Below are 144,179 nucleotides of genomic sequence, written 5' to 3'. Positions count from 1 at the left end.
CCTCAAGAGTTACCATACATCGTCCTTGGATCGGTACAGACCGGGACCGTGATGCCATGGAAATTGTCTGCTTGGCAGGGAGAACCCGGAGTCCACACCTTTTAGCAGTTTCAGGGTGTATGAAACTTTCGGTGCTCCCACTGTCAAACAGACAATTCACAGTTCGACCACTAACCTTTATATCCATCATGGAATTCTCAAGTCTGTAGTGCCTGGTCTGGTCCAGGGAGATCGACGCCACCGTTGGCCCCTGGGCGTCACTGCATGCTGCCGATGTTGATGCTGAGGACCCCTGCTGGTCGCTCCTAGTCGTCGTGGACCATGATGGCCGCCCCCATGAATCGCACGTGGGCGAGGGCGCCAAACGCAGCGACTCCTGGTGGTCTTCCTCCTCCTCCGTCAGCCACGATGGCGCCGTCCTGGGTTCGCACGTGGTCGGACCTCGTGGGTACTGCGACGCCGAAGGAGATTGTCTCCGTTCTGGAGGGTTACAAGCTGCACTGCCGTTTTTAGACTTGGACCTGCAGACTTTGCTGTAGTGGCCTTTTTTACCGCACTGGCTGCAGATTGCTGTTCTTGCCGGACACTGTTGCCGTGGATGCTTGGCCCCACCACAAAAATAGCATCGCTGGCCACCTGGAGCTGCCGCCGTCGTCGGATCGATCTGGGAGCGCGGGTTAGCGGGGCGAGGAGGGAGCTGAGCTTGCTCCAGCCACGTTGACTGCACGTGGTCCTCGGGGTACAGCGCCAAGCTCTTCGACGCCGCTTCCAGCATCACAGCCATCTCCATTGCTTGGGTCAAGTCGAGATTCCCCTTTTCCAGCAATTTAAGCCTGATGTACGAGGACCCTACCCCTGCTACGAACGCGTCTCGGGCGAGGTCGTACATATATTGTTCGGCTGATACGTCTTTACAATCGCAACCCCTGGCAAGCTGCAGGAGCTCATTGGCGTAGTCCTCTATGGTTTCGCCCGACTGCCGACGTCGTGTAGCGAGGAGGTAACGAGTGTGTATCTCGTTGGGTGGCTTCGTGTATCGTTTTTTTAGGAGCTCGACGGCACCCGGGTAAGTGGGAGCTGCACGAATGGCGAGATAAATCGTGTCGCTTACCCTTGCGTGGAGGACCTGGAGTTTATCACTGTCTGTAGTGATAGCTACCGAGGCTGCCAGGTAGTCCTCGAAACACTTCCACCAATGGTCGAATGTGTTAGCGGCACCGACCGCACGTGGGTCCAGTGTCAGACGATCCGGTTTTAAGATCTGTTCCATACTCTTTTTTTTTGTACAGCTGTGAGTTTTCTGTTACACAATAAAATTGATGCGCGACAATTAAGCACGTGGAACCAAGGCTTCGATATTGAAGGCTTTTATTGTGTAACAATGGAACTACTAACACGAATACACCAGTTCAGACTGAAGGGGTCCTGCCGGAGCAGAGGGTCTTATACCTCGCCACCGGAGGCGGGACCCCACTGGAATGTGCCATGATAACACTTATAACAGGTAAACACCCTAACCCAACAACATTGTACAACCCCCACAGTAACAACACCCTAGCCCAACAGTAACATAATAACAACCCCCAGTGGTGAACCAACGATGGTTCACCACAATGGCTGAATTTCTCAAAGTACAAGAGGTCAACAGGTGGCTACTCAATAAGAAGGTAAATGCACCTCCGCATGCATTGTGATTCACCTGTTGCTATCTTTTCGAGTTCACTATCTATATTCTCTGAATGTATGCAGGTGCGCTGGCGTTTGCGTACATCGTATTTGAGAAATGCGAAGGGCTGTCTTGATTTGGTTGACTGGTAGTGCTGTAGACCTGCTCTTCCAGGTCAACTGTAACAAAGGGAAGACAAATCATAGAATCAGAATTCCTGCAGTGCAGAAGGAGGCCCTTTGGCCTTTCAAGTCTGCACCGACAACAATTCCACCCAGGCCCTAAACCCATAACCCCACATATTTACCCTACTAATTCCCCTAACAATCAGGGATAATTTAGCATGGTCAATCATCCTGACTTGCACATCTTTGGACTATGGGAGGAAACCAGTGCACTCGAAGGAAACTGTAAGTTTCAGGGCAATCCTCCATATTTTAAAAGGACTCAGGAGAAACCTGACAGTTTAAAAGTGGCCAACTCTGGCTGCTGGCTGATAAAAACCTCCCAGAAGGCTCGGCAGGACAAACATGACCTGCCTGTGGACTGTGCTAAGGAAAAGATGTGAACCCCCTGAATATGCAGGTGGCCAGAAAGACAGACACACCAGTGATCTAATCATCAGAAGGACAAAGGGAGATGGAGGCCAGCAGACGAACAGTAAACAGGCCAGCAGGGAGACCATGGCCACGGAAATCGGCCCATCCACAGAAGACAAGAAGACCCATCCCACTAATGGGATACCGTTCAGGAAGCTCCGGAGGAGCATTAAGAAGACATTAAAAAATGACCCATGGGGGTCAAGGCAGTTCCAGCCTTTTGTGTTTGGACCTGACTCAACTAAAACCAAGACTGCCAGTGATCGAAAGCCCATTATCCTTGAAAATCACCTACGGGGGCAGGGAAATTGGTTGTTAAATTGGGCTGAAGTTAAGATCAAGGGAGGCAGACAAGCAAGACCGAGCTCTCTTCCAGAATCGCAAGCTGATGTGCAGAGGTGAAGACAAACAGCAGCCCAGTTTCGACCCTGCACTGAGACATTCGAGCCCACCACAAAGGAACCCCTTTTAGAATTGTGAGTATCCCAGCCAACCTTGTGAAGCTCCCGAGGATAGGATAGAGGTTGAGGCAAGGGGAGGGGTGATGTATTGTAATTTTAAAGTTCAGTAATCTTGTTTTGAACTGTGTAAAGTAAGATTTTACGTTGTACCTGTTAGCATTTCTCCCATAGTGATAGTATAAAGTATAAGTTTTATTCATGTGTGGCGGGGTATTGGAGAGGTTGATTCTATTGTTAAATAAATCACTGTAAGTTTTGAAACTCGTTTGGAGTCCGTCTTGCCTCTTGTTCTCTCATCAGCGCACTCTGACGAGGTCACAGTTTCAATATCCCTTACCATAAATCCGGAGTCTAGAACCGAGGGTGATCTGAGCGATTCGAACCCGCTCACTCAAGGGAGACTGCTGGTCAGGAGATAAAAAGGACAGAGTCTCTCTGTTCTCTCTCTTGGAGACCTACTCGAGTGGAGTGGGTGCAGGGTGGCCGTTGTCCCACCTACAAGGGAGAGAATCACTCAGGCCTTGGTGGCAGTTTTGGGATGGCTGTGTGATATAAGTATCAGGTTACCGGTCAGGCATAAACGGTGAGCCTGGTTCAGCACTCTCTCCTGCGGAGTTGCCCCAGTGCAGATTTCCCCAGTCTTTGAAATTTCAAGGCTTGTAAGAGAGAGACACTCGCAGCTATCGGCAGACCCCCCCAAATACCGGCCTGTAAGTGGAGTAAAGAGAAAGATCCCGCTACAAAAACTCACGCAGACATGGGGAGAACGTGCAAACTCCACATAGACAGTCAGCCAAAGCTGGAATCGAACCCAGGTCCCGGTATGCTGTGGGGCAGCCGTGCACTGTGCCACCCAAATGCTGACTCCTGTTTTATAACAAGAAATATCTACAAAAGTAGCTTGAATTGCAAGATTCTCATGTAAGGTTTGTTGGTTGTAACCCCTCTGTGAAGCAAAGGAAGTTTGCAGTGTTTGGAATTCAAGGGCATCCTTTCCACAAGAGTTGTCTGAAATGTCTGTCAGGAGAAAGCTGGTGACTGATTGTCATCGCAAAGACATAAGAAGACCAGACACCTTTCACTAGTCCTGAACTAGTGAAAGGTGTCTGGCATCATTTTCCACAACCTCTGTCCATTTCAGGTCTGTTCACTTGTACCACATGTCATCTTGCTCTACAAACAGGAAAATAGTCTTGAGATATTTCAGGTTCAAGTACACATAGTGACAGACATATGGTCAACTTCCAACTTATCCCTTATGACAATAACTGAAGCTTGGTTATTTCAAATACTTGCTATGTGAAAACCCTCCAATATTTCAGCATAGTAACAGTTCAGGCATAAATTGTATCCTGAATGTATGCTATGCTGCTCTTATGGCATTATATTAAATATTCAAAGGTCTGTAAGTTTGTAAGAAATCTTTGAAGGACAAGCAATGAAAGAGTAACAGGTTGTGAGAACACACTTTTTGGCATATATACTCAGGGCAGCTGCTTATTACGGAGAAGGAGATGGGTTGCACTTTCTTGTTACCTTCTCCTCAAGTTTGCCCTCTCCAATATTTGTGTGCAGGTTCTCTGCGGGTGACAATCACCCACCCAATCACCCAGTGCAATCTCCTGGCAGACATTTTAGACAACACTTCTGTGGGAAGGATGCCATATGACCACAAGACGTAGGAGCGGAAGTAGGCCATTTAGCCATTGAGTCTGCTCCGCCATTCATGATCAATCTGATATAATCCTCAACTCCATTTTCCTGCCTTATCCCCATATCCCTTACTGATTAAAAAATTGTCTATTTCAGCTTTGAACATACTTATGACCCAGCCTCTAAAGCTTTCTGTGTTAAGGGATTCCACAGATTCTCTACTTTTGGAGAGGAGGAATTCATCCCTCTGTCTTAAATAGGTGACCCCCTTACTCTGAGGTAATGCCCTCTGGTCCTAGACTCTCCTGATGTGGAGATGCCGGCGTTGGACTGGGGTAAACACAGTAAGAAGTTTAACAACACCAGGTTAAAGTCCAACAGGTTTATTTGGTAGCAAAAGCCACACAAGCTTTCGAAGCTCTAAGCCCCTTCTTCAGGTGAGTGGGAATTCTGTTCACAAACAGAGCTTATAAAGACACAGACTCAATTTACATGAATAATGGTTGGAATGCGAATACTTACAACTAATCAAGTCTTTAAGAAACAAAACAATGGGAGTGGAGAGAGCTCTCTCCACTCCCATTGTTTTGTTTCTTAAAGACTTGATTAGTTGTAAGTATTCGCATTCCAACCATTATTCATGTAAATTGAGTCTGTGTCTTTATAAGCTCTGTTTGTGAACAGAATTCCCACTCACCTGAAGAAGGGGCTTAGAGCTTCGAAAGCTTGTGTGGCTTTTGCTACCAAATAAACCTGTTGGACTTTAACCTGGTGTTGTTAAACTTCTTACCTAGATTCTCCCACAGGGGAAAACAACCTCTCAGCATCTATCCTGTCAAGTCCCCTGAGAATCCTACATGTCTAAATAAGATCACCCCTCATTCTTCTAAATGCTAATAAGTGGAGGCCCAACCTAATTAACCTCTCCCCATAAGAAAGTCTCCCCATATCTGGGATCGACCCAGTGAATTTTCTCTGCTGCTTCCAACGCCATTATATCTTTCCTTGAATAAGGGGACCAAAACTGTTTACAGTATTCTAGGTGTGATCTAACTAGTTTTAGCAAGACTTCCCTATTTTTACCCTCCATTCACTTTGAAATGTAGGCCAAAATTCCATTTGCTTTCCCAATTACCTGCTCAACTTGCCTACTAGGTTTTTGTAATTTATGCATGAGGATCGTCAGATCACTACATGCTGCGGCTTTCTATATTCTTTCTCCATTTAAATAATATTCAGCTCCTTTATTTTTCCAACCAAAGTACATAACTTCACATTTTCCTACATTATATTCCATCTGCCAAGTTTTTGCCCACTCACCTAACCTGTTGATATCCCTTTTGTGCCATCCTCACCACTTGCCTTCCCAACTATTTCTGTGTCATCCACAAACTTGGCAATAGTACATTCATTTCCCTTATCCAAGTCATTAAGATATATTGCAAATAATTGTGGCCACACCACTGTGGCACTCCAGATTACCTACAGGTTGCCATTCTGAAAATGCCCCTCTTATCACAATCCACTGTCTTCTGTCAGTGAGCCAATCCTCTATTCATGCTAACACCATGGACTCTCATCTTTTTTATTCTTTTAAAAAAAATTCATTTCTGGGACATGGGCGTCGCTGGCTGGCGAGCATTTATTGCCCATTCCTTGTTGCTCAAGAACAGCTGAGAGTCAACCACATTATTAAATAGCATTTTGTGCGGTACCTTATCAAATGCTTTGTGGAAATCCAAATACATTATATCGACTGCTTCCCTTTTATCAATTCTGCTCATTGCCACCTCAAAGAATTCTAATACATTTGTCAGGCATAATTTCCCTCATGAAGCCTTGCTGACTCTGCTTGATTATATTAAGTATTCCTAAATGTCTGCTATTGCATCCTTTATAATGGACGCTCACATTTTCCCAGTGATAGAAGTTAAGCTAACTGGCCATTAGTTACCTGTTCTTTGTCTTTTTGAATAAAGCTGTTACATTGGCATTTTCCAATCTTCTGGGACTTTTCCAGAAGATCAAAAACATAAGAACTAGAAGCAGGAGTAGGCCGTTTGAGCCCTCAAGCCTGCTCCGCCATTCAATAAGATCATGGCTGATCTTTTCGTGGACTCAGCTCCACTTACCCGCCCGCTCACCATAACCCTTAATTCCTTTACTGTTCAAAAATCTATCCATCTTTGCCTTAGAAACATTCAACAAGGTAGCTTCAACTGCTTCACTGGGCAGGGAATTCCACAGATTCACAACCCTTTGGGTGAAGAAGTTCCCCCTGAACTCAGTTCTAAATCTGCTCCCCCTTATTTTGAGGCTATGCTCCCTAATTCTGTGGAAACAACCTCCCTGCTTCTATCTTATCTATTCCACAATTTTATATGTTTCTATAAGATCCAACCCCACCCCCCCCCCCACCCCCCACCAATCCCATTCTTCTGAATTCCAATGAGTATAGTCCCAGTCTACTCAATCTCTCTTCATGAGCCAACCCTCAACTCTGGAATCAACCTACTGAATCTCCTCTGCACCCCCTCCAGTGCCAGTGCATCCTTTCTCAAGTAAGGAGACCAAAACTGTACACAATACTCCAGGTATGGCCTCACCAGCACCTTATACAGCTGCAACATAACCTCCCTGTCTTTAAACTCCATCTCTCTAGCAATGAAGGACAAAATTCCATTTGCCTTCTTAATTACCTGCTGCACCTGCAAACCAACTTTTTGCAATTCGTGCACAAGGACACTCAGTTTCCTCTGCACAGCAGCATGCTGCACTTTTTTACCATTTTAAATAATAGTCAGTTTTTTCTGTTATTCCTACCAAAATGGATGACCTCATATTTACCAACATTGTACTCCATCTGCCAGCCATTTGCCCACTCACTCAAATTATCTATATCCCCCTGCAGACTTTCAGTGTCCTCTGCACAATTTGCTCTATCACTTATCTTAGTGTCATCTGCAAGCTTTGACACACTACACTTGGACCCAACTCCAAATCATCTGTGTAACTTGTAAACAATTGCAGTCCCAACACTGATCCCTGAGGCACACCACTAGACGTTGATCGCCAACCAGAAAAACACCCATTTATCCCTATTCTTTGCTTTTGGTTAGTTAACCAATCCTCTAACTATGCTAATACATTACCTGTAACACCATGCACCTTTATCTTATGTAGCAGCCTTTTGTGTGGCACCTTGTTGAATGCCTTCTGGAAATTACTACCAGTGCATTCACTATCTCTGTAACTATTTCTTTTAATATTCTGGGATGCAACCTACCAGACCCAGGGAACCTATTGGCCTTTAGCCCCATTACTGTCCCTAGTACTTTTTCTCCAGTGATAGATATACTTATTTACTCATTTGATTGTTTAGTATATTTGGAATGTTATCAGTGTCTTCCATGTGAAGACTGTATTTATTTAACTCCTCTGCCATTTCCTTGTTCCCCATTGTTATCTCCCCAATCTCATCCTCTAAGAGGTCTATGTTCACTTTGGCCTGTTTCATTCTTTTTATGTATTTAGTATCTCTTGCTGCCTATTTTTGTATTATTTGCTAGTTTACCCTCATAGTTCATCTTCTCCCTCTTTATTTTTTTGGTCATCTTTTGTTGGTTTTTAAAAGTTTCCCAACCGTCTGGCTTGGATTCCAAACACTGAAAACTTTTTTACTTCACTAAATATATGTGTGCTTCAAGGGCACAATCCATAAATGTTCCTCAGTTCTTTTTGAAATTTCTATTTATGAGAAATTATAAAAATATTTAATTCTCTAGCCTTCATAGTTTATAGAAAATCAGGGGTTTATTTTGGTGAAAAGATCAAAGTAGCCTTTAAGTGGTTGCTGAACTAATAAAACATACCTGTTTAAAAGATAAAAGCAAATTACTGCAGATGCTGGAATCTGAAGCAAAAACAGAAAATGCTGAAAATTTTTTAGCAGGGTCTGACAGCATCTGGAAGGAGAACAGAATTAAAGTGTCAAGTCTGGATGACCCTTCATCAGAGCTGCAGACAATAGAAAATAGGAGATTTATACTGTTGTAGTGAGGAGGTGGGGAAGCTGTGGGAGCTCGAAAGAGAGCCAGCAGTTGATGGAGACAGGAGAGAAGTGTTATTTTGGTCTGCAATTTTGGGCTAATTGGTGATTACCAAGATTTCAAATGATTCTGCAGGTACCAAAACAAATGGCTGCAGTGCTCCACACCGATTAGGCCCAAATATTGTGGAGTACTATACATTCACTCTACATACCTCTCTTCCACTGAATGTGTGGAGTGCAGATAGGTACAACATTGGCTTAGGGACCAAGGGAAGGGATCCACAGACCTTTTGACATGGCACTGGAGGACCTAATGGAGGAGGAGGGTCTTATGGACTGCCTTCCAAGGCTGCAGGGGAGAGGCCACCATGGTATTCTGCTCCCGCCTCGCTTGCTGCAGTTGGTGCTACATTGTTTGGGCTCTTGTCCTACTCCTTTTCCTCTCCTGTCCTAGGGGGATCCTTAGCAAGATCCCCATCACCAAGCTCTCTTTTGCTTTGGTGACTCCTATAAGGTATCATGAGATAAAGGCACACAGAACTCTCCCTCTTTGAGCAAAATTTCAAAAAAATACCGGTGAGAATGCAGGTAGATTATGAATGAAGTATTTATAATGTGTCCCTAAATGTACCCCTAATGTGTGTCAAAGGTGCTTTTCAAACGTAGTGTCAAAAGTCTTCCTCCAGCCACAAGCAAACACTAAAAGCTGAACATGGCTTTATGGAGCACTAGAAATCCTCAGCAACATCTTGCTTATTCCTGTTCAACTAAATGAATGCTAGCAGACAATTTAATTGATAATCAGAGCTTTAATGATCCTCAAGATGGATATTCCTAGCTGTGCGGTGGTCACTCCCCCAGTACTCTCACAAACAGATGCATCTGTGACAGGTAGATTGGTGAGGATGAAAACAAGTAAAGTTTTTCCCTCCTGTTTTCCCTCACCAAGCCCAGTTCAGAAGCTATGTCCTTTAGGACTCGGCCTGTTCAGTCAGTAGTGATGGTACCGAGCTACTCTTGGTGATGCACATTGAAGTCCCTGTACCCAGAATACATTCCGTGCCCTTTACACCCTCAACGCTTCTTCCAAGTGATGTTCAACATGGAGGAGTACAGATTCATCAAGGGGGCAGTGGTAATCGGCAGGAAGTTTCCTTTTCCATGTTTAACTTGGGGTCCAGAGTTAATGTTGAGAAGTCCCAGGGAAAATTCCTCCTGACTGTTTAGCACCATGCTGCCACTTCTGATGGGTGTGCCTTGCCAGTGGGACAGGACATACCCAAAGATAGTGATGGTGATGTCTTGGATATTGTCTGTAAAGTCTTCTCCTTAGGCAGTCCGTTGGAGTCGAGGTAAGACCTGTGCTCTGCCATACCGTCACATCCAGCTGTGAATGGTGGTGGACAATCAAACAACTCTCAGGCGGAGGAGGAGACTCCACAAATATCCCCATCCTCAATAATGTTGAAGCCAGTACCTCAGTGCAAAAGACAAGGTGGAAGCATTTGCAACCATCTTCAACCAGAAGTGCTGAGTGAATGATCCTCCTGTGGGCTGCTCTGAAATTGGCAGCCTGGCTGCCATATTTAAAAACAAATTAGGAGCTATTTGATCTTTGTAACAAGCTAATTGACCCAATGATATGCTGCCCATGTCACAATATGCTTGGTGTTGGTGAGCAAGCCATTTTTGAAAAAATACATTTGAAATGGTCAAGATGGAAGAGGGTTTACTGTCTTCGGGGTTTTCACATAAGGGGGCAGACCCAAGATAGTAGCCCCCTTCTCTACTTACCTGCCTGCACTGCAAAACACATCATCCCTATGCCACCTCCCTAATCTGCCCAAAACATTTCGACTGAAGACCCAAAACATATCTTGCTCAGAAATCGATAGACTTTCTTCTTGGGCCTATCTGAAGTCCCAGTAGTGCCCAACAATGTGCCCTTGGTGCTGTCAGGACTTCTGGAACTGCTGGCCAATGCCATTAGCCAGCAGCTCCCAAGGGTGGGACCTCCTCCCCAGTGAGGGGTGGAAGTCGCACTGGTTGCCTATTTAGCCCACCAATGACGCGCTATGGCAGGAGGGTGGGCTGACATGGAGTGGCTCAGCTCCACAGTGACTTTGCTTTGGTAATGGAGGGGGTGGGGGGGGGCATGGGCTGGTGGTAAGGGGTTGATTCATCCGCACCTAGCCCAATAAAATGCTACCTATTGTAGCATGTCGTATTGAGTGTATTCTTGTCTGAAAGAAGGAAAGAAAGGGTGATTGAGTAAGCAGATAAATGAATAGAAAAAAATTATGCTGGATTGAACTTGATCATCAAACCATACTTTTTAATAATAAAATGGATAGACCTGGTTGACTCATCATTTCACATTCATATTCGTACATGATCGCACTGCCTGCTGACCAGTAAATTATAAAGGACAACCGTGTGTCTCTTTCATTTTAAAGAGATTTTGTAATAATTTTGTTTGTATTATGTATATATCGGTTCAGAAATTGCAAAAAAGAGTTTGATAAATAACATTACCCAGATAGATGTCCATTTAAATTTCTATCAGAATTTGAGAGTGGCCAAATATTCGACTGAATATTTGCATAGATGTTTGTGGAGAATGTTGAAGAAGATTTGAGATGTATAATAGGAATTTCATCACATGGTCAGTCTAAACACAATAAAGTCAATGGCATCTTAAGCTGACATCCACCTCCTAATGACAGGGCTTGTTTGTAGTTTGTCAGCTGCAATAGACATGGGAGCATGCAGGTCTTAGGTTATTGCTACAGAGCTGTCTTATTCTATTTGTAACAGACTGCAAACCCAGCCAGATTTCATAGCAAACAAGAATGAAAAAGAAAAGTAATTGAATATGTGGAATGGACAAAGCATAAGACTTGACTTAAAATAATGTATTTTAAAGTGGAGTTTTCCATTTAGATCAGACTCAATACTTTGAGTGACAAAGATCACAATCATCAATCATCTTTTTTTTATTTTTCATTACCTCGCAGAGATGTCCTTTGCAACATTGTGTCTAAACAGCTATTGGGCATTGTAACGGTTTGCAGTGCAATATATTGTACAGAAACCTATGAAAAATAAATGTATGTTTCTTTTTCATTTATTTAAGTGAAAATATAGCCACACTATTTTGATTTTGAGGAAGAAATCCCAATGCAATGCAGGGCTTTTGTGCTAACGGTTTAAATGTAGCAGCAGTGGCATTAAAATCCTGGGTTCAAGACCTATTCTGGGGCTTGAGCACAAAGACCAGATCTGACTCTGCAATGTTGCCAGGATGTTGCCTGGTATGGAGGGTCTTTGCTATGAGGAGAGATTGGGTAAACTGGGGTTGTTCTCCCTGGAAAGACGGAGAATGAGGGGAGATCTAATAGAGGTGTACAAGATTATGAAGGGGATAGATAGGGTGAACGGTGGGAAGCTTTTTCCCAGATCAGAAGTGACGATCACGAAGGGTCACGGGCTCAAGGTGAGAGGGGCGAAGTATAACTCAGATATTAGAGGGATGTTTTTTACACAGAGGGTGGTGGGGGCCTGGAATGCGCTGCCAAGTAGGGTGGTGTAGGCAGACATGCTGACATCTTTTAAGACTTACCTGGATAGTCACATGAGCAGCCTGGAAATGGAGGGATACAAACGATTGGACTAGTTGGACCAAGGAGCGGCACAGACTTGGAGGGCCGAAGGGCCTGTTTCCTATGCTGTACTGTTCTTTGTCCTCTGTTCTTTGCAGCACTGAAGGAGTGCTGTACTGTCTCCAGATTAGATGTTAAACTGAAGCCCCATCTACCCTCTCAGGTGGATGTAAAGGGTCCCATAGCACTATTCTGAAGAGGAGCAGGAGAGTTATCCCCGATGCCCTGGCCAATATTTATCCTTCAATCAACATTACTAAACATATCATCTGGTCATTATCACACTGCTGTTTGTGGAAATTTCCTGTGTGCAAATTGGCTGCTGCACTCCCTACATTACAACACAGTGACTACATGTAAATAGTGCTTCGTTGTCTGTAAGATGCTTTGAGACATCCAGTGGTCATGAAAGGTTACATAAAATGCAAGTCTTTCTTTAGCACCATACCGGTACCGTCAGCTCCACTGAAGGATCCATGAACAAATTTTCTATCAGTGTACATCATGGCCGAAATTTTACTGTCACGTCCACGATGGGAATCGAAGCGGAGGAGGGGCATAACATGGAAAGATCCGTTGATCTCGGGCGGAATTTTATGTTTTTGGAACCAGCAAAGCCGTAAAATCCCGCCCCACATCTCCAAAATATTTTCATATTTTACTGACCCTTCTTTCATCAGTTTTAGTTTGCTGCTTTCAAAATATTGACTTAGGTGAAAAATGGAAATTCAAATCTTGTTCAGTTTCTACTGCTGAAAACAAGAACGTGGGCTGCACCCCGGAACATTCGAAAACCCAAGCACAAAGCGCTGTTATGATATAAAATTCAACAAGTTTCATTTCCTGTAATAAATTTAAGGCAATGTGTCAGAAACAAATTTTCCAGCCATTCATGCCAGCAGGATTCTTCAGTCCCGCAAGCAGCGGATTTCCCACCGGCCTGGGGTGATATCAATGGGAATTCCTATTGACAGCAGCTGGACCAGAGAATCCCGCTGCTAGCAAACAACACACCACCTCCCGCCACGGGACACACGCAGCTGGGAGGCGGGAGAATCTCAGCCTCTGTATTGTTTGGTCAAATATCATGGTATCCTTCGACAAAATCAAAAAGAGTTTTGTTTCCTTATTTTAAAATTAGACCTTACTGCAAAAGTGTAATAAAATTAATCTTTAATGTAGATTGAATGGCTGTGGTGCTCCCACACCTTTTGAAAAGTTAAATTTAAACATAAAAGGCTGGATTTTGGAGGAGTTGGGAAGACTCCTTGAACATCTAATAATGGTGGTTGGACACCCAGATGGGGAAGTCATGTCCCCATTTTTGACAGATACAATTTTTGCCAGTAGAGGAAAGAGGGTAGAGCATGATTCACATTGAAAGGATACCCAAACAACAGGGCCATTTGTACTCGGTGCTCAGTTCAAATAGACCTCATTTTGTCTGTTGCAAGGGCCTTAAAAGTCATGAATTTACAGAGTAAACGTAAACATTCTTAATGGGCAGATAAGGTCTGTTTAACTGTCATGATGGGAATTTTTTTCTTAATATCCCACTCTTTAAATGATTAAAAAAACAGGGTTTGGTTATCAGTGATTGTTTAAAAAAAGCTCTGCTGGTCTGCTTTGATTGACAGGCCACCAGATATAGCATCCATACATGGGTTTTATAACCTGCCAAAACTCTGTCCAAAGATCCATATGAAACGTGCACTTAGAAGAGGTAGCAGAGGTCTGTGATAGTCAATAGAATTGTAATCCAGTGAAAGTTAGAAGTTTAAGATGAAGGAGAAAAAAAAGTAACAAGTTTTTAAATAGTAGACAGCCAAGTTTCCCATGTCTTGGGAGATCTCACTGCAGAAGGAAGTGGGGGTGGGTGCAATGATGACTACTGTATGAAAAATGCATTTCCAGCACAGAGTGTGGGACAGAAGGAGCAGGAATTCACCTCTGCTTTCCATCCTATATTCCCCCCGAAGCAAATCTGCAAACCTCTCCAGCAATCAGAACCCCACTCACTCTGAATGATCTGATGTGCTCATTAGCCTGCAATCTCCTCCCACCATCTCACCCCCCCAATCACTCCCATGTCCTCCATGGGCCTCCTGCAAAGTTTTCCGCTCCACCTCTGATTACTTCTGTCTCCTTCCATGGTGCTGCCCTTCGCTGCCTCCACTCCAGCCATTCTCTGTCCTGGTCCCTTGCATTATGTCTCTCCAACTCTTGATCTCTCCTACCTCTTCCATGATGCTTCCCCCTGACCCTTTGACATGATTCCATAAAAATCCCTTATTTCCCAGCCTCTTCCACAATGCCCCTCACCCCAATCTCTATGCATAAACGTGGCAAGATAGTTTTCTGTAAATACCTCCTCCCTTCAAAATGTTATGACATGTTTTGGGGGCAATTCTCCCATCCCGCTGCACTGACCTTTTAGCGCAGTAGGCTGGGAGATTTAGGTGGTGCCAGATTAGCATGATCCACGCTGGGCATCCCACCTCGTACGTGTCCCCTAGCGCCAGATTTCTGGCAGTGTCTGCTCTGCACCGGAAATAGGCGCGGAGCTGCATTATCTATGCAGTCCATCATTTAAATCTCACTTAAATGGCATTAGCTAGCCCGGGACTGAAATCTCTGGGCCTGCTAGCCTCTCACCCCACCAGGAGCATTTCATTCCAACGGAGATTACTATAGCTCCCCACTTGTGTAGAGCTAGTGGCCAGACCCTGCTGGAGTGAAGGGGGCCCCAAGATGGTGGGGCGATGGGGGCAGGTGCCCCCTGGGCATTGGCACCTTGGCAGTGGCAGCCTGGGCTCCAGCACTTCCAAAGGAACAAAGTCCCAATGACCAAGGGATACATTGTCACTGCTCATCAGGCACAGGGCAGTACCAAGGAGGGCCAAATGGTGGAGGGGCCTGGTGGATGAGGCCTCTTCGGGTGATCAGTGGAGGTGAGGGGTCCCGCTGCCACTCTGCAGTCAGGATAGTGGGGGAGGGAGGGAGGCGGGGGGGGTTAGAGGGTCGGTGTTGTGGGGGTTGCGGGGCTGGTCAGCGATCAAGCTGGCCGGCAAACAGGGGCCACTGCGCACGCGCTAATCACGGTGCTGACAGATTGGCACATGCACAGTGGTCCGCTCAGCGTTATGCTCCTGGCCTCTTCCGCGGGGATAGGCTGCGCCCCTGAATTTTTAATGGGAGTCACACTGGTGCACTTAGCAGCTCACAGAATGTGGGAGATCCTTCTCTGAACTCCCACTGAAAAAAACAGTGAATTCAAAGCGAAGAATTATTTTGGGAAAATCGTCTATATCTTTAAAATAAGATTAATTCTAAATTAAAAATGAATTCCATAAATGTTTGATTATTTGTTAGGGCTAGTTTCACTTAGTGTGCCAATGATTCTAACAAAATTAAATTGTCAGAAAATGTTTCAAGACTGCACATTCCAACAATTACATTTTGAGTTTGTTAATAGCAAAGAAAAACAGACATTCCCCTGTTTTCCAGGAAAAGGCACGTATCATCCTCCTCTTGCTTCCGTCTTCAGGTGAAAGGCCAGATTGAAGGCCAGCTGTTTTTCTATCAAATTGCATTCTCCGCTGAAAGAATTCTTGAAGTGTGCTCCATGTTTTTGTACATACCAGGTAAATATGTAGCACTCACATGAGACTATGACATTTCCCAATATGATTACCAATACAAAATGGTGGCAACGTGTGAAGTATACTAACATTATCATAGAATAGAATCATACAATCCCTACAGTACAGGAAGACGACATTCGGCCCATCAAATCTGTACTGACCACAATCCCACCCAGGCCCTATTCCCGTAACCTCACGCATTTACCCTGCTAATCCCCCTGACACTAGGGTCAATTTAGCATGATCAATCAACCTAATCTTTGGACTGTGGGAGGAAACCCACGCAGATACGGGGAAAACATGTAACTTCCACAAAGACAGTAATCCGAGTCTGGAATTGAACCTGGGCCCCTGCCGCTGTGAGGTAGCAGTGCTAACCACTGTGCCACCGTTAGTACTACTTATGAATTTCTCATTGATTTTAAGATAATCTGAGATACTCTGCTTTTTTAACATTGCTATTTCAAGTAATTATCATTAGATGAAATGGTAGGCTATCGGTAGGAAACTATTTAGGTGAAAACATTGATTTGGGGCACTAGGTGAAATGTTACTAATGCACTTAACGTCTAATTTTTTAGTAGCTGAAAAATCTCAGCTAGTTCAGTAGCGTTCACTATGAGGGCAATAAGGGACTATTTAAAGGTCAATAATTGAATTCTATATTGTGCCATAAAGTGTTGCAAGATTGGCCAGATGGATGGCTATAATTGGACTCTGATGTGCGGACAATTGGTAATATACAATAGCCTTCAACTTGTCCCAATATCTAGCAAATGACAATAAAACTGACAATATTAAACATGGAAAATGATGATTTGAAATGTGTGGATGAAATGCTATGCAATTCGTTCAGATATCTGATTACTTCGTGATATCATTAATAAACAATGGACATACAAGTGTTTGTTTCCACATTTTCTCCCTTATGGTAGGCATTTGGAATGCACTGTTTAAAATGTTATTTTAATGAAAATAAAAACAGAAAAACTGCTACTATGTTTTTTTAAAATTGTTCCTCCCAAAATAGTCAACGATGGAATAGGATTTCTGCACAGTGCATTTGAAAGCACATTTTCATGTGCTCTGATTAACCAAGTTGCCAAAATTTGTAATTTTTTTTTGTAAAACTAGTAATTACAGATTACAGGATTAGTGTTAAATTCTAGTCTTCTTACATAGTGCGTAAATACTGTACCAAATTTACTTAATTACACCATCACAGAGTGGATGTTAAATCAAAGCAAAATATCTCTGCAAATAGCTCAGAAATTACAGGCTGTAGCAAGTGGCACAACTGGGATGGCAGATAAATACTGCTGATGGTATGCAGTATGACACGAGGAATACTCAGAAGGGTGTAACAGCGCAGTGTGATGGTGTAGGTGTCCTCTGCTTTTATGGAGGTTACAGACTAGACCTGTCATGTATTACTTATATTCACTGCAGAGAGATATAGATGCAGCTGCCCAAAAGGTGCTGTCACATTAGGAATCTAATGGCCTTTTACTGCAAGCAGATCTCATACTAACAGTCAGAGTCCTGGGGGTGACATTTTAGCTGCTAAATTCTATTCGCTCACTTTACATGGGGATGTTGCTGATCCCCTTTTGACCTATGAATAAATACAGCCATTTTACAAAATAGAACTTCCCTAACATGACCATAGGGAATTGTACCACAGTGAAAATAAGAATTATAGTTAATAGCCTTTATGGTATTTTACCATCTAAACTCCTGTTCAGACAACAGTTCTGTTACTCCTAGATAACCCAATAAATGGTCATTTCAGATAAAACATTCTGACGTTAGGGCATCTGTGGTGATAGTTATTCTGAGGTAACTATCCTTGAGATTTTCAGGTAGAGCCAGTTTCTATGGTAACATATACATATTAGTTTTTCCAAGTTTCTCATAAAACTTATATTCAATTACGCGAACTATTTTACCAAGGTTCATCAATAAATCTGCTGTTTTCTTTCAAAATCCCGGAAAAAATAATTACTCTCCAGGTTTCAGGCCCCATAAATAATAAAATCTAAATACTCAACGAGATTCTCATTATGCCAATTCAGAATAGTTTAAGTAGCTGAGAATATCTTAGTGATGACATAATCTTTTAGGGATGCCATTTTGTGCATTATTCTGGTACATTAACCTCCAGTGTTGCAGGGTATACGATTTGGTTCCTCTCCACTTTGCTTCTCCACTTCTAACAATGGTAGAAAAATATTTTATCTCACCTACGCAACTTTTAAAAAATTATTTCATGGGATGTGGGCGTCACTAGCCAACGTTTGTTGCCCATCCCTAATTGAGTGGCTCGCTAGGCCATTTAAAAGATAACCATACATTGCTATGGGTCTGGAGTCACATGTAGGCCAGATGGAAGATTTCCTTCCCTAAAGGATATTAGTGAATCAACAGTGATTTCATGGTTATCACAAGACTTTTAATTCCAGAATGTTATTGGAGTCAGCCGCAGTGGGATTTGAATACAGAACATTACCATGGATTTCTGGTCAAGTGACAAAACAACTTTCCCTTTCCTGATGCCAGTTTGTTTCTGGTGAAAAAAGGGGATCTCACAGCCAATTACATTTAAGTATTCTCATTGACAACAAACCAGGAAGCTAAAACATTGACTCCCATAATATTTAATTCTAATTTTTACAGACGGCAAAGCAAATGATTGGAAAATACACATGGGCTTGAGGTAAAATTTAAATTATCATTCACAAACTTTAAAAAACGTGTGGCATAATTTTGCTATTTCAGGGCTAGGGAGGCTGTGTGGCAGTAATTATGAACTTATTACATTGTTAAAAACGTAATTACACATTGTTGTTCTATAGAATCCCTAAAATGCTGAAGGAGACTATTTGGTCCCTTGAATCTGCACCGACTCTCCAAAAGAGCATCTTACCGAGGCCCAAACCCCCACCCTATCCCGGTAACCCCACGCATTTACCATGGCTAATTCATGTTACCTACACACCTTTGAATACTAACTGGCAATTTAGCATGGCCAATCCATACAACCTGCACATCTTTGGACTGTGGGAAGAAACTGGAGCATCCTGAGGAAACCAATGCAGACACAGGGAGAACATGCAAACTCCACACAGGTAGTGACCCAAGTCCGGAATTGAACCCGGATCCCTGGTGTTGTGAGGCAGCAGTACTAACCGCTGTGCCACCACTTTTCAAGATGCAACTTTTCAAAGGTTTTTACTCAGAGACTGTGGGGATCGGTGGGGTGGGGTGGGGGAGGCGGGGGCGGGGGGTGCGTTTATTGGATATGGGTGCATGTGGGAAGTTAGATTCCCTAAAAGTTACATTTATATCATCTTGCCCACTTGAGGTTTCACTTAGATAGGTTTGCAGGTGACAGGGGTATCACCTTAGACTAATTTAAATATTCAGATAGGTCATGAACTGTGTGCTTTACCTAACCATACTGACATTAACTGTCAGCACATCTATTTCCTGAGCTGTAAGCAACATGCCAGGGTCAACCAGGAGAGTGCACAGAGGGGAGTGCTTCCACAATCAAACTGATCAGGTTTAGAAACCTTTCAACAGTGAAACTGAAAAGCTCCAATGATGGCCAGGTGAGAGGCTGCTGCTCACAGGAATTTTCCTTCGACAGTGTATTCATTGTTGACAGATGATTACCCGTGTCTTAGAAGTCAGTTCACCTTTCTTGCACTTCACTCACCTTCAGCTACATTTCTCTCTGTCAGCATTCACCACAGCGTGGCAGCAACCTATGCAGCCCTCCCTTGCCCCTCTGATGAGGATCAATATAACCACAACACCAAAATAAACCCGCAGCAGTTCTAGCCTCCTTCTGCTTAGTCATGTTCCATCTCATAGGACAGAGGGTGTGGTCACCGAAATGCGAATTCAAGGATCTGAGACCCCCAACACAGAGTTTAAAGGCTGAGCATCAGTTAAATCACTGCTGGCATCTGCAGCCTTCTGGAACAAGACCTCATTCCAAATGGACCAGGTTTGCATTGTCAATGGCTGAGAAGGTGCCTATCACATGAGGGGTAACCCCTCCATCCTCAACCCTCCCAGTTTGAGACTCTGCCTCTCTCTGAAATAATGTGCTGTCTTCTACAAGAAGGGAAAGCAGTAAGATATTAGAAATGGCTGGCGTGGAGTGGAGGGACAAACAACATTTGTGGAGTGTGAATGTGAGGCTGCATCCCAGAGAGGAGTAGGATGAAGGTTAGTGTGAGCATTGCCTGACCAGATGGGGACATGAGTGAAGCTGTGAAGTGGTGATTGGTGTAGAGCAGAAAGCTGGGAAAGTCAGAGGGCCATATTGAATAGAGGTGACGGGGTCTTGTCTAATGGAGAGCTGGCGAAAGCCCCACATCATCTTGTTTAGGGAAGGCCCACTGAATTAAGTGTTACTCGGACATTTAATTGGAAAGTGGCAGGCCTTCCCCTGGATAAGGATCCGAGGGGTGGAAGTCCAACCTTCCCAGAGCTGCTGGTCAAATAGAGGTCGGCAGCTCAGCTAATGGCAGCGCCACTGGGGAGGTGGTGGCTGCAGCCAGTACTGCACCCATCTGAGGCCCAGGATCAACACTGGGTCACAGACTGTAGGTGAGTGATGGTAAGTGTGAGGGTCAGAGTGGGGATTGCAGTAGATGGGAGGAGGGGGGCACTTTGGCAGCAAGAGCAGTGGGTGGATCTCAGTATCTCCCTCCCTTCCTGAAGCCAAGTTCTTCAATTAGGCACTAAGTACCTTTGAAAAAGGGATTTCCATGGGAGCCCAGAATTTGTTTGACTCCAAGTTGGAGGGACTATGCTCCTGCTGCTGACTTTTTTTGCCCTCTTTCATGCATGCCTGCTCGGTGGGAGAGGTGATGCTATTCCTCCCATCCTTAAGAAACATCTATTCTACTTCAGTCCCTCAGATCCTGCAGCAGAGCCTCCAGATCAGCGTGAGAGTGCAAGACCATATTAATGGGGTGTGGGGCATGGTGGGGGACATACTTCCCTGGTTTCCTCTTCTTTCCTGCGGCTGCTGCAGCCTCAGGACCCAGTTGAGCCACTGCCCTCTCGGAATGACCGGGGAATCCGGAAATGGGAAGCTAATGTCATTTCTACGTTAAAGAGCCATGACAAAGCTGGTTCCGGATGTCCGTTGGTTCCTGACCCACTGCAGGTCTTGCCTTTTCAGCTGCGATTGTCAGATAAAGTTCTTCCTCAAGAATGTAAGAATGAAAGTTCTTGCCAGTTCAGTGATTTCCAATTGATTGCAGCCTGATTTACGATGCTATGGCCTAACTGGAGAAATTTATTGATGAAGAAAGATTGGATGAGCTAGGTTTTGTTTCTTTGGAACAGAGGAGGTTGAGTGAAGACTTAACTGAAGTTAAGGTAGAGTGTACAGGAAGGCCCTTTGCCTCTTGTTTGAGGAGGGCATTGCCAGGGGACATAGATTTAGGGTAAGAGGTTTAGAGGGGACTTGAGGGGAAATGTTTTTCACCTTGAATGTGGTGGGGATCTGGATCTCTCTGCCTGAAAGGATAGTAAACCTGCATTAAAAAAGTACTTGGATCATAGAATTCCTACAGTGCAGAAGGAGGTCTTTGGCCCATCGACTCTGCACCAACTCTCTGACAGAGTATCTTCCCCAGACCCACCACCCCGCTCTACCCCTGTAAACCCATGCATTTACCACGACTAATCAATCTAACCTACACATCTTGGGAAACTAAGGGGCACTTTACCATGGTCAATCCATCAAACCTGCACATCTTTGGACTGTGGGAGGAAATTGGAGCACCCGGAGGAAACCCACGCGGACACGGGGGAGAATGTGCAAACTCCACACAGACAGTCCTCCAAGGGTGGAATGAAACCTGGGTCCCTGGTGCTGTGAGGCAGCAGTGCTAACCACTGTGGCACCACTTTTAAAAAAATTTATTAGTGTCACAAGTAGGCTGACAATAACACTGCAAGGACGTTACTGTGAAAAGCCCTTGTCGCCACTCTCCGGCGCCTGTTCGGGTACACTGAGGGAGAATTTAGCATGGCCAATGCACCTAACCAGCATGTTTTTCAGACTCTGGGGGGGGGAACCGAAGCACGCGGAGGAAACACATGCAGACAAGGGGAGAACATGTAGATTCCGCACAGAGAGTGACCGAAGCCAGGAATTGAACCCAGGTCGCAGTGAGGCAGCAGTGCTAACTACTGTGCCACCATGCCACTTGACGTGCTGTAACCTACAAGGCTACAGTCAAACCAGGAGCTTGTTAGGTTTCCCATTGAGAAACCATAAAAGAAAATAACCAGATTTCTTTCATGACCTTTGAATGTAGAGGTTACCAACAAGATTCCACTTTCTTGTGTGTCCCTCTTTCGGTCACTGCTTGCTTTCCCTTTGTGCCTTCACCCTCTGGTTCCAATGCTTGTAGCTCTTGTAGCCTCTTCCCCAATGGTGTTCTTATCTTAACTTCCTTCCTGTTGGCACTATTTCCAGCTCATGGGTCACCAGGTCACATGGACCAGAATTTCTTAATATCAACAAAAATTGCAATTGATGAAAATTCTTAACAATCCTTTGCAAATATTCTTAAAAACAATGACAGATTCCACAGATTATGTTGAAGAAATTACAAATTTTCCTGACTTACTGCCTCTGAATCACAGGTTATCAAAGCTAGAAAGTGGGATTAGTCCAGATGATTACTTGTCAACCAGCATGGACACAATGGGCCAAATGGCCTCCTTCCATGTCATACATTTCTATGATTCTTTAGGAGGAACATAATAATCTTCCCTCTAGGGAAATGTGAAATGATTGACAGCAACTTCTCTATTTCCACTTTTAACTGCGCAACTGCACAGGCCAGAAGCTGTTGTCACTTTCACAAAGTAATTAATGAAAATGCTAATAGTTTTACCATCATTACTACCACAAAGACTGGATCATTATCACCAACCCTATTATTGTGCTTCTGTGTCCAGGGAGTGACTAGGTATATTTGAGAGTAGTTGGTTCTCTTGCATTTCCCAGTGATTTAATCAAGCACAACAGATAGAAACTCTTAAGCTCCTTAGATAGGCATTTGTTTATCACACATTGTTAGATTTTTTTCACTGACTAATTAAAAATTGGCAAAATATTTAGCCACACTATGACTTGAGGAAGCAAGAGAACATATGAACAAGGAGCATTTGGAGGTCATTCAACACCTTGAACCTGCTCTGCCATTCAATAAGATCATGTCTGATCCTATAATAACCTCAAATCTTCACTCTGCTTACTTCAAATCACCTACTCCCCCATCTTACCAAGAATCTTATCACCTCTGCCTTATACATCTCAAATATTGAAAGACACTGGGCCCTATTTTACCATTTTGATTCTAAGTGCTGGGTGGACTTGAAACCGGGAGTGTTTTAGATCTGACTTTTAGACCCGTTCTGAGGTGCCCCCATATGCACTCTACATACAAAAATATCAGTGAGCCTGAATCGCGCTGCACAAGCCTGTGGGCGGGGCTTAACGCGCCCGAAATCCTGCAGCTCCGATCGGTGCCTCCAACTGCTCGAGTGCAGAAAAAAAAAGAAAATGCCACTCCCCTGCCACATCCGTCCTGGCTGGATAATGTCTTCCCCTGGCCCCCACAGACATTGCCCCATCCCCACAATGTTACTGACCCCCTTATCCCCCCCACCCCACCGCCACCCAGACCGATCGCTCGCCCCTTCCCGCTTCCCCCCCCACTGATCTCAGGTAGTGTGGCAGCGGACCCCCCTTCCCCCCACACTGATCACAGGCAGAGTGGCAGTGGACCCACCTTCCCCGCCCCCCCCCCCGCACTGATCTCAAGCAGCAAGCCGTCGGATGCTCGGTATTTTATGGAACATGTCTGTTTCGTGTCGATTCTGGATGGACGAACGCTGTGGTAAAGGGGGAAGTGCTGTTAAGGTTGGGTGTGCAGCCCATTAAATCAATTTACATTTAAATGCATCCAAATTTAAAGCATCATGGCCATTTTTGGGCCTTGGTAAAAGAGGGAAATGGCATGGAGGCAGACGCGGATTGTGCTACTCGCCTCTACATTTTGCGCCCGAAAACGAGTGCAATGCGATGGTAAAATTGGGTCCACTGCCTCCAACACTTTTTCGGAAAGAGAGTTCCAAAGCTTCATGATGCTTTTTTCTTCACCTCTGTTTTAATTGGGTGATCCTTTATTTTTAAACAGTGACCCCCTAGTTCTAGATTCTCCCACAAGAGGACACATCCCCTCTACAGGGAATAATAATTAGTCCAGGCATTGAAGTTGCAAATTACACAAAACTATGGGAAAATAGCTCTCCAGTCTATTCTACATGGCAAATCATAGAATCTCGACAGTGCAGAAAGAGACCATTTGGCCCATTGAGCCAGCACCGACAACAATCCCACCTAGGCGCTATCCCCATAACCCCACGTATTTACGCTGCTAATTTCCCTGGCATTAAGGGTCAATTTAGCATGGCCAATCCACCTAACTCGCACATCTTTGGACTGTGGGAGGAAACCGGAGCACCCGGAGGAAACCCATGCAGACACAGGGAGAATGTGCAAACTCCACACGACAGTCACCTGAGGCCAGAATTGAACCCAGGTCCCTGGCACTCTGAGGCAGCAGTGCTAACCACTGTGTCACCATGCTATCTGTCAAAGTTTGACAGATAAGAGCTGAGTTGTCAACCAATCAGCAGTCTTTTTGCATGCACTATAAACTGTTGTTCCTTTTGAAATTTGGCATTCTTGAGTACAAGATGGAAAGCTTCGATAACATGCCTCTTTTTTACGAATATAACCCCTCAGTCTATGAATATAAAGAAACAAAAGCAATGCGGCTTCTAACTCGAACATCAGTGTTAGAGATACACCTGTTTAATATGTTCATGGCAGACCTTAATTTGGCAACATAGGAGAGAAATAGACCAATTATTGCTCAATAACTGACATACATCATTATGTTTATATCCAGGATGCCATCCAGTGCAGTATTGAGGGAATGCTACACCATCAGAGGTGCTGTCTTTTGGATGAAAGGATAAACTGAAGCCCGTCTGTCTTCTCCAATGGGCATAAAAAATCCATCTATCCCACAGCACTATTTAAAGAAGGACAGAAACATTCTTTTGGTGTCCTGGCCAAAACATAGCTTGTTCCAAGAAGGAGCTAGATATAGTTCTTGAGGTTAAAAGGATCAAAGGATAGGGGGGGAAAGCAGGACCAGGTTAGTGAGTTGGATGATCAGCTATCATTCTATTTTCTATGTTTCCATGTATCTCAGAACCAACATCACTGATACAGATGATCTCGCTATTATTAAATTGCTGTTTGTGGAATCTTGCTATACACCATTTTGATCCTGTGTATTCCTACATTATAACAATGACTACACTTGAAAATTACTTCATTGCCTCGAAGGTACATTTGGATATCCTGATGTAATGAAAAGAGAACGTAATCTTAGAATCACGCAGGTTCCTTCTTTCTATATTCCTATATCTATATATATATATCCCTCTTGAGTGCCTTGTTTATGAAAGTATTTAGTTGCTTGAAAATCTATTTTTAACTCCTCATTGTAGGTCATCCTGCAATCCAGTTGATGTTATCTTCTTTCTCTCCATATCTAGGTCAGATATAATCTCAGACGTGGCAATGAGCCTATTGTTACGTTCTCCGAAAAGGAAATAATATCAAACAGTATATGGTTGGCAATATGTAGCTGCAGTTTTGCTTGCCTACATCCATTGTAAAATGACAGATTTGAGAATAACAGGAATAACAGAAATTTTGCACTATGTTTCAACATGATTTACTTTATCATATATTCATAACCAAAAGTGGTTTGATAGAACCTCTGATTGCGCTGGGCTGAGATCTGATGGAATATCTGCCAGACCGGACCTGCAGCAGAGGTGGGGGAAACAACAAGAGGGAAAACATGACTGAACTCACCTTCATCAATCTAACTGTACCAGATATATCGGTCCAAGACAGTATTAGTAGGAGTGACCACCATTCAGCCCTATGGAGATGAAGTCCTATCTTCACACGGAGGATATCCTCTACCTTGTTGTGCAGCACTACCATCGCTTTAGAATGGGCGGCACGGTAACGGGTGACTGTTTGTGTGGAATTTGCATGTTCTTCCCGTGTTTGCCTGGGGTTCTTCTGGGGTGCTCACGTTTCCTCCCACAGTCCAAAGATGTGCGGGTTAGCTGTATTGGCCATGCTAAATTGTCCCTTAGTGTTGGGGGGGTATCAGCAGGGTAAATATTTGGAGTTACAGGAATAGGGCCTGGGTGGGATTGTTGTCGCTGCAGGCTCGAAGGGCCGATTGGCTTCCTTCTATACTGTAAGGATTCTATGATTCTATGATCTAGTCGCTCAAAACGGGGCAACAGTGGGATGCTGAGTGCCAAGTATTTACCCTGCTGATCCCCCCAACACTAAGGGACAATTTAGCATGGCCAATACACCTAACTCGCACATCTTTGGACTGTGGGAGGAAACTTGAGCACCCCAGAAGAAACACACGCAAACACGTAAGCAGCAATGGAATTATATTCAATAACAATCTGTAACCTCATGGTCCAACATTTCCCTAATTCCTCATAACCCATCAAGCTGGAGACAACCCAGGTTTAGTGAAGCAGGAGCAATGCAAGGTGAAATGAGTTGACACCCTCATGAAGCTATAGCATAGGACTATGTGCTAAACAAATGGAAACACAGAGCAATAGACAGAACAAAAGGACTCCACAACCAATGGATCAGACCAAAGTTCTGACATCTGACCATAGCCAATTGTAAATGGTGGTACACAGTTAAACAACTAATTGGAGGAGAATCCACAAACATCCCATCCTCAGTGATGGTGGAATCAAAATATCAAGCTTGAAGCATTTGCAACCACCTTCATCCAGAAGTGCCAAGTAAAGGATCAATCTCAGTCTTCTCCTGATGTCCCCCGCATCACAACCAATTCGATTCACTCCGCACGATATCAAAAAACGGCTGAAGGCATTGGATATAGCAAAGCCTATGGATCCTGAGAAAGTACTGAAGATTTGTGCTGCAGAATTAACCTTGCCCCTAGCCAGACTGTTCCAGTACAGCTGTAAAAGTGACAGTTAACTAAAAATGTGGAAAATTGCTCATCTATGTCCCATCCACAAAAAGCAAAACAAATTCAATCTGCCCGATTACCACCTAATCAGTTTATTTTCAAACATTAACAATCTGATGGGAGCTGTGATAAGGCTTTGGAACTTGAAACAACCTAGGACTCTCAGAATTGCCTGAGCAAATACTGTTCCTTTATTAAAATAGCTCCTCCTGTTTACATGCTGCCACATTTCTGTTCGGCGGCTTCAGCTAAATAATATGCACATTGCAATTTCAAAACACTACAGCACTACATCCCTTCCCTTCTTAGTAAATGAGAGATGTAGTCTGTAGCAATGATTTGTCTCCAAAGTATAAACAATAAACTTAAGCATAACTTGAACATTTAAATTATGACATATTCTAACTTTTGTCTTAATTTAATAATGTACTCAGCTATTTGCAATGAGAGGAAAGGTTTGTTCACCAACTGGAAATAGTTTACTTTCTTACATATTCACTTAAGTATAGTGGACATATTTTTCTCATGACTAGGATATTGTTTAACATTAAGTGTGAACAGATCCAATTCATCTGGGGTGTTGATGTTGGAATCAGATTCAATGCTTACAAATGGGCCGGAATTTCACCTCCCAGCCCACCACGGGGATCGGAGTAGTCGAGGGGCGGACCATGGAAAGATCCGTTGACCTCGGGCAGGATTTTATGGTTTTGGGACAAGGGAGGCCATGAAATCCCGCCCGTGGTGTTTTCAGTGCTTTGAAGAATCATGCAATTGTGAGATCATTTGTGATCCTTCTGGTCACAACAAATGGTTAGTTGTCATAGGGACTTGTATGCTTTCCAACGTTACCACCATGTTTCACAAACAGTTTATCTTTTGGCTTTGGTGGTGTAGCTCTGAATTTCTTAATACTCTCTGCATTTACTCTCGTTTGGTCCTTCTGTTCTTGATTGCATACATGTTGATCATTACCTCCACAGGGTAGCTCAGGGAGACTTGACTGCATAGGATGTGCAAAGATGAGTGTAGCTGGACTTTCCGGTAGTCAAGTGAGTAGTTGCTCAGTAATTGAGAAGTGGTAAACCTCCATGAATTGCTCTCAGTTGTACCTGTTTGTATTAATTTTTTCAAGGTATGGATAAATCTCTTGACTTCTCCATTAGCTCTTAGCCAAAGGGGTGTGATTTTCGATAACCAAAACCTAGATAGTTCGCAATTTTACTGAACTCATCACTGTTGAATTGGGGTCCATTGTCACTTCTCAGTATTTGAGGAATTCCAAATACGTCAAAAGTCTGGTCAAGCTTTGGGGCGATTGCTTTCAATTAAGTTGATGTAACTATATCCATAATGGGGAATCTGCTCTAGTCATCAGTGGCAACCAACGGATGGACGTCAGTGTGAAAGTCTGTGATATCAACTCTAACCTCAATCCACCATTCTGGATGTAGTTCAGACATCTTGAGAGATTATAAATATTTGACATTGTTGTTTGCTTGACATGGCAGACACTGTTTGATTTCTCATATGGTGTATTCCTGGGAACCGTAACTTTTCCCGAAGGCATTGTTTGGTTTTGACAATTCCCTGGTTATCTTGATGTGCTATATGAATACCAATTTCCCTCATTGATCGTGAATGATAATGCAGCTGTTGTGTAACAGGAAATCTGATGTGGTTGTAATGTTGAACTCTTCAAACATTGTGAAAACCTTGTAGTACATGATCAATTTTGTTTGTAGATGTTTGGGTGGCACGGTGGCACAGTGGTTAGCAGTGCTGCCTTCGATTCCCATCTTGGGTCACTGTCTGTGACCCAAGTTTGTACGTTCTCCCCGTGTCTGCATGGGTTTACTCTGGGTGCTCCGGTTTCCTCCCACAGTCCAAAGATGTGCGGGTTAGGTGGATTGGCCATGCTAAATTGTCCCTTAGTGTCAGGGGGACAAGCTAGGGGTGAGAGGGATAGGGCCTGGGTGGGATTATGGTCAATGCAGACTCGATGGGCCGAATGGCCTCCTTCTGCCCTGTAGGATTCTATGTTCTTTCAATCACGTCTTTCCAGTTTTATGATACCGTAACTGTCATTCTTGGTTGCAATGTCTCATCTGGTTTAATTTTGATGTCAACTAGTTTTAGTGACTTTGGTACTGCATTTCGGCTCATGGAGTTAAGATGTTTTTTGACAACCTGTTCCTCATGACTAGTAGGGACTGACTGTTGGCAACAGATGTCATGAAAGATAGTCTGCTGGGTTGAGTTTGCCTAGCTGATACTGAACATGGAACTCATTCTCTCATAGTTTGAGTATCCAACATTCTATTCAAATACTTAATTTGCTATGTGGATCGTTGAATAAATTTACTCATGGTCTATGATTGATTGTGACTTCAAACTCGCTTTCATACAAATAGAAATTAAAATATCATTTACCCCATGCGATTGAGAGCACTTTTCTCTCTTTTTATGAACAATGTGCTTGAAGGATCAGTTTGCCATTGCAATGGATGCTGCAGGTCCCGGGGTTCAAATGTTTTAGTCGAAGTAGGGAAGGAGGTAGAAGAGGGGGAGGGGTAGCATTATTGGTCAGAGATTGTATCACAGTGTCAGAGAGGAGGTTTGATGAGGACTTATCTGTTGAGGTAGTATGGGCGGAGATTAGAAATAGGAGAGGAGAGGTCACCCTGTTGGGAGTCTTTTATAGACCTCCTAAAAGTTCTAGAGAGGTTGAGGAAAGGATTGCGGAGTCAATCCTGCTTAGGAGTGAAAGTAATAGGGCAATTGTTATGGGGGATTTTAACTTGACTAATATTGACTGGAATTGTTATAGCTCTAGCTCGTTAGAGGGGTCAGTTTTTGTTCAAAGCGTGCAGGAAGGTTTTTTGACTCAGTATGTAGACAGGCCAACTAGAGGTGAGGCTATATTGGATCTGGTGCTGGGAAATGAGCCAGACCAGGTGCTAGACTTGGAAGTTGGTGTGCATTTTGGTGATAGTGACCACAATTCGGTTACGTTCACCTTAGTGATGGAAAGGGATAGGCATGAACCTCGGGCCAGTGGTTTTAGCTGGGGGAAGGGTAATTATGAGGCTATTAGGAGAGAATTAGGAAACATAGGTTGGACTAGGAGATTACAGGGACTGGGAACGTCCGACATGTGGAGTTTTTTCAAGGAGCAGCTACTGCGAGTCTGTGATAGGTATGTCCCTGTCAGGCAAGGAGGAATTGGTAGGGCTAGGGAACCGTGGTGCACCAAAAAAGTTTCTTTGTTGGTTAAAAAGAAAAAGGAGGCTTATGTTCGGATGAGACGTGAGCACTCGGGTAGTGCACTAGAAAGCTTTAGATTGGCTAAGAGGGAGTTGAAGAGCGAGCTTAGAAGGGCTAAAAGGGGACATGAGAAGACTTTGGCGGATAGGGTTAAAGAGAATCCTAAGGCGTTCTATAGGTATGTCAAGAACAGAAGGTTGGTTAGGGCAAGTTTAGGGCCAGTTATAGATGGCAGAGGGAAGTTATGTGTGGAACCGGAGGAGATTGGTGAAGCATTGAACCAATATTTCTCTTCGGTGTTCACGCAAGGGGACATGAATATAGCTGAGGAGGACACTGGGTTGCAGGGGAGTAGAATAGACAGTATTACAGTTGATAAGGAGGATGTGCAGGATATTCTGGAGGGTCTGAAAATAGATAAATCCCCTGGTCCGGATGGGATTTATCCAAGGATTCTCTGGGAGGCAAGAGAAGTGATTGCAGAGCCTCTGGCTCTGATCTTCAGGTCGTCGTTGGCCTCTGGTATAGTACCAGAAGATTGGAGGTTAGCGAATGTTGTCCCATTGTTTAAGAAGGGGAACAGAGACTTCCCCGGGAATTATAGACCGGTGAGTCTCACTTCTGTTGTCGGCAAGATGTTGGAAAAAATTATAAGGGATAGGATTTATAGTTATTTGGAGAGTAATGAATTGATAGGTGATAGTCAGCATGGTTTTGTGGCAGGTAGGTCGTGCCTTACTAACCTTATTGAGTTTTTTGAGTAAGTGACCAAGGAGGTGGATGGGGGCAAGGCAATGGACGTGGTATATATGGATTTTAGTAAGGCGTTTGATAAGGTTCACCATGGTAGGCTTCTGCAGAAAATGCAGATGTATGGGATTGGGGGTGATCTAGGAAATTGGATCAGGAATTGGCTAGCGGATAGGAAACAGAGGGTGGTGGTTGATAGTAAATATTCATCATGGAGTGCGGTTACAAGTGGTGTACCTCAGGGATCTGTTTTGGGGCCACTGCTGTTTGTAATATTTATTAATGATCTGGATGAGGGTATAGTTGGGTGGATTAGCAAATTTGCTGATGACACCAAAGTCGGTGGTGTGGTAGACAGTGAGGAAGGGTGTCGTAGTTTGCAGGAAGACTTAGACAGGTTGCAAAGTTGGGCCGAGAGGTGGCGGATGGAGTTTAATGCGGAGAAATGTGAGGTAATTCACTTTGGTAGGAATAACAGATGTGTTGAGTATAGGGCTAACGGGAGGACTTTGAATAGTGTGGAGGAGCAGAGGGATCTAGGTGTATGTGTGCATAGATCCCTGAAAGTTGGGAATCAAGTAGATAAGGTTGTTAAGAAGGCATATGGTGTCTTGGCGTTTATTGGTAGGGGGATTGAATTTAGGAGTCGTAGCGTTATGTTGCAACTGTACACAACTCTGGTGCGGCCGCACTTGGAGTACTGTGTGCAGTTCTGGTCCCCACATTACAGGAAGGATGTGGAGGCTTTGGAGAGGGTGCAGAGGAGGTTTACCAGGATGTTGCCTGGTATGGAGGGGAGATCCTATGAGGAGAGGCTGAGGGATTTGGGATTGTTTTCGCTGGAAAGGCGGCGGCTAAGAGGGGATCTTATTGAAACATATAAGATGATTAGAGGTTTAGATAGGGTGGATAGTGATAGCCTTTTTCCTCTGATGGAGAAATCCAGCACGAGGGGGCATGGCTTTAAATTGAGGGGGGGTAGTTATAGAACCGATGTCAGGGGTAGGTTCTTTACCCAGAGGGTGGTGAGGGATTGGAATGCCCTGCCAGCATCAGTTGTAAATGCGCCTAGTTTGGGGGCGTTTAAGAGATCCGTAGATAGGTTCATGGACGAAAAGAAATTGGTTTAGGTTGGAGGGTCACAGTTTTTTTTTTAACTGGTCGGTGCAACATCGTGGGCCGAAGGGCCTGTTCTGCGCTGTAATGTTCTATGTTCTATGTTCTATGATTGTTTCAAACATCTACAAAAGAGTTGAATGCCGGAGATAAGGTGAGAGCGATTGCTCGATACCAAGGCAGCACTTGATTGACTATGACATCAAGAATCCCGAGCAAAACTGGAGTCAATGAGATCCAAGGAGAAATCTCTCTACTGGTTTTCAGAGTGTCGCTCCTTCTTCAGGTGAGTGAAGACCTCACTCACCTGAAGGACCAACACTCTGAAAGCTTGTGCTACCAAATAAACCTGTTGGACTTTAACCTGGTGTTGTGAGACTTTTTACATGATTGATAGACAGAGCTCACAGAAGTTAAACTTGGAGCGTGGTGTATGGCAGCCTCAATTTCCATAACTTTTGACTCAGAGTGATAATGACTTAGATAGCTCCAATAACTCTGATATCTTCCTGTCTTTCTCTAGTGCTTTCTGGTGTATTTGGCTGAAGAAACACCCTTCAATGATTTGTGTTTTTATTTCCCTTTCAACTTGTTCCACTTTGCCAGAGTTACATTTGGCTACTAATGGCCTCAAGTGCATGCAATACTGGTCAATTTTCTTGCTGACTTATTGCCCCGTGTCCGAAGGTGATTGTTTCATATGTTTTTTTAAAATTGTGAACTGGGACATCAGTGCCTTTGCCATTGAATCATCATAATTTTGTTTGGGTGGAAGTGTTCCCACATAGATTATCTTCCAATTCTTCAGGTATAGTGAAAATGTAATGCTTTTTTGCCAGGCAAAACCTGCCACGGCTTCTTCAAAATGTTGCAACCATTTTTGCCAATGTGGGAACGTAGAGGGTGGCTCTAAATGTACTTCAAAAGATGGTAGATTGGACAATGTCACTTGTGTCAGCAATAGTGATGAAACTTCACTGTCAAAGCTTTCCTGCTTGTTGGATCTGAGCACATTGTGTGCACTGAACACAGCCTGACTGTTTCTCTAATCTTGCAGCTTGAAATGCGATCTTCATCTTACAATGTTATTTTCGCTGTAGGCAGTAGGAAAAACCTTTCAAAAAGATTCACACCTTATTTTGCATCTTCTTCATTGTCAATGTGAGGTTCGTGGGGCTTGAAACAGTGAGACACAGCTGAGGATTCAATGTACACAAGCAAACACGGCTCCTTTATTAAAACAGCTGCCCCATACTCTCTGCGTCTGCTTGTAGACTGCCTCTCCTGATACAATTCGGTTTGGCAGCTTCAAGTGAACAATATGTACATTGCAATTTCAAAACACTACAATACTACAGCTTTTATCAGTGATACTATCAAGTGGCACATTATCAGCAATAATCTGCTCACAGATGCTCAGTTTGGGTTCCACCAGATACTTGCCGTTCGATTTTCTCAAAACAATTCTAAAAAACTGGAGTAAATCACGCTGGATATTTCAATGGGAGTTTAAAAAATGCTCGCCCACACTCTGAGCATTTACACAGAGTGCCTCAGTGTAAATCCTGTTGAAAATCAGGGGGTGGGGTCTATTCCCGCTGGCAGCACAGCACTGAGCAGGCCACTGCGCATGTACTGTTCTGTCATAGCGGAGATTGGTGCATGCGCAGTGTTGCTGCACTGCTGGCCTCCCGATTGCTGGCCAGCTTGATTGCTGGCCAACGCTGCGACCCCTGCATCACCAGCCCTATCACCCCCCCCCCCCCCCCCCCCCCCCCCCCAGCCTGATCTCCTGGAAATGCCCAGGCCAGCCTCAACCCTCCACCCTCGACCCTCCACCCTCAACTCCATCTCCCGATCCTCACCCCCCTCCCCTGATCCCCCCTTCCCCACTGGCAGCCCTGACCCTCCCCCCACAGTGTTGACCCCCCCACTGCAGCCCGCAGCCCCCCCCCCCCCACTCCCCAGCAGGCTGCACCCTCACCCCGATGGCCAGCCCTGATCGCTGGCCTCCCTCCCTCGCCCACCGATCCCGACTGCAGAGTACCAACGGGACCCACCCACCCCCACTGATTGCCCCGACCAGAGGCCAGACCCCATCAGGCCCTGCACCCATTAGGCCTCACCCCCTTGGCACTGCTGCATGGGCATTGGCACTTTGTCACTTGGGCAGTGCCGGGGCCCAAGCTGACACTGCCAAGGTGCCAATGCCAAGGGGGCGCCACCCCCCCCCCCGGGTGCCCAACCCTCGTTTGCCTTCCCTTCACTCCAACAGGGTCAGGCTGTCAGCTTCCCACAAGTGGAGAGCTACTGTGAACCCCGCTGAAGTGAAACACTCCTGGCGGTCGGGGGGAGGGGTTGCAGATACTAACTGGCCCGGAGATTTCAGTCCCGGGCCGACTAATGACATTTAAATTATATTAAAATTAGGGGGTGCATCATTTATTCAGTTCCGCTCCTGTTTCCGGCGTGTAGCTGGCGGCGCTGGATATCCGACTGGGAGACACACTCAGGCCCGGGTGCCCAATGGGGAGCTCGCGAAACCGCCCCCGCTCAAGTCTCCTGGCCCACTGTGCTGGGAGAATTGCCCCCTTGGTTCTAGTATTCTTTACAACTTTGGGTCAAACCTAGATCTGAATTGCTGAGGTGAGATAAGACTGACTGCCCTCACGATCAATGCAACTTTTGATGAAGGGCGAGGTTTAGTAGGCCTATTCGCCATAGGCGCAAATCCCTGTATGACTGCCATGTCTCGTGAGAGGACCACAATGGAAATTGTGCCAGCGAGATCTCAGTTTGAGATCTCCCCCACCCCCTCACCTGTGACAGAAAGGGCATGAAACTGATTTGCATGAATTTAAATATAATTATATGGCTTTATGCCTTCGCACCTAGCCCCGTGGAATACTCCCCTAGGTGGCATGAAGTCATACCATGCAATTCACCACTGGTTTCGATAAAGATAACCAGCCAAGAATACCACACTGGCGATGCGGAGACGCCTGGAGGCCTTGGGGGTTGAGGGCCAAGACTGGGTCTGCCTCAGGCACCCTAGCAGTGGAACTGCCCTCAGGGGGCAATACTGGGCGCACTGAGGTGGACACTGCCAACATATTACCCTCCTCAATTGGAGTGGGTTCCCCTTAAGTATGGCGGGGAGAGACAGAAGTGCACTGATGGCAGCTTGGGGGTGGGGGAGGAGGGGGGGGTGGCAGAGTTCCTTCCCGATATTTCTGTGGTGGGAGTGGCAAACCCCTAGGTTTGTAGGCAGGAAGGGGGCCATGATCATGAGGGAGTGGTAGGGAGTCTACTATTTTCGCAGATCTGGGCACCCTTCAATCTCGGTGGAGCCAGCCTCGCCAGATCTACCACGCCCTGCCTCGCCAGAGTAATGGCACAAATTATGCCCCCGATTTATTTTTGACAGAGTGTCAGAAGATCTGCTCATGAAACCTGGCCGTGTTTCTGGGGAGAAACAAGTTGTTTTCAATCAGAACCTGACATTGTTTTGGGAAAATTCCACCCAAAGTGTGACATCAGGATGATGCTCCGCAAAATTAAAGTCAATGGAAATCAAGGGGAAAATTTCCACAATTATACCTAGCAGAAAGGAAGATGGTTGTGGTTATTTAATGCCAATCATCTCAGTCATAGGACATTTTGCAGGAGTTCTTCAGGATAGTGTCTTAGGTTACTCACCTTTAGCTGCTTCATCAGTGACCTTTCCTCCCGAAGGTCAGAAGTGGGAATGTTTGCTGATGATTGCACAGTGTCACTCTCAACTCCTCAAATACTGAAGCAGTCATGCCCACATGCAGAAAGACCTGGACAGTGCACAGACTTGGGATGATAGATGCAGGTAAAATTTGCATCAGGCAATGACTGTCACAACAAGGGAGAATCTAATCACCTCCCCTTGACATTCAACAACATTACTATCACTGAATTTCCCACCATCAATCTGAGGGCTTACCATCGACCAGAAAGCTAACTGGACCAGCCATGCTATACTGTGGCTATAAGACCAGGTTTGTGGCAAGTAATTCACCTCCTGACTGTCCAATGCCTTTCCATCATCTACAAGGCCCTAGTGAACAGTGTGATAGAATACTCACCAGAAGACTGCTGATCCAACAACAAGCAAGTAGCTTGACACAATCCATGACAAAGTTACCCGCTTGATCGGTGCCCTATCCACCACCTTAAACATTCATTCCTTCCACCACCAGTGCAATGCAGCAGCCCTGTACACCATCAACAAGATGCACTGCAGCAACTTGTGAAGCTTTCTGCTACAGTACTTATCAAACTCATGACTTCCAACACACAGAAAGACAAGGGCAGCACATGCATGAAAAGACCACCACCTTCAAGCTCCCATCCAAGCCCTACAGCACTTTGACTTGGAATTATATCATCATTCCTTCACTGTCTCTGGGTCAAGAGCTTGGAACTTCCTCCCTATCAGCATGGTTCAAGGAGACAGCTCATCACACTGCATTTAGCAATGTGTAATAAATGCTGACCTTACCAGCAAGGTTCACATTTGATTTGATTATTGTCACATGAAATAATATGCAGTGAAAAGTATTGTTTGTTGTGCGCTATGCAAAGCATACTGTATATAGGCAAGGAAAGGACAGAGCGCAGAATGTAGTGTTACATTCATAGCTAGGGTGTAGAGAAAGATCAATTTAATGCGAGGTAGGTCCATTCAAAGGTCTGATGGCAGCAGGGAAGAAGCTGTTCTTGAGTCGGTTGGTATGCGTCCTCAGACTTTTGTATCTTTTCCCCAACGGAAGAAGGTGGAAGAGAGAGTGTCTGGGGTGCATGGGGTCTTAGATTATGCTGGCTGCTTTTCAGAGGCAGTGGTAAGTGTAGACAATGTCAATGGATGGGAGGCTGGTTTGCATGAAGGACTGGGCTTCATTCACGACCCTTTGTAGTTTCTTGCATTCTTGGACAGAGCAGAAGCCATACCAAGCTGTGATACAACTGGAAAGAACATTTTCTATGGTGCATCTGTAGAAGTTGGTGAGAGTTGTAGCGGACATGCCAAATTTCTTTAATCTCCTGAAAAAGTAGAGGCGTTGGTGGGCTTTCTTAACTATAGTGTCCGCATGGAGGGTGCGCATGGAGGGACCGCATGGAGGGACTATGGAGGGAATGGCAGGATGTTGGTGATCTGGACACCTAAAAACTTGAAGCTCGACCATTTCTACGTCGTCTCCATTAGTGTAGACAGGGATGTCTTCTAATGCTAACTGGTTTACTAACATGCTTCTAACTGAGAAAATCAGTTGGCATCGACAAATGCAGGTGCTTTAGGATTAGATTGATGACATTTTTTTTTTGGAGATATTCAAAGCTGATTTTTCTGTCACTTCTTGTTTTAAACATGGATGACCAAAATCTTGAGATATTGGTAGAAGCATCCCTTTGCAAATAAACACTGAAATCATAACTACTGGACGCGATATTAAATCAAGAAATATTCAACTGTATCGTTGTTCTTGGGGCAGTTAGCTTTGCAGGAAAAAGTGAAAATAAAATTCACAGGGCTCTTCAAATTTCATCCATCAATCTGCCATTTTGAACACAACAATATGCCGGGAATAGCAAGAGAGGAAGGAAATTACACTGAAAATGTCAGGTTCATTAATTATTCATGAATTAAGGATCCTGCTATACTAAATATATTTTTAAAAAAATAATTAATTAGTGTAGGTTTTTTTCAGATTCTTTCACACACTGGTAAATGAAAAACATTACGCAATTATTTCGTTTAAGTGTATTTTTAGCAGAGCCAGGGGAATGGTCTGTTAAAATCACCAAATTCTTTAAACTTTTTTTTCTTTATGTCCAATTACAAAGATTTATACTTTATATGTTTTAACAAATGATTGCAATTAAGGATGAACAGATCAAATTTCACTGAAAGCTTTAGCTGTTTTGACAGGAATTAAGTATTTTTATGCAGTATAAAAAATACAACCATAATGGCTGGAATTTTCCCATTTTGTTGGCAAAGTGGCGCAGTGGGCGAGAAAAACAGTGTTAAAGCTGCCAGCCCCAATGGCAGTTTTGTCCGCTCCATCATTTGGGTTGTAGCTGGAAGAAAATGAAGGAGCGGGTCACACATCATAATGCTGGCAGGATGGCTCTGATTGAGTGTAAATGTGTTATGTAATGAGGGAGGGGGGAATTATCAGGCACAGAGGCCTGGTAATCAGGTGTTAATATATTCTAATGGTGTTCCGGACACTGAACCTTGGCATTCCTGTTGCACCATTGGTGGGGAGAATCACAATGGGAAATCTCACCAGTATATTTTACATTTGGGATTCTTCGCTCCTGCTGCCGATCCCACCTGCCAAAAATAGGAGTGGAAAATCCTCCCCCCTCCCCCAACTTCCTATAAATATCAATCTATTTGTTTGCCTGATAGTGGACATCAATGGCCAGTTACATGAATCAGGAAATTGGCAGGTGTCTTCTTAGTCAGTCCATTGGAATTGAGGATGATATGCTTCCACTACAGTGCCTTCGGTTCTGAAGTGGCTGATAAGTCCAAAGTGTGGTGTCCAGACTCCACCACACAAGGGACAGGTGCTACTTGAAGGGTTGTGTAGATGAGTTGTTTGGGGAGGAGGGGGTGGGGGGGAAGGGTTTGTCCAAAACCTCAAAGTCTCTCGTTGAGTTTGATATCTTCTCAAATGACTCTTCTACTTTTTAGTAGGTTACAGATCAGGGTCGCCCTCGAGTCAGCAGGTATGTTTGATTTCTTTGGGGATACTTTGTGGACAATCCCTTTTTTATTCCAACTGTCCTCCTAGGAGTCAGCTGCCCTGACTGAGTTCTGAGTAGAGCAATTGCTTCAGGAGGCTGGTGTCAGGCACATGAGTAACATGACCCCGCCAGCAGAGCTGGTTTTGAGTGAGTAGCACCTGGGAAAGTGGGATTGAGAGAGGCATTGCTGCTGCTGGGCCACCTTCCTTGCCACCGGATTTGGAGGACATTGCAAAGGCACAGGTAGTGGAACTTCTCCAGTGGTTTGAGCTACCTGTGGGAGATTGTCTACGTCTCTGAAGCACATAGGAGCATGGAGATCATGGAGAGGAGATGCAGTTTTCATCAGTGTAACTGGACCAGGGTAAGAAGGAACATTGCCTGGAGATCTGTTCCTGATCCAGCTGGAAGTACATGTTGCAGAATGCCAGGTGAGGACTGGATTGGATTTTGTTCTGAAGCCCATCTGGTTGAACTAACGTTTGCTGCTGAGAAATGCCCTGGAAATTTGGTCATTCAAGTGAAGTATAGGAATGTGGCCATTTCCCCCAGGACCAGGGCCTCAGCAAAAGAAAATCAATGTCTTGAGAGGAGGAGGAGGAGGAAAGAAAACATTGAAAAAAATCTCCATGAAATGAATTTTGGCACTTTGTTGGGGCAGGGTGCAGATAAGAGATGGCCGTGCACTGCAAGCAACAGCCTAAGCTATTTCCATAACAATCACTTCAAAGCAGTGTCACTTGCAGCAGAATCACTTGGACGGTTCACTAATTGTTAAGATGGTTGCAGAAAGCAATGTCTTTCATGCCTTTTCCAATAAAGTTACTATTTTGTGACAGTTTGAAAAAAAGTGTGAGCCTTCTGCAAAAAGCTTTTATATGGAGATTGCATATTTGAAATTCTCAATAAACATCCTTAATGTAAAAATCACTGCAGATCCTCATTTTCTCCTGCCATTTTTGATAACATTGAACTACCTGCTTTCTAAGCAGTGATTTTGACAATGTGATAGCAACGTGAAGATACCTCAACAGTTTAGGTGGGCTCGTGATGACACCGAACCCTTTGAAAGGAACTCGTCAATTCAAAACTGTCTACCTACAATTCAGATATATTTTCCAGTCAGAACTCGAATACAGAAAGGCAAACAGTGTCACCCTAATACTCAAGTCCAACTAAGTTGCTGGTGATTTTTGATGCAAGAGCTTTGCTCAGTTGGGCACAAACAAAAACAAACTGTGATGGTAATGATGCTCTTAGCTTATTGACAATAATAGGCAGAGTGTTGTTGTTTTATAATAAAGACTATTTTTGACAGTTTCAGAAATGTGATCTATATGTAAAAGCTTTCATCTGCAGACTGCAAATTGACAAAAAAAAAGGAAGCTGTAATGTAGAAATCACCGCTGACTATCATTTTCTGCTGGCATCAAAATCAAAATGGTAATTGTATGAAGTGTAAATGAAGCTTTGATAGGTGTTTGAAAGGGTTCAATTAGAAAAAAAAAGTTCCAGTCTCTGAATACAGGATAATACTTTAAAATGACTTTTCAGTACTCGGAGAGTTTTCCCTGTCACAGACAAGCTAGCTAGTTATGCAGATGCATTTGACTGAAATTTCAAATAAAGAAAGGTAGGTAGAGTTCTTCTTGGTAGAAGTGTAAAGGATTTTTGTAACTTGTGCTGGTTGTCTTTGCATTATCTGAAAACTGGTCTATCATGATTATGGATTGAGTCGGATTGTCCTTATGGGCTGTCAGGTCTCACAGCCGTAGTGTTAGTGGCTTGGATGGAGAGAAATTTGTTGAGTGTATTCAGGAGGAATTTCTCATTCAGTATGCAGATGGCCCGACTAGAGACAGGGCAAAACTTGACCTCCTCATGGTAAATAAGACAGGACAGGTGACAGAAGTCACTTTGGAACCAGTGACCATAATTCCATTAGTTTTAAGATAGCTATGGAGAATGATAGATCAGGCCCAAAAGTTAAAATTCTAAATTGGGGCAAGACCAATTTTGATGGAATTAGACAGGAACTTTGAAAAGTTGATTGGGAATGTCTGTTGGTAGGCAAAGGGACAACTGGTAAGCGAGATGCTTTCAAAAGTGTGTTAACCAGGGTTCAGGGTAAGCACATCCCTTTTAGAATGAAGGGCAAGGCTGGTAGAAGTAGGGAACCCTGGATAACTTGGGATATTGAGGCCCTGGTCACGAAGAAGGAGGAGGCATATGACATGCATAGGCAGTTGGGATCAAGTGGAACCCTTGAAGAGTATAGAGGGTGTCGGAGTAGAGTTGAAAGAAATCAGGAGGGCAAAAAGGGGACACGAGATTGCTTTAGCAAATAAGGCAAAGGAGAATCCAAAGAGCTCTATAAAGACATGAAGGGCAAAAGAGTAACTAGGGCGAGAATAGAGCCAATTAAGGATCAACAAGGTCGTCTATGTGCGGACCCACATGAGATGGGTGAGATCCTAATTGAATATTTCTCATCAGTATTTACTGTTGCGAAAAGCATGGATGTTAGGGAACTTGGGGAAATAAATACTGATGCTTTGAGGAGTGTACATATTACTGAGGAGGTGGTGCTGGAATTCTTTAAGCGCATTAGGTAGATAAATCCTCAGGATCTGATGAAGTGTATCCCAGGATGTTGTGGGAGATTAGGGAGGAAATTGCAGGTCCCTTAGCAAAGATATTTGAGTCATCGATAGCCACAGGTGAGGTGCCTGAAGATTGGAGAGTGGCAAATGTTGTGCCTTTGTTTAAGAAGGGCTGCAGAGAAAAGCCTCGGAACTAATGTTTGTAATGGGTAAGTTGTTAGAAGATATTCTGAGAGACAGGATCTAGAGGCACTTAGAGAGGCAAGGACTGATTCAGGACAATCAGCATGTTTTTGAGTGAAAAATCACGTCTCACGAATTTGATTGAATTTTTTGAAGGGGTAACCAAGAAGGTAGATGAGGGCAGTGCAGTTGATGTTGTCTACCTGGACTTTAGCAAGACGTTTGACAAGGTACCGATGATAGGTTGTTGCATTGGGTTAAATCTCATGGGATCCATGGTGAGGTAGCCAATTGGATACAAAATTGGCTTGATGGCAGAATGATGTGGAGATGCCAGCGTTGGACTGGGATAAACACAGTAAGAAGTTTAACAACACCAGGTAAAAGTCCAACAGGTTTATTTGGTAGCAAAAGCCACTCAAGCTTTCGGAGCTTTCACTCACCTGAAGCTTTCACTCACCTGAAGAAGGGGCTTGGAGCTCCGAAAGCTTGAGTGGCTTTTGCTACCAAATAAACCTGTTGGACTTCACCTGGTGTTGTTAAACTTCTTACTTGATGACAGAAGCCAGAGGGTGGTTGTAGAGGGTTGTTTTTCAAACTGGAGGCCTGTGATCAGCAGTGTGCCTCAGGGATCAGTGCTGGGTCCATTGTTATTTGTCATTTATGTTAATGATTTGGATGAGAATTTAGGAGGCATGGTTAGTAAGTAAACAGATGACACCAAGATTGGTGGCATAGTGGACAGTGAAGAAGGTTATCTAGGATTGCAATGGGATCTTGATCAATTGGGCCAGTGGGCTGATGAATGGCAGATAGAGTTCAATTTTGATAAATGAGAGGTGATGCATTTTGGTAGATTGAACCAGGGCAGGACTTATTCAGTTAATGGTAGGGCGTTGGGGAGAGTTATAGAACAAAGAGATCCAGTGGTACATGTTCATAGCTCCTAGAAAGTGGAGCCACAGGTGGTGAAGAAGGCATTTGGCATGCTTGGTTGCATTGGTCAGAACATTGAATACAGGAGTTGAAGTTGTACAAGACATTGGTAAGGCCACACTTGGAATACTGTGTACAGTTCTGGTCACCCTATTATAGAAAGAATATTATTAAACTAGAAAGAGTGCAGAAAAGATTTACTAGGATGCTATCGGGACCTGATGATTTGAGTTATAAGGAGAAGCTGGATAGACTGGGACTTTTTTCCGTGGAGCATAGGAGGCTTAGAGGTGATCTTATAGAGGTCTATAAAATAATGAGGGGCATAGATGAGGGAGATAGTCAACATCTTTTCCTAAAGTTAGGGGAGTCTAAAACTAGAGGGGGTAGGTTTAAGGTGAGAGGGGAGATACACAAAAGGGTCCAGAAGAGCAATTCTTTCACACAGAGGGTGGTGAGTGTCTGAAACGAGCTGTCAGAGGTGGGTACAATTTTGTCTCTTAAAAAGCATTTAGACAGGTACATGGGTAAGATTGGTATAGAGGGATTTGGGCCATATGGGGGCCATCGGGACCAGCTTAGTGGTTAAAACTGGGCAGCATGGACAAGGATAACTCTGAAAAGTTATTTCTAAAAGGATCCCAGTTGGTAGAATCTTCATGGGTCTAGAAAAAGATTCAATGGCTTCCATCGAGATTCATCCCAAGTAGCTCCCCAATGCAGAAATCTGTGCTTTAAGGTCTTTCCCTGGGGACGTACATCAAAATAAACATCAACCTTTTATAGAGGAACAACAACTTGAAAGATTCTCCTTGGCCTGCCCAAAACTTGTTGGTCTTCTATTGCAAAGAGTTGTGGACAAGAGTGTTGCAGACTGGCACAGTCCAAAGTTCAAAGCTACCTGCTGTGGGACACTCTAAAGCTTGGGACAGCCGCATCAAAGGCGCAATCGGTAAAGGACACTACCTAAGGCCCATCCAGCATAGTACACTAAGGAGCTGGAAATTCCTTGGAAATCCTCTTGGGGTGTATGCTTGACATGTAAGCAACATTGTAAGTATTATAAGTGCAATGAGTAACATGATGTATGGAAATAAATTGATATATTTTGCACTTTCTATAATGCCAACTTTGAACAGCCAAGTAATGTACTCGCATGATTTTTATGAATAAAATATATTTTTGGGAAACAAAAGTTTGTAACACTCTCGGCTCTTGAGTCCATGTGGTGCAGGTACATCCCCACTGCTGTTAGGAAGGGGAATTCCAAGATTTTGACCCAGTGACAGTGAAAGAACAGTGAAAGAAAAACGAACAGTGAAAAAACAGACAATGTCTCTACTTTCTCAGGAGGCTAAGGAAATTCAACATGTCCACTATGACTCTCATCAATTTTTATAGATGCACCATAGAAACCATCCTTTCTGCATGCATCACAGCTTGGTATGGCTCCTGCTCTGACCAAGACAGCAAGAAACTACAAAGGGTCGTGAACATAACCCAGTCCATCATGCAAACCAGCCTCCCGTCCATTGACTCCATCTACACTTCCCGCTGCCTCAAAAGCAGTCAGTATGATCAAGGACCACATGCACCCCGGACATACTCTCTTCCACCTTCTTCCATGGGGAAAATGATGCAAACATCTGAGATCACGTACCAACCGACTCAAGAACAGTTTCCTCCTACCTGCCATCAGAATTTTGAATGGACTTACTATATATTAAGCTGATCTTTCTCTACACCCTATCTATGACCACAACACTATATTCTGCACCCTCTCCCTTCCTTCTCACCTATGTACTCTATGAATGGTATGTTTTGTCTGTATAGCATGCAAGAAACAATACTTTTCACTGCACCCCAATGCATGTTACAATAATAAATCAGATCAAATATAATTCCGAGTCAGGATGGAGTGGTGTTCCCATGCCTCTGCTGCCCTTGTCCTGCTTGGTAGTAGAGGTCATGGGTTTGGAAGGTGCTATCAAAGGGGCCTTGTTCCTCCAGTGCCTGTTGTAGATGGTAAACACTGCTGGCACTGCATTGGTGTTGGAGGGAGTGAATGTTCAAGTCGTGAATGCTGCTGATCATTGTGTAATCATTAGCAAAAATACCAATTTCTGAATTTATGATGGAGTGAAAGTCAAAAAACAGATTATCCGGCCAATATCACATTGCTATTTGTGGGAATTTGTTGTGCTTAAATTGGTTGTCTCATTCCCTGTATTATTACAATGACTACTTCAGAAGTACTTCATTGGGTGTAAAGTGTTTTGAGATGTCAAGCAGTCGTGAAAAGTGCTAGTTAATTGGTAGTCTTTCTTTATTTGCTTATATTGGCATCATTAGCTTTACAACAGAAATAGTATTAAAGTAAGATCCACCTATTTGGACTCCATTGTGGGAACTTAGTTCTAGAATCCATAGAATCCCTACAGTCCAGGAGGAGGCCATTTGGCCCATTGAGTCTGCACTGATTCTCTGAAAGTGCATCTTACCCAGGCCCACCGCCCCCCCTCCCCCCAATTTATCCCCGTAATCCCACATCTATACCATTGCCAAACCACCTAACCTCCAAATCTTTGGATGGTGGGAAGAAACCAGAGCACCCGGAGAAAACCCATGTAGACATGGGGAGAACATACAAACTCAACACGGGCAGTTACCCAAGGTAGAAGTCTGTAATGTTAAATATGTGATTCAGTTACACCTGTGAATATTAAATGAGTGGCACCAAGGCAGTTGATCCAAATTCACCATTTCAGTATTCATTAACATGCAGATAGATACCAGCTATAGGGTCAATATTGATTGGGCTACTTATTGAGGTGCCTTCTGGCAAATCTTTCAGATTTTTGATATTACATTAGATGTTAATTCCAGTCATCTTTTTCAGTTACTCTAATTCAAGAGTTTGTTGCTGCTTTCTGTTCTTTTAGGTTGGAATGTAAATGGAGTAAAACTGAATGCAAAAACACAGCCCAAGGTCAATTTTAGCAGGGGATGGGAAATGGGTTGTGGGAGCTAACATGACAGCCTATGGGTGAGGCCTGGATCATTTTAACTTGGTGGCCCTGAGTCAAATACTTTCAAAATTAAACCCATGGCAAATGTTGCCATTTTTAACATGGAGGAGTGGAAAGTCATGGAGTATCAGGCTGCCTCGGAGGACAGTCCCATGCATGGTGGGTGGGGAAGGGGGGCAAATGTGAATGATCAGAGCTTGTGGGAGTTGGAGATGGGGTGGGGAATAGCTGGAGATATTCTTGTAGATCTCGGGGTAGCTCCTCTCAAACAAGTATTTCGTAATTAGAACATTTTTTCCAAGTTTACCATGGCCTCTTCTGACCACAATGTGGACTTGCACTATGCTTTAGATATTAGAAGACATCCCATGTGGGTCTTCCAAATGCGGAAGTTAAAATACTGTTCGGGAACTAATGACATCATAATTTTAACATTTAGAGTAGGTACACGCCATATTTAACTTCCTAATTTCTAACTATTGCTGGCAGGAATGGTGTGGCCTGATTGGTGCTGATACATGGTTTTAACCCATTCCATACGTGCTGGGTGAAGTTTGGACCATCATTACCTAAATTACCTTTCTTTTACCTTTTTTTATTCATTCGTGGGATATGGGCGTCGCTGGCTGGCCAGCATTTGTTGCCCATCCCTAGTTGCCTTTGGAGGGCAGTTGAGAGTCAACCACGTTGCTGTGGCTCTGGGGTCACATGTAGGCCAGACCAGGTAAGGACAGCAGATTTTCTTTCCTAAAGGACATCAGTGAAGCAGATGGGTTTTTCTGACAATCAATGATGGTTTCATGGTCGATTCTTAATTCCAGATATTTTTATTGAATTTAAATTCCACCATCTGTTGTGGCGGGATTTGAACCCAGGTGCCCAGAACATTAGCTAAGTTTCTGGATTAACAGTCTAGTGATAATACCCTAGGCGATCGCCTCACCTGAAACATTGATTTATCTTTCTCCTCTGAATATTAACTGACCTGCTGCATATTGCTTGCATTTTTTACTTTGAACAGAAATAAGCTTGTCTAATCAACTCAGTGCCCTGCTGTGTTTTGTATCAAATACAATCGCATCAAAAAGACAATTGCCCTGTAATATGTCAATCAATAGCAACAGAAGGACAACCAATCGAGGAGTGAAATGATGTGTGGACATTTTCTGAAATGCAACTGGCCAGGAAATGTCAACCTCTAAGCGGTAAGCTGGAACTTCCATTAGCAAGGCTAAATTCCATTCCAACTAATATTGTTCAGAGCATTAATTTACGGCAAGTGACTGCTGATTTGAGAGGATGTTTAGACAGTTTCCCATGACTATATCTAGTGTAATGGACTAGGAGGACTGTGGGTGGTGCAGGTGTATGTATCCCTGTTGGGGAGTTTGGCAGGGTGGTCCCTGCCTATTACTCAGTTTTGGATTATAATTTTGACAGTAAGTGAGTCTGTCAGAATACGGGTTAATGAAGTAATCCATATATTGCATTCCATTAAGCCTTAAAGAGAAAGGATCACTTTTTCCATGACTTTCATTTGATATGTTCATTTTCAATAATATAAAATGAAATTATTTTATATTTTAATGGCTGCAATTACTCCTCCATGACCATTGCTCAGTTGAAGTTGCAGTCTCCATAGATCAAAATAATCATACAAACCAAAAGTATATCATGTAAACCTGAAAAATGAATAATATTTTCCAAAGTTCCCAATGCTAGCATAAGTGTCAGTGGGTTTTTGTGCATGTTATATAATGTTTGCCAATCAATGCCCCCTATCAATCATGGCTATGTTAAAAACATGCTGATGTTTCAGTAAAGCATGTTATTGTAGCAGCTGCCTAACTACTGTTTGCTTCACTGATGCATTCCACAATGACTCATTGTAGCGTTGTCATTGCATCCGTCCCATAAATTCTCCGTCTTGTCCTCTAAAAGTTAGGCTGTTGATTTAACGCCAATTAGCATCAAAATATGGGGAGTTTATGATCGAGTACCATACACACGTGTATGTATCAATATATATGTATCAATATATATATGTATCTATAAGTCATCCCAGGATCAAGGCTCTAACAGAGTTAAATATTGCTGGAAATTATTTTTGAGAGAAAGGAGCACCTTGTCCTTGTCTGCAATAGTCCCAACTGACATATCCTTAGAGCGATAGAAAGGACACTGGTCTGTGTGACATACACTATTGTATAGCACCTACTGAACCATGCTGGTAGAATAGTGCTGCCAGCAAATTCCAGATTGCAGCAAACAATAATTATTTAGAATGCAATGATCAACTTGCATTTAATTTGCTTTCGTCCCTAAAAACATTGTTTATAATTTCACCTTGCAGATTGTCTGTTCTGATATTTTTCTTCATTGGTTGGTTTGTTTGCAGTCATTTGTATCCCCCTCCCCCGCCCCCACCCCCTCCAGATTTTGGGCACAGCTTCCTTAACTGTTTACAAACATAACAAACAGTAACCCTCCAAGACAGTGAAACTACTATTTTCTCATCCATCCCTAGCTTTCTGACTTCATGATTTGCTGATGTGAAATAGGTTTATTGAAGGGCAAGGCAGGCCACATTTATGAGTCAAATCTGACCTATATAAAGCAAAATACTGCGGATGCTGGAAAACTGGAATAAAAACAGAAACCACTGGAAAAATTCAGCAGGTCTGGCACCATCCGTGGAGAGAGAAACAGAGTGAATGTTTCAAATCCATACGACTCTTCCGATTGCTCTGGAACGGCCCACCGCCTGCCCCAGTCCGTACATGTCTTCTACTTGTCTTCTAGATGCCTTCGGCCATGAGAGGACTGCAGCCCCTGGGATGGTTACCCACTCTCAGTCCCAATTGGTCTCTCAAACCAGGTGACCCTCTTCTGATGTGTTGCCCTAAAAAGGACAATTACCAAAATCACCACATCCCTCCTCCTTTATCTCTTTTATGCAATCTTCAATAAATAAGCTACTCAGTCCTAAATCTAATTAAATAAGTTGGACAATTATAAATCAAATCTTTGGGTTCTTTTCTTCTTTCTTGTCAAATGGCATAATTCTGTTGTCTGAGATGCCTCCACAGAATCTACATTAACAGGAACTGCAATACCGGGTACCTCTTCTGGCACAAGCAGTTCATTACTACTTGTCTTAACTTCAGCCAATGGCTTCACCATTGGTCAAGTCTGTTTCCGATGAAGTGTCGACTTGTTTCCATTTTGCAATTTTCTCATTGCTCTTCCTTTTGGTCATTTAGCATCTTTTGTTGCTCTGCTTTTGGGGTCTTTCATCCTTAATTTGATCATTTATTATCATTGTTTCCCTCCTTCTGGGATCTTTTGCCATTGCTCTCCTTCTGGGATCTTTCAATGCCTCCTCTGAAGTCCACTGTTACCTCTGGACATTTTTTGTGAGTTGCTCTCTACCTGGGGTATTCTCCAATTTTCCTGTCCATTGCCATCTGTTTCTTCTTGCGGTTGCTGCTTTAAATGCATTGCCACATTGAACATATTACCACTTTAAAATGGTCATTTTTTAAACTGTTAGTAGCTGCCACTTCTCTCTATGTGCTTTTCCTGTGCTTTTGAAGTTTTCTTTAACTCTAACTTCTTCCTTTCGAACAGGTTGGGGATATCTCTTCTCTCTAAAACTTCGGAACCTCTCTGCCTGCAGTCCCTCAGTGCAGGGACCACTACCCGGACCCCCTCCACCCCCTGAAGGCTGTGATCAGGAGCCTCAAGTCTCAGTCTCGTCATTTTCCCACGTTCTGGGACTGGACCTGTAGCTCCCTGGGTAATTTTCCCTTTCCACTCAAAACACTGTTCTCAATGCTTTCTTTTTTCTTTTGTTTTAAAAAATACATTGCAGCTACTGTTTTTTTTCTTAAATTGCAAGTCACTGCTCTTGGTTCTGAGGATTATTTTCTCTTCATTTTTTTCTATGTTTTTCTAAACTTCTGACTGGACCAGCCAATCCAAGCTTGTTCTGAATCTGCCCCTTAGGGTCTGGCAATATCTCAACACCTCACTGTGTCTATTCGCTTTCGGGTGAGTATTTCTTTTCTTCCGACTTTGATTAAAGCAGGATACTCGCAGGTGTTGGGCCAGAGGCAATGTTCTCATAATCCATCCCATCCTCAATGCCAATGTATTGATGTACGCTCATAGACTTCATCAGGAACACAAAAGGTATTTATTAACAAGGAAATACTGTCAGGCCAGTAGCGCCCTCTCCTTCCCCAACTGCCGTGAAGTACCCCACTGGCTGCTCCAGTCCCTATTTGTCTTCTACATGCCTTCTGCGCAAGAGAAGACTCCATCCTTGTGGGTGATTACCCACTCTCAATCCCAATCACCCTTGAGCCAGGTGATATTTTCTGCTGTGTTGCCCCTAAAGGGACAATTATGACAATCACCATGCTTTTCATGAGAGAATAGCATTCATAGGGGCAAAAATAGAAGATCTCAGCACGTCTGACAGCATCTATGGAGATTGTTCTATCTCCATAGATGCTGTCAGACCTGCTGAGATTTTCCAGCATCTTCTGTTTTTGTTTCAGATTCCAGCATCTGCAGTAATTTGCTTTAGCATTCATAGTGGTCTGGTACACCGCATGGGGGAACTAAAGCTGGAAGAGAATAAAAGGGCTGTAAAAGTGCTACAAGGGGTTTAGGGTTATAATTAAGTTGTCATAGCTCAAAGTTGAGACTAATTTTAAGTTTTAACTTTGCAAATGCAACTTAAATCCAGTTAAGGATATTTGATGAGTTGTATTTTTGATAATCAACTTGCCCACCACTTTAACCCCTTTTTATATCATTCACTTCAACTTTGAGGGTGCCTGTCATAATCTTGCAGGAACTAGTAATGTCACTATGTTTGACCAACTGGATATACCTTTAGATAGATGTCACACTTCACTTTTCTTCTTTTGAGAGAAATCATTCTTGGGGGACTTGAGGGAACCTGACTAAACTTGCAATTAAAAAGAATCCAAGTTGAAGCGACAGTGAAAGCTGATATTTGAACTCCGATTCTGTGCTGGAGTTCATTCTCTATTGCTAAGTCTGCGTGCAACTTGAGGGCTCGCTTTAAAATGAATTATTTCAATATATTTTGCATGTGGGGAATTAATAACTTATTTTAATATTGGATAAGAGTAAACACATGTTAAAATCAGGAATTAAGTTAAGACTCTCAGATAGTTTCGGTACTGGAGAGAAGGGTAGATGCAATTTAGAGGATATAAGGACGAATGCCATTTTAGATTCAGTGTAGAATTGTCCTCATGTTCCCTTGAGCTCTGTCACTCCCTACATTCCAAAATGTGTTTCAAAGCATAAAGGTTATGTAGGATATTATAGAAACCTAGATCAAGGTTCATAGTAATATTCTGGAGGTAAGTTTCTGGGAGGATTAAAGTTTAACTGTAGAGAAAGGGATAAATGCAACTAAAGCAGCTTGAAGACTAGTACAATTAAAACATTAGGACCATGTTGAATTAAAGTGTTAACAGCTGGAAAGGTAGGACCATGAAACAGCAGGTGGGCTTACTTAGCTGGAGAATTGTCCACATTGCTTAAAAACAAATGCAGACCAGAGAGTTTTGTTCTGGAAGTTAGAACTACAACTAATTTTAAAACATTCAGTGAGCCCTGGAAGGCTATGCTATCATGGAAATGGGTGGAGCTTAGGAAGGTTCTAGGGTTTCAATTTGTGTGTGTGTTTAGCTGGGGGAGTAAGTATTCTGCAGCAGAAGGTAAGGTCACATTGACGTGGTGCTGCTGATGGCAGGCTCCAGGTACCAATTGTATTACTGATAGCTAGCTTTGTGTAGTTCGGGCGCAAGAGAGCTCTCAGAAGATGTTTGAAAGCTCCATGGAGTCAGGGCTCAGGGGAACTCCTGAGAGCCATTCATGGCTTGGTGTAGCTGGGGAAATTGGAGCTTGGTGAGATCCAGGGGCAGTGGCAGTCCAGTGAAGCTAGCGAGCCACTAAAGAGCTGAAATTGCAGCAGCGAGTAGAGACTGGAGTGCAGACTCAGAAGTCCAGGCAGAAATGAGATTGAAACCCTGGAAAGTATGCAGTCATTGTGGCAGTCCAAGTTGGAGCAACTGAAGGAATTTATAGGCTTGATCTTCGAAAGCGAACAATTTGTAGAACTCATAAGGGGGATGGATTTTTAATGAAATTGGTTAACTCAAAGCATTTTTTCTTTGCTTGAATGAGTTGCTGATAAATCTATGGGATCAGTCTTTGTCTTATTTACTATTTATTGTGGTGTGTTTGACTGCAGTTTGCCTGTTAATTCACAGGCACCCTGACTTTTAGAGTATTAGATGGATAATGCTAATTATTTTATCTTTCTGACCTTGTAAGATTTATTATTGTTTTTTAAAAATGTGTGGAATATTGTAGTTCTATTCTCTTAGCCAGTATCATGAATCTCAAACTTAGTCCACTTTAAACCAAAAGTTATTGGTCCATAACCAAGTCTTACCAAAAACATAGCAGTTTGGTCCAGGAACATAATAAGGGACAGCCAATTGGCTCATACTGCAATTCTCAAAAGTTAGTGTTGATTTAGTCATCGACCAGATCCATTAACAGTATGCCAACTTTACAATCTCTTAACAGTTTTACCCTGTAGGTTTTCGAAATTAACCACCACAGAAAGAAGAACAAAGAGGGTGGGGGGGAACCGAAGAAAATGAGAGAAAAGAATTAGTGACCTTAGATGCTTTCTGCTTTGGCAAGCCTATGTACCAGGCCTGTTTCTAACATTTGTGTTCACCAGCCTCTGCAGTTTTCCTTGGCTTAATTGAAGAGCTAAACAAACTAATTAATCATTTCAACCCATAAAAATGACAGGATTCATACGGTAGCATTCTTCACCAGCTCCAATTTGTTTTTAAATCCCCGCAGCAATTTATTTGCTGAATATGCAAGTTTTCCCCCATGAAAATTACAAATTATAGTCAAGGTTAACTGCCTAATATTCTCATTCAATATTTATTTTTTTTAAAGGGAGGAAGGGTTGCTGCTGAAAGTATTTTCTTTGGTTATGAAAACTGGTTTGTTAATCAAAATGACAAGGACACTGTCCTTTTGATAATACCCTTCTTATATAACTGAATCATCGAGAATAAAAAATGAACTTTATTAATCAACAGCTCCTGATTAATTGTTACAGTGATAGCCATAAATTTTCCTTCATTTTAATAACCCTTGCAGAAAGCTAACTATCTCCCTTGTGATTAAGGGGCTTTTTGGGGCTAAAGCTTGTGCAGTAATGTCATTTCGGATACTTTGACAATGGTGAGACTATTCCATGGACAACCTTCATGGGTCTGACAGTTAAGAAATACAGTTATCACCCATATCCATGTAGGAATTCATCATTTCTATAGGTTCCAGACAGAACGAAAGAATTATTTTTACCAGTAAAATATCAAGGGACAGAATGTGACTTATAAGGAGACCTTTTCTTTTCCTTTCATTTTGCATAAAATTGTTATACTTGCATTAATTTTATTTTATTTTTCACTCAGGGACTGTGCTGAACAGCATCGACTAAATAATTATTGGAATGAAGAATTAAATTAAGGAAGTATGTGCTGTATCTAATTTGAGATGTTCTTCATGTCACAGTAAATGCTGTAATGAGGAACTCAACGCTGTGAAACCATCAAGAGATAGCTGGCCCTTTTCTGAGTTCTCCTGAATTTTTTTTTGAACATAAACTTATTTAATTAGCCAGCATTTCTTTCAGACTTTTGTTAGTTGTTTATTTGCCTCCCCATCAGTCTTGACATACACCAATTAGTAGCATGTAATTGTTTAACCTTCTCATAGGACGTGCAGAAAAGCAGAGTGCCGCAAGGAGACTAAGCAGGGATTTTGGTTTTGTCAGCTATCACACATGAACTGTAAAGGAAACTGCTTTACATGCTGTAACTATAATCTTTTTACACCTTTAATCAGAGATTTACATGATTTTGTTCAATGACAGGAAGATTCTTGTTCCTCTAAAGTTTATTTCATTGGGTTGGATGCACATTCTAAACAATGTTAGACCAACACAAATTGCGATAGTGATGATAATGCATGTGGCCATGAAGTCTAGAACTGAATGCAGTTCAATGCAGCCCTGAGTATTCCATTCTATTGTGATTACCTTTCACGCCAGTCCTGAACTTACTTGTCAATGTCAGCTTCCCTTTGGAATGGCCAAAAATACTTTCCAAAGCTGCTAACGCATGAGATTGGCATGCAACAGCTTGTCAGAAGGAAAAGAAACCCTCAAAAACAAAACTGATGCTTTTATCATGTGAGAAGATCAGAAGCCCATGCCTCAAGCTTTTAAATGACAGGGAATATAAACGATAAATCCTGGTCCCACGTATTCTGATCCAGATCCTCCTTGTATTGTTGAAAGGAGACATAGAACCTTCGGCTCTAGATTATGCAGGTTTGCCCAACCTTTTCGTGTGAGGGGCCACGTTTAAATTTTTTCCACACTGAAGGGGCTACTGTGCAAATTTCGAAAAGATAAGCTTTGGCGTAACATTAACATGAAGTTCAATAAGATGTTGAGGTTTGAAGGAGAGAAACAACTTTCTGTCCAAAAAGAAGGTATTGTCAAAGAAATACATTGATCAGTGTAGTAGGGCGGAATCCAGTATTGGGGCAAATCCAGGGTGTACATGTAGCAGCAGGAAAAGGAATGTCTAATAAAGGGTTAAAATACAGGGTCCACTGTAACTGCGGGCAGACATACCCAATTAACATCTCAGACTGCCAACATAGTAACCTTACAGGTGAGTTCATTTCAAGGCCTTGGCGAACAATGCAGGGTCGATACTGATTAGTAAGGCTCCACTGAGTCTAGAGAAGCCATTGTTCCTAGAAACTGGGGAGATGAGATGGTTATCACACCATTGAAGCCTATTTATCCCACACATCGCTTTTGTATCACAAAACAGATGGACAAGGATAGCTGAACACAACCGATTAACGTGAAGTACCCAGGACAATAGACCCACCTAATGTGATCAACTATAATCAATAGAAGCTATTCGTATCAATGATAGCCTGTATTACAATACACTGGACCTCAGAGAACAGTATAAGTAATGTGAACAGCCTTTGTATCTTCAGAATCAGCCGATAGATTGGACTTCACTGGGTCCCGGGCTGATTCTCCCTCATGCCTGACACAGACTCAAAGACTCCTCATTTATTCCCTCTTACAATGAGTCACTTGCTATATTTTAATGAGGTTCTGTCTATTCGGGATGCACCTTTCAAGGAAGAGTTCTCTTTTGTACGGATCCCCAATGTGTCATATCAAGTTCCAATTGGCCCATATTAATGGAGATAATCTGATGTATAGGATGACATAATTTCTAACAGAATGATAAATGGTCATTCTGTTGAAACACAGGAATGGCTTGCACAGGAATCTGCTACTGTTATGTCACTAAAGTTTAAGAGGAAACCTCTCCAAAAGCTCTGACAGAGCCTTGTAGTTCATGCCATATGAATTACTTCAATTGGAGGTGCAAATTAACCATAAGGGGAGGTGACCTTTTAATTGTTCCACAGTTATAACTAAAACAGTAAACTAACACTAGATACAAAGTCTGTGAGAAAGTTTATCCTTCATTCACAGAAACACTTTCTTAGAAAAGCTGCCAATTTGTAGAAATAAAGTTAAAAATCGATTATTCCACCCATCTCCCTCACACATATTGGCTGAGATTCTCCCCAAAAAATTTGAAGTTCCTAATGTGTGGGAAAATGGGAGTAAATCCTGCCAGTTTATTTAGCGTGATTTCCAGAATGAGTCTCCGACTCTCTCTGCATCTCAGAGTGCCTTAGCGGGATTCCCTGTGAGAAGTGGTGGACAGGCCTATTCCTGCTGGGGAGACCAGCAGCATTGTGCTGAGTGGGCCACTACACATGCGCCGATCTGTCAGAGCAAAGATTGGCACATGCGCAGTGGCCCTCCATTGCTGACATTCGGAGTGCTGGCCAGCCCTGCAACCCTTCATTGGCCTTCTGAACATCCCATCCCCCCCTGATTGCTGGCCACCCAGACCTTCCTTGCCAGCCCCTATGCTGACACCCAGCCAACCCTGATCTCCATGAACCCCCCCCACCCCCAACAGGCCCCAATTTGCACCCCAAGAGTCCCTCCCCATCCCCCACACCTATGGCCAGCCCCAACATCCCCCCCAATCTGATGGCCAGCCACGACCCTGCTCTCTCCTTGCCAGCCCCGATCGCCTTCCTTCCTCCTCTCCCACTGATCCCATTGCAGAGTGGCAGTGGGTCGACCCCCCACAATGATTGCAACCCCCAGTAGGCCCGTCCCCCCAGTAGGCCCTCCCAGCCCTGCCCACTTAGCATTGCCCAGTGCCTGATGCCTCATGGGCAGTGCCAAGGTGCCCCTAGGTCATTTCCAGTTTGTCCCCAGGGTAGTGCCAGCCTGGCACCATGGCACTGCCCAAGGGGCACCCCCTCTTATTCCTGATCTTCCAGGAGGTCTCAATGGCCTCTCCTCCCAGCAATGGAGTCAGCCACAGGTTCCCTGTTAGCGTGGAGCAGTTGTAAATCCTGCTGGAGGCAACCACTCCCGGCGGCAGCGGGGGGCGAGACACTAACAGGCCCAGAGAATTCTGTCCTGGGTCCGCCCATTATATAGAATGATCAATTTCAATGACATTTCCCTCTGATAATCAGCTCCATGCCGAGTTCCAGTGCGAGTTGATTACACCAGAAAACCCAGGAGATTTGCAGAGGCCGTGGTGCCCAGTGGGAATCCTGCAAAATCGCCACCGCTGATGTCTCCCAGCACACTGTGCTACTAGAGCAGTGCTGGGAGACTCACCTCCATGATATTTTTTTGCTTGTGATGTACTTTCCCAAGATCTTTGCAATAGCTTGTTCCCCTTTCTTTGCCAACTTTTTGTCCCATTCCTGCAGAAGGTGGACTCTCATGCTAAGCCAGATCCTTAAAATTCAGTGACCTTCATAACGGTGCATTTTCAGAGATTCCATTTGTGAACACAAATGGATTTATTCAGTGATCTTGAAGAGCAGCAGCATGTTTGCAGCCAGCTCTGCTATGGGAAAATTCCTCTGCCTGGGGTGGTTCCCCACTCTGAGTCCTGATTGGACACCCAGGTCAGGTGACCCTTACTCTGCTGTGTTGTCCTTAAAGGGACAATAATCATGCCCTTCCACTACCTTCAAGATGACAGCTCACCACCTCCTTTTCAAGATCAATTAGGGATGGACAATAAATGCCGGCTTAGCTAATGAAGCCTACATCCCCTGAATGTTTTTTTTTGATGTGGAGATAAGAAGGGGCTTAGAGCCTCGAAAGCTTGTGTGGCTTTTGCTACCAAATAAACCTGTTGGACTTTAACCTGGTGTTGTTAAACTTCTTACTGTTTGTTTTTTGTCAGTGCTGTCAGTATCAGCATTTGGTTATGAAGGCATTACAGTTATCTACATATGCATTCATCCAACAGGAACAGTGATCAAGATGAACCCTGGCTAATTCCTAGTACAGGAATATTAAGATCAGCTGTAGTGCTCCAATTGCTGCCATGGCTAAAATTGACTTCTGCTGCATGATCCAGGAATTGAACGTCTGTCATCATGATGACTCAGTGCCACATAATGCCACATACATTTTTCTACAAAGCAGTCAGAGGAGCCTATAATGTTTTTAGAAAATCAGCCAAATGGCATCTTCAATGGGTTCCATCATCTGGAGCCATTATAAGAAGCATAAATATTAGACAGCGTTTTCATTGACTTTTAAATCTTTCATTTTCTTTTCTGTCTGAATTTTGTGCAAGACATTGTCAAGGTGCTGACTGAAAACTGAGCACAATAGTGCGAATGATCTGAACTAACAGGAACCATTTGTGCTGACACAGCCCTGGGTTAATAATTGTTTCGCTACTTACTATAATTTGGCTTCATCACTGACCAGGTCTGTTTCTCATAGCTGTCATCAGGACTCACTAATTAAACATAAATCCAAATGAAAGATAATGATAATTCTTTGGAAAAGTTCTGATGTTAAAAGTGGCTCCAATTAGGAGATTTGTTCTTCAGTACTTTATTGGAATTGTGCCTACTGTTATTCAAAGTGTTGAAGTTCTGCGGTACACAATTGACATTTGTATAATACAATTGGATGAATTCATATACGTGCGTACAGCACAGAGCATCTGCCATAGCAGGAGTTAGCTATATTTAATTAAATATAATGCTTGGTACATATTCTATCATTTTAATGTTAGAGTAGATTTCATGCAAAATCCTCTTTGAATTACACCTCTGAAATTACACAAACCAAACACATGGAGATCTTTAGTAAACAAATTGAGCTTGAGTGAACTGCATTGGAAATGATAGACCTCTGGTGAACTGAGGACCAAGCTATGAACTCTCAAATTATCTTCTTAAGTTAAACCCTTCATAAATTAATATACTGATCCTATGGATATCTGACAGAAGTCTGCACATTAGGCCCACGTAGGTTAACAATTACTGCCGTCGCTAACTTTTTGGTTTGAAATCTGGTTGAAAGGACAATCAAATACAAAATTGCATTCTGACAACTCAGACTTTATTATTGCACCCTTGACAGGCTGAATAATTCTGTGTCATTTTAACTACAGAGAAACTACTGTGATGTTCATTTATATTAATTTGGTTAAGAGTTATTTTGCTTTTTTGGATATAGAATACTATGTAAAAGGCAACATTTAACAAGAGAATGTAGTAATTTTGTACTTAAAATAAGTAATTCTTGATCAGTTTTGGAATCGACTATTATTTATCCTTTTACTGAAATAATTATTTGCCTACACGCAAAATTACCAACACCATGGGGGGCAATTCTCCCATCCCACTCAAGTAGCACAGCGAACCGGGAGACATAAGCAGGGGGCCTGTAGTGGGACTTGCGACCGGCGTCCGGCTGATCACGAGTCTCCCATGCAATGGTCGGAATTCTCCCAAAAGAATTCTAAGTGTCGAATTCGCTTGAGAACTGGAGTAAATCGCACTGGTTTTTTTCAGTGGGGTTTTAAAAATGAATCTCCCACACTCTGTGCATTGCAGAGAGCACTGGTGAAAAATCCCAAGGACGGGGCTTATTCCCACTGGAGGGCTGAAATCAGTGCGCTGAGTAGGCATCTGCGCATGCGCACATCTCTGGGAGGTCACTAAACAAATCCTCCCAGCTTTGGAATCGCTGGTCTCATCACTGGCGTCTCACTACTCCCACATACATCGATGGCCTGATTGCTGGCCTCTCATCACCTCGCCCCCCCGCCAATGGACATTGCTGGCTCTCCCCATTCCCTTTCCCCTTCACATACGCACAGCACTGGCCTCACTGCTGCCTTGCACACAAATAGCGCTGTGCTGCCATGCACACCCCCTGTGTGTGAGCCTTCTCCCTTGTTGAGTTGAGAGCCTTGAGCATTGCACCCTCTTGACCCAATCCGCACCTTTGCAGAAGACTCAGCCTCTACTGAAAGCAGATTGCCTGTACATTTCTCACAAGGAATTTTAACTGACGGGCTAATCACTGGCCCAAACTGACTGCACCTGGACTCCCCCAACAGGCCAGAGTTCTATATAAGCTGCAATGATGGACACACAGTCAGTCACACCAGGAAGATGGCCCCAAAGAAATTTGCCCTGAGATTCACAGAGACTGAGCAGGCCCGCCTGCTGGATGCGGTGGAGGAGAGGCGCCAGCTGCTGTTCCCCACTCAGGGCCGTCGCCCAAGGGCTCCCACAGCAAAGGCATTGTGGGAGGCAGTGGCATCCGCAGTTAATACCAGGACTCTGACACCCAGGTCCGCAAAGCAGTGCCACAAGAAACTGAACGGTTTTCTTCAGGAGCTGCATCTAGCCCCTGTGCCACCCCCCCCCCCACCTTCCTCCAACCCCCCCCCCCCCCGCCCCCCGCCAACTCCCACACCCTCTCTAAGCAGTGATCCATTTCCCCGAACTGGGCAACACAAGCTCCCCAACTCAGACACATATTGCACCCCATACCCCTTCCATACATCCATGCTTTCCATCCCTCATGCCCCCACAGGAGAAAAATGCTCACAACCGCCATGAGGGGGCAACGACTGCTGGTGGTGTTCCTGGGCTGTGGCTGCTGACGCTATGAGAGTCCTGGAGCTGGCAGGGGGAGACTCCATGCCTAGATTTGGTCAGTTATTTAGCCATATGGGTGACAGGGTCCAGGACATTCTGGAGACACAGTGGGTCATGGCAGAGACATAGTGGACCACTGTTAGGAGTGTTGCCGGCATCCAGGAGGTACATCGGTCCGCGGCCACGGGTATTGGGTGCACATTGGAGACACTGTCAGCCATGGCTGAGGCTTTCACTTGGATTCTGCAGACACAGCAGGCCATGTCTGTGGGGCCTCCACAACTTAGCCCAGTCTCAGGGGGCTAATGCTAAAGGGCTCCAGAGCTTGGCTGAGTTGCACATTGAGGGAGTGGAAGATCTTTTGGTTGATGAATGGATTGCCCCTCACCTTGCGGAGACCACAGGGTGATGTGTGTCCCGTCCACTGCCCCCTGGACATGGGGCATCCCGGCAATGGCGGCAAAGCCTGCAGCCAGGGCCTCCTGCTGACCCTGTCCAACAATAAAGTGCAAGTATTGGCCTGCCCAGATGAACAAGTTATCTGTCACTTGGCGAACACATCTGTGGACGGAGGCCTGAGATTCCCCTCAGTTCGCCACTGGGTGCCTGAAATGACCCTGTTATGTACAAGTTAAGGGCTGCCGTCATCTTAACGTCGGCTGGCGGTGGGTGTCTGCCTTGCCCCTCCCCTCAGGTGCCACGGGTGCGAGCACCTCACACAGGCGCCAGACCGTGTCCTTAGATAGGCAGAGCCGGCAATGGCACATGACTCCGACAGCCCCTCGAAAGATGTCCTGGTCTGGTAATGTCTAGACTCCGCATCCTCCTTCTCCTGGCCACCCTTTCAGGAGGCTGCTGTCCTACCTCATGGCCAACAGCGGCAGCCCCCTGCCCTCCTTCCTGAGAGCCTGCCACTGGCTGCTCCTGTAGTGGCCTACCTGCGCCCTCCACCTCCTGAGCTGCCTCAGCCGCCACCGTGAAGGCCAGCTCTAGATCAATAAGACCGAGATCCATTCTGCACAGTGGGGGTTAGAGAGAGAGAGATGGAGAGATACACGTCATTGCTTGCATCTACCCCAGCACCACACCCAGCTCCCCCACCATGCTTCTCCCCCAATCCCTCACTGGGACCAGTACCCCCACTTGTGGATGCTGGTAACACAACACAATCTGGGGTGCCATGTGTCTGATTTAGTTTGGCTGCCATTGGCATCGTAAACACGGCTGGCAGGGAGAGCATGCAGGTTGGTGTGCGGGTGTGGGCATTGTGCACCCTTGAGCCATTACCATGAGTACAACTACAGCATTCCCTTCCAGGCATGTTGTAGTTCAGCGACACGGGGCAGGGACAGACTCTTAATTATCAGAAGATGGGTTCCCATTCACTGCAGAGTACATGCAGTGTGTGTGTCAATGTTAACCAGAGCAGCCCTGCTTGGAGCACCAGCTGCCTGAACTGATGAGCCCTCAAGCAACATGGTGCGCTCTCCCCAACACCTCGCTAAAACCCTAGCACTCAGTCCAGTCCCTCACCACACCCCACAGGCAGAACAAAGGAATAGCCCAGTGGCGATAGACAGCAGCCTGATCAGCAGTCAATAAAGGACCCCACCCTACCCCAGAGACTACAAGGAACATCCCTGGGACTGGGACAGCACTTCCAGCTCTCCAGGAAGTGCCGCGCAGCAAGCAGAAAATTTCCAGGCCCTGCCTCCAATCTCCCCTGCACTCTGGGGGCTGCAGCCCCTTAAGGCTTACCTCCTTCCTCCTGTACAACACTGCCACATCAGCTCCCGACTTGTAGTTGTAAACCCTGCCTGCATGACATCAACGATGACGAAGGAGCAGCGCTCCGAAAGCTTATGGTATTTGCTACCAAATAAACCTGTTGGACTTTAACCTGGTGTTGTGAGACTTCTTACTGTGTTCACCCCAGTCCAACGCCAGCATCTCCACATCATGCATGACATCATGCCAGAGTGGGGTGGGGGGCAGGGGGCAGAGATTCTAGTTGTGGATCCGCTAATTATATTTAAAGGTATGAAATGCATGCTAATCTACATTCATTTTCAGCATGGATTCCTCCACGCCAAAAAACTTGGGCTGGGAGACACGCTCAGGGCCTGCGCAAATCCCACAAATCGGCCGGTGCTCAAATCTTCCAGCCCGCTGTGCTAAAACAATTAGTGCAATGGGATGGGAGAATCACTCCCAATGTTTTTAGATGTATTTAGCCCAGCACTGGAGCTTGGTGCAAGGCTGATGACCATATTGAAATCAACATTTCAATATGATTAGCGAGCCTGGGACATATTCTCCGTGAGGGGAGGTGGGGAAAGAGACACTAGCGAGGGGATAATCTGCTGCGATCGCCATGCTTGAAGAAGATTAGGGCACACGGAGTTGGGGGTAGTGTGTTAAAGTGGTTTGGGGACTGGCTATCAGACAGGAAGCAAAGAGTCGGAATAAATGGGTGTTTTTCTGGTTGGAGGAAGGTAACTAGTGGCGTGCCGCAGGGATCGGTACTCAGGCCGCAACTATTTACCATTTATATAGATGATCTGGAGGAGGGGACGGAGTGTAGGGTAACGAAGTTTGCAGACGACACAAAGATAAGTGGAAAAGTGAATCGTGTGGAGGACGGAGAAGATCTGCAGAGAGATTTGGACAGGCTGAGTGAGTGGGCGAGGATATGGCAAATGGAGTATAACATTGATAAATGCGAGGTTATACACTTTGGAGGAAATAATAACAAATGGGATTACTATCTCAATGGAAACAAATTAAAACATGCTACCGTGCAAAGGGACCTGGGGGTCCTTGTGCATGAGACGCAAAAGCCCAGTCTGCAGGTACAACAGGTGATCAAGAAGGCAAATGGGATGTTGGCCTATATTGCGAGGGGGATAGAATATAAAAGCAGGGATGTCTTGATGCACCTGTACAGGGCATTGGTGAGGCTGCAGCTGGAATACTGTGTGCAGTATTGGTCCCCTTATATGAGGAAGGATATATTGGCATTGGAGGGAGTGCAGAGAAGGTTCACCAGGTTGATACCGGAGATGAGGGGTTTGGATTATGAGGAGAGGCTGAGGAGATTGGGTTTGTACTCGTTGGAGTTTAGAAGGATGAGGGGGGATCTTATGGAGACTTATAAGATAATGCGGGGGCTGGATAGGGTGGAGGCGGAGAGATTCTTTCCACTTAGTAAGGAAGTTAAAACTAGAGGACACAGCCTCAAAATAAAGGGGGGTCGGTTTAAGACAGAGTTGAGGAGGAACTTCTTCCCCCAGAGGGTGGTGAATCTCTGGAATTCTCTGCCCACTGAGGTGGTGGAGGCTACCTCGCTGAATATGTTTAAAGCGCGGATGGATGGATTCCTGATCGGTAAGGGAATTAAGGGTTATGGGGATCAGGCGGGTAAGTGGTACTGATCCACGTCAGATCAGCCATGATCTTATTGAATGGCGGGGCAGGCTCGAGGGGCTAGATGGCCTACTCCTGCTCCTATTTCTTATGTTCTTATGTTCTTATGAAAGGGGTGGGGAGAGGGTGGTTGTGAAGAGGAGAGGTAAAGGGGCAGGGGTAGTTTGATGGACATGCTGTGTGTTTGTTAGAAGCCTGCAGAATGGGCAGATGATGATGAGAGTCAGTGCATAACACTGTTTTGGCACTTGGCTAATTCCCTTCCTCAAACATGAACCTGCACCAGTGCTATTTACAAGCATTAGCTGCGATGTTCAAATAAGGCGTTCAGTGGAATTACTGTGTCCTGTGTTGTTGGACAAGCTCTCAGAAGTTGTTTGAGTCGTAATAGGGTGGTCCTGGACTTTTCCAATGAATTCAGTGGATTTTGAAGACCTCTGAACAGTAGGTTTGCTCTCTGTAGTGTGGACTATAGTCACAGGTCCCCTCAAATTGCAGCACAACAGAGAGGTGGAGACAAGCATTGGGGAGGGGAAACTGTTCGCAACGGGAGGAAGAGTACTTCAACAGAAGGCGATACCCACCACAGATATCAGAGAGCACTTCTGATATATAGGAAGGGCAGCGGTATAGAGGTAATGTCATTGGTCTATTAATCAAGAGGTCCAGGTTAATGATCTGGGGACACAGGTTCAAATCCTACCACAGCAGCTGAATTTAAATTCAGTTAATAAATCTGTATTTAAAAAAAGTTAGTCCTAGTAAATTCTTGGTAATTGGGTATTTAAGACATAACCATATTGTTGTAAAAACACATCTGATTCACTAATGCCCTTTCATGAAGGAAATCACCATATTTATGCTGGACAATTAACAGGAGGAGGAGGCGGCTTCACAGACATCCTCAATAATGGAGGAGCCCAGCACCATCAGCCCAAAAGACAATTTGAAACATTTGCTACTATTTTCAGCCAGAAGTGCCAAGTGGAAGATCTATCTCAGCCTACTTCTGAATTTCCCAGCAAGATGCCAGTCTTCAGCCAATTCAATTCACTCTACATGACATGAATCAGCTGAAGGCACTGAATACTGTAAAGACTTTGGGCCCTGTCAACATTGCACCAAGTACTAGGTCCTAACTGGTTTGCTTTTTTCAGGGCTGAATTGGAGGAGTCAGAAAATGCCAGCCAGGCATTGTGGAGGTACTGCGCCCATTTCTGACATTATATTTTTGGGAAAGCAGGAAGGATGGGATTCACATAAGCAGGAAACCAGAACTCAGTCAGGCCAAGTGAACTTTGTGTTGAGTTCAAACAGACATCACATTGGCTGGCCCATGGGCCTTAACCTGTAGTGTAGGAGCCTCAAATTGATGGAGTAGATGTAAATACCCTGTATGAGAGATAAAGTCTGTAAAACTGTAATGATCTGAAGTTTTTTAATAGCCATACTGTTTAAACTTAACCAAAATAGACTGTAGTTGTCAATGAGAGTTAAAAAAAACCTCTGCTGGAATGTTTTGGTTGACAGGCACAGATTAAAAACTAGTAGCATCTAGTTGTGCAGTTTCAGTGGAGCCCTTTTTAGGCATTTCTCCAAGGGCTTTTGTTACATCATTATGAATCCTGGGCTGAGTTTCAAAGGCTACAACTATCCCAGCAAGGGCTTCTGAGCTCACAGTTTAATTGACAACCTAATAGATAATAGGAAAGGGATGAGTGACTTTTGAATAGAAGTTTGTGTGTGAGATAAACGAATTGAGGAGATTTAAAAGCTTCAAATTGATTTTATGAATAATTCTTTTTCCCCACTGTAGGAGTGTGTAGGAGTGGGAGCTGAATTAGATTGTTAGAAACCCACATGGGCCCTTAGGTCTATCCATGGTGGATATTAGGTGAGTGGCTGTGGAGGTATGGAGGGTATGAAGGGTCATGGGAAATGGGTTGGAGCATGAGATGTTATTGAGTTGTCACAGAGAATATGAGGGGCCATGGGGTGTAGATGAGTGGGCAAGGGATGTGACGAGTGAGAGCTAGTGGGCATAACTTCTCAACTAAGTTGTTGTGGATTCAAAGTTTCACTGCTTTTTCTTAAAGCAACTTTTATCAATTTGGCCTTAAAATTCTAAACATTCATTAATATCTAAATAAGTCTCAGATCTAAGAAAAAAACTGAGCTGATGCTAATTAGTATATGATACAAAAAGTTACTGTGTAGTTTCTTTCTGATTGTTTAATCATCAATTAGCTTTGAATAGCTTCGGGGGTCAGTTAAACTGACATTAAGTCTGCTGCTTTAATTCCCCCAGGAGTTTACAATATATTGTATTCAAATTATGGAGCTCTTTGTACAGGCAATTGTCACCGTGCAAGTTTAATTCTTTGCCTCCTTCAAACCATTGTCAATAACTCGAAAATAGCTCCAGAGGTATAGAAACTGATTTTGGAAGGGGAGAAAGGTTCCTTTAAACATGATGCAAGTTCTTTAAGAGCAACATACCCTTTGTCACAGCTGAATGGTTCCACTTGGCATCTTCTCGTTGTGTCAGAAAAATGGTATCAATATTTGTTAATTATCAAGAATGTGCAAAACTTTGGATCCATGTGGAAAATATGCATGCTGCCATCCAAATATTTTGAGGAATAGGAATGTCTTGTCCCCCAGTGGAGCAATTTTATTTAGTTTAGATTTGGGCTGCATTGCAACATTAATATTTACTCTAAGACCAAATGCGACCCCCCCTCCCCTAAATACTTCTAATATATACCAATATACATCTTTAACAGTCCTTCCACAGACTTTAGGCTTGTGAGATTGGGTCTACACAGGAACAAAAGAAATAGGTGGAAGAGTAGGCCATAAATCTCCACTTAATAGGACCATGATTGATCCTTGATTTCAATTCCACTTTCCTATCTCACATCCCACATCCCTTAGATTCCTTGAAGAGTCCGAAAATCCATTGCTTCTGATTTGATTTGTTATTGTCACATGTATTAGCATACAGTGAAAAGTATTGTTTCTTGTGCACTATACAAGAAAGCATACCGTTCAAAGAGAAGGAAACAAAAGAGTGCAGAATGTAGTGTTACAGTCATAGCTAGGGTGTGGAGAAAGATCAACTTAATGCGAAGTAGGTCCATTCAAAAGTCTGATGGCAGCATGGAAGAAGCTGTTCTCGAGTCAGTTGGTATGTGACCTCAGACTTTTGTATCTTTTTCCCGATGGAAGAAGGTGGAAGAGAGAATGTCCGGGGTGTGTGGGGTCCTTAATTATGCTGGCTTCTTTGCCGAGGCAACGGGAAGTGTAGACAGAGTCAATGGATGGGAGGCTGGTTTGCATGATGGATTGGGCTACATTCACAATCTTTTGTAGTTCCTTGCGGTCTTGTGCAGAGCAGGAGCCATACCAAGCTGTGATACAACCAGAAAGAATGCTTTCTATGGTGCATCTGTAAAAGTTGGTGAGAGTCATAGATGACATGCCAAATTTCCTTAGTCTTCTGAGAAAGTAGAGGTGTAGGTGGGCTTTCTTAACTATAGTATCAGCATGGGGGGACCAGGACAGGTTGTTGTTGATCTGGATATCTAAAATCTTGAAGCTCTCGACCCTTTCTACTTTGTCCCCGTTGATTCTGAGTGAAGACATTTCTCCTCATCGCAGTTCAGTCCAAATAAGTTATGCTCTTATCCTGATAGAATACTTCTTAGTTCTAGGCTCTTCAGCCAGCAAAACAGCCTCTCAGCATCTATCCTGATCACTGCCCTGGTCGATACCCGATTGCAGAGTGCACAGCTCCTCCTGCTCCGCTTAGGCCGCACCCCATTCAGGCCCTGCCCCCTCCCCTCAGGCCCTGCCCTTTGGCACTGCCCAGTGATTGGTGGCATGCCAGGGTGATGATAGGCAGTGCCAGGCCAAGAGGCACTGCCCCTCCCCACCCCCAAACACCCGGGAGGCCTCAATGGCCTCTGGTCCTGCCAGCGAGGCTGTCACGTCAGGTCCCTGTTGCTGGGAACCATACATGATCCTCGCTGGTGGGGACCTTCACCAGCGAGGCTGTTAAGACAAGTGAGCCCAGGCAATTATGTCCGGGACCCACTAATGATATTTAAATCCGCTTATAAATATTAAAATCAGTCTCGCGCCCTTGAGGCTGATTATGGCAGCAATTCAGTGCTGCTCGTGTCACGAAAGGTGAAAAACTTTATGCAAAGCTGAATTTTCACCTCTTTATGCTACTGGCTCGCCACGCTAGAGACTGGCGGGACGAGACAATAAGATCACCCCCTGATGTGTCTCAGTGAGATCCCCTCTCATTCTTCTAACCTTGACAGTATGACACATTATACTCAAGCTCTCATCACAGGACAACACTCTCATTCCAAGGACAAATCTATTGAAACTTCCTTGCACTTTGTATCGGGCAAGTATATAATTCCTCAGGTAATGAGATCAAAACTGCAGTACTCCAGGTGTGGTCTCACCAAATTGTATACTTCTACAATTGCAGCAAGATTTCCTGGCTCTTGTGCTACAACCCCCTTGCAATAAAGGCAAACATATGCTGAGCCTACCTTATTGCTTGTTGTATCTGTAAGTTAACTTTTTCATACAAAGACATCTAAATCCAACTGGACACCACCATTCATATCTTCCATGATTTTTTAAAAATCTGTTCGATTCTTCCAACCAAAGTGAATAAGGAACCTTACATTTCCCCACATTTTACTTTGTGCCCACCCACTTAATCCATCCAAATCTCTTAAACTTTTAGGGTTAAAAATTCACCTCTGTAGTGCTGAAGTCAAAGCTTCCCTGAATGGGGCACATAATGCTTCTGGCCACTTGTAAAGCACTCCATAGTGGAGAGGGTGTTCACACCAACATGCCATGCATGTCCTGGAAATTTAATAACTGGATAGATTGTGATGTCAAACAACCCTTCCATGTGATCTGATGCACTTTTTCCAAACTTGGATCACAAAGGTCCACTGGACACTTTCATTTGTCATTCTTCAAAAAATGTATTCAGATGCGATGCAAACCCGCCACAAACATTACTCAAAATAACCAGGTATTAAATTTGCAGATAAGGTGCTTTAGAATAACCTCTGCTATTGCAGTCTATGGAAACACTGTGGATTATTTTTGGAGGTGGTGAGTTCTCACAAGAAGCCCAAGAGGTTAGTGGTGCAATGGGTGGATGATGTTCTTTGAAGATGCATTCAGCTTTGACCATGTGAAATAGGTTAGGAAGCTTCTTTTGGCACTGCTGTCAAGCCCTAAGGGAATGACTCCAAGCATTGACTTCCCTGGTCACTTGTTCCCATTATCTTTTGAAGGTTTGCATTGAGAGCCTCCTGGCCTTCTGTGGAAATATCACTTCTGACCACCATTGACCTCCAACACTAAAAGCTTCTAGCATCAAATATGTGAACACAAGAGCCTTCCCCTTTTCCTATTGTCCTATTTGCATCCTGTGTCAATGCAGGCAGTCTACAGCAGCTCCTTTCTACTGATTGCAGCTCTCCTTTAAGAGGAGCAGGCTGGCTAGACTGCTTGTTACAGCAGATACTGCTCAGCCCACCAGTAGTGTAAGCTCAGCTTCATACTAAAATCAAGCAGATGAGGAAGGCATGTTGTGTGCTAACTTAACCAATGGGAACAGGCATCGGCAGATCGCGCATCATGACCCCAACTTACCCCACACCTCCACCTTCACACACAACACTTGTGCAGACCAATCATTATCCTTTTGTTTTCTCCTCACAGCATGCTTTTCCACTTCATTTTGTGTCAAAGAACATTACCTATGGAGCCTTCATTGAAGGCTTAGTAACATCCCACGAGTAGTAGCCTGTCAATCTGAAAATGATCAGCTTATTCCTACTCTATTTTTTGTCCTTAAATCAATCCCTTATCTGTACTAATACATTACTGTCAATCTCATAAACTCATTTCTTGTGCAACAAACTGTCGTACGACACCTAATTTAATTTGCTTTGAAAATCCAAATATACTACATTGACTGGTTTGCCTTTATCTAGTTGGATAATTACATTCTCAAAAACCTACAATTAGTCAAACACAATTTCACTTCATAAAACCATGTTGAATCTGTCTAATTCTATGGTTTTCTAAGTGCTCTGTTACTATTTCCTTAATAATGGATTTTTATTATACTACTGAGAGGGCAGGCAAAAAAAGTTTAACATCCTGCCATTTCCATACATCCATACAATTTCTCTTGTTTCAGCCTCTGTGACCCACATTTACTTTCATTATTTTCTTCCTTTTTAACATATTTTTAGAGATTCTTATAATCTGCCTTTATATTTTTGCTAGTTTACTTTCCTATTCTATTTTTTCTTTCATCATCAATTTTTGGTCATCTTTTACTGGTATCTAAAATCTCCCAGTCATCAGGTTTACTACTCTTCTGGATGATGGTATAAGCGTCTTGTTTTAATGTAAACGGATCTCTTTTCCTGCTGAGTTTTTACTTTTCAATGGAGTTTTGATTTGTTGAGAATTCTGAAATACTTCTTTAAAGGTATGCTTCCACTCATCTCTAGCATAATTTCTCAATCTATCTTCTCTAACTTATCCCTCATGCTTACATAATTGTCTAGTTGAATACTCTCATTTCGGACATTTGTTTGCCACTCTCAAACTCAAGGTAAAATTCTATTGTATTATGATCACTGTATTATGATCACTCTTACCTAATCACTCAATATGAGATTACCATTCAATCTTGTCTCATTACACAAAGTAAGATCTAAAATAAAATCTTCCCTGGTTGGTTCCATGATGCACTATGCTGGGAAACTGTCTCGAATGTATTCCATCATTCCATCATTCAGTGAGGGTGGCACGGTAGCACAGTGGTTTGCAGTGCTGCTTCACAGCTCCAGGGACCTGGGTTCGATTCCCGGCTTGGGTCACTGTCTGTGTGGAGTTTGCACATTCTCCTCGTATCTGCGTGGGTTTCCTCCGGGTGCTCCGGTTTCCTCCCACAGTCCAAAGATGTGTGGGTTAGGTTGATTGGCCATGCTAAAATTGCCCCTTAGTGTCCTGGGATGCGTAGACTAGAGGGATTAGTGGGTAAAATATGTAGGGATATGTGGGTAGGGCCTGGGTGGGATTGTGGTCGGTGCAGACTTGATGGGCCGAATGGCCTCTTTCTGTGCTGTAGGGTTTCTATGATGATTTCTATCATGTTGACCTCCAAACCATTTTTGCCAATTTTATTGTCCAGTCTGTGTGAAGATTAAACCACCCCACGGTTATGGCATTGCCACAAAATTGCCACTGGGGGCAGGGGGCATTAAATTCCATGCTTAATTATTGTTTCATTTTATCACAGTTTAAAATGCAAATTGCAAGCCTGTTTTAAAATAAGCCTCGTTAGCTTCATTTCAATGCACCTAAATAGTGCTCTGCATTTTTGAAAAGAGATGTAGCTACATTTTCTATTAAATGTATTAAATGCTCAATCCAATTAAGCTCAGGCTGTGCAGCATAGTATTATGTAAAGATATTGGGAGCCAGAATGAATTAGGAACATGGTTAGGCAGTAGTCTCTTCAAAGACTACTGCCAATGTTTTTCCATGACTGACCAGTAAGATGTTCTTTGCAAGTTAAAACTAGTTCTACTCTTTTCCATCCACTTTTCTACCAAATTGCTGTAAATATAGTAGCTTGCTTTCAGAATTAGCAAATTCTAATTGAGGGTTGACGATGTTAGATGACAGAGGCTAGAATTCAAACTTTGGTTGGCCGTGTGGGAATCCAGAGTTGAAAGTGACTATAGGTGTTCCAATACATGCAAAACTAGTTGCAAAAAGCAAAAACATTAATGTCCAGTTTCAATAAATATTTTTAAGATGTTTTATTGCAATAATAGTTCCTCTATACTGATATGGTCATGTACAAAGTTAAAAGTGTTACTAACATAATTTTATGAAAGCATTTTTAAAAAACATGAATAACTAAACAGCTAATGAATAATACAACAACCCCTCGATATAATGCTCCCTTTGGGAGCCATATAAAAACATGTTATATTGAAGCAGGCATTATAATGAGAATGTTTTGTATACTTTCCTTATTAATCAGGGAGCCATAAACAATGCATGTTCTATTAGAGATTGTGGCCTATCGGGCAGTGGCTTAATGAAGGGGAACTTCACTGTTCTGGAAACGATGGAGGGAAGTCAATGCAGATACCACTTCTACTTCAACTGTACAGTTCTTTTGGAAATAAAAAGAAAAAATGAACAATATGTTCCATTCATGAGACAATTAAAATGCTACACATATGAGCTCGCTAACGTATGAGCTTTAAACTGTTTTACTTGTTTGATTGAAACTATTTGATTGGAAGTACACATTGGAAAGGTGGTCAATATTTTGGCTGTGCTCCTTTGTTAGATTCAAGCTTACACCAAATATTTTGATCAATATTTCCATTTGAGAGACAAATTAAATGATGCGCATTTCTAGCTTTTTTGCTTCAGATTTCCAGAAATTGGTTTTCCTTTACTAAAATAGAAATATTGATGTATTAAATACCAGAATATGTTTGGAACATGGGAACAGGAGTGGACCACTTTCCTCCTCAAATCTGTCCCACCATTCAATGTGATCCTGATTGATTGGTGACATAACTCCTAATACCCCATATCCCTTAGCATGTTATAACATCTTCTTTCCACAGTATGTTCAAATTCAACTCTTAGGGTCAAGTGAATTTAGATTGTTAGGCAGTCACAACCTAACCCTTTGTGAAAGTTAGTCCATGCATAGAATCTAGACTTTATGAAATCTAGACCTTTGAGTTTAAAAAGATCAAGACTGGAGTCTTTGAAATATAGCTTTACAATAATAAAAATATTTAAAGTCTTGCAGGAAATGCCTATTTCGGAAAACATTATTCTTTCAGAAACAGAAAGGATGTACGTATTCATAGTTTTTGATTCCTTCCTGGCATTTATAAGTCAGAACAAGAAAAACTATTCCCAGATCATTCCAATTTCAATTGTCAATACAGAAAAATTACAAGGTGCTTAACAAGAATAGAGGATATTGGAAAACTCAGCAGGTCTGGCAGCATCTAGTAAGAGAGAAAGCAGAGTTATCGTCTTGAGTCCTTTGACTCTTCATCAGAACTGAAGGGAGTGAGAATGTTAGAGCTATGAGTTTGCAATAAAAAGTAGCAACATTTAGAACAAAAGAGAGATAGCCTTGTGTGTGTGTGTGCGCGCATGAGATGGGGGTGGGTGGTTTGTGTTGACGCAATACATGCATGAGATAATTAAAAAAGCGGTGCAAGATGGAAGAGAAAGGTCGTAATCTAAAATTGCCAAACTCAAATTTATATTGTCCCATACATGCATTGCTTCAGTGCAAACCTCCCTCGCTCCTCCCTCCCACATTAGACAATCATAAAGTTGCTACTTTTTGTTGCAATCTCTTACAGCTCATTCTCTCTTCTTTCAGTTCTGACTCAGAGTCAAGAGACATTAACCTTTCCATGTTGAAGCGCCTGCCTAATCGGTAGAGCTTGAGGAGCAACTGAGACACTGAAAGAACAAGATCCTGAATGGATTCCTTCCCTCTCTCCCTCCATGCAGCTTGCAAGTCGAACCCTAGATGCTGATTTTGAATATCCAGTTGCTGCAGACAGGGGTTTTAAAAATAAACCAATCCCATACAGTTGTGTCCAGAAGAACCAATAAATTGTTTACAGCTTTAAATCGTCTTGATGCCAAACACAGCAGGACACCAAATTTAGTCTGGAGCCAGCCAAGGCACCGCTTAAAAGAGCTGCATACTCCATTAATTTTATTGGATTCTAAATGACTTAATCTAACCACCCCACCCTTTCTAATTGTGCAAGCGTGAACTTTGAGTGTGAGTATCCTGAAGCTTGTGTTTATTATTTTACTCAGACTGGAATAAATACAACGGAAGACTTTCCTTTCATTAAATCAAGAAAACCTGTCTAATTACTTCTTTTATGGTCACAGCACATAAACAGTTAAATACTCACAGAATTGGCAAGTGTATCTCTTAAAAATATATTGTGGTCGAAAGAGGAGAGAGAAAAAGGGGGCTAACCAAGTATTGAACCCAAAGGCAAATTAGAAATTGGAAACCAAAGTGATTCACAGAAGCATGTTAAAACATTGTATGCAGGTTTGCTGTGGTCTGCAGTGCCAAAGTACCTAAAATGTCCATATTCGAGGTCGGTACTTTACTAGAACAGAGTGAAGTAATTTGGTACAGTTTAAAAGTCCTGTCCATTAAAGTGTTAAGGAGTTAATTTAATTTATTGTCACATCTATTAGGATACAGTGAAAAGTATTGTTTCTTGTCCGCTATACAGCCAAAACATACTATTCGTAGAATACATAGCGAAGAAGGAAAGAAGAGGATATAATGTTAGAGTCACAACTAAGATGTAGAGAAAGTTCAGCTTAATATATGGTACATCCATTCAAAAGTCCGATGGCAGCTGTGAAGAAGCTGTTCTTGAGTCAGTTGGTACGTGACCTCAGTCTTTTGCATCTTTTTCCTGATGGAAGAAGGTGGAAGAGAGTTTGTCTAAGGTGTGTGGGGTCCTTGATTATATTGGCTGCTTCTGAGACAGCGGGAAGTGTGGACGGAGTCAATGGATGGGAGGCTGGTTTGTGTGATGGACGGGGCTACGTTCACAACTCTTCGTAGTTTCTTACGGTCTTGGTCAGAACAGGAGTCATACCATACTGTGATACATCTGGAAAGGATGCTTTCTATGGTGCACCTGTCATAGTTGGAGAGAGTCATAGCAGACATGCCAAATTTCCTTAGCCTCCTCAGAAAGTAGAGGCGTTGGTGGGCTTTTTTAACTATAGCATCAGCATAGAGGGACCAGGACAAGTTGTTGGTGACCTGGACACCTGGAAAGTTGAAGCTCTTGACCATTCTACTTTGTCACCATTGATGTAGACAAGGGCATGTCCTCCAGTACATTTCCTGAAGTCAATGACTACCTCCTTTGTTTACTGACATTGAGGGAGAGATGATTGGCGTTGCACCATTTCAACAGATTCTCTATCTTTCCTGTACTTCGTCTCATCATTGTTTGAGATCCGATCCATTACTGTGGTGTCATACCAAACTTGAAAGTGGAGTTGGAAGGGAACTTGACCACACAGTCATAAGTGTATAAGGAGTATAGCAAGGGGCCAAGGACACAGCCTTGCGGCACACTGCTGTTGAGGATAATTGTGGCAGAGGTATTGTTGTCTATCCTTACTGATTGCAGTCTGTGGGTTAGGAAGTTTAGGATCTAGTCACAGAGGGAAGAGCCGAGCCCTAGTTTGGAGATGAGTTTTGTTGGGATAATGGAGTTGAAGGCTGAGCTGTAGTCAATAAATAGGAGTCAGACATAAGTGTCCTTGTTACCCAAGTATTAGCTAAGTATTAATGAGGCAAAAGCCTGAAAATACTACGGAACACCAAATCTTAAAGCTTGCAGATGATTTTTCAATTAAACTTGATAAACAGGTAACAGAATTGGAATCTGAGATGGACAGGCTAGAATTAGTAAAGGTACAGCTGGAATAGCAGAGACTTGACCTGGAATTCCAAGCAAAATAAAATGAAAGGGAAATACAGGAATGGAAAGAGGAGAGAGAGTTCCAGGAACAAGAGAACGAGTGAGCTTTCCAGAGAGAAAAACAAGAAATGGAATTAAGGCAGATCAAACTGAATGGGAAAGGCCCACGGCATCCAATGAGGAGACAACTAGTGGGCTGACTGTCCCTAGCTCAGACTGAGTATTGATCTCTTAAATTACTCACATAACTGATACAATAATTTGATGAGAGGGATCATTTTTTGTCTCTTTTGGAAAATTCATAAAGCAGCAAAAGTGGCCAGCAGAAATTTAACTCTTCTACTGCAGAGCAGATTATCAGGAAAACCCATGAGGTTTGGTAAAAGTTCCGCAAATTAGGAGATGAACAAAAATGTGATCTAGAGTGCATACGAGCTGGTGAACCCTCAAAAAATTCAGAACTGTCTAGCCCCACAAATACTTACACTTCAAAAGGGTTAAGCAAATTGCTTTCAACTGATGGGTGCAGAAGTTGAAAATAGATCCCACCTGTGAGAACCTCAGAGAGGTCATTCTCCTCGAAGGGGTTCAAAAACTCATTTCCCCTTTCCATAAATACCCACATGGAAGAACAACAAATTTTAAAAGCCAGACAGCAGCAACTCTGGCTGACAACTACAAGCTTGTTCACAAGCCCTTGTCCTAAGGGAAATCAATGCCTAGTCACCCTTAAAAACCCGAGAAGGCCTTCCTCGTGATGAATCTCACTGGAAGCCACCCGGCGTCATAATGTTCATATTGATCATGTCTTGCACCTGGGGAATCCAGAGATGGAGACCCACTGCTTCCTGTACCTGCGAGGCCCTATCTGGCTGGAATTGAATATGCTGCCTCCAGTTCTTGCAAATAGACATGATAGTATGCAACCAGTTGTGAGATGCCACCCGGGCATGCAGCTGATCCTAGGAAGCAGCCAACAGCAAAGAAGTTCAATGCCAGAAGGATTTTGGTTGCTAAAGGCACAGCACAGCAAGCAGTGTTTCAAGTTGAGAGGTCCTCCATGATGGGGGAAGAAATCTCAGTGACGATCAGCCCAGATAAGCTCAGTCTCTTGTGACTGGGGCATCATCTTCTCCAGGTGACTCCGTCTTCACAATTAGATCCAATGCTACAGCCTCTATTGCCTTCCTGCCTCTCGTGCTTTTCTGTTGCCCTCCTTGTAACCAGGGCTTTGCAGCTCCTGTTGAGCATATTGCTTTCATTGCCATTAGACCCAAAATCTGATAGCTGTTCTCCCATTGCCAGCATCTTGTGCTCAGCAGAACTCCCTATTGTATCAGGAAGCATTGTCCCTTTTTCTTAAGCTCCCACAATGCCAAGAGCGTGATATTTCCACTGTCTGCATACATAGACACCACTCCTTCTGTAACCTGTGCACACTTCAGGGCAGCTATATGCCAATGGCCTCTCGGCTGTGCTCTCTTTTGTGGGTCCACCTAGAATGGTGGTGTGGCCATGACTTGCTCCCTGCAGTTTTGCCACCTCCATGCACCTGGTCTGTGTTGGCACAGTGTGCAACCCGTGCATGCCCACTAAACCTCTGTCACAGTATAGTATTGTTTCTGTTCATAAACCTGGTAAACCATCCAGGGCTGATTTTGAAATCTGCAATACCTACTATTCTCACTTACTTCAGGGCAAAGATTCGGATAGATCTGGGACAAACTAAGAGTTAATCACTTTGTAACTTCATTTTCTAACTGCGACCACATGCTGGGATTTCCTCTGCACATTTACTTGTAGTAAGAGTTTTAACAACACCAGGTTAAAGTCCAACAGGTTTGTTTGGTGGCAAATGCCATTAGCTTTTGGAGCGCTGCTCCTTCGTCAGATGGAGTGGATATCTGCTCTCAAACAGGGCATACAGAGATTATTGGGGTGCTATGGATTCTTTGGAATTCTCTGCCCAATGAAGTGGTAGAGGCTACCTCATTAAATGTGTTTAAGTCACAGATAGATAGGTTTTTGCCAATAAGGGAATTAAGGGTTATGGGGAGCGGGCGGGTAAGTGGAACTGAACCCACTATCAGATCAGCCATGATCTTATTGAAAGGCAGAGCAGGCTTGAGGGGCCAGATGGCCTACTCCTACTCCTATTTCTTATGTTCTTATGACATATAAGAAAGATGAATGATTTCAGGCCAAAGGCCAGGTGTCAGTTTTACACAAGTTTGGCATTAGTTGAGTTACACAATATTTGTTGTGTGAAAAGATTCTTACTGATTTGAATCTTCAATGGTTTAGTTTTAATTTTATGATTATGAATCTTGTTCAAGATCACTGCACTATCTGAAACTGTTTCTCTGTATCTAACCTCATGCTAAACACGTTGAATGAGGTAATACCTCAACCTTTAAACTCATGACATTGCAAGACATATTTACTCAAATTACTTTGGTAATTTCCCACTTTAAACTTTGATTTTTGAGTTAAAACTGTTGTGTGACGTTAATACAAACTGCATTGCTGTGCTTATATAAATGTTTGTTAGGATATTAACCGGTTAGTCGTGACATCTTCAACGAAAGAAGTTGAACATGTATGAGATCATACATTTTTTCCGAATAACATTCAAATTTATAAATCATAAAAATACATTCTAAAGCAGTCTGTTACGATCCCAGACGAGCGTAACCCCCACTGCCCCCTCTCTCTCACCCCGACCCCACGGTTTTGCCAAGGCCCAGTTTAGGGTGATTTTCCCCCAAAAAATCAAGGCTGGGATTCTCCCAAAACAATTCTATGTGTCGAATTTGCGTGAAAACTGGAGTAACTCACGCTGGTTTTTACAGTGGAAATTCTGAGAAGAATCTCTCACACACTGGGGTGGCTCAGTGGTTAGCATTGCTGCGTCTCAGCGCCAGGGACCCAGGTTCAATTCCGGCCTCAGGTCACTGTCTGTGTGGAGTTTGCACATTCTCCCCGTGTCTGCATGGGTTTCCTCCCGCAGTCCAAAGACATGCTGGTTAGTTTGATTGGCCATGCCAAATTGACCCTAGGATTAGTAGGGTAAATATGAGGGGTTACAGGAATAGGGCCTGGGTGTGTTTGTGGCCAATGCAGACTCAAGGGCCGAATGGCCTTCTGCACTGTAGGGATTTTATGATTCGAAAACTCTGTGCAGTGCAGAGGTCACTAGTGTGTATATCATTATAAATCAGTGGGCAGGGCCTATCCCTGCTGAGGAAGTTGAAATCAGCGCACTGAGGGGGCCACTGCGCATGCGACGATCTGTCAGCCCCACGATTGGTGCATGCGCAGTAGCCCCGCACTGCCAGCCTCCCGATAGCCAGCCTTGATGACCCCCTTTCCCCCACCCCCCCTCCCCACCCCAGGCACTAGCCCAGACCCCTGATGGCCGGCCCTGACCTCTGATGGCAGGTCCCAACTCTTAGCCCCGCCTCTTCCCTCCTCTCCTACCTCTGGCTCCACCCCATCTGGCTCCACCTCCATGAAGTCCTGTCCCCTCAGGCCCCATCCCTTGGCACGGATTATGTCCCACCGGTCCCACTGGTGAGGCCATGACATCTGGTCCCCGCTGGTGGGAAATCCAAGTGAGCTCAGACAATACCATCCAGAGCTCGCTAAAGAGATTCAGATGAAACCATGAATATTGAAATCAGCCTCATACCGGGGCTGATTATGTGAAAAAAAAAGGCCCGGGAGAATCACGACCTGCCGGCTGCCGGGTAAGAATTAGATTTTCAGCCTCCAACTTACATTTCCTGGCTGGCTAAGCTACTCGACCAGGTGGGAAAATCTCGCCAAATGTTTAAAGTAGACAAAGTTTGAGGTTCTCGACACTTGCTAAGATTTTGGGTTTTGAACAAACAAAAATAAATCTCACGATACAAGGTTAGACATAAAACAATTTACAATATCTCGCTTATGTTCTAAAATTCTGATTAATTTAAGATACTAGTGAATTATCAGGTGAAACAGTGGTCAAACACATCACACTTCACAATAAATTGCAGATGTGACCAATGCAGATTCCTCGGATTTATCAACAGCTCACCCCTCCGTCAGTATACACTGAAAAACACTGTTGAATTTCTGTCATGTGGGAGGAGAAACACTTCACTTTTGGATTCCCTCAGACATCCAACTTGGACTGCCACAATGACTGTACACTTCCCAGGGTTCCACTTTAATCTCCCAATACATTTTTTCCCTGGATTTCTGCACTCCAGCCTTTACTTAGGTGCACAAATTCAGTTCTTTAATAGTCATCTAGCTTCACCGGGCTGCACTGCCCTTGCATTTCGCCAAGCTCCATTTTCCCCCAGCTACAAATGGCTCCCAGGGCTTCTTCGGAGCCTAACCTTTTCAAACAGATCCTGAGACATTCCCTGATAACAGCAGCACCTCTTTGAAATTGCCTTTCCCCTTGTTGCAGAGCACTCCGCCAGCAAACACATAAATAAATTGGAACTCTAAAACTCTCTGAAGTTCCTAGATGTAGCTTTCCCAGGCTCACCAAATGCTCTTAAGTTATTTGTAGTTTGTAGTCAGGGCTGCATTTCTTTTCAAGCAGTGAAGGTAGATCATCTCACATTCTCCAGCTAAGTGAGCCCTCCTGTTCTTCTATCATACTACCTTTCTAGCTGTTAACCTTGTAAGACAACATGGCTCTAAACTTTTAAGTGTAATAGTTTTCAAGTTACTTTGGTTGCATTTATCCCATCTTCTACAGTTAAACTTTAATCTAAAAAGTACATCTAAAACGACAATGAACCATGAACTATGTATTCACAACCATATAAACAGAATAACTTACTAGTAGACATGAACTAAGATTTGAGAATTACATTTTGGATGAAAGAGAGATAGAAACACAAAATTACATTTACCATCTATTTTAAACCATGACTACTTAATATTAAAAGTTAATCCTTTCTTAGGTCCATTGTGATTGTTGTTCCCTACCTCTCAGTCACTGCCTTTTAAAATACAAATTAGTTATTTTGCTATTATGAAAGTATTTATTAGAAATGGTATAGATAAATATTACTTAATATTGTAAGCTTAACAAGCTCTGTGAAGAACGTGAATAAAACTTGGCACTGCCTATATATTTTCGGTCTTTCTTGCTTCCTAATCAAAAAAAAGTCTTTTGCATGTCTTAAAATCACTCCAAATCAATCTCAAAAATGGTGAAGTTCTTTTCACAATAAATTAGACTTATTGGTCAATTAACAAATGACTACTGAACGACAGTTCTCAGGAGTTGCATGTGTCAAAGCTGAATGTTTCTTCAGTGATTTTATTCACAGGTTGTCAATTAAGTCAAGAAGCCGTTCTCTCATTTTTCATTAAGGAGAATTTTAAATCTCAGGTGAGTCCAAAGCCGGATAAAACTACATAAGCATTGTTTCAATATGCTGATTCTAGTAGTTGGTAAGAGCGACATTGTTGAATTCTGCTTGATAGAGGTTTTTAGCAACATTTATGAACGAGTGCACCTCAAAAAAAGGTTCACTGAAATTCATCATGTGACACGTGAATTTTCCCATCCCACCCGCCATGGGAATCGTAGTGGGGTGGTGGGGTGGTGGGGTGGTGTGAACTGTGCAAAGGTCCGTTGACCTCAGGCGGGATTTTCTGATTTTGGGTGAGCATGGCCAGAAAACCCGGCCCATGATATCAACATTTTCAGAATCATACGTATCCAATTTGGAAACGTTTTCCTGTCCGTTTCAAAGAAAGATTTAAGAAAATATCAGCTACTTAATGCATGGTGGCACAATGGTTAGCACTGCTGCCTCACAGCACCAGGGACCTGGGCTCGATTTCCTACTTGGGTCACTGTCTGTGCGGAATCTGCACGTTCTCCCCGTGTCTGCGTGGGTTTCCTCCGGGTGTTCCTGTTTCCTCCCAAAGTCCGAAAGACGTGCTGGTTAGGTGCATTGGCCATGCTAAATTCTCCCGAACAGGGGCCAGAGTGTGGCGACTAGGGGATTTTCACAGTAACTTCATTGCAGTGTTAATGTAAGCCGACTTGTGACACTAATAAATAAACTTTAAACAATAATTCCCCATTTTGTATGTATTGAGTGAAGAAGGTATTATTGCAATTCATTTTTAGCATTTAAATTATAAATCAAAACATTAAAGATCAAATGTATGAAATTGTAAAGAGGGTAAACAAAACATTATCTGATCTTCTTTGGGCATTGTTCATCTGTAGCCTGAGTACAATTGTAATGTTTGCCTGCTAGTTTAACCTGTTCCTTTGCAGCACTGTGGGATAATGCTGTAGATGGGCATCTCCTGAGACCAAAAGCCCCTTGCTATCAACATCTTCTCTAGGTTGGGGGCTACTTGGGTCCTATCCTTGAAGAGAGGTCCAATTTCTCTCCAGTGTTAAGAACCCCACTGATGTGGCCTGTGAGAGTGCCTCAAAACTCTAAAGGATAACTTGAAACATTGGTCCTTGGTGGGGTATATTGTTTGGAATAATGTGAAGAACATGTGCAATCCAGTGAGGAGCCAGTCCAGTCGTTATGTAAACAATTATGTTTAGAAGAAATACATTATGACACTTAAGTAAACACACTGTTTTACCTGAAATTACCCTTTTGCCAAACAACATCCACTTTAGTAACCCTATGATTCAAATCCAGCTCACATTACCGCTCAGTACAGATTAGATGACCATGTTTGGGAAAGCATCTTTTGCTGGTTCATGGAAGGTACAAAACTACATCTTTTCGAGGATAATATTTGCCATGGCTCTTAATGTTAGATGGAACAGGGCTCCATGGCTCTGATCATATATGGAATTGGCCTGTCTGACTGTTGGATGAAAAACCAACTTTCTTCCCTCGAGAAGGTGCTAGCAGTTATATTGTTTGGTTGCTTTGATTCCACACCCTGTGGATTCAACTGTCTTTCTACAAAATTTCCCTGCCTTTAGAAGTAATCAATTTAGTACAGCCCCACTGATCTCTGGTAAACAATATTTCTGATATGGCAATTCACACTTCAATTTCTCCAGATGCCTGCTAATCTTATTACTGGGAAAATCACATCATAGTATTCCTCTAGATGCCTGCTAATTATGTTACTTGTCTGTTATTTTGTTTTCATCTCAAGTTCACTGTTAGCCTCGATAGCTTCCAAATTCTTAACAGCAGGATGGGAAAAAGGCAGGAAATGATTGGCTTTCTTTATCTTATGTGCTTTATGGTATTAGGTACTTAAATAAAGTATGAAGTTTGAAGCCAGATAGATGTATCTCCATGTTTTTATATATGTAGATATCTTACCAGCTGTTTTACCTATAAGCTTGGACTGTTCAATTGAAAATAAATCACTGACATTGTTTAACAAGTTGTGATTCAGGATACACTCAGGCTGGAATTTTACCGGCACGCCTGTCCTGATTCTGTTCGCCTCGGCCCGGATTGTACGAACCTCGGGCGGACGTGCTGGTAAAAATTCCGCCCTCAGTTTCTGCACAGAAACTCAATTGTAAAAATACATACTGGATACGTTTTTGCAGAACAATGGAAAACGCAATCATAAAATATTAGTCAGAAGCTATTATACAGTTTGGATACTGTATGTTCCAGAATGCTTGTGATTTTTCCTTGTCAGTTTCATGTTACCCTTCATTCCAATGGATAATTTCCAGCAGATTTTACTGAAACTGAAAGCAGGTATGAAACAAGCACGTTTTAAAAAAACACCAAGGCTAGGTTTTCCACGAGCTGGTGAGCGTTCCATTTATCTCAGCATGTGTTTTACCTGAAGGCAATAGCAAAAATGCATTCCAGTTCAATGGTACCAGCCAGAATACACTCTGCGTGGAAAATAACCCAATTAAAGAAAACAATATATTGGCTACAACTGGAATAAACAAAGATCTCATTAATCCGGTGCCTCTTTCTTGGAATAGTGGGCATGTTTGAGGAGGGATATGGTGATGAAATAGTTGGCGCAGAACTTGGTCGCTGGTGAAAAGGAGACCAACTAGCTCTGTCAATATCAAGGCCAAACATACTCAGAAAGAAATATTAACAGTCTAATAACCAGGAAGAAAAATAACAAGAATATAGAACATAGAACCCCTACAGTGCAGAAGGAGGTCATCCAGCCATCGAATCTGCATCAACTCTCCAAAAGGGCACCCCACCCAGACCCCCCCCCCCGCAAACCTACACATCTTTGGACAGTGGAGGAAACCAGAGCACCCAAAGGAAACTCACATAAAGATGGGGAGAATGTGCAAAAGCCACACAAATAGTCACCCGAGGCCAGAATCGAACCAGGGTCCTTGGCGCTGTGAAGCAGCAGTGCTAAAGATGGTACCACTGTGCTGCCCTAACCTAATGAGCCAACAATTCAGCCCCATTTTGAGAGAGCCATACTGTATAGGTAGTATTACTGAAAGATCCTTTCCTCTAAAGTTACTGGAAAAGATGCCTTATGGCCTACAGATAATTAGGAATGAGGGCAAATTAATTATAAAGACAATTCACTTATATAATGATGTGGTGATTGTCCCACTTCAGTGCTTTCCATGGCCAAAGCTATCTACATTGCTTGTTTAAAATTTATGTCAACCTCTGCAAGCAATCTGCTTTGAATAGAGTAGTTGTTCATACCACAGACTAACCTATCCAATAACATGTGGTTTAGGGTGGCTCCAAAATCACAATACTCTGATAATTGCTTCAGTTTAGCAATATAAGTAATGATCAATTTGCCTGGGGTTTTCACCCTTGAAAGTTGAATCTCTGGAGTATGACTGATTGTCAAGAGTGCAATTGAGCCTTAACTACATCGACAAACTCATTAAATGATTTGAAGTCAGGTGTGCTTGGACTGCAAGACTGCAAGTAAGGGGAGGTGATGGCCTAATGGTATTAACACGAGATATTAATCCAGAAACTTGGCTGATATTCTGGGGACCCGGGTTCAAATCCCACCATGGCAGGTGGTGGAATTCAATTTTAAAAATCTGGAATTAAGAATCAACTGATGACCATGAAAACATTGTTGATTCTCGGACAAACCCATCTGGTTCATTAATGTCCTTTAGGGAAGGAAATCTGCCATCCTTACCTGGTCTGGCCGATATGTGACTCCAGAGCCACAGCAATGTGGTTGACTCTTCACTGCTCTCGGGCAACTAGGAATGGGCAATAAATGCTGGCCAGCCCATGTCCCATGAATGGATGAATAAAAAGTACTGAGTTCCACACTTAAGAGAATTGCCTTACATTTTGCCTCCTCCCTTATTTTGTTTGCTTGGAAATAATACTTAAGATGTCTGACATATTGGGCCGTATTTTACCATTTTGATTCTAAGTGCTAGGTGGACTTGAAACTGGGAGTGTTTCAGATCCAATTTTTAGATCCGTCCTGAGGCACCCCCATACGCACTCTGCCTGCAAAAATGTCAACGATTCAAAATCGTGCTGCACAAGCCTGTGGGTGCGGCTTAATGCGCCTGAAACCCTGCAGCTCCGATCGGTGCCTCCAACTGCGCATGTGCAGAAAAAAGATGATAGAATGCTGCTTGCCCACCACATTCCTCCTGGGCCAGATAATGCCTCCCCCTGGCCCCCCACAGACATTGCCCCTCCCCACAACATTACTGACCCCCTTATCCCTCCAACCTGCCGCCACCCAGACTGATTGCAAGCCCCTCCTTCACTTCCCCCCACCGATCTCAGGCAGAGTGGCAGCAGACCCCCCTTTCTCCCCATTGATCACAGGCAGAGTGGCAGCGGACCACCTTTCACGCCCCCCCCTCCGCCCCCCCCCCCCCACCGAACTCAAGCAGAGAGCCGTCGGACGCTCGGCACTTACCTCCTCACTAACGGAGCGCCCAAATCGGACTTATATGAAGCATGTCTGTTTCGCGCCGATTCCGGATGGGCGAACACGGTGGTAAAGGGGGAAGTGCTGGTAAATGTGGTGTGCAGCCCATTAATTCAATTTAAATGCATGCAAATGTATTTAAATGGCCGTCACGCCTGTTTTGGGCGTGGTCCCACTCGCGGCCATTTTCGGGCCTTGGTAAAGGGGAAACCGGCGTGGAGGCAGGTGCGGATCACGCTACTTGCCTCATGCCCCACTTTACCAAGTTTTCACGCCTGAAAACGAGCGCAACGTGATGGTAAAAATCGGGCCCATTGTGTTCAGTCCTCAGTGGAGGAATCAAATGGGTATATTCGCCCAAAGAGAGGCATTCTGGTTAGTGTATTTTTTCTTTTCCTCAGATTTCAAGTCAAATGGATACTCACAGGTGTTGATCCAAAAGAAATGTCAGGATAATTTATCCTCATTACCAGATGTAATGATACAATGTCAGAGACTTCAGTGGTGAACAAGAATGGATTCATTTACAAGGATCTACAAGAACAGCAGCAGGCAGGATCACAATCTCCGATTTTCACCACCCCTCGCTGGCAACATAATCAGGTTCACATCCATAATTGGAGAGAACTTGACTTCTATTCATTCAAATAAATTTGAATCTAATTAAAGGCCCCCTGGTCAGATGCTCCCCCTTCACAAGATTTTCAAATTTCACTGATGTGACGTCACATCGGTAAGGATTACAACAGGTTCACCCAGATGTGACCTATTGTGAGGATCCCCCCCGTCACAGCCCCGGGTGCATAATCCCAGGGGAGAGGGACATGGCCAGGCAGTGCCCTGGCAATGCTCCCTGATCCATGTTGGCAGTACTGACCTGTGCCAGGAGGCAGGGCCAAGGGCGGGCCTAAGAGAACTCCTCCCTCTGAGATGATTCCCCATTCCGAGTCTTGGATGGTCACCTGGGCCAGGTGACCCTTATTCTGCTGTCTTGCCTTTAAAGGGACAATCAATACAAATGGCCAGGATTTTATGACCACACGGCAGGTTGTCTCCCCTCCCCCACCTGCAGCGGATGCAGTGGGCCATTTAAATTGCCATTTACTTTGGTAGCATCATAACATCCTGCTGGATGGGAGGGGTTGTAAAATCCTGCCCAATATGTGTGCTGTCTAATGTGAACTGACTACGATTCCAACAGATACAAGTTGAAAGATGAAAAAGCAGAGAAGTGTTGAGAGATGTTTTAAGCTTGTGAAAGGTGCTACGTAAATGCAAGACTTTTCTGTTTTTTTTAAATATGCAAAGGCATTCCAATTTGATGTCAGCAAGTTATCAATAAGCCACAGCTCCTATGTTTAAGCAATTATTTTGGCTGGGGTCAAAGGAAATGAGTTGGAGAGTATAAATTACATATTCTAGGCTGATGATGGTGGCGTTGAAAGTGGTGTCACGGGTAGACAGAATAGTGAAGGTGGCATTTAGCACACTGGCCTTCATCAGTCAGGGCACCGAGTATAGGAGTTCAGACATTGTGTTACAGTTGTTTAAGTCATTAGTGAGGCCACACTTGGAGTATTGTGTACAGTTTTGGTCACCTTGTTATAGGAAAGACATTGATAAACTGGATAGAGTGCAAAGAAGATTTACAAGGATGTTGCCAGATCTAGTGGGCCTGAGTTATAGGGAGCGGTTGACCAGGCCAAGGCTTTATTCATTGGAATGTAGGAGAATTCTTAGAGATTCTTAGAGATAGGATGTATGCGCATTTAGAAAGGAATAAACTCATTAACGATAGTCAGCATGGTTTTGTGAGAGGGAGGTCATGCCTCACTAACCTGGTGGAGTTTTTTGAAGAAGTGACTAGAATGGTTGACGAGGGAAGGGCCGTGGATATCATCTATATGGACTTTAGTAAAGCATTTGACAAAGTCCCTCATGGTAGGCTGGTGAAAAAGGTTGGGATAAAGGGGGAGGTGGCTAGATGGGTGGAGAACTGGCTTGGCAAGACTGTTCTCTTCCTGTTGGGGAGCACTTCAGCGGTCACGGGCATTCGGCCTCTGATATTCGGGTAAGCGTTCTCCAAGGCGGCCTTCGCGACACACGACAGCGCAGAGTCGCGGAGCAGAAACTGATAGCCAGGTTCCGCACACACAAGGACGGCCTCAACCGGGATATTGGGTTTATGTCACACTATTTCACATAAATATTTCTGCTTTTTTCCTCCTGAGTCTTTATCATGCGATCCTAGAATCAGAATTTATGTCACACTATTTGTAACTCCCACAGTTGCGTGGACCTGCAGAGTTTCACTGGCTGTCTTGTCTGGAGACAATACACATCTTTTTAGCCTGTCTTGATGCTCTCTCCACTCCCATTGTTTTGTTTCTTAAAGACTGGATTAGTTGTAAGTATTCGCATTCCAACCATTATTCATGTAAATTGAGTCTGTGTCTTATAAGTTCTGTTTGTGAACAGAATTCCCACTCACCTGAAGAAGGGGCTCAGAGCCTCGAAAGCTTGTGTGGCTTTTGCTACCAAATAAACCTGTTGGACTTTAACCTGGTGTTGTTAAACTTCTTACTTGGTCACAGAAGACAGAGGGTGGTAGTGGAAGGGTCTTTTTCCGGCTGGAGGCCTGTGACTAGTGGTGTTCCGCAGGGCTCTGTATTGGAACCTCTGCTGTTTGTGATTTATATAAACGATCTGGAAGAAGGTGTAACTGGGGTGATCAGTAAGTTTGTGGACGACACAAAATTGGCAAGACTTGCAGATAGTGAGGAGCATTGTCAGAGGCTACAGAAAGCTATAGATAGGCTGGAAATTTGGGCAAAGAAATGGCAGATGGAGTTCAATCCTGATAAATGCGAAGTGATGCATTTTGGTAGAAATAATGCAGGGAGGAGCTATACGATAAATGGCAGAACCATAAAGGGTGTAGATACGCAGAGGGACCTGGGTGTGCAAGTCCACAGATCCTTGAAGGTGACGTCACAGGTGGAGAAGGTGGTGAAGAAGGCATATGGCATGCTTGCCTTTATAGGACGGGGCAGAGAGTATAAAAGTTGGGGTCTGATGTTGCAGATGTATAGAACGTTGGTTCGGCCGCATTTGGAATACTGCGCCCAGTTCTGGTCGCCACACTACCAGAAGAACATGGAGGCTTTGCAGAGAGTACAGAGGAGGTTTGCCAGGATGTTGCCTGGTATGGAGGGGCTTAGTTATGAGGAGAGATTGGGTAAACTGGGGTTGTTCTCCCTGGAAAGACGGAGGATGAGGGGAGACTTAATAGAGGTGTATAAAATTATGAAAGGCATAGATAGGGTGAACGGTGGGAAGCTTTTCCCCAGGTCGGTGGTGACGTTCACGAGGGGTCATAGGTTCAAGGTGAAGGGGGGGAGGTTTAACACAGATATCAGAAGGACATATTTTACACAGAGGGTGGTGGGGGCCTGGAATGCGCTGCCGGGCAAGGTGGTGGAGGCGGACACACTGGGAACGTTTAAGACTTATCTAGATAGCCATATGAACGGAGTGGGAATGGAGGGATACAAAAGAATGGTCTAGTTGGACCAGGGAGCGGCATGGGCTTGGAGGGCTGAAGGGCCTGTTCCTGTGCTGTATTGTTCTTTGTTCTTTGTTAGAATGAGGGGTGACCTTACTGAGGTGTATAAAATCATGAGGGGCACAGATAGGATGAACACACGCAGGATGGAATTCTCCCAGAAAAATTCTAAGTGCCTAATTTGCGTAAAAACCAGAATAAATCCTGCTGCTTTTTTAAGCGGAACTTTCACAATGAATCTCCCACACTCTGTGCACTGCAGAGTGCACCAGCATGAATCACGATAAAAAGCTAGGGGCGGAGTCTTTTCCTGCTGGAGAGGCTGGCAGCATACCACTGAGTGGGCCACTGTGCATGCGCCAGTCTGGCAATGCCCGGGGGCACCCCCCTTATTCCTGGGGAGCAGTCAGGGCCCCCTTTCACTCCAATGGGGTCGGGCCACCAGCTTCCCGTTAGTGGGAGACTAGTAGGTCCAGAGACTTCAGTCCTGATCCTGCTAATGAGATTAAAATTCTAATTTAAATATTTTAATTAGCTCTGCACCAGAGATGGAAGCGATGCCCAAATTCCGGTGGCCGGAGGTGCGTGGAGACTGTGGCGTCCAGTGGGAAGCCCGCTACATGGCGCCCAGCCCGCTATGTTGCTAGAAAAACTAGAGGGCATTGGTTTAAGGTGAGAGGGGAAAGATTTAAAAGGAACTTGAGAGGGCACCTTCTTCATGCAGAGGGTCGTGCGTATATGGAATGAACTGCCAGAGAAAGTGGTTGAGGCAAGTACAATAGCAATGTTTAAAAAGCATTTGGATAAGTACATGGATGGGAAAGGGTCACAGGGATATGGGCCAAACACCAGCAATTGGGACTGGCTAGGATGGCACCATGGTCAGCATGAACTGGTTGGGCCGAAGGGCCTGTTTCCGTGCTGTGTTGCTCTATCATTCGTCAAATATGCTGAATCTAGAACTAAAATGGGTTCTGTGTGAATCCTGCAGCAAACCTTTCCAAATATGAATTAAGCTTTCAATGAAGGCATGAATAATACTTACATTTCGGAATAGGCTGACATTGTAACCTTAAACCAATCATTTATAGAAACAAAGTGGATGAAACGTGTTCAGTCAGTAGGATGGTTTATTACATTACAGGGGGTGATATTAGTGTAAAGTTGTTGTTGTTTCATACTATCAGGATCTGACAAGAAGTAATCCAAACAAAGGGGGCTTTAGAAAGAATTCTGTCTGTTTGGAAACAGAAATAATTTCAAACCACAACATAACTCGCATAGTCAGTTTTAATATGTTTTGAAATCAAGATCTTACTTGTGGGTTTGTTGATGCAGCTAACAGACTATTCAGTCTTGACCTATCACCTCTGCAAAGCTGGGTTGAACCTTTTTAGTGCTACATTAATTTTATAGTTTCCAAACTATCCACATTTCCCAGCGTACAAAATTTGCAAAATTGATTCTATGTACATTCCTAACGGTGGATGTTATAAAGCGGAATTATGCCCCCTGCAAATTTGCATTCGAAGCAACTTTGGAGTAACCAGTGTAACAGGACAGAATTATCTAGTCGAATGGATTTCAGAATAAAGACTCCCAATGCTTGACCTCAAGTGTTGTCTGGGACAAGTATAAATGCCTGATGCTAATCTCATATTCACTGTAGCTGGAAATGGAAATTTAGTGACACTTTGGGCAGGTAATTTAAGGCGTCCCAGCATAGAAACGGATTCAGGCAGCCCTCTGTGTCCCAAGGGATCACATTCAGTTCTGGTCATTATGACCCAAAATGAATGTAATCTCTGCTCAAACATAAATTTGTTTTCTTCTAGGAAAAAGGAATGGAACCACCGCAAAACACAGTGGCCTCCTGTTCTATTTGTTTAAGATATTATTCAAGGAACATTGCTGAAATGCCATTTACAATGTGTTCCTGCTGGCAGTAGACAGCCATTACAAGCAACATTAAGTAGCAAAACCCAGTTACTGCTGAATTAGTGCAACCATAGTTAAACCAGAAGCAGGATGTGCTCAAGGCTTTAATGACTACACTGTGTGCTATTATGCCTATTTTCTATGCGTAAATCTACAAGATGTTTGAAAGTGGAGATGGCACATTGGACAATTGATGAAACACAATAGAGTACTCCTGAAAGTAGCACTAGAGTAGAGAAAGGATTGTTTGCCGAAGTTTGCATGGATACACGGCAAGTAATTGTTCCCATTATCTCTTGGGCGAACGTTGATGACATTGTGATAAGTTATTAGTTAAGTCAGCAGGAGATGTTATTTTTCATACTTATACATAAGCACAGCTAGGTGATTTTCTGATCCAGCAGCAGGAGGTAGCCAATTAAATTTTATAATGTAGTTCAGAGTGAAGAGTGAGCTGGTCATATTTCAAGGTACATCTGGTAGTTGTTGTAAAACATAACCAGTTACAAGGCAGTAAAAATTGTGGAAGTGGTAACAGTTGTTGCTTCAACGGATAGAAACTTGAAGGAGGGAGCGATTGCAAAGGTTGACTGGTTGCATGATGCAATGTGGTACTAAGCTGTACTGATAAGGTTTGGGTCCAGTCCCAATGTCCCAGCTTGTGTTGAATTTAGCTGATCTCAGATGGCATGACAATTTGGATAGTGAAATTGACTTAAGCATCTCCAAAGGCATGAAGAAGCAACTAGATTCCAGCTCCCAGTTGTTATTCAGTGAACGCCATGCAATTCATGTGTGAATATCAAGCAAGATCATGCTTAGCTGTGATGCTCCTTTGATTAAATATCCACACGATCTATACCCAAAGCTGAAGGCTATTGGGGAGAATTTAAACGAGATAGGTTGGGGGGAGGGGATCGAGACGAGGTGACTGGGAGCAAGGAAGTTAGCTCGCAAACAGAGAAGGGTTATAGACAGTGTAAGAGGGAGGAGGTTAATAACATTTCAACAATTCGGGTCCAGATAAAAGCTGGAATAAGGACACTTTGCCTGAATGCACGAAGCATTCGGAACAAATTAAATGAGTTGATGGCACAAATCAGCACAAATAGGTATGATCTAGTGGCCATTACAGAAACGTGGTTACAGGGTGACCAGGACTGGGAAATGAATATCCAGGGGTATCAGGGCATTTAAGGAAGGATAGACAGGATGGAAAAGGTGGTGGGGTAGCTCTGTTAATAAAGGATATCAGGGTAGTAGTGAGGGACGACATAGGCTCTAAGGAGCAAAACGTGGAATCATTATGGGTGGAGATAAGGAATAGTAGGAGGAGAAAGACACTAGTAGGCATGGTCTATAGGCCCCCAAATAATAATGTTGAGGTGGGAAGGGCTATAAACAAACAAATAATGGATGCGTGCAAAAACGGAACGGCAATAATCATGGGGGATTTTAACCTGCATATAGATTGGCTGACTCAAGTTGGACGTGGTGGGATGGAGGAAGAGTTCTTAGAATGCTGTCGGGATAGTTTCCTTGAACAGTATGTTACAGAACCTACGAGGGAACGAGTTATCTTCGATCTGGTAATGTGTAACAAGACAGGTAGAATTAAGGATCTTCTTGTGAAGGACCCTCTTGGGTCGAGTGATCACAATATGGTCGAATTTCTGGTGCAGATGGAGGGTGAGAAAGTAGGGTCCCAAACCAATGTCCTCTGCTTGAACAGAGGGGAGTACGATAGGATGAGGGCTGAATTGGCTAGGGTGGACTGGGAGAGCAGACTGGTAGGTAGGACAGCTGAGGAACAATGGAGGATTTTTAAGGAGATCTTTTTCAGTACTCAGCAAAAATATATTCCGGTGATTAAGAAGGACTGTAAGAAAAGGGATAGCCAGCCATGGATAACGAAGGAAATAAAGTAGAGTATTAAATTAAAAACAGATGCATAGAGAGTGGCCAAAAATAGTGGAGACTTAGATGATTGGGAAAGCTTTAAAAAACAACAAAGAATGACTAAGAAAGCGATAAAGAAAGGAAAGATAGATTATGAAACTAAACTAGCTCTAAACATAAAAAATAATAGTAAAAGTTTTTACAAATATATAAAAAGGAATAGAGTGGCTAGAGTGAATGTTGGACCCTTGGAGGATGAGAGGGGGGATTTAATAGTGGGAAACGAGGAAATGGCTGAGACTTTAAATAGGTTTTTTGTGTCGGTCTTCACGGTGGAAGACACAAATAGTTTACCGAATATTAACGATCGAGTGTTGGTTGGAGGAGAGGTACTCAATACAATTATTGTTACTGGAGAGGCAGTGCTTGGTAGACTAACGGGACTGAAGATGGACAAATTCCCGGGCCCAGATGGAATGCATCCCAGGGTACTGAAAGAAATGTCAGAGGTAATAGCGGATGTGTTAGTGGTTATTTATCAAAATTCACTGGACTCTGGGGTAGTGCCAGCTGATTGGAAAACGGCTACTGTTACGCCGCTGTTTAAAAAAGGAAGTAGACAAAAGGCGGGTAACTACAGGCCGGTTAGCTTAACGTCTGTAGTTGGGAAAATGCTGGAATCCATCATGAAGGAAGAAATAGCAGGCCATCTGGATAAGAATGGTTCGATTAAGCAGACGCAGCATGGATTCATGAGAGGAAAGTCGTGTTTGACGAACTTACTGGATTTTTATGAAGATGTGACTAGTGCGGTTGACGGAGGGGAACCGGTAGATGTGGTGTTTTTGGATTTCCAAAAGGCATTCGATAAGGTGCCTCACAAAAGGTTGCTGCAGAAGATTGGGGCACACGGAGTTGGGGGTAGGGTGTTAGCGTGGATTGGGGATTGGCTATCCAACGGGAAGCAGAGAGTTGGAATAAATGGGTGCTTTTCTGGTTGGCAGATGGTGACTAGTGGCGTGCCACAGGGATCGGTGCTGGGGCCTCAACTGTTTACTATTTACATCGATGATCTGGAGGAGGGGACTGAGTGTAGGGTAACAGGGTTTGCTGACGACACGAAGATAAGTGGGAAAGTGAATTGCGTGGGGGAAGCGGAAGGTCTGCAGAGAGATTTGAATAGGCTGAGTGAGTGGGCGAGGATCTGGCAGATGGAGTATAACGTTGGCAAATGCGAGGGTATTCACTTTGGAAGAAATGATAGCAAATTGGATTATTATTTAAATGGAAAAAAATTACAACATGCTACTGTGCAAAGGGACCTGGGGGTCCTTGTGCATGAGTCACAAAAACTCAGTCTGCAAGTACAACAGGTGATCAAGAAGGCAAATGGGATGTTGGCATTTATCGCGAGGGGATAGAATATAAAAGCACAGAAGTCTTGCTGCATCTGTACAAGGCATTGGTGAGGCCGCAGCTGGAATACTGTGTGCAGTTTTGGTCCCCTTACTTGCGAAAGGATATATTGGCCTTGGAGGGAGTGCAGAGAAGGTTCACCAGGTTGATACCGGAGATGAGGGGTGTAGATTATGAGGAGAGATTGAGCAGATTAGGTTTGCACTCGTTGGAGTTTAGAAGGCTGAGGGGTGATCTTATAGAGGCATATAAGATAATGAAGGGGCTGGATAGGGTAGAAGTGGAGAGATTCTTTCCACTTAGAAAGGAAACCAGAACTAGAGGGCACAGCCTCAAAATAAAGGGGGGTCAGTTTAGGACAGAGTTGAGGAGGAACCTCTTCTCTCAGAGAGTGGTGAATCTCTGGAATTCTCTGCCCACTGAAGTGGTGGAGGCTACCTCGTTGAATATGTTTAAGTCATGGATAGATGGATTTCTGATCGGTAGGGGAATTAAGGGTTATGAGGAGCAGGCGGGTAAGTGGAACTGATTCACTTCAGATCAGCCATGATCTTATTGAATGGCGGGGCAGGCTCGAGGGGCTAGATGGCCTACTCCTGCTCCTGCTCCTATTTCTTATGTTCTTAAGGCGGTGGCAAGTCCCTCTGATTTTAGCCTATCAAGGCATGTTGCCTGGTATGGAGGGAAGGTCTTATGAGGAAAGGCTGAGGGACTTGAGGTTGTTTTCGTTTGAGAGAAGAAAGTTAAGAGGTGACTTAATAGAGGCATACAAGATGATCAGAGGATTAGACAGGGTGGATAGTGAGAGGCTTTTTCCTCGGATATTGATAGCTAGCACGAGGGGACATAGCTTTAAATTGAGGGGTGATAGATATAGGACAGATGTCAGAGGTAGGTTCTTCACACAGAGAGTAGTAAGGGCATGGAATGCCCTGCCTGCAGCAGTAGTGGACTCGCCAACATTAAGGGCATTTAAATGGTCATTGGATAAACATATGGATGATATTGGAATATTATAGGTTAGATGGGCTTTAGATTGGCTTTACTGGCCGGCGCAACATCGAAGGCTGTAGGGCCTGAACTGCGCTGTAATGTTCTATGTTCTATGAGAAATACTTTCCAAAAAGTGATGGAACTCAATAAAAGCTACTTAAAACCTGCCAACCCAACACAATCCAACAAGTGGTTTACACAAGAAAAATAAGTCTCAGCCCTTCCTTGATTGTCTGCGCAAGATAAAATGACTAAATTTGTATCAAAATAAACTAGGGCATCTATTTTCTGTGAGTGACAGAACTAAAGTACCTATACCATGCTAAATCTAGGACAAAAATGCTACGTTTTTGTCACAAGCAGTATTAATGGAGTGGAAAGATCATAAACCAAATCATTAACTGTCAGAAGAGGAATTTAAGCAGTGGCCAATGACCTAGATTTTGCTGGAGCAGGGGCATCTTGCAGTGTGCCTGCTTAGTTAGATTTGATCGTGCTTATTAAGCTTTACACAATTTTTTAACCAGAAGTTTGCTGGAAGCTGATGCACACTGATAATGGTGCAATGACAGCAACATAGTGGGCAGCATGGTGGCAGAGTGGTTAGCACTGCTGCCTCACAGCGCCGGGGACCTGGGTTCGATTACCGGCTTGGGTCACTGTCGGTGTAGAGTTTGCATGTTCTCCCCGTGTCTGCGTGGGTTTCTTCTGGGTGCTCCAGTTTCCTCCTACAGTCTGAAAGGCATGCTGGTTAGGTATATTGGCCATGCTAAATTCTCCCTCAGCATACCCGAATAGACGCTGGAGTGTGGCGACTTGAGGATTTTCACAGTGACTTCATTGCAGTGTTAATGTAAGCCTCCTTGTGACACTAATAAATAAACTTTAAACTTTAATGTCTAAGACCCTGGTGAACAACAGGATAAATACTCCATCAATTATATTAAAACATTGATAAATAAACACAAGTAAAGAGAAGGATGGCTATGATAAGCAATGGTCCCAGCCTTTGTTGAGTTAGCCTATTTCAGAGGGCACAGGAATTTGGACAGCAGGATGGGCTTAAGCACTGAGATATATAGAGGACTATTCAAACAGAAACAGAAATGAAAAAGTTTGGATTGAGGGAGAGAGAGAAAATAAATATATCAATACTTCTAAAAATTTTAAATTTGACATTCTAAAAATCTTGTTGAGCAATTCACAACTTGAAAGGCTGTCTTGTTCACTTTCTGGGCAAGAGAGGTTGATTAGCAAACATTAACCAACATCACATCATTAAAAATGTGCCTAATCATTTATGTACTAGACTTAACTTGATGGTGAGTTTAATAGTCAATTAATGTACAAATGCAACAACTCCATGAAATTCACTGAGAGGTAAAGGACAAGATGCTGCTTTTGCAAAGCTAAAGTGCAAAGTACTGCAAATCAACCAACAACGTGTGGTGATTCACAATTCACGAGGTTTCCTGGCTACAAGTTGCCGACTGATTTGCACAACACGCAACAGGATAAAATATTCAGGCATCATTGTATTTTCAGTAAGATTTGCCCTAAAGCTTTCAAATATCTTTGGTGTTCTTATATCAGCAAACTTGTTAACACCAGCAGTTTGTCATACTCCGTATCATTGGAGCTTCCTCTTGATGAAGGCGGTTGAAGAAATTCATGATCACCTCCAATGTATCGGCTAAGCATTTGGCCGATTGACGAAAAAAGTATCTGAGGAGGAGAAGGTTATGGCTTACCAAGCAAGAGTGAATCCTGCGCTCTTATATCATGGAAATACTTTGACAATCCACAGTAGGCACCTCAAAGCATTGGGGCAGTACCATCTATCGTTGGTGCCCTTGCAAGATCCTCAAAATCAGGTGGAGAGCTAGGTGGTCCAACAGCAACATCCTGTCCCAAGTTAACTTGCCCAGCATTGACAGAACGTATCATTCATATGCCTGACATCAAACCATTCCACTTGACACTTGGTCGCAGGAGGAGACTTCCAGGAGGAGAGTGGAAACGCTTTATGGATGTTCTCACGCATACCTGAAGAGATTAAACATGTCCACTGAATCATGGGAGATCCTGGTTTGGAACTAACCAAAATGGAGAAGGTTCAATCAGAAAATTATTGAACACAACAAGAAATTTCATCAGGAGCACACAGAGGTAAAATCGAGGTGCCAGAGAGAATGAATGAACCTCCAAACATCTCATCTACCTGGTCCTTCAAGCACCGCCTGCCCTGATTGTAGATTGTGAATTGGACTTATCAGCCATCTCAGAACCCACCGAACCAGAGTAGAAGCAAATACTAGATTGATTCCAAAGATGAGGGGTTTGTCTCACGAAGAGAGATTGAGCAGTTTAGGCCTGAAGTCCCTGGAGTTCAGAAGAATGGGAAGAGGTGTACAATTGAGGTGTATAAAATGATAAGGGGAATTGACAAAATAGATGTGGAGAGGATGTTTCCTCTTGTAGAGCAATCTAGAACAAGAGATTATAGTTTTAGCTTGAGTAGCAGATTTAAAAGAGATTATGAGAAATTACAGATGGGATTTTACGGCCTCGCTTGACCCAAAACAGTAAAATCCCATCCGAGGTCAACAGACCTTCCCATGCTCTGCCCCTCACCTGCTCAGATTCCCATTGTGCACGGGCTGATAAAATTCCAGCTTACTTCTCTCAAAGGGTCGTGAATCTGTGGAAATCACTACCCCAGAGTGTGGTGGATGCTGGGACTTTGAGTAAATTTAAGGAAGAGGTGGACAGATTTTTATTAGTAAGGGTTCGAAAGGGCTCTGGTGAATGGACAGGTAAGTGGAGTTGAGGCCGAGATGAGATCAGCTATTATTTTATTAAATAGTGGAGCAGGCTCGAGGGGCTGAATTGCCTACTCCTGCTCTTAGTTCTTATGATTCTGATGATCCTTGATCCCAAGGGACTGCGAAAGAAAAAGCATTAGTCAGAGTATATTTCCACAGAGAGGACACCAAGCTTTGCTGAGATGATGAATTGGATGTGTGACTTCAGCATAAATAGTTGCAGCATATTTTAGAAGCTTTGATCAATCTGACCCAAACTTTTAACATTGGAGCTAATGGGACTAGCAGAGTGATCTGTGTGAAAAGTTAAACAGATTGAAAAATTAAGTGTGAAAGTAGACTTGGTTAGTGAAGAGGTGAACTTACTTTTCACCTATTCTCCCAATGATAAAAAGATGTGAGAATGCTTGACTTCTATTTGCTTTTCATAGTTTACCACCTCTTTGACGTCTACTGATAGTTTTTGAATTGTTTGGAAGACTGGTTTATGAATTTTCCAAATATAACTAGAACAGGTTTTATACTGCACAGCACCCAAAGAGGAACCAACATCTTTTAACTTCCAAATTAAAAGCCGATCCATCCACTTCCTGATTTTTCATTACTTGGACCAATCCTATGGATTATGTGGAGAAACCATTTTAAATTTTGTTTTACAATGCACAATGTTCCAATATTTATTCTGGGCAGGAGTCATTTACGATACAGGCTCCTTTACTTTGCATGTAATCAGTAGAGAATGTTTGTTGTCCAATGCTAAGAACTCATTCCTGAAATATTTCCAAGTATCATTAATATCAGGGAGTAAGTTTTATGGAATACCAGTTTACCAGCTGATCCTGCAACAGCACATTATGATTAAAATGGTTATGATCAGGTAGAACATGACGTGAGATTTGAGAGATGAAATTTTCTCCCACTTGAAATATTGATTATTAGATTTTTAGCCACTAATCTGGAGTGTGATATGATTTTGATCAGAAGCTTCAAATCTAAGATTAGAATAGCTCAAGGTAGCTTGACAGTAAACTATCATGTCACCTTAACTAAAATACTTTAATTTTAAAAATATTTTTCAATTCAATACACTTGCCTAGGCATATGCAATGGATCAACATAGATATTATTTATCCTGCTTACAACCAGACTTGCATATAATCGGACAAGCTATATCAGTACTGATTACGTCAATGCTAAATTAGCATTTGATTTGCTTGAATCAGATTTACATTATAAATAGATCCAACTGTACTTAATTTGGAAGGACATTTGCATGTCACCTGACAGATAAAAATGCCTATATATCACCCATAGGGACTCTGCAGACTGCCACAGTGAGGCAGTAAGAAGTCTCACAACACCAGGTTCAAGTCCAACAAGTTTATTTGGTAGCAAAAGCCACTAGCTTTCGGAGCGCTGCCCCTTCGTCAGGTGAGTGGGAGTTCCATTCACAAACAGGGCATATAAAGACACAAACCCAATTTACAAAATAATGGTTGGAATGCGAGTCTTTACAGATAATCAAGTCTTAAAGGTACAGACAATGTGAGTGGAGAGAGGGTTAAAGACAGGTTAAAGAGATGTATATTGTCTCCAGCCAGGACAGTTAGTGAGATTTTGCAAGCACAGGCAAGTCGTGGGGGTTACAGATAGTGTGACATGAACCCAAGATCCCGGTTGAGGCCGTCCTCATGTGTGCGGAACTTGGCTATCAGTCTCTGCTCAGCGACTCTGCGCTGTCATGTGTCATGAAGGCCGCCTTGGAGAACGCTTACCCGAAGATCAGAGGCCAAATGCCCGTGACTGCTGAAGTGTTCCCTAACAGGAAGGGAACACTCTTGCCTGGTGATTGTTGAGCGGTGTTCATTCATCCGTTGTCCTAGCGTCTGCATGGTCTTCCCAATGTACCATGCCTCGGGACATCCTTTCCTGCAACGTATCAGGTAGACAACGTTGGCCGAGTTGCAAGTGTATGTACCGTGTACCTGGTGGATAGTGTTCTCACGTGAGATGATGGCATCCGTGTCGATGATCCGACACGTCTTGCAGAGGTTGCTGTGGCAGGGTTGTGTGGTGTCATGGTCACTGTTCTCCTGAAGGCTGGGTAGTTTGCTGCGGACAATGGTCTGTTTGAGGTTGTGCGGTTGTTTGAAGGCAAGAAGTGGGGGTGTGGGGATAGCCTTGGCAAGATGTTTGTCTTCGTCAATGACATGCTGAAGGCTCCGGAGAAGATGTCATAGCTTCTCCACTCCGGGGAAGTACTGGACAACGAAGGGTACTCTGTCCGCCGTGTCCCGTGTTTGACTTCTGAGGAGGTCTCTGCGTATATATCTTGATATATACTACTCCTCTATTTAAGTTTAGTATCCATGGTTATATCAATGTTATTTATCTGTAGAGTTCCATCTCTAATAATCAAAGATGTATAATAGAACTTGCTATTCTAAATGTCCTTGTCTCCTCAATGCTCTAATGCACAAATACCAATCCTATTACATGATATCTATTGGTAGAGGTTGGTGTCAATGTAATAGTAAAAAAAGGAATCACAGAGTAAATACCCTTTCATTCTCAGTTCTTACTTTTACACCTGTCGACATCTTTTTATTTTCCTTTTTTTCTGAACTTAAGTATTTGCTGTTTAATCTTGCCGCCCCCCGCCCCTCCCCCAAAATTTGCCGGCATTACTTGCTTTTCCCCATTTGGAATCCAATACTTTTAAGCTGGTTTGTTCTGTTTCTCTTTGTTGGTGTCGGTGAGAACAGTGGGATGAGCCAAAAGCATTTATTACTGGGCTAATGGGTGCCTGGGATAGTCGCACGGCTAACTAGTGAGTAGAATGTACAGAGACAGACTATGCAGCCCATCAAATCTACAGATAGAGTCATTAGTCATGGAGTTTCAGAGCAGAGAGAGAGGCCCTTCGGCCCACTGTGTCTGTGCAAGCCATCAAACACCTACCTAGTCCAATTCCATTTTCCAGCACTTGGTCCGTAGCCTTATCTAAATGTTATTAAATATTATAAGGGTCCCAGCCCTTTCAGGCAGTGAGTACCAGATTCCCACCATTCCCTGGGGAAAAAAGCTTTTCCTCCAAACTGCAGCCCTGCCAGCAATGAAAATGCAATATATGTAACTCTACCACTTCAAATGATGGAATAATTAAAGAAGAAAGCTGCTTGAAAATAATGGCAGAAGAATAATAGTGATGTCCCTAAAATAGACATTAAGTTTTCCCTCTGAATTCAATATTTATACTGTACACCAGTGAAATTATCTGTCACAAGGATCCAGCTTTGCTGATATTTGCAACATGTTTGTTATTATTGCTAATATTGTTGAACTTGGCAAAGACAGTCAAACCTTTAGCATTTATGTTACCTACATGTCCTTTTAGTTATTGGGTTACAATGCCATTTCAATATACTATAGCTTGAAAAATAACATTGTGATTAGACTTGCTGAGTACTCCTCTGTGACATTCAAAATTCTTAAAGCAGAAATTTAGGTGCGGCAATTTGATCACCTGTGACCCTAAATAAATATCACGTTGTCTAAACGTTGCCCAGAAAGTTATTACAAACTTTCGATTTCAAACACTTAAAAAAATGTAAAGTTAACAATTTGAAACCGCCACAATCTTTTAGAAAAAATTATTCACAAACAAAAACTCAGAAGTAGAAATCCTTGCGGAAGAGATTGACTTATTGTTTTGTTCTGTGCTTTATTCATGTTTGGACGTCTGCTCTTAGATTAATTGTGAACAGTATTTCAAAGCCTGAGTAGCAATCTCAGGAATGAGGTAGAAGTGTAGAAGTATTTGCAGGAATGTAGGGAGAAAGGACTTTCACTGGTAAGTATTGATGCACTCCAAATTGTAGAACAGATAACAGCATTGGTGGAATAAGAAAAGAAAATGCTGTAAGAACTTTTGGATTGGTGGAATTCCCTCAGATTTGTCCCTTTGGCTCTCTTCGATTGTACAGCACAAGATAATCCCACCCTTTCTGAAGGGATTTCTTTCTTTATATAATGGATGTGGTATAGTTCAACCGCAATGGGTGCTTCAGTTGTGTTGAGTGCTTCTACACTTTATTCCATTTTTGCATACAAACTTAAGGTTATCCATGAAGCTACCCTAGATTAGCAATGTGATCATTTTCACTCATCAACAGTCAATATTGATCCAACTGACATAGTAATTGAAGTACGTGTACCCATTGATACTCCTCCACTAACACTTTCCTCAATTCCAATTGATATGCTTGATTATAGTTCCAAAGAAAGATTCCAAGACCTTTATCTTAACCTCCGCATTACATCCACATTGCCTTTTATGGTGCCTGTGAAGGTTGCATAAGATGAAGGAAGCTTTTACCAACTGAAACTGTAAAACTATTTGAGGTTGTCTATATGCATGATCATCTAAAAGCCAGTAGAGATCTGACAGAATGTGAAATTTGTCAATACCACAGATATTATAAGGGATGTCCTGCAGTTAAAGCATGAAAAACTAATTCTGAGTTCTAGTATGGCGTTCGCACTGAAATAATATTGGTGTTTCAAGAATTGTTCAATGTTATTTACTATTGATGATCCTTGTCAACAATCCAGGAAACCCATCCTGCACACTTTTGCACCTTCTGAAATGCACACCTGTCTCACATGTGACTTTTCATCTTTTTACATAGGAGTCATGTTCACACTTGTGCAGGATGCCCAGCAGTGACCCGCTCTTGTAGCTATCGCATTTATGTACCAAGTCCAGTTATATTTCTCTTCAATGTTGACTCCCAGGATGATGTTGTTGATGGGGGAACGTGGCAATGTTAATGCCATTGCATAGCAAGGGGTGGTAGTTAGACTCCGTCTTGTTTGGAGGTTTTCATTGCCTGGCACTTGTGTGGCATGAATGCTACTTGCCACTTATCAGTCCAAGCCCAAATCAGATCATGTTGCATGGTGAGGGTAGGTCTACTAATGGCACAAGTCATGAGAGACCGGGAATTGAATTTAATGAGCACTGTGGAGGGATCAGGCATCCGCCACCAAAACTGGTACCACCCTCAACTGTCCATTTTTTGGGAACTCAGAGATTTAAGCCCCTAATTACAACCTTATCTCTCTTTCTGTGGTAATCACTCTCATTAAAGTTGTTGAAATTATGTTGTGTGAATGATAGCGTATGAAGGGTTAACTGAGATGTGAAATTCCTTTTCTGGTTATTCTAGTAGAATTATTAACATTTCTAAAATTCAACCATTAAAATGATGAAGTGCAAACAAGGTTACTGAGGGAACTGAGAGTTGGAATTGCAGAGGCACTGGCCATCATTTTTCAGTCTTCCTTAGACTCAGGGATGCTGCCAGAGGTCTAGAGAATTGCAAACATTCCATCCTTGTTCAAAAAAGTGTAAAGATACATCCAACAACTCCAGACCAGTCAGTTTTTCTTCAGAAACCTCCAGAATCTATGGGCAGGATTTTACGGCCCTTCGTGCCAGTGCGATCATCTGGTTCCACTGATGTCAACCCCCTTGGCAGGTTCCCCAGTGGCGGCCAGTGAGCCATGTAAATTGGCATTGACTTAAACAGGACTGGAAGTTCCTACTGGTGGCCAGTAGCTCACTGCTTCCATCACAGGGAAACACACCACACAGGGGCTGGAAAATCCCAGCATATAATTTGGGACAGAATTAATAGTCACTTGGACAAATATGGGTTAGTTAAGGAGAATCCATATGGATTTCTTAGGGGAAAATTGTGTTTAACTTACTGGAGCATTTCAAAGAGGGACCAAAGAGGGTTGATGAGGGCAATGATGTTGATGTGGAGTACATGGACTTCCAGAAGGCATTTGATACAGTGCTGCACAACAGGCTTGTGAGAAAAGTTAGCTCATGAAATAAAAGGGACAGTAACAAGATGGCTATAGAATTGGCTGAGTGATAGGAAACAGAGAGTGATAGTTAATGGATGTTTTTGGACTGGAGGAAAGTTTGTAATGGAGTTCCCCAGGCCAAATAGCCTTTCCTGATATGCATTAATCACCAAGGACTTAGTGTACAGGGCACACTTTGTGGACAATACAAAACTTAGAAGCATTGCGAACTGTGAGGAGGACAGTGTAGAACTTCCAAAGGAATAGGCAAGTTTGTGGAGTGGGCAGAGAAGTGGTAGATGAAGTTCAATGCGGAGAAATGTGAGTTGATACATTTTGGTAGGAAAAACATGGAGAGAAAATATGAAATAAAGGGTACTACTCTAAAGTGGTTTCAGAGAGACTTGGGTGTACATGTGCATAAGTTATTAAAGGTGGCTGGACAGGTTGAGAGAACAGTTAATAAAACAATATAGGGCAGGATTTTCGGCACCCCTCATGGAGTGTTTCCTAGTGGTGGAGACAACCCACCATTTGCCAGTGGCAGGATCTTCTGGACCTGTTGCTGTCAGCAGGGTTTCCCATTGTTTGCACTCCAACCGCTGGGGAACTCAGTGAAAGCTGCTGCTGGCGGGAACAGCCGGATATTTCCAGCCAAGGCATCCTAGACTTTATTAATAGGGCCATTGAGTACAAGAGCAGGGAGGCTATGTTGAACTTATTTTAGACACAAGTTTGATCTCAGTTGGAGTATAACAACCAGTTCTGGGTGCTGCATTTTAGGAAGGATCTGAGCACATTGGAGAGAATGCAGAAAAGGTTTACTAGAATGGTTCCTGGGATTAGGACCTTCAATATGAAGTAGAATTGGAGGTGGGGAGGGGATGGGTGTTATCACTTGGCTGTGAATCCAGAAACTCAGCTAATGTTCTGGGGACCTGGGTTTGAATCCTGCCATAGCAGATGGTGGAATTTGAATTCAATTAAAAGAAAAGAAATTGGGAATTAAGAATCCACTGCTAACCAGTCAATTGTTAAAAAGACCCATCTGGTTCACTAGTGTCCTTTAGGGAAGGAAATCTGCCGTTCTTACCTGGTCTGACATACACGTGACTCCAATGCCACAGCAATGTGATTACCTCCCAACTGTCCTTGGGCTACTAGGGATGAATAAATGCTGGCCAGCCAGTAATGTCCATTTCCCACAAATGAGTAAAAAGATAATGGAACTCTTTTCTTTGGAAAAAAAGGCGGCTGAGGAGATTTGACAGATTTTTAAAATCGTGTGGGGTTCAGAGAGCCAGTGCAGACATGATGGGCTGAATGGCCTCCTTCTTTGCTGTAACAATTCCGTGACTCTAAAATAACAAACAATGTATGGATGCATTGTGTTCGCACTATATAAAAGTTTTGTTGTATTGATGCTGCTGTTGTTAAATAGCTCATTGTACTTTTCTTTCCTGTTCCTTTCAAGCTCTGGTGACACTAACTTGTGAATTATTCCTCATTCTAATAACCTGCAACCTTGTTGTGGTTGGAAATTAGGTTCTTCTTCAAGCCATTTCTCAGTCTTACTTATTAATTCCTGCACCTGGTGTCTATGGCTGTCCCAAGCTCACTAGAGAGAAAGTGGGGGAAAAAAAAGAGACAGATAGGAAAAGAGAGAGAGAGAGGAAGGAAGTAAATGAAAGATAGAAAAAAATCAGAAAGAGAAAAAAGAGAGAATAAAGGGAAAGAAAGAAGGAGAAGAGACAGCGAGATACACACACACCACACACACACAGTAGCAGTTGGCATCTAGTTAACCACTTGCCAACACAATGTATGTCTTTAGGTAAGCACAGAAAGAGAAACTGACAAGGATGAAAAGCTGGACTTAAGAACAATCTCAGTTGTACCATTTTTGTGAAAACATTTCTGTTCCTGCTCATTTCTCTTATTAACATTACTACACCAATGACTGACTGATCAACAAAGAAGCTGATGGGGCCCAAAAGCAATTTTCTTCCCCTCTGACTGTCTGTCAATAGAGATTTACACTTCACTGTTAATCACCCTATACATGCCAGTGAAATCCCAGAAATGACACTGGGATTGTGACTGACAAAAGAACCATTCTCAAAGTTTCTATTCAAAAAAGAACCAGGACAGTGCTTCATGTGAGCACAGTAGGACTTTAAAAAAAAACCGTTGACCTAGCCCATCAATCTTTTGAGTTGTAATATCAGTAAATACAATACAGCATCAGCAGGACATACAGGATTTTTGCTTGTACCAACAGATTACAGCACAGAGCCAAATTTCACATCACCTGGAAGAGCTTAATTATTTAATGAAGAGCATCTATCTGTCTGTAAGAACCATTGTATCTAGTTTCAATGTCAACCACTGTAACATGAAGTAAAATGCTTTGGCGTTATAAAGGGCAGCATGGAGGCATGGTGGTTAGCACAGCTGTCTCTCAGCTCCAGAATCCGGCTTCGAGTGACCGTGCAGAGTTTGCACGTTCTCCCACTGTCTGCGTGAATTTCCCCCGGGTGCTCCGGTTTCCTCCCACAATCTAACGATGTGCAGATTAGGTTGATTGGCTATGCTCAATTGCGGTCAGGGAGATCAAAGTAAATATGTGGGGTTGTGGGGATAGGGCCTGGGTGGAATTGTTGTCGGAGCAGGTTTGATGGGCTTAATGGCCTCCTTCTGCACTGTAGAGATTCTATGATTCTATTCTATGATTCTGTGATAAAACCATGCTTTATATCAAAAATTACTTTATTTATTAAGCGGGCTGAAATCACTGGATATGGTTAAAAAGACTGCACAACAGCAATTTTAAGTGACTTAAAATGTAATTACAGTAGCCCCTAAGATGGTTGAACTTTCACAAAGCTGTACCCTACAAATAAAGCCATCAGCAAGGCAGCAAGCCACCGACAAGTAGCCTACTAGAGATAAATCAACTTAGATGAGTCTGAAAGACTCATTTCCTGAACTAAACATCCAGACATAACCTATGTATTCAGCTCGGTGTGGTCAATCAATTTGGACAATGAAGTCTGGCTGAGATGGGAACTCCACCAATCATAATCTAATCATTCTTAAACAATGGATCTGGAATCAGCTTGCTATGTTTGGTAACTGGTCAGTTTGTGAGATCAAGCGTCGAGCAAACTAATCCTCTTTGTGTTTTAAGAAATATATTTTTCCAGGCCAGTCAGAATGAGACGAGAAAGACCCTGAGTTGGCGCCCTCTCTCTCCAGCCAGCTTGTGCCTTGACCACCTACATGCCCCAGTGGTGTCTGACTTCAGAAGAAAATATAGCAATTGACTGTTAACATCTTTAAATTGGCTCAGCACAAAATCTGGAAAGACTATTAAGCTCTGTTGAACCATTCAAGTCACCAATCTTCAAGCTTCATATACAATTGAGCTCTTTCTGGACTCAAACAAATGAACCTACCCTCCCACTTTGGATGGAGTGTGTGTGTGTGTTTGTGCGTGAGAAATTGAACATTTTTATTATTTTTTATTTAGATCAAATGTTAAATAGAATAAATACTATACTCTTTCTTTAAAGCCTTGTGAGAAAACCTGTCTGTGCATGTCTTTACTGTTGCAGCGCTTAAGCAGTTAAATTCTCTAATTTGGCAAGTGAATTTTAAAAAAAACCTACTGTGGTCATTCAAGGAGTGGAAAGATAGGGGAGCCATTCTACCACTTCTCGCTTAATGGTAACATCAGAGTCACTTTTCCATATCATCGATTGCTTGATCAATTCCTTAAGAGACAAATTATCGACAGGTTTCAGATGAAGTAAAAAAATATTTCACCCGCAGGGGGTCAGTCCTCTGCTTGCTTGCTTGCTCACCCACCCTCCACAAGGTGAACTTACAATGACAAAGCAGTTCCAGCATAAATAGAGGTGCACAATTATGTTGGCCTGGCTTACTTGAGCTATTTTTTGCTATGTTACGTTGTGGGTGGGTGGTTGGCTAGCCATAGAATTGGACAGAAAGTTCTACACACTGTACCTCCATTCTGGGATTGCACCTTTCTGTAGCCAGCAAGCATCGGGCCCCAGTAAGATTATTGAAATTTGGGAGACCTTAAATAGTAAAAGGCTATTTGCAGCCAAGTTTAAGCAGGAACGAAAATTAAATGGCAAAGGCTGGAGTCTCTCGCTGTAAGCAGAACTCACGCGTAGGAGAGAGTCTATCACTGTTACTTCTGTGCAAGGCTGGACTGGAAAGAAGTCATCCAGTAACAATTCCTAACAGCCAAAACAAACCTGTGAAATGATTGTTTTCATTTTTGTGGCCCTGCAGCTATTTTCCTGCTGAAATCACTGCTTTGTGGGTGGAGCTTAAGTTAAAGGAACAAAAGTCAGAAAGAACTCACAACGCCACCATTACAGTCAAGCAACAACCTCTGATCAGCTAAAGTAATGCAACGCAGAGCTAAATTAACTCCAAAACAGCTGAAAAAAACTTGCATAGCTTCTGAAAGCACCAGATTGCCTTAAAAATCCTGAAAAAGTTAAAACACGGCACAACATTTCCAACACGCATGTGAAAGGCAATAAATTTCTTAAATGGGTTTACTTTGTTCCGACGATGTGTTTAGCTGTGTTCTCTGGACCCGTCTGAAGCAGATAAAGAAACCATTAAAATTAAGTTGGTATAAGCAATGACGGCCTCCACAGGCAGAATACTAGAGGAGGGATTTTCCAGCCATGCCCACCACCCCAAAACCGTAAAGTCCCTCCCGAGGTCAACGGACCTTTGTACGGCCCTGTTCCGTCCTAGGTCTGTTTGATGACCATCTGAAATTTTGTCAGCACTTGGAGATCAATTAGTCGTGAAGCTCAGCTTCTGAATACATCACCTGGAATACATGTCCGATAGACAACAACTGTCGGAGACCATTGATCAATTCATAATTAAATGCAGAGACAAGGATTGTGATAGCGACTTCAAGGAAGAAGTGCAAGCTGACAGTCATCAAACTTGTAACAGAATCCACCCCACTGAAAGCATTCCAAAAATACTCCTTGGACTGGCCTAAAGGTGACATCCTGGGAACTCTACTACAAAGCTGACACAAATATAGAGTCATACTAAAGAGTAGATAGAGTCTACGGATTATGCAAAATTCATCTACCTTTGGCATGATAGCCAATACAGGCGAGTAAGCAATGCGAGCAAAGTAAGGCATATGACATTGGAAGTGCCAGTGCAGAAAGCAAAGGCTGAAACAAGTGGTTTGACACCTTGAGAAGCCATAAAGAAAGGTCATACATATACAGCCTTCTGAACAATCAAGATGACCAACAGTGTGAAGCCAAGATCTACAAAATATCTAGCCAAATGACCTCGTCCAATGATTAGGATAACCAGACCATCAAAATACAAAGTGAGCAGACATTCAGCAGCACACTGGACATCAAAGAATGTATTGCTACCAAGAGAAGCCTTTGTCACCATCCAGATTATATACCCACAGCTGCAGGGTCAGTGTAACCTATATGCAAAACTGGATACTGGTACAGGTACAAACATCATTCAACTTCATACACTCAAATGTATGAAGTTGAATGATGTTTCTACCTGCACCAGTATCCAATGTATGTACCCACAGAAGTAGAAAACAATGATTCAGCCAAACAGTACCAAAATCACTGTGTACAATTGCATAGAGATTCTGTTCCTGAGGTCCATTGTCGCAACAAAATCTCACCCTGGTTACCCCAGATATTTTCTGCTGTGGATACTACAGGTCCAGTGGTCTACTGGTGTGAAAGGACTTGTCTTTGGTCACCATCCATGTTGTCATGAATACTATGAAGAAGACCAGATACCAAAATAAATACCATCAGAAACCCTGTGCTTACACTGGGAGAAGATAATTTAACTCTGCAATGAAGACCAGCAGCCAACAGGATGCATGGCACTGTTTGAACAGAATACACATACCCATTCCAAACTTGCAAACTTCATACTGTGGAACCAAAGATGACATGACCGGCACGTAGATTATGAATTATACCACCTGAACATTAGAGAGAAAGTTTAAGTACAACACTCTGTCTGATTGCACCAGGAATCAGGCAGAAATCGTCAGCATATGCCCAGAGCCAAGATCGTATCAAGTATGAACACCAAATGGCATGACGGTGTGATGAAACATGCCAAATCAGAATACCTCAACCAGAAACAATGGGCAGTCCTATTGTGAATAGACCAGGGTCCAAGACACAATACAAACAAAGCACACCAAACCACCATTCCGAAAACATACAGCAGCCTCCAGCAGAGATCACCATTAATAAACCTGGATGGGTAAGCCAACCGCTGATATGTTTCAAAGACTTGTAAATGTCAGACATATTGGCCCAGATCTTCTGGTTTCTGTATCGTTATAGACCGGACATAGGGCAAAGATGTTTTTTGCGCCCCGCTGAAGTCCTGATACACTGACCTCCGTGTGATTTGCCCGAGAAGTTTGAACTTTTGATGGGAAATCGTCGTGCTCCCAGCGACCCTCCACAAATGTTTCCCACTTTGAGCTACAATCAGAAATTTGGACAGTACCACGTGACTTGCCTGAATAGTTAGCCAGGAAATATTAATCAGAATTATTCCCAGTCTAACTCCTGGATAACTTCAGAAATGGCTTCCTAGTCACACACATTGACCCTTCAACAACCCTTTGATTCTTCAACACTCGCCTGACTCCCATCTACTATCCTGATTTTGCAGTTATCCCCCTAATTCCCTGACTACCCATCTAACCACCCCCCACAACTACCAAACCACCTGCTGACTACATCACTGAGTACCTCTGGCCCAACTAACCACCCCCACCCCCTTCCCCAATCCAACCCGACTCCTCCTCCCAATCAGATTTGGCTACCTCAACCAACTGAGCACACCCTGACCAGACTACCCCATCTAATCCAACCCAACTCTCCCTTGATCCTCCTACCCACTCACCTACCTATCCAATTATCACTATACTCACCTGGCACCTCATCCACCTGCCACCCGACTCAACTTACCCACATACCTCACCAACCCTACCCATTTACCTCATCCACTGCCCACCCTATCAACCTATCCCTTCACTCATTCATCGAAGAGAAGGAGAACATACTTTGGTGGCAGAGTGGCAGCACATTTTTTGAAGATTTGACTGAAAAAAGACAAGCCTCAACCCTTTCACATCTAGGAGAAGAAAAGAGCTCATGTGAAAGTGAATCAATCATCAAGCCTCACCATGCAAAAATATTCTGTAGGTTTTTAGGAATTCTGCACACACCGTACCTTTATTTGGGGATCACACCTTGCTCCAAGCAGGGGACATCAGGTTCCGGTAAGACTGCTTAAATCTGGGAGAACTTAATTCATAGAAGTCTAACTGCTGCAATGTTTAAGCAGGAAGATAACTTAAATAGCAAACTAAATTGGGGGAAGTGGTGGGAGGCTCGCGTTAAGTCACATCCCACAGTCAAAAGATTTCATTGTTACTGAACTTGAATTCTGTCGACTGGGCTGGGGGAAAAAATCTATCCGGTAACAGCTTCCTCTTGAGGAAGACAATTTTAAAAAAAAGCCTTTTTCACTGTTTGTTTTCACTTTGGAAGTCCTGCAGGCATTTCCTGCCAAAATTACTGCTTTATGGATGGAGCTTCGAGTTAAACTGGAAAAAATTAAGAGCTCAACAGCACCGCCATCGCAGTCAAGCAATAACCTATGATCAGCTAAGGCAGTGGCCACGAAAGGTACTACAACTCAGAGCTGCATTTGCTCTAAAAGAGCTGGAGGGAACTTGCATAGCGGTCAAAAGCTCTATTTATTGTTAAAAATGCTGCAAAAACTAAAAGGTGACCACAAAATTTCCAACACTCAATACAAAGGTAACAGGTCTCCTGTATGAGTTTTCCTTCTTCTGACAATACATTGAACTGTGTTTTCAAGATCTCAATATGTCTGAACTGGATAAATAAACTATTAAAACTAAACACATCGGGTTTGATGATCTGAAAAATCCAAACAAAATGTGGTCAACATTCAAATTATGATTGAATCTCAACTTCAGAATGCACCATCTGGAATTCAAGTCCTTTAGGCAGCAACTGATAGAAACCATTGACCAATCCACGAGTAGGTTCAGAGGCAAGGGGTGTTATGGCAGCAGAGCTAGCTGACAGAATAATTGAGCTCATGACAGCATTTACCCCACTGAAAGCATTCCAAAACGACCTCTTGAACCAACCCAAAGCACACACAAGGTGAGTAGACATATGGCACGCTGAATGTCAAGTAATGTATTGGCACCATGAGAAGCCTTTTCCATCATCCAGCATATATGCCCACACATGAAGAGTCAGCCTAACCTATATGCAAATTGGGATAGTGGTGCAGGTGCAAATATCCTCCCACTTTGCACACTTCAATATATGTGTTCACAGAAGTGGCAAGTGATGATTCAACCAACTGCGGCCAAACGCAACATGTACAAAAACTTGGCGATTCTATTCCTGGAATCCATTACATTCAAGTGTTGCGACAAACACTCATCCCGGTCATCCAGATATTTTGTGTTATGGACACCACAGGCAGGATTTTCCAACCCCGCTCGCCCTGAATCGGGAAAATCCCGCCTGAGATCAATGCACCTTTCCATGCTCTGCCCCTCGCCTACTCCGATTCCCGTGGCAGGCAGAACGGTAAAATTCATCCCCACAGCTCCAGTGATTGCAGGCATATTGGGATGCAGGGATCTAACCCTGGTTACCATCCACCATATTAATAACTCAATGATGAAGGCAATACACACAGGACACCCAGGTCACCTCAACTAAACTAATATCACTATACTCTGACTGGTTCGACAGGATTTGAAGTATTAAGGATGGTGCAGTACATCTACTTTCAGATTCTACTGTGTCCCGTTTATCTGCCATGTAACTGGAGAATTCACATCCAGAACAAGATGAAAGCTGACTGGATAAGATGGGGAAGGATGCCGTAGTCGGAAAGGTTCAACAACTCTCAGATTGGTGTAGCTCCATCATGAGCATCATTAAGAAAGATGATTCTCTACATTTTTAGATATCCCCAAAACATCTTAATGCAGCTCTGAAATGATGCTGTCACAAAATTCCTACAGTTGAAGAGCTGAACCCCAAGTTTGCGATTTTCAAATTCTTCTTTGAACTCAATGCTAAGAATGGCTACTCATCGATGTATCTGGAGAAGACATCCCAAGAGTAATGGTGTTCCGTACTTCTTTTGGTTAAATCTGTTTGCGAAGGTTGCCATTCAGGATTTCCATAAGCTGGGACATTTACCAAAACCTTATGGATAGCATCATGTAGAAGATCCCAGGAAGCATCTATGTAGCAGATGGCCTTTTGTTGTTGGTGCAACAAAACAGGAGCAAGATTAAAATTTCCACCTTGTGATGGAAGCTGCAAGCAGAGAAGATCATGTGTTTAAGGGTAATGCCAACGCAACACAGAACAAATTTTTCAGATCCATCTATTCAGGCATCTATCCTGACCATAGCAAGCAAGAGGACATCAGTGCAATTGCCACTCCGCAAGACAAAAATCATCTGCAACATTGCCTCACTTTGCTTAAATTTCCTTTCACCCTAGATATCTTACTTTGCCCACAAAACTTCATCTTTTCATGAACTTCTGAAGAAAGAAGTACCTTTCATTTGGCAAGAGCACTATCAACACATTTTAATAACCTCAAAAAGTCATCAACTGAAGGATAATCACTTTTACAGCCCGATTGAGGAGACTACTCTTGAGGTTGATGCATCCCATAAAGGACTTGGACGTCTTCGCTGTAAAGAGAAACCAATTGCTTTTGCTTCCAAGAGTTTGTCCACTGCCCAGGCTATTTATCCTAATATACAAATCAAGACTTTGGCACTGGTATTTGGCATCCAGTGGTTCCACATCTACTTATTTAGAAAGAAGTTTGTTGTGGAGACTGACCATAAGTTACTTGAAATGACCTGGTACAACTCCTTGACGTGCATCACCAAGGTTACGCCACCTACTAGTCACATTATGAGACTTATGATGTTGATATTCAGTACAACCTGGCCAGCTTTCTGTTCACATCCAATACTGAAGCATCTACCTAAGCCACCAAAATCTGGAGACATCTTAAATCTGCAAGGAGATTTTGTGGACATTGAAGTAGATGAGGTTCTACAAGGTTGACCTTATGTATGTTGGCCAATCTATGTGCCACGCACTGCAGCAGGAAACATCCAATGATCCTGTACCACAGCCACTATGGAAGACAGTGACTGGTAGCAGATGGCCAGGTTCTTTAAAGATGTTGCAGAGGCTCCAAGACCATTTTACCTCTTTAGAGATGAACTTGGGATATCTTAAGGAGGCAGCTTTAAGGGAAAGGAAGTCATCCCATGGTTCCTTTGACCTGATATCCTACAAGAGTTTCAATGAAGCACACATGGGAATTGATTGAACCAGAAGATTGGCCATGGAGACGGTATGTTGACCAATAATCCAGGAAGGCATCGAAGAGGCCATGTGGGAAGGTAAGACATCTCAACCATTTATTCCATGAACCAATAAAGAACCATTATTGCTTCATAAGGCGCCACATATCCTGGACTGGACTCACAACTGATCCCTTCAGCATCCAGATGATGGAAATGAATTCTTGATTGAAATGGATTACTTCTCCAAATTTCCCATTATCTATTAATTATATCACAACATCTAGTGCTAGTGTCACGGAGACATTACATTTGATCTCAAGTCTCTTCAGGGCACCATAGGAGATTGTTTCCAACAATAGACTCCAATATATATATATATATAGGGCAACCCTTTAAGGCGATGCGTGAGAAGTGAGAAACCAACCATACCACTTCATTATCCCATTCCCGTAAATCCAACAGAATGGTGGACATGATGGTTCAAACTGTAAAATCCCAAATCATGAAGTGACATTAAACAAAATGAGCTCTATGTGGCCAAGTTGCATCTTAAAGTGACACCACTCAGTGCAACCATCCCCTACCTGTGAAATACTACTCCGCAGAAAAATGTGGATAACACTGCCCAGTCAGTGCTCGTCAAAAAATCCCAGGAGTACACGATGCTTTACTAGACAAACAAGATGAAAGAAGCCCATGAGAAACAAATTACCCAACCTGAAAAATGGACAGAAAGTTCAAGTAAAACATTCTATTGATGGCACCTAGAATGCAACAGAAATCATCAGCATAAACCCAGACCCAGATCATATTAAATATGAACGCTAGCTTTTAAGCACAATTTTCCATGCATGGTTCTTTCAAAGCCATAAACCATCATGTCACTCTTCTGTAAATAGTCCAACCAGGTTTCCAGCTGCTTTAAAACTGCTTAATTACCTTTTCTTTTAAATGGTGCCTTTTCTTTGGAGAGCAGCAACCAGAGTTCTTGAATTAACCCTTTAAGGGACAATGTCTTTTAAAAACACAAATTCAACCAGATTGTTCTTAGCCCTTGAAGATGAACAATTTTCTGTGATATAAGCATTTATGAAAATGTACAGCAACCTCTAGGAAAAGACCACCATAACTAAAGCTAGTCAAGAAAGCAAACCGCTGATATGTTTCAGAGACGTGTAAATATATTTCTGTGTTAAAGTACATTCAAACATAATGTTATTTTGTTTTGCTGTCATGTAAATGGTTTGATTCTTTAAGGGTAATCCTTCAGTTCAGAAAAAAAAAGGAATGCTTTGATATGATGACATGGATCTTTAAGAGGGCATATATTAAACTAGTGTCAATCATTACAACCTCAACACGCATTGCTTTGGTAACTTACATGTTTAAAAATGTTTTTCCTTAACACAAGTATGTAGTTAATAAAAATATCATAATTTGACAAGAAATAATGAAAAGAACAAATGATTTCTCCTTCCTTCCGACATACTTTCAATTAACCTATCTGGTTTCTTTCTCTTTCTGTCTGGGTATCTCCTTCCATTTCTATCAGCCTGACTCTGGCCTTTCAGCATCTCTGATTGTGTCAGACCTGAACTTTGAATGTAACTACCAATGCTACTTAATGTTTGGGACTGTGACACAAATTCATTTCTCTTAATCAAAGATCATGACACACATTGCCCAAAGACTGATTCTGCAATACTAACAAATGTTCAGTTCTTTTTTGACTTTTATTTTGGGCTGTGGGAAGAATTTGGATTACAGGAGGTTTCTCCTGCTTGCCCATGTCAGATTTCTTCCTTCAAGTAAGCGATTTACATGATATTTATTGAGTCTCTCTCTCCCATCATCACTAGATATGTCAATCCGCCTAATAACTTTACAACTCCAATCACCTTGATGGTTTTTTTCACCATGATCTCCATACCAGCACAGAATGTTAGGAATGGGTTAACAGACCTTTCTATTAAGTCCTAATTTGATGTCAATTGTTCAATAGAAGTCACATATATAAAAGGCTGCAGGTGGCACTGGGTGTTGTTGCAGAATTGTATGTGAAGCTGGATCAAAGAAATAAAGGTAGTTCATGAAGAAGCAGAACTCGTGTCTCCTTCACTGAACTGCAACTTTGAAGCTCAAACACAGAACAGACTAAGTTTTAATATTGTGTTTCACCATTCATCTTCACTTTGTCTTTCTTTCCTTACTTTGCCATTGATGTCAAGCTTAAGCAAACTAAACCTTGCAATACCATCATGGGGTGGTACAATGGTTAGACAGCTGCCTCACAGTGACGAGGGACCTGGGTTCAATTCCCGGCTTGGGTCACTGTCTGTACAGGGTCTGCATGTTCTCCCCGTGTGTGTTTGGGTTCCCTCTGGTTTCCTCCCACAGTCTAAAGACATGCTGGTTAGGAGCATTGGTTATGCTAAATTCTCGCTCAGTGTACCCAAACAGGTGCTGGAGTGTGGCGACTAGGGGATTTTCACTAACTTCATTGCAGTGTTGATGTAAGCCTACTGGTGACACAAATAAATAAACTTAAAACTTTAATGTTTAACCACTAACTCGTAAGGTGAGCAACCTGTTGTAGCATGTGGGTGATTCTATAACAGAATATAAAATTCTCTCGCCTGTGTCGATGATGGACATAGAAATTACTGGCTAGCTTGTCACCTAGCAAAGACTTCTTCACATGCCTTTCTGAAGGACTAAAGATGCTTGTTCATCAGGCTGCAATCAGCTTCCAAGATGACTCTGAGTACAGAAGCCCTCATTTACCAAGGTGACCACTCATCCTGCTCCCCAATTGATTTCCTGGGTCATGTGACCCTTACTCTGCAGATTGATCCTTAAAGGGACAATCACCACATCCCTCCTCCTCTAAGATCCTTTATACAAATTTCAATACTCAATTGACACAGTCGCTGATAATTAAACATTAGTACATGAATTTAGTCAATTACCAATGAAATCTTTTAGGAGTTTCAGAATCCTTGTGGAGTAGTGTAACATCTCTGTCTGGGGCACTTCCACAGGGTTGTTGTCAGCCAAAACCATAATGACAAGTGCCTCTTCAAGCACAAGTAGTTCAGTCCTATCTGTTTCCATGGAGATGTCAGTTCTGCTTGCCAAAGATTCTGGTCTCCAGGGTTGCTCCTGACTGCTTCTTTAGGCCAGACTTAAAAGTTTGGATGGCTTGCTCAGCGAGTCTGTTGGAAGCTTGGTAGTAAGGCACAGTCCTAATGTGTTTTGTACCATTAAGTGTGGTGAAGTTTTGAAACTCAACATTTTTGAATGCTGTTCCATTGTCAGACTATGGGGGCAATCTGCCAAAAACATTCTATGTGTCGAACGAGCGTGAAAATGGGAGAGAATCGTGTCCATTTTTTACCCAAAAAAGCTTACCCAAGCTCCCAGATGCAATCATATGGCACTTAGAAAAAAAAGAGACAAAATGTGATTCATGCCAGTAGGGAGAGGGCGGAGCCTATTCATGCCAGGAAGCTGGCTGAAGACTGCTAGGGGCACCATTGCACATGGGCCCTAATCATTCTTGTTCACTGTGTTCCAGGTCGGTGCTTGAATGTATATTTGTAGGCAGGCAGAATTAACACCCAACATTGAATTCTAGCTGCTGCAATTGGCAGAAAGCCTTGCTTTCTGTAAAAAGACCCAAGAGTGGCTTATGGTCACAAACAATGGTAAAGTGTCTACTATATAAGTACTGGTGGAATTTCTTGGTGCTGAAAGCTATTGATAATTCTTCTTTCTCAATTTGTGAGTAGCCATTTTTTGCTTTTTGACGGGGTCGAGACCAAGGGTGGAATTTTCCCGTCCCGCCCACCACGGATATTGTAGTGGGCAGGACAGGACCATCCAAAGGTCCGTTGACCTCGGACGGGTTTTTCCAGTCTTGGAGCAAGTGCGGCCAGAAAATCCCGCCCATAGGCTATTGGCCTTTCAGATCCATTGTCCATCTCATGGGACAACACAGCACCAATGCCTTATGGAGAGATATCACAGATCAACACCAGTTCCTTAGACGGGGTGAAATGTATCAACAAGTTTGAAGAATATAGCAATTGTTTTACTCTGTTGAAAGCTTCGTTCTGGGGAACCAACGCTATTGTTTCTGGAGCAGAATATGCAAGGGAGCCTATAACATCGACAAATTTGGTTAAAAAAATGTCCATAATAATTTACGAATCTCTAAAATGACTTGAGCTCAGATGTGTTTTTGGAGGCCAGTGCCTTCTTTATGGTCTTGAATTCCTGTAGTGTATCTTGTAGGTTGTATAATGTGCACCATTGATGGAGGGATAGAATGTTTGTGGATAGGGTGCCAAACAAGAGGGCTGCTTTGTCCTGGATGGTGTCAAGCTTATGAGTGCTGTCAGAGCTGCACTCATGATGTGGAGATGTCGGCGTTGGACTGGGGTGAACACAGTAAGAGCTCATCCAGGCAAGTGGACAGCATTCAATCACACTCTTGATTTGTGACTTGTAGATTGTGAAAAGGTTTTGGGGAGTCAGGTGGTGAATTACCCACTGCAGAATCTTTAGTCTCTGATCTGCTGTTGTAGTCAAATATTTATATGGCCAATGGAGTTGATTTTCTGACCAATGGGAATCCTCAGGCTGTTGTTAATGATAGTAATTAAAAGTCAAGGAACAGTGGTTAGATTCTGTCTTGTTGGAGATGGTACTGCCTGACGTATGTTGCATGATTATGTGCCATTTGTCAACCCAAGCCTGGGTTTTGTCCAGATCTTGCTGCATTTTGACATAGACTACTTCAGTGTCTGAGGAATCATGAATAATGCTGAATATTGTACAATCGACGAACATCCCTAATTCTGATCTTATGATGGCAAGGTAGTCATTGATGAAGCAGTTGCAGATGGCTAGACTACCCTGAAAAGTTCCTATGGTGATGTCCTGGAACTGAGATGAACCTTCACTAACTCTAAGTTTTCCCCCTGATTTCCATTGATTCCAGTTTTGCCGGGGCTCCTAATGCCACATTCGATCAAATGCAGCCTTGATATCAAAGGAAATCACTCTTCCCTTACCTCTGGAGTTCAGTTCTTTTGTCCATGTTTGAACCAAGGTTATAATGAGGTCAGGAGCTGAATGGTCCTGGAGGAACCTAAACTGAGAGTCAGTGAACAGGTTATTGCCAAGCAAGTGTCACTTGATAGCAGTGTCGATGACTCCTTCTATCACTTTACTGAATCGAGAAAAGACTGGTGGAGCAGTAATTGGTTGGGTTGGATTTGTCATGTTTAAACATGTTCAGGACATAACTGGGCATTTTTCACATTGCTGGGTAGATGTCAGTGTTGTAGCGGTGGTGGAACAGCTAAGTGAGGAGCATGGCATGTTCTGGAACACAAGTACTATTACTGGAATGTTCTCAGAACATTGGCCTTTCCAGTATCCAATGCCTTCAGACATTTAATATCTTTTGGAAAAAGTGCAACTGGAATTCCTTTATAGCAATCCTCTGGATAATCCTGACTATAGGCTCTCAGCATGGTCTTTAAATTTTGATGCCATCATTCTAAAGCTCCCAGTGATTCTGGATGATACACAGTTGATTTAAATTGCTTTGCTCCTAAGCTATCCATAACTTCACTGAATAACTTCAACATACAATTTGATCCTTGATCTGATTGCATTTCCATGGTCAGTGCTTATCTGGTAAAAAAAAATTAAGTAACTCTTCTACAATTCTTTTAGCTGTAATATTATGTGGTGGAATGGCCTCTGGAAATCTAGTAGACACATCCATTTTGTTCAACAAATACTGATTCCCACTTTTAAGCAGGAGTCCCACATAATCAATTAGGATCCTCGTAAAAGATTTCTCAAATGCCATAATGGATATTAAGGGTGCTAGTTTTATCACCGCTTGAGGGTTCCCTAATAACTGACATGCGTGCCATGTATGGCAAAATTTAACAACATCTTTATGCAGTCAGGCCAATAAAAGTATTTTTGTATTTTCACTTGAGTTTTCCTTACTCCTAAATGATCTCTTACTGGAAGCTCATGTGCCACCCGCAAAATTTCCTTTCTATAACCTACCAGTAATACAACTTGATGAACCTCTGCCCATTTTTCATCCACCTGAATATGTAAATATGACATTTAGCATGTCAGCTATGACTCTCACCAACTTTTACAGATGCACCATAGAAAGCATTCTTTCTGGTTCTATCACAGCTTGGTATGGCTTCTGCTCTGCCCAAGACCGCAAGAAACTACAAAAGGTCGTGAATGTAACCTAATCCATCATGCAAACCAGCCTCCCATCCATTGATTCTGTCTACGCTTCCCGCTGTCTTGGCAAAGCAGCCAGCATAATTAAGGATCCCATGCACCCCGAACATTCTCTCTTCCACCTTCTTCCTTCGGGAAAAAGATACAAAAGTCTGAGGTCACGTACCAACCAACTCAAGAACAGCTTCTTCCCTGCTGCTGTCAGACTTTTGAATGGACTTACCTTGCATTAAGTTGATCTTTCTCTACACCCTAGCTATGACTGTAACACTACATTCTGCACTGGGATGCTAGGGAGGAAATTGTGGATCCCTAGCCGAGATATTTGAATCATCGATAGTCACGGGTGAGGTGCCTGAAGATTGGAGAGTGGCAAATGTTGTGCCTTTGTTTAAAAAGGGCTGCAGGGAAAAGCATGGGAACTACAGGTCAGTGAGCCTCACATCTGTGGTGGGTAAATTGTTGGAAGGTATTTTGAGAGACAGGATCTACAGGCATTTAGAGACGCAAGGACTGATTAGGGACAGTCAGCATGGCTTTGTGAGTGGAAAATCATGTATCACAAATTTGATTGAGGTTTTGAAGGGGTAATCAAGAAGGTAGATGAGGGCAGGGCAATTGATGTTGTCTACATGGACTTTAGCAAGGCCTTTGACAAGGTACCGCTTGGTAGGTTGTTGCATAAGGTTAAATCTCACGGGATCTAGGGTGAGGTATCTAAATGGATACAAAATTGGCTTCTTGACAGAAGCCAGAGGGTGGTTGTAGAGGGTTGTTTTTCAAACTGAAGGCCACTGATCCCTGAGGCACACCAGCAGTGTGCCTCAGGGATCAGTGCTGGGTCCACTGTTATTTGCCATTTATAATTAATGATTTGGATGAGAATATAGGAGGCATGGTTAGTAAGTTTGCAGATGACACCAAGATTGGTGGCATAGTGGACAGTGAAGAAAGTTATCTCCAATTGCAACGGGATCTTGATCAATTGGGCCAGTGGGCTGACAAATGGCAGATGGAGTTTAATTTAGACAAATGCGAGGTGATGCATTTTGGTAGATTGAACCAGGGCAGGACTTACTCAGTTAATGGTAGGGCGTTGGGGAGAGTTACAGAACAAAGAGATCTCGGGGTACATGTTCAAAGCTCCTTGAAAGTGGAGTGACAGGTGGACAGAGTGGTGAAGAAGGCATTCGGCATGCTTGGTTTCATCGGTCAGAATGTTGAATACAGGAGTTGGAATGTCTTGTTGAAGTTGTACAAGACATTGGTAAGGCCACACTTGGAATACTGTGTGCAATTCTGATCACCCTATTATAGAAAGGATATTATTAAACTAGAAAGGGTGCAGAAAAGATTTACTAGGATGCTACCGGGACTTGATGGTTTGAGTTATAAGGAGAGGCTGGATAGACTGGGACTATTTTCCTCTGGAGCGTAGGAAGCTGAGGGGTAATCATATAGAGATCTATGAAATAATGAGGGGCACAGATCAGCTAGATAGTCAATATCTTTTCCCAAAGGTAGGGGAGTCTAGGTTTAAGGTGAGGGGGGAGAAATACAAAAGAGTCCAGAGGGGCAATTTTTTCACACAGAGGGTGGTGAGTGTCTGGAACAAGCTGCCAGAGGTAGTAGTAGAGGCGGGTACAATTTTGTCTTTTAAAAAGCATTTAGATAGTTACATGAGTACAATGGGTTTAGAGGGATATGGGCCAAATGCGGGCAATTGGGATTAGTTAAGGAGTTTTTTTAAAAAAGGACGGCATGGACAAGTTGGGTCGAAGGGCCTGTTTCCATGCTGTAAACCTCTAAGACTTTCTAATTTCCTTCTCTATGAACAGTATGCTCTGTCTGTATAGCGCGCAAGAAACAATACTTTTCACTGTATGTTAATACATGAGACAATAATAAATCAAATCAAAATTAAAGGTCTCCACTTCCTCATTAAGACAATAGGCAAAATCTTTCGGCTCGTCACACCGGTGGGATCTTCTGGCATGGGCACTTAGTCTGAAAATGGAAGAATTTCCCCAGAATGTATCATCATATTCCACACTAACTTCATCTTCCACTGGAATAGCTGGTCAGTTTCACACCAGTTTTGCACAAGGGAATATGACGTATGGATTTCTTGTATTCTTCTGAGATAACAGATACGGATGCAGCTGGTTCAATGGCGAAAGAGGTTTTGTGAATCTCTGGCTTTTAATTTTACTGTGCATGCTGGAATTTTACTGTCAGCCCTATTACTCTCATCTTCCATGTGCTGTTCTTCTTCCTGAGTACAACTCTTGATCTTCCTGTTCAATAACAGAAAATTCTATTTCCACATATATTGTATGTATATTCAGGGGTTTCCAGACTCCTCAACGAGATCTACCATGATCTCAGCCTAGCACAGGTCTGTGACCTAGAGTTTTACCACAGCCTGGCACATTACTGTTTCCTCAAATTTTGCATGCCATGGGAATATGACCAACCATCCCCACAAACATAGCATTTGATAGAATGATAGAATCCATACGATGCAGAGGGAGGCCATTCAGCCCATCGAGTCTGCACTGACTACAATCCCACCCAGGCCATCTTCCCATAACACCACATATGTATCCTGCTTATCCCCTGACATTAGGGTCAATTTAATATGGCCAATCAACATAACCCGCATGTCTTTGGACTGTGGGAGGAAACCGGAGCATTCGGAGGAAACCCACGCAGACATGGGGAGAATATGCAAACTCCATACAAACAGTGACCCGAAACCAGAATTGAACCTGGGTCCTTGGCGCTGTGAAGCAGCAGTGCTAACCATTGTGCCACCAGGCTGCCCCTTGGGCTGGAAATGGGGCTATTTATATTATTGGTGGCTACCATGGCAATGGTAGCATCTAACATTTAGACTCTGAAGACCTGATCCTCTGGAGCCAAACTGGCAGAGAGGGGGGGCGGGGGGGTTGGTGGGATCTGATTCTGGGATTCCTTCCCAGCTTTTCCACCCTCTCCTGGGCATTGTGTGCTCTCTTTTTCGGCAAGGATGGATGAGGACACTTTCCTGAAGGAAAAGGTCAACATTGGCAGCGGAGATATTCTTCCATACTTCATCTGTCATGTTGTCTTCTTCATGTCTTCCGTGCGGTGACCCTGCTGCCAATTTCTCCTTTGTCCACTGTATGTTTGAAGAAATATATGGATCAGCTAGACATCTGCAAGTGCTGCACTTACTGCAGCCTTAGAGCAGACTGGGCAGTCAGATTTAAATTCATCTCCCTCATTTAACATCCTATCTCCAGAAAATACATTAATTGGATGGGGAAAATGAAGGGAGCAATATAATTGGCTGCCTGGCTGAAGATCTGCCCTTCTGACGCACAGCCTTGATGGTTCCTGACCAGGCTCATGCTCATAGCCTAATAGCAGAGAATTTTCCCCCAAAAATACACTAACCCTCAGTGATAGCAAGCATTTTACACTGAATTAGGGCAAATATGACTGTATTAGAAAACATACCTGTATTTATGATTACAGGATTGGAAGAGTTTTGATCATCCATCATGCAACAGTTGATGCACTATTTTTCAGGAAAACCATCAGTATGAATGAGAAAGCCATGGGCCGAATGGCCTTCTTCTGCACTGTAGGGTTTCTATGATTCTATGATTCTATGTGCTGAAGTTAACCCTTTTGTTACTGTCGTAGCATGGCCCTTTAAGGGAGGGGCATTTCCCTGAGAACCACAGGATTGGCAAAATCCCTATGGATTGGCAAAATCCCTATGGATTTTCCCTGCAGGAAGCTGTGCCAAGTGGCAGGAGGGAGTGTACCATGGGTCAAGGAGGGACGCACAGTTGGAGCCAGGGAGTGAAGTAGTGCAGTCGCACTGCAATTCAGTCTGACCTTGTGTATATATTATTCTTTATTTTAGGGAAGGAAATCTGCCGACCTTACCTGGTCTGGCCTACGTGCGACTCCAAAACCACAGCAATATGGTTGACTCTCAAACATCCTTGGGCAACTAGGGATGGGCAATAAATGCATGTCCCATGAATTAATAGAAATTTGGCAAAAGTCTGTTGTGGATTCAATCCACATCGAATCACCCTCGATCCAATACAATTACATTGCATTTTTTTTACACTTCAAATAACTGATTTTCTTTGATGCTTCATATTCCTGCAACCAGAATTATTAATTCGAGGTTGCTAAGTCACCATGTTATTGCATTGCTGCCAAATATTGGAGGGAGAAAAATGTCAAAAAAATCGTAGCTAAATATAAAAGATAAAATTCATACTGCTGTAAACTTGCCCGGTGCAAAGATCTAACTGAGGAATCACATCACAGTAGCAAGTTAAACACAGAACATAACAGTCCTCAGTGACATACTACCCACAATTCTGTGCTGGAAAGCAATGTCATTAGCAAAAGTTTTTTTTAAATCAGACTGCTTTTCTAATTTAAAACAAAACCCTCAAACATTTAGTATAATTGTGATAAACCTAGAAACCCCACAGTGCTCTCAACAATAAATGGAAGCTGCGAGCTAATAAACACCTTGTCCCGCAGCCTGCCCATTTATTCATTGCACGGGAGCCTCATAATGCCTCATAAACACAGGGATTTCTAAGTTTATCACTTAATTGTCTTTCTGTATCAGTAGTCTTGAGACTGCATGTGGGATGAGCAGCCAGGACTCGAGATGGCAACTGAAATGATTTAGACAACCCATAAGTAGATCATTTGCACTGACTTGATTTCTTGTTAAAAAAAAAACCTGCAAATTTAATGTCCTTGCACCATAAGCATCCCGGGAAGGTCTATTATACAAAAGTCCATTAGTAAACAAAAAAAAATAGGGTTTGGGATTTCAGATAAGGAGTAGGACAGTCACTCTCTCCTGACACATTTGTCTTTGGAACAAATCAATGGAGTTTGCTGCTGGCACCTGTGCTTCGAATGATGTTTGATGAAGCAAAGACTGTCTTCATTAGGTACATTAATATTCATGCTGTGTAGAAATTCTGACACAGGAAAGGACTCAGTAACCTTTTCTCATATTAGATTTTTACTTCTTAACAAAATTACAGTCCGGCAATGACTTAATTAATGCTGGTTTTCGTCAGCTGGCTTTAAGGGCCTGTCAATTTGGTCCTGCAGTCGCTGTCAGTAAGGAAGAAAGACAGTCATGGCTGGATAGAGACAAGAGTGAAATCTAACACACTCGATAAAACTCGGGTCTTTCAAGCACACTGCAAATATATCCTTAGATTAGCACACTTTATATTCAACTTCCCCTTAAGCATGGTTACTGGCTGCATTCCAGAGGGATCCCATCATTCTGGTGGCAAGAACAAAACAACAAAAAATTATTTAACACAATAGTTATTTCCCGCACTATAATTTTTGTTTTGAGGTTAATAATTACAATTGCTAACAAAAAGCCAAGATCCAGGTTGGCAAATATGAGGTAAAAAAAATGCATCACATTATAGAAAGCAAATTAGGTTGCTGCAACACAAACAGTAATATTATCTGTTTGTACAAATTAGGGCAATAAATCAGAGTAAGAAAAAAAATTACGCGTGTAATAAAGATAATGAAATTTGAATTTAGGCCTAAACTGTCGATCCTCGGTAATGCCACTTCTTTTTAATACAGTTATCTGCAATATTCAGAATTAACACATCCAGAGGGTGACCGCCAGCATCAACAGTCGCAACTTCTCCAGGATTATTTGCCCTTTTGAAATAAATGAAACACCACTTGTTCATCGCCTTTTTTTTGGAAATAAGAGGAGTTGCATTTGTTAAACATGAATCAAGAATAGAACACCGCTCAAGGCTGGAGGGTTGTGGGGGTGACATTGACCCAACCATCTCAGACATCACGCTGAGAATGAGATGAAATTCTTCGTCGTTGGCTGAAGGGGAGTGCACGGGAGTGAGTTTGGGTAGTTCGGGTCCAAGCATTAATGCTGGTATTTCAGCAGAACTTGCAAATGCCACGAACAGATCATTAAAGTGTGGATGTGGAGAAACGCTTGAATTCACACTGGGGCAACTGTCACTCCTCTGGAAATCAAGGGGTGAGTCTGTTTCTCGTGGGCTACTCTGCATCCCCCCGTGTAGGCTCGTGCCTGTTCCTGACACCACCCATCGGAATGAAACATGTATAACAAAACGCAAGTCTTCAATCTTCAAATTAAAGGATTATTGCAAATACGTACAGAAGGTATGGGCAAGTATTCTTGAGCTTATTCTGTCTGCCACTGAGAATGACCTCCAATTCACAAGTGTCACAACTTGTTCTCATGAGTGAAATGCTTCTAGTAATTCAATGGAATACTTTATTATAGATCTATTATCAGTTAATGGAGGAAGCCAGTAGAATTCAAAGTTTAAAATGCAATATTTTATTGCGTTATTTAATACCTGTTGGGACAGTACTAATGTTGAGTCTCAGTTATGAGGTGACATAATCTAATCAACTCATTGGCATTCCTTTCAATGCACACACCTTTACTATGCTTTTTGAAGTTTGCAGCAGAGGGCTAATTGGGCAATTACATACTTCTCTTGCCCCCATTACTTAACTGCATCTCTAAAAGAGAAAGGTAAAAAGGGATTGAGGTGAATTGAGAATTTTTATAGTTCTATTTTTATAACCAGGAATGTAGTGAATGATATTTTCCAGTGATTAGCTAGGAAATTAAAAATAAATGATTCCGAAACATGGAAGTGTACAAACTCTGCTTCCTGGAGCCTTATTTTATACGCAACCTTCTGTCTTGATTCATCTATTGCCCTTTGATGACATAATCCAGACACACAGAATCAGCTTCCATGTATTCACTGATGATCTCGAGCTGTCTCTCTCTTTTTCCCATCATCTCTCTCGACCGAAGATGTCCAAAGATGTGCAGGTTAGGTTGATTGGCTATGATAAATTGACCCTAGCTTTGGGGGGATTAGCAGGGTAAATATGGGGTTACAGGGATAGGATGAGATTGATGGGCTGAATGGCCTCCTTCTGCACTGTAGGGATTCTATGACCTTCTATCCAAAAACCTCTGTGCAATCAGCTTTCTTGTCTGGAGCAAAATATTGGACAAGTAAAAAAAAATTGAATCCAACATTGATAAGATTGAAGTCATCATCTTCACTCCTCAGCACTATCTGTGCTATTCTCTTTGGTCTCTAGCTCAGGCTCAACGAGACTAAGAGTATGTTTGGCATCTTGTTTGACGCTGTGCTAAAAGGTAAAACATCACACGCAGACTACAACAGTTCAAGATAACCTCTACCTTCTCAAGGGCAATTGGGGATGGGCAATAAATGCTGACCTAGCCAACAATGCCCGCATGGATAGTAAAAATTCTCCACTTCTATCGCTGAAACAGCTGTACATGCCTTTGTGGTACTTTACATTTGACTACTTAGATTTGACCCTCTTGATAGCTTCCCATCTTCCTTTCTGTAAATTCCAACAAAAATCCCTGCTACCGATATGCGATTCTGTACTTACACCTACTCATTGTCATTTTTCCTTTCAGTGACCTCGCATCCCCAATGCAATAATGGCCTCACTCTACTTCTCCCTATAATCATTCTCGAATGCACCTCAGATTCCTGTTCATAGCTCTCCTTCGGGTTCTCCAACATTGAAGCAGAGCTTCGAGCCATCTGAGTCTCCTCAGAAACTCCCTTTATAATCTCTTCACCTCTCCACATTCTTTAAAAACCATCCTTTCAACAAAACTGTTAGTTATACCTCGGAATCCATCTCTCTCCTTGGTCAGCATTTGCCTCCTTATGCCAATTGGCAAAATATCTTGGGACATTCCATCACGTCATTGATAATATCCAAATTGTAGTTATTGTTATGTGCAGGATTTCAAAATGTGTTGGGTGCGCAAAATATGTAACCATCTTCTGCACAGCAATAAATGACAGCACAATGTATCCAAACAGGAATTAGCTTAATGAAATTGGCCTGGAATTACCGCTCTGGGCTTTAGCCATGTGGCGGGGCAGGGAGTGGGAGCGTTGTCTACTGGAAAGCAGTCGGAAATTGCGTGATGCTGGACTCATTAATTCTGCAGCTGAGAGTCTCCTGTCTTTATTCGCAATGGGGCAGGAAGTTGTATGCCCACCATTTTTAAATGGCATCTGAACAGATACTACTTTATCGCTCTCTTAACTACGGACCAGGGCATGGAATGTGGAACCTATGGAGCACCAGAACCCAGTTTCAGCGATGATTCATTGGAAGCACTGCCGAATGCAGTGAAGAGCAGGGATGTCTTCTACCCGAGGGATGGAAGGAGGAGGCCTCTCTGACTCACTAACCCTGATGGTCGCCAGAGTGGTGAGTGCCAACTGCATTCCCCAGAGAACAGCCCTGCAGTGCAGGAAAAGAATGAATGACCTCAACTGCTCTACCAGGATTCGTGAACCCTCTACTTCACATGCTAACCTCACTGAATGGGAACTGGGACCTGGGCCTCAGTGGCAAGACGACCATTTGTACTGTCCATGCATAACAAAGTGTGTTTCAATGTGATGTAGTGATGCCTCATAGCCCCACTGCAGTCCATGTAGTCTGCAGGTTGAGGGGTGACTGCAGGTCTTTGACTGTGTCACACAGAGAGCTCATATTGCGGTTGAGGGGTTGGCGTAAAGGGCAGCAGCATTCACTGCTAATGCCATGTCGTTGTTGGGCCTATTCTTCTCTCTGCATGAGCTCAACTCTCTGGAGGGTGCTGTCGAAGAATCTTTGTGAACTAGCCACACAACATCCTTCACCAGGCATACAGTAGTCAGTAGATTGCTGGTGAAGATGGGCATCATGTGAACAACAGTTGCATTCCAATTGCTCTCAAACCGATGTTTTGCAGGGCAGGTTAACGCACAAGTGGGAGAAAGAGGGCGGGAGAGAGAACACGGGAGGGGGCATAGCTGAACTGAAGTACCCAAGACCATTAGATTAATAATTACGTACTGATCTCACGATGGTGGCTTGGGTGCTCTATCATTGTTCATAACCGATGCTCACTTGTTAACATTTGTACAGTTCCACTTTCATTGTGTTTGCTCATATAATGCCTTTGCGCACCCTTGATATTCATGGGGACAACCTTGCCTTGGTCTAGGTCTCTTGAGAATCATGCACAGGGAGGCATCGATCTTTCCATGGCCCTTGTGATCCATGTGTAAGAAGGCTCCCACTCACCATTTTCCTTAGCCCTTCACAATCTTTTCGTACAATCACCTTTGCCAAGTGAGATCTATATGCTGGGATTCCCCTTCAGTTGAGCTCACCTGCAGTTCTGGCCACCCAATGACCCAATTCCCTTCCTGCACTTCCATATTTGGACTTGGAGGCACTGGGTATGTCTGGAACAGCCATTGTATGCGTGTCTTTTGAGGCTCACTCAAATATCTATTATTCTCCTCCCATTACCAACACCATCTGCCACCATCATCATTGATGGCTCTGGAGTCATTGTCAACCTCCCCAGTGGTCAGCCTTGAACCATCCTGTCCCCACCACAACCATCACCTTCGGCCAGTTGCAGTCAATGTCCACGCCCCTCCCTTGCCAATTAGCCCATCCCAGTAACCAAATACCCACTCTTGTCCTTTTCACCCCAAAGACCTTTGTATCCCCTTCACCTATCACAAGTCCCTCACCCTCCCACTCTACAGCATACCACTGTCACCTTCAATCGTAACTATTCCATCATGTCTCCAATTCCTTTGCTTTGCCCACAGGAACTATCAATTGATTGCACAGACTCCTCCCTCAGCATGCTCCCCTCCCACTCATATTACCCATGCCCACCCCTATTCTCTCTTCCCTTTTCCACGTGCACCTCCCACTCATGGTCCTCTTCTTCCCCCACTGCCCTTCTTTTGCTCCCACTCCTTTTCCCTTGCGTATCCATTGAAGACCCTCGTAAAACTTCCAACTTCAACCCCTCATCCTAAGCCATCCCCTTCACCTATCACAAGTCCCTCACCCTCCCACTCTACAGCATACCACTGTCCCCTTCAATCGTAACTATTCCATCATGTCACCAATTCCTTTGCTTTGCCTCTCCTCCACCCACCTACCCCCCAACAAAAGTCTTCATCACCATTATCTGCTGCTGCTGGATGCTCCATTGTCAACAGAAGGCTCCACCGTCAGCTTCTGGCTTCCTGTACAGCTCCAGGTGTCAGTTCCCAACTTGGTTGTTGGTGCAGATGTATTCTGCACCAGAGAAATATCTCACCGGAGGAATAGTTGATTGGACGGGTGGGGAGGAGCGGGTGGAGAGGAGCGGGTGGATTTCCGGAAAGGTGTTCATTTCAACCCTAACTATGAGATGGCAAGACAATTTCTCGACAGCCTTTGGTGGAAATGGTGACTCACCATTATCCCACGATGACGGTTAGTACCACAAGATCCCACCGTCATTTCACGCCATCAAGAAACTGACTTTTTGGCTCCTGATCCATGGTTTACCTGGTTTGCTCTCTCTCGCCATGAACCCCGCTTCTGTTGGGACTGAACAATTCTGTGCATTGTGTTTAAGGCCATGTCAATATGATACAATTCTCTACTGGAATACATGAAAAATATTTAAAGATCTAAATCTGAAAACATCACACATTATGACCTAAACATACATGACTCGGTGATGGGATGGGGAGAGGAGAATTCTGTCTTTTTTGACTTTATAAGTCTTGTCGTCCTCTTAATTGTGTAAGTTAATCAGATAAATCCTCCCTTCCAGTGCCATTACAATAAATAAAGAACAAAGAAAAGTACAGCACAGGAACAGGGCCCTTTGACCCTCCAAGCCCATGCTGAACATGATGCCCTAATTAATCTACAAAATAAACCTTCTGCTCTTACTCAGTCCATATTCCTCTATTCCCTCCCTATTCATGTACCCATCCAGATGGCTCTTAAATGTTGCTAATGTGCCTGCTTCCACCACCTTCTCTGGCAGCGTGTTCCAGGCACCCACCACCTTCAGTGTGAAAAACTTTCCCTGCACATTGCCCTTAAACTTTCCCCTTCTCACCCTGAACCTGTGCCCCCTTGTAATTGACACTTCCACCCTGGGAAAAACCCTCTGACTATCCACTTTGCCTTTGCCTCTCATAGTTTTGTAGACCTCTATCAGGTCTCCCCTCAGCCTCCGTCTTTCCAGTGAAAACAATCCGAGTTTATTCAACCTCTCCTCATAGTTATGATCATCTTTAAAACACACAACAGATCTAACATAACAATCTGGTATTTCAGGATTTTGGGTGTAATTTTTTGGTCCCGCTGGGGCTGGTGTTAGAAATGACGGCGAGCCTTTCAAAATTCCATCAACTTTTAAGTTTAACTTTATTTATTGGTGTCACAAGGAGGTTTACATTAACACTGCAATGAAGTTACTGTGAAAATCCCCTGGTCACCACACTCCAGCGCCTGTTTGGGTGCACTGAGGGAGAATTTAGCATGGCCAACCAGCACGTCTTTCGGACTATGGGAGGAAACGGAGTGCCTAGAGGAAACCCACGCAGACACAGGGAGAATGTACAGACTCCACACAGAAAGTGACCAAGTCAGGAATCGAACCTGGGTCCCTGGTGGTGTGATGCAGCAGTGCTGACCATTATGCCACCATGCCGCCCTCAAATCTGGTGGGACTAGAATTTCCTGCCGGCGAGAGGTACTGTAATATTGCACCTCTTGATCTAATAAAAGTGAAAAATTTGCATTAGTTTTGCCCAAAATAAAGTTTATTTATTAGTCGCAAGTAGGCTTACATTCACACTGCAATGAAGTTACTGTGAAAATCCCAAGTAGAGCCAAACTGGTGCAGCCGTTCTAAAGTGGTGTGGTGTTTGAACCGCATCAATTACTAATTGCAGTATTCAAAGTTTATTCAGAAACTAGCATGACTTTGTAACTGGGCACTTTTCTCATGTTGGTTTTTGTTTACCTCGGAAATACACATTATTGACTGTGCGACTTAAGAAAAGGCTTTTCCAGTAAACGACAGCACCAGGCATGTTAATGCCGGAGGAATTTGATCCCTGAAAGAAGAACTGCCACACATTAAAAGAAAAATAAATAATCTTGTAATGAGCCCACAACCAAGAAAACCCACAAACCAAAAAAAAAAATCAATATCTCATTTTCTTTTGCCACTATGCATGCAGAAGACTTTCGGCAAAATTATAGCAGTTATACATTTTCAGAGACCTTCAAAGCACGTTATGCATGTGCTAAAGAATATTTAAGCGAATGCGATGCACTGTCTTGTTTTGTGAATTGACCCAGGTAAGTGACATTTCCTTCTGCATTTCTTTTGAAACTCGCTGCCTTTTCAAAAGAAAAATTCAGTTGTCTGGCGTAAATGGGACATCTGCCTGAAAACATACTGGAATTTAGTTCTGAAAGTAAATCACCAATGCGTCCCTTCCCTGCCTGGATATTAGCTGAAATTCAAATGGGTCAATTGTACATGCACACAGAACGTTGAAGAAAGTCCAGTCGGGTGCTTTTATCTGACAGAGCATTACTTGCACTTTCGTGTTCGGGGAAACTTGAGATTTATGTAATATTTCCTTTCAGAAACTATTGAGAATGATGGCTGCGTTTATACTTCCTGCAATGGCATACAAGTGTCACCCTTGATCCATTAGTGAATGCATTGTTATTTTGGTCAGTAGCTGGATGCAGAAAGGTCTGAGAATAGGGCAAATTGATGATGGGTATAGGGCCACAAGAAGAAATATTGTGGGAGGAACTGCACACAAAGTGAGGCATTATATGTGGGGCAAGGCTAAGAATAAAGCCTGATGTGGGACAATTCGCAAACAGCAGCAAGCACAGAGATTAAGTGCCCACAGCTTGTGGTTACTTGAAGCAGCTGGAATTAGGGTACTGGTCAGGAGGTTATTCCATCATGGCTATTCTGACAAAAACATTCTGTTCTTTACCGATTAAAGAAACATTATCAAATCTAATAAACATTTATGACATCTGTTGGTGAGATTGTGAATAACTCCCAATTAAGAGTCTGGAGAAATTGTCTATAGAAAAAATTAATTTTGAAGGTGCAACCCATTCGATTTCAATGAACATTTCTGTTAATGGAGTAGAAACTGAAACTCAAATGTTCCATCCAAATCCTTATACCAGCCTGCTGCCTGAAAACATGACTTTTTTCTTACAAATCAGTTATTTCCCACATTAGATACAATGCTAAACCCCAATCGTATGCAATCACGAGAAAGGTAGAAAGTGCCATTAATACACAGATCAGTGAGCACCTCAATGAAAAAATTAGAGGTTAATGTTTAGGTGCAACTCCTCGCCCAAATAATTAATCTATATTATCTTTTTTCAGTTGCTGATTGACTTGATGTACATTTACAGATTTCTTCTTCCTAAATTTCCATCTTATGCAAGCTTTCATTTTATCTTTACGCGCAGTCACCTTCTGTATAACATGCTGCGTGACTTTTATTATCTGCACAACTACCAAACTACATCAAGCTAAAAGCAATAACTGTAAGAAGCTTATATTTCATAAAGACTTCCATTACAGTTAAATAAATATGCAAGAAACCATGCGACACTAAATTCCAACATATATTTCACTTCCTGGTAGGTAAATAAGTACTTGCAGGATGCAGGTTATTCGCCAGCAGGAATCGTGCGAGTTGCAACCTACAAAAGCTTGCTGCTGATGTCAGTGGAAATTGACTAGCTCATCCCAGCCAGGTCATGCAGCATTTTAGTTCAGTCACCATTAATCACTTTGCTATTTTGTTCCTTTGTAGATGTAGATACAGAGGGTTTTTTCAGCAGGGAATTGTGCGTGTGCAACACTGACAAGGACAAAGAAATAAAAAGAAACCAAGAATCAAAGTTCAAAAGGTTTCTTGCCCTAGCCAGAAGAATACCTTACTCGGCATAATTAATTGGTTACAAAATCATGAAATTACTGAAGTGGCTTAACTTGAATCTGCTATTAATAGTCTCCAATCTGATTGCAAATTTCTTTATTTTCATTATCAAACCAACAGACTTTCAATAAGCAAATAGATAAAATGTGTCTGTTCACTATTAGGCTGGCCATACCATAGTTGTGTATATTACACACAATCATTGGTGATAGCAGAAATACTAAAGATCAAACTGCCGTTTTTCAACTGCAGGGCCCATAATTTCTTTAAGAAATATTATTAAAGCGCTACACTCTCCCTTTCTGAAATTCTATGTTTCAAGTGTGATTCTCATTCTAGCTAATTACATTTTTTTCCTATGGAAATACAAGTCCATTAAATACCGCCAATCAGAGACCCCAGCTCCATGATTCTCATAAATTAGGAGGCCAGGTAGGGTAGAGGTCAACAGTCATAATAAACATTGCATAAGAAACAGATAATAATGGGGAAAAAAAGACTAAGCATGACAATCAGCGTTTGAAAAGAGAAATGATAGATTCATGGTTTGGGTGTAAAATGTCTTGCAGACATTTTTGTCAGAATACACAGATTGTGGGTTGTGAGCTCTCCTTAGGAAACTCCAACAGTGAAAGTCTCATAGTAAACATTTTCTTATGCTAGGACAGAAATCTTGATGAAAAGAAACAAGAGCAAGTTAAAGATTAACTACTGCAAACAGCTAAACAAAAAATGGTTAAATTCCCAACTTTTAATATGTCCCCAGCTTAACAAAAAGTTAGATTTTCGGTTGCTTCATATTTTCTGAATGTATCATTTCTGACACAGATGTTTGTCCTGTAACTGAACGGGGATGAAGACTTTTAAAACAAAGCAACTAAGAGTCAAATACTGGCCTTTCCCCTTTGTGGTCGGAGTTTAAATTAATTGAAAACTAATGGGATGAATCACCTCTTTCTACGTGGTGTTCAATGAGAAATACGTATGAATAGTATAATCCAGTTCCTAGTGGCTGTATCTAACTGCAAAAGGGAATATCGCCCTGATTCATTAAAAAAAATTGATAGTAATTCAGAGGTCATTGGATGGCTGGTACAGGAAAAGAGAAATTCCACACTGGGGCGGCTGGGGATACTCTTTGGTTCAGCCTGAGGAATATCGTGCCAGTACAGGGAACTTCTCTTCATCCAGTTGTGCTTTCATTGATTTGCAAGTGCTGGTGTTGACCCTCCTGTGTAAAATGGGGAATGGCCCACTTGCTAACATCCCTCACATTGATAGACACAAACAAAATAATTTCAAGATTCAGTTATGTCTCAACAAAAGACGTGTTTTATAAAAACAGCATTTGCTTTCTCTTGAATCCAGAGATGCATTCCACAGCTCTATGTTGAGTAAACAATGAAAATTGATGCCTATTTTTTCACCATGAAAGGGTAGCACTTCTATCGCAGCAGAAATAATATTCAATTTATTGACACAGTAAATTTTTTCGAAACATTCAATTTGACTTTCAGCCAACAAGACGCGCATCTGCTTTCCCATTATTGCTACCTCTTTCTGCTCACTCCTCTCTTACAGATTGCCAAATCATTGTTAGCAGCAGCTTTGAAATTAGTAGCAATGCAGCAGTATAAAGAAAAGAACGTTGTGCTACTTGAGATGGTGCACGTGGGAAAGACAGGTGGCATCAATTTGCACCTGACTGGAGCCCCATGTGAGATCGACGCAGCTATCGCAGAATGAAGAACTGAATTACTCATACTCAGTACAGACCAGAGGAATGCTCTAATGGGCCCTAATCTACTAAAAACAAAACCTTCCCAAGCTAGTCAGCAAGGTACCAGCTTCCTGAAAACAGCTGTTGACCATTTGTGCATAACACAGTTGTTTTACATGGCTCCAACTGCTATACAAAATGCTGCAATTTTATAAACAAAAAGTGTAGACAGCAGTGAAAGCCACAGCTGGTAGGCAGAACTGTTTCACGTGACATGCAGCATGAGATACGTCTCCACTCTGATACCATTTGGTGTAATACAAGAGGTGATAAATAATTTCAGCTTTCCTCCTCCTCACCTAGCAAAATTTACCTTCTTCCTCTGGTCTGTGTAAATATTGCTATTCAAATGTTTTGAAGGCTATTTTGACTAATCTATTGTATCCAAAAGGTGCATTGTCTCTGTGTTTGGCAAACCTTTTATTTGAAGAGAAAAGAGCCAGAAGAGTTAAGCTTTTTTTTTTATATGGTGACGTCAAAGGCAAATGACACAATGATTCATTTTGTTGAGACTTGTGTCCTAAGAGATAATGTAGCTGTAAGCAAAATATCAAAGATTTGCCAAACTCTTTTGAATGGGACATATTGAGCTCCCTTTAATTAACCTCTGCCTTGTCTGCTGTGACAATATAAAAGAATATATGGAAATATAAAGACTATGTCCTGATGCTACCCATTCCACCCAATATATTTGTACTAGATCAGCTAGGACTGAATCATACCAACTAATGTGTTGGTTAGATTAACAAAGTTAGTCATGCAATTAATAGCTTTAGTAGAGATAGTGGCCAGAATTCTCTGAACTCGCCCATGGCTGGGATTCTCCGCTGCTGTGAATGGAGATTTGGCTGAGCGTCAGATTCTCTGTTCTCACTGGCAGCGGTAGTGGGGTGTGTGAGACCAGAGAATTCTGGCCAGTGGGTCTGAGATGGAGCCCATCTCACCACTTATTTTTATAAAGTGATACAATACTTAACAGAACTTGGAAATGTTCGTGACATATCAAAATACAGGGGAGGACAGTTGACAAAGCGACAATCAAAACAAGGGTCTCATTTTTATACTTGACAAAATCAAAATGTACTCTTTGAAAATCACATTCTAACTCCAAAATTTGCCACAAGAATCACCAAACGATAGCAAATCATCCAGGTTATAATGCGAATATTTTAGACTAGTGTATTGGTAATATAAAAAAAAAGAACAAAACCTTGTCTCAAATAACAACAGAGGTTTGAACTCTCTGGAACGGCAAGATCAGAGATTTTTTATTCCCCCTACTGTGATTCAGCCTGTGGCTCCAGTGATATCAACAGAGGTCCATCCATTTAGAACTTGTGGAATATTAGAATAGTAGTATATCATTTTAGCTAGTCATCAGTGGATATTTTGAGGAAATATTTGGGTAGGTACATAGAATGGAAATGTTCATAAAATTAGGCAAATGCCATCACAAATGATGATGGGCCAAAGGCTTTGCTAAAAATAACTATTGTTTTGGTCTTCTTTTGTACCAAACATTTCAACTTGCATCTGCTTTGCTGGCCTTTCCCATTATTGAAACCAGAAAGGCATCCTTTATAATACATTTCTACAAAGAAGCTATTGTGTTAAGAAGCCTGGTGTGTTAGCATTAATTATGTTTTTATATTGGTCGACAAACAGTGCATTCTTGCACAGACGTCTAATAAAATACTGCTTTATCCAAATATCAAACCTTTTTTTGGCGGTGCTTGGTTAAATGTATTTATTTGTGATGTGCTAGATTTATTAGCTGATACCTGCAATTATTTTCAGTAAGATATAATTCAGTTGTCAGAATCTAGCTCAGCCAGAAGATTAAAATTGTGTGAGGTGCTTCACCACTGAGCACAAAACAATGGGGGTTTCAAGAAGTAATCACGTCTCTGTGAAAAAAATGGGATTAATTAGTGCTGTACATGAACAGGCAGCATGCTCATTAAAACCTTGTGCGCTACCTCTTGATAAACTGCCACTTTAAGTGCTGGCATTAATGTGATGAGACAAAGACTTTATTTCACACTCTTTGCTGATTATATCTTACTTAAAGCCACTTAAATTGACTCTCAAAGGTTCTTTGGAATGCAAAGACTCAAATTATCTCAGAAAATCACCAGGACACTGAAGCTCACCATTTCTGATAAAAATGCAGCCAATCAACACTGGATCAAAACATCAATGACAGCCTTGATTAACTCTGAAAGACCTACACAAGATTTTTTTTCATACGGAATCATCGCATTATATTGGTAAAGTATATTTTGTTAAGGTTTGTGTACAGTGGCATTACTATAACCTGACAGGCTATACTAATAAAAAGAATTGGTTGCAAGCTGAATTTTTTGACAAGCTCCAACTAAGTATAAACCGAATGATAAATATAAACTTCCTGTTGTTAACAATGATGCTGAAAAATACTGCTACTTTACCTCATGTTAAGACTGAAGTCTTTATCGCTGCATGTTAAATTATCTCCAGATTTAATACAATCCAGATAGTTTTCATATTGTGGTGTTTTATCCCTTCAAAATAGTTAAAAACATGAGGAGGAATAAACTTCTGGGACAATATTTTCACATAGTGAGACCTGTACAATTTATAGCAAGATCTGGGTGCCATCTTGGGTCTGCGCAGTGTAGAAGAAGCTTCTAAAAAAAACACCAGCTTACTGACTTATGCACGGTCAATATGAGGCTTTTGGGTTGCTGTGCACCTGTGTGGCCGCACACAGCTGAGAAGGAACACTGGTTCCAAGGTGCCTCACAGGAGCATGATAAAGCAAAGTTAGATATCGAACCACGTAAGGTGATAATGGAGAGGGTGGCAAAGCAAAGCCACCTATCAAAAACCCCTTAAAGATAGAAACACAGATAGGAAAAGGCAGAAAGGTACAGTGGGGGAGTTTCAGAGCTCAGGCGGCCAAAGTGGAGCAATTATAATTGTGAATGCTGATATGTCAGGAGGTGGTGGGGGTGGGATGAGATGAGAGAGAGATAGGGAGGGGAAAAACCATGGAGGGATTGAAAACAAAGATGAAAATTTTAAAATCAAGGCATTACTTGACTGGGAGCCAAAATGGATGGGAGTTAAATGGGCATGTGCAAGTAAGTTAGTGGGTAAATATGTAGGGACATGGGGCTAGGGCCTGGGTGGGATTGTGGTCGGTGCAGACTCGATGGGCCGAATGGCCTCTTTCTGTACTGTAGGGTTTCTATGCTTTCTAGGACATAGACAACAGAGTCCAAAGATGGCAGCCTTTAAAAATGGCACCCCAATCTTTAAAATACAAGTTTGCTCACTGGACAGGCTCAATCAGAGCTTCCTCTGCCAGCATGATATTGTGGCAAATCTCCCCCTACTTTGCCTTTTAAAAAAAATATATGCTGAAAGCAAGATGGTGCAGAAAGCTGCAGGCCCCAACAGCGGCTTCAACACCGCTTTCCCCACCCCCTGCAAAAAAATGGAAAAATTCCACCCAGAGTTTTGGATGACTTCGAGTTTCCAGTGGATGAAATCTGGGTGGCCATCCAGGACAGAATTGGAATAGTCAAGCCCAAAGGTAAAAAATAAAATGCATGAATGAGGGTTTCAGCAGAGGGTGAGCTAAGGCAGGGGGCCGAGGTGAGAGTGTCAGTTGGGTAATGTTACAAAGGTGGAAATAGGCAGTCTTAAGGGTGGCACAGAGAGGTGGTCTAAAGCTCAGCTTGGAGTCAGGTATGCCACCAAGGTTGCAAGCAGTCTGCTGAGACTAAAGAGACTGAGAACATTTATACATAAATAGAAAGCTTGAAGACATCAGCAGCAGTGCTTTTTTTCGTTAAACAATTAAACTAAATTAACAAACTGGAGGATAAATTAAAAATGCACTTCCTTAAAGGAATACTGCAAAGTAAACAGAATCTCAAAGGAAACTTTAAAGTTCAAAACACAATGTGATGAAAGGGGTCAATAATGCACCCCAGTTCCTGTGGTGCCCATTGGATATGGAAGGCCTCAATGGTGGTCAGACACCCTTTCCAGGAACACACAGCACTGATCATAGTCATGGGAGAGGGGTAGACAGTCAGGATGGATGACCTCCTTGACCACCTGCTGCCTGGACCTATTAATGGGTAGCTTGGCTTGGCTCACAAAGATGTCCTCCTCCCTCCCTCCCTGCCTGCCCCACTTTGCACCGGATGCTTGAAGATTAGGAGTAGTGAGCTTGAGTGCAACCAAAAAGAAGCTTAACAGATTTTTCAGAAAACTAAAAAGGGTGTGCAGCCTAGGAAAACTGACACATACATATTCCACGGATTGCACAAGGCCACAAAAGACCCATGCATCATGGGAATCCATTAACAAACGCTACCTACAGTTATGTGGGATGACAGCATGCAACATCCTCCACCCTAGGTCCCCAATCATAAGGTGGCGGACTCCTGCCTCAAGGGCCCTCCACCAGGGACCTCTTCCGTCAGATGGCAAAAAGGTGTCTGTAAAGCAGGAAAGGGTAAGGAAGTGAAAGGTGTGCAGCATCAGTCCATACAGGAAACACTACCATGGCAGGCTGAAGGGCACAGAGGGCATTTCCATGTTGCATCTCAGATTGTGGGGCACCTTCTCCTGAGGGAGGGCTCAGGGCTTGAAGCCGTTTATGAAATTCCATCCGAACAGGGGTTATGCTCAGGTGGGAGTCCACCGCAGACCTGAGCATCCTTGAGACCCTGTGTGTCATCAGGGCAGAGAACCACTATTTTAAGGGATTGGATGGAGTCAGCCATGTGAGGATGACCACCGATGCCCGAAGCTGCCATTGATGTTGAGGCCGGCTATGGGCATTCTCATTGTCAGATTTAAGTGCAACCATCAGTACTCAGTGTACAGTGTGGAGACAGAGGGCTTCTAACATTCCCTCTCCCTCAGGAGCCCAGCGAGAAACCACCACTTAGCAATCCGGGGCAGCACGAGCTTTTTACTCATGGTGCACAGCAGAATATAAATGGAAATGGATGCCATCAGCCCAAGTCTGACTGGACTCTGTGCCAGCGACCATAATTGCTTAACAAAAAGTCCTGGTGCTTCCATGCAGGGAGGAGGGGAGAATCGATGGGAGGCACCAGGATATCCATTATCACACCAGGTCGTCCCCAAGGAGATTTCCTCTGGCTTCAGACCCTTCTTCATATTGAGTGTGGCTCAGAGCTACTAGTCAGCTCAAAGTCTGTCACCATTCCACCCCCCAGGATCATCGGCAGAAAGGTCCTCTCTGGTCTCCTCTGAAAGTGTTGTGTGGCCAGGTGGTTGCACCTCTGGTTCTTGCTCCACTTCTGGCACCATGTCACTTGCCATCTCAAGAAACAATGCCTGTTGTGGCAGTGGCACTATAGTAGGGGGGGGGCACATCTTTGCCATCTCTGCTCAGCAACCCAGTGGACAAGGGGCTACTACAGCCATGATGGGGTTATGAACTACATCCATCCCAAACACTGTTGTGACTATGGCAGGACTTTCTGGTCCCGTCGATGGCACACTCCCACCGCAGGTTTCACAGCAGTGAGGGATGTCTTTAATGGGAAACCCTGCTGACAATGACAGGAGAAGATCTTGCTGCCGGCCAACGGCAGACCACTTCGGGCAGCACTGCTGCCGCACAGCTCCAGGGACCCACATTTGATTCCCAGCTTGGGTCACTCTCTCTGCGGAGTCGGCACATTCTCCCACAGTCCGAAAGATGTGCTGGTTCGGTGCATTGGCCATACTAAATTCTCCCTGTGTACCCGAACAGGTGCCGGAGTGTAGCGACTAGGGGATTTTCACAGTAACTTCATTGCAGTGTTACTGTAAGCCCACTTGTGACATAATAAATAAACTTTAAAAAAAACCTCCCACTGCCACAAATCACACAGCGGGTTGGGTGGTAAATCCCATATTTATAATCTGAGGGGGGTGGAGGTTGATGTCTTCACCAGGCAGCTGGTACTGCCTGGCACACAGATGTTCTCCTTTCCTCCTGGCACTGGCTAACCTGGACATAAACATAAAGGGAGGGAGTGAGGGAGAGGGAAGATGTAAGCTAGACACACAAACGCGCATGCGCCTCCCTCCTCTCTCAGGTATGTTAAATTATTTTATTCATCTTCCCCTTCAAAACAGACAGAGTTTTCAGAGGGCCCTCAAATAAAGTCCAGGCACCCACCTCTGGCTGTCATAACAAAATATTTTTTCTCCCGGTCTCCAGTCTTCCAGCACCTCTCGCTCTCTAACTCCTCAGGCCTTGCAACCTGAGCAACAAGTTCTCAATCAGGCAGCAGCAGGCTTTCTTCTGGCCGAACTCCCAAGACAGGTGTTAAATAAAGCAGAGTAGCAACTGCTGCCTCCTTCCGACTAACACATTGAGGAACAGGCTTCCAGCAGAACTGTGTGTGAGTCCTCTGCTCAATACAAAAGTGAAACTAAGTCTGGATCACATGACAAACTTCCCTTCCAGTGATGTCATGCTGCTAGTCCATAAAGGCATATTACACCAGTAGTGGAGAAAGTGGGGGGTTGGGGAGCAGATATTTGAAGCCAGGTGGGGAGGAACAAAGGAGCATGACATCATTTGGGGTGCTGCCCCCATTAGGCACCAGGGCAGCACCCCAAATGATGTCATGCTCCTTTGTTCTTAAAGACCGAGTTATGATTCTATTCCCTATCACTGACCATCCTTCTGATTTTGCAAATAATTTATTGGTGTTGCCTATATAATTAACACTTTTAATCATCATATCAGGTGGAATTGCCAGTTTAAATTCCAGAATTCTTTCTTAAATTATTAAATAAAAAATGTTAATTTTACTAAAACTTCATGAGGATTATTATAAAATATTTTGGTTTGTGTTGTGTTCTGAAAAAAATCAGCTCCTCCAATCATTAGACCATAGCACGCTATGTACTCTGGTGCAGTGGGTAGTGTCCCTGCCTCTGAGTAAGAAACTCTGTGTTTGAGTCCCACCCCAGGACTTAATGGCAAAGATTCATAATGTGCCTAACAGGTTGAGTATCAACCTGCAAAATCCTTCCAATACACCAATGACAGGTGCTAAGAACTGGAGAGTCTCCTGGTCAGCCATGGTTGATTTGGGATAGCATCTCCCATAGGATCATAATAGAATCCCTACAGTGAAAAAGGAGACCATTCGGCCCATCAAGCTAGCACCGACAACAATCCCACCCAAGCCCTACCCCCATAATCCTAGGTATTTACCCTGCTAGTCCCCTTGACTCTAAGGGTCAATTTGTCATGGCCAATCAACCTAGCCCACACATCTTTGGACTGTGGGAGGAAACCGGAGCACCCGGAGGAAACCCACGCAGACATGTGGAGAATAAGCTGCTGTTGACAGGCTCACAACTTATAGAATCATAGAATCCCTACAGTGCAGAAGGAGGCCATTCGGCTGCACCGACCACTCAATCCCACCCAGGCCATATTCCCATAACCACATGTTTTACCCTACTAACCCCCCTGATACAAGGATCAATTTAGAATGGCCACCAACCTAACCCGCACATCTTTGGAAGGAAACCGGAGCACCCAGAGGAAACCCACGCAGACATGTGGAGAATGTGCAAACTCCACACAGACAGTGACCCCAGGCTGGAATTGAATCCATGTCCCTGGCGCTGTGAGGCAGCAGTGCGAACCTTTGTGCCGGGAAAAAAAATCACTGTGAAAACAGATGAAAATCTGGCTTGTTGAAAGATGTGCCCATAGATGTGTGGCTAATGTGGATAGGTCATGCTAAATCGCCACAAAGTGTCCAAAGTTGTATAGGTTAGAGGGAGCATGGGGTTACGGGGTCAGTGGCGGGTGGTGGGGGGGGGAGGTCTGGCGCTGCGCTTTCAGAGGATTAGTGCAGATTTGATTTTGATTTGATTTATTATTGTCACATGTATTAACATACAGTGAAAAGTATTGTTTCTTGCGCACTATGCAGACAAAGCATACCGTTCATAGAGAAGAAACAAGAGAGTTCAGAATGTAGTGTTACAGTCATAGTTAGGGTGCAGAGAAAGATCAACTTAATGCAACGTAAGTCCATTCAAAAGTCTGACAGCAGCAGGGAAGAAGCTGTTCTTGAGTCGGTTGGTACGTGACCTAAGACTTTTGTATCTTTTTCCCAACGGAAGAAGGTGGAAGAGAGGATGTCCAGGGTGCATGGGGTCCTTAATTATGCTGGCTGCTTTTCAGAGGCAGTGGGAAGTGTAGACCGAGTCAATGGATGGGAGGCTGGTTTGCGTGATGGATTGGATTACATTCACGACCTTTTGTAGTTCCTTGCGGTCTTGGGCAGAGCAGGGGCCATACCAAGCCATGATACAACCAGAAAGAATGCTTTCTATGGTGCATCTGTAAAAGTTGATGAGAGTCATAGCT

Source organism: Mustelus asterias, chromosome 20, assembly GCF_964213995.1.
Source record: "Mustelus asterias chromosome 20, sMusAst1.hap1.1, whole genome shotgun sequence".
NCBI classification, from domain to species: domain Eukaryota; kingdom Metazoa; phylum Chordata; class Chondrichthyes; order Carcharhiniformes; family Triakidae; genus Mustelus; species Mustelus asterias.
The sequence above is the reverse complement of the archived record's forward strand: the minus strand, read 5'-3'. Positions refer to the sequence as shown.